Here is a 144,179-nt window from a genome sequence, read left to right on the forward strand (position 1 = left end):
AAGAAGGGAAGGAGGGAGGGAGGAAGGAAGGAGGGAGGGAAGGAGGGAAGGAAGGAGGGAGGGAGGGAGGGAAGGAAGGAGTGAAAGAAGGAGGATGACATTCTTACTATGAGTCAGGCACTGTTCTAAGTGCTTACAAATATCACATTGTATTTTCACAAGCAACCTATGAGGGTGGTTCTATTATTATTCCCATTTTACATTTGAAGAAACTGAGTCAGACCTGCCATTAGTAAGAGTATGAGATTGGGTTTGGACTCAGGTTTTCTTAACTCCAGGGCCAGGACTCTATCTCCTGTATCACCTGCTGCCTCCTTAGCTGAGGGGAAAATGTTTTTAAAAACTTTTTCCTCAGAAGAGTTATTTTTCTCAAGCCAGAGGAATTAAGTCCTGCCTCAAATGCTTTCTACCTGTGTGACTTTGGAAAAGTCATTCTCTTTCTCCCAGAGCCTCAGTTTTCTCACTGGCAAAAGGAGAAGTTTAAACTCCTGATCTCTGAGCCTCTCTCCAGTCCTTACTCTCTCAGTCTTTATCCAAGTAGGTGATCTTGGTCACAGTCAACCTCAGTTCTCTTGGCCATAAAATGGGGAGGCTTGGTCTAGACACCTAAGCAGAGAACAGTTATCCTCTAGAGTGGAGCAATTTACATCCTGGGAGGAAGGAAGAATTAATTCACTTCCATTTCCCTTTGGATTCCTTTTGCAAGGACAAAAGAAGCCATTTCAGACTTGTATGATGCTCCTGTGAGCTCCCAGAAGACTGTCCTGCTCTTGACGTCGCGCATTTTCCCTGGCTATAGCTCATCCCTGAAGTGTTTTCCCTTCACCTCCACCTCCTTGCTTCCTGGATTCATTCCAGTCTCAGCAAAACCTCACTTCTGCAGGAAGCCTCTGCTGGCTCTTCTAGCTTCTACCTTGCCTCTGAGATCAGCCCCCTTATGCTTTCTATATCTTATTTGAACAGATTTGTCCACATGCTATTTTCTCTCCCGTTAGAATATGAACATCATGAGGGCAGGAATTGTTCTGACCTTTCTTTGTATCTCCTGCCACTCGTGCTTGGGCACATAGAGAGCACTTAAAAATGTTGATTGACTGACAACCCAAACAAATTGACTTAATATAACTCAGTGACTGCCATTCCAATGGCCATATTGATGATGATAGTTTAAATTACCATTAATAACATTAAGTAAAGCTACCTGTGTTCTTCTTTATTGATTGACAGTGAAAAGGAGACATAATAATGAAGTGGCCAAAAATAACTAAATAGCTATATCAGGGGAGAAAAAAAGTTTTCATTCTCTCTCTGTCTCTCTCTGTCTCTCTCTGGCTCTGGCTCTGTCTCTTTCTCTGTCTCTGTCTTTCTGTCTCTCTGTTTCTTTGCCTCTCTCTGTGTCTCTCTGTCTCTGTCTTTCTGTCTCTATCTCTGTCACTCTCTGTGTGTGTCTCTCTCTCTTTTTTTTTTCTACCCCGCCTCCATAATAACCAGTGTTGGTTTCGCATTCTAAATAATTCTCTCTCTTTTCTTCTTCTCTCTGTCTTCCTCTCTCTCTTCTCTCTCCCTCCTTTTCCTTCCCTCTCTCCCTCCCTTCCTCCCTCTTTTTCGTTATTTCCCTAACTCTCTTCTCCCTCTCTCCCTCTCTCCTTCCTTTCCTCTCTTTCCTTATCCTTTCTTCCCCCCTCATCCCTCTCTCTGTATCTCTATGTTTCTCTCTCTCTCTCTGTGTCTGTCTCTCTGTGTGTCTGTCTCTCTGTGTCTGTCTCTGTCTCTCTCTCTGTGTCAGTTTATCTGTCTGTCTGTCTGTCTGTCTCTCTATCTATCTATCTTCTCTCTCTCTTTTTCTCTCTCCTCCCCTCCATAATAACCAGTCTTGGTTTCATATTCTAAACAGCTTTCTCTCTTTTCTTTTTCTCTCTGTCTTCCTCTTTCTTCTCTCTCCCTCTTTCTCTCTCCCTCTCTCCCTCCCTCTCCTTCCCTCCTCTTTTTTCCTTCCTCCCTCTTTTTTCACTCTTTCCCTACCTCCCTCTCCTTCCTTTCCTCTCCTCCCCTCTCCCTCCTTCTCCCCCCCTCTCTCTCAAGTTCCTAAAAAGAGTTTTTGGTATTCCAAGTGATGATTGTAAATCTACCCAGTTAATTTATGAACCAATAAAGTCCTGTCAAGTCTCCTTCTCATCTTCTGGAAAACAGGTCTGCAGAAAAGGGAAGGAGGAAAGGGTAGCTAGTTACTAGGGAAATATATTCTTGTTTCTCTTCTATTCCTCTTAATCTTTTCTTTGGAGCTAGTTTCATTCCACCATGGAATATAGAAATCCCCACCAACACAGACGACGTTCAGGGTGATATGGTCGACATTGTTAGATTGTGGGGCTTTAAGGAAATTAACAATAAATGCATCATTATTGTATCCAAACTGCCATCAGATTAAATTCAAAGCTTGAAATGAAAAGCTGAGACAGTCAGTTCCTTACACACGCAGAGGAGATGAAGACTGTTACAAGGCAATAGCATTTCTTAAGCTTCCCTCCTCCCTTCTCCCTTCAGTAAACACCTTGTAAATTTGTCTGAAATTTTCAAATTTTTCCTTAATTGAGGTTCCTTTCCTGTTCATTTGGGGTTGGGTGTGAAAATATATCAAGTTGCAACAACACAAAAGGCTGCTCTCTCAAGCCACATTTCACAACATTATTTCATCAGATGGTCTTAATTTTCTGCATGACATTATCTTTTCAAGCTGACATAAGACTGGGCTGTGATATTTGCATACTCGAGACGGAACTGTGCAGCTTAACTCTGTTTCTCCTTGTGTGGGGGATTTGGGGTTTTTGCACTTTGAAAAATCAAATGAAGCATCCTTACAAAAAAGATTTCCTCAGCCTTTGAGTGACTTTGTTCCCTTCTTTTAACCAAAGGAACACTTGGAGCTATTTAAAATGCTCCCCTGCTTTCCAAGTCAGCTGTCTGGATGTGTGTGAGGTATGTACATATATCCTTTTCTTTTTTTTTTTTTTTTTTTTTTCCTGATGGTCTCAGAAGTGCAGTCTCATTAGTCAAAGAAACACCGCCACTTGGCTAATATTCACAGGACAGGCAACTTGTTCAGGAAGTCGTCGTCCTCATTGAAAGGAGACAAATTCCAACTCTTGGGGATGCTCCTGATGTACAGATAGCAAGTACCACAATAATGGTTTTGGACAGCCCTAAGATAAGGAATAAGAAATCTCAAGGCTCCAGAGAGTTAAAAAAAAAAAAAAACCTAGCCCATAGTAACACAACTAATAAATAACAGGGTTAGAATTAGAACTCGAGTTTCTTCACTCACAATGAATCTTTTTTGTTTGTTTGTTTCTTTTTGTTTGTTTGTTTTCTGGGGTTCTTTGTGGTCAATAATAATTCTTTCAATAGTCATGAAAATTCTGACTCTTAGGGCCACTTCCATTCAGAATATGTTCTCCAATCTAGACTCCTGTTTGGTGGATTCCATCATTTTGCTTTTATTAATTTTATGGCTGTCATCATCGTTGTTGTTGCTATTTTCCCCTAATTTCTGAAGGGGAATTTCCTAACGGCCTGAAAGCCTTCTATGACAATCTCTGCACTGGTTGGAGGGTGTCATTGATTTCTTAGATTACTTAATGAGGTATAGCTTCCTAAATGATTTTTAATTATTTTATTTATAAATAAAATAATATACATATGAAAAATTTAAAAATATATTTTAATTAAATAATATTTGTAAAAGAAGCCAACAAATATTTCTAAGACTAGTTTGTCTAGTGTGCCTAAGGATATGGACATACAAAATTTTTGTACAATACCTTACATTTTATTCAGCTTTTTGGGAACCATTGCTAATTATAAGAACCTAGAAAGCTATCCTAAGAAATGATGACAAGTCTAGGAAACACTCTGAAGAGCTCTGCGAATAGAGATCATTAACCATAAAAACAAATACAAGTACTAGATATTTAGTTTGGCCCAAAGAAAATCAAAAAGTGTAATTAACACAGAAATTTGCATGGTATAGTAATCACCTATATTAGAGTCATTATTTCTATGATATTGGTCATATACAAAATGACATAATGGAGGTAGATAAAACTCTGGTCTTCCCATGGATTTTTCTATCTCTAGCCTCTGCCTGCTTCATTCTCCATTCAGTTGCCAAAATCATCTTCCTCAAGCACCCATCTGATCATGTCACCCCCTTACTCAATGAATCCATATGGGTCTTTGTTCGCTACAGGGTCCAACATAAGATACGTCATTTGGCATTTAAAGCCCTTCACAACTTGGCCCTCTCCTACTTTTCCAGTTTTCTTATACCTTATTCATCACCACTTCACTCACTCTCTAGTATGTCCTGGCCAACATGTTGGTCCTCGGAAAAGACACTCTCCCAATTCTGGAATGCCTTTTCTTTTCACCCTGCTTCCTTTGAGATTCAGCTCAAACTCTACATTCTATATAAGCAGTTTTCCCTCTTCTACCTAATGTTTCCCCTTTGAAATTATTTTATATTAACACTCTAATTATCCTATATGCACATAGGACTGCGCATATTTTTCTTCCCAATAAAGTTCTCTGATGTCAAAAAGATCAGAGAATATGTCTGTTTTTGTTTGTTTGTTTTAGCTTTATTTGTTATCATCAGAGCTAATAACAATGCCTGGCATGTAGAAAGTATTTAATAAAAGCTTGTGGACAGAATGACAGACAGATCTGAATTCAAATTCTCCCTCAAATATGGCAAGTCACAACCATTTTCAGCCTTTATTTCTGCATCTATGAAATGAGGGTTATTATAATACCTACCTCATGGGGGGTTTATTAGAATCAAAGGAGATAATATGCAAAGTGCTTTGCAGACCTTTATAGGACTCATGTGGAAATCATAGTATGTGTGAATGGATTGGGAAACTGTAACAATGGAATAGAAAGCATCAAATCTGAAGCATGTGTGTCTGTGTTTATGTTTAGGTAACAGTCCATTATCCTTAATACATTTTTATTTAATACTGTTTCCTTTTAGAAATTGAATTGGGCTTGGGGCAAAAATAAAAGATAACCCATAAATAATCCACTTGCCCTATTGGTATCATTGTGATGGTAAGAAAATGGAAGAAAGGTCCCCAAATCCAACAGTTTCTAATCCATTGGACTCCTGTGGCCAATTTACAAGAAGGCATGGATGTGCCACAGAGGATGGGAAAGCATTGAGAGGCCTCTCTGACTTAATCATTGTAGGGAAAAGCCCAATTAGGGAGATCAGATGACATAGTCATCAGAGTGTGAGAGTAGGGTTAAAGAAGCATTGTGTTATCCCTGGGAGGGTCCATAAAGGTTATCTAGTTCAACTTTATAGTTGAGAAACTGAAGTCCAGCGAAACTAGTTGACTTACCCAAAATTATAGCATCAGTAAATGGAAAATCAGGGATTCAAACAATTTCTCTGGCTACAAATCCAATGTTCTTTTCACTGCATCAGTCAACAAATATTTATTACATTCCTACTGTGTACAAGGAACTATGCTAGGTACTAATGTCATAAAGATGAAATATGGCCCAATATTTGTCAGTGAAGACTCTGGGTAAAGTATTTTCCAAACCTCTCGGCTTTCTATAAATGCTAGCTACTAAGTTCAGATTATAATCTGATCAAGTCAAGTCATTAAGCATTTATTAGCTACTTAGAATGAGCCAGGTGCCAGGAAAAGCATTGGGAATATAAATACAAGGAGAAAGAAAAATGGTGCCTCTAATTAAGTAGCTTCATTCTAATGGGGAGACAACACCCCAAAGGATTCTGGGAAGGGTCTGAGGAAGGAAAATGTTTAGTTTGAAGTCATGATGGGGAAGTCTAGACAAGTGCAATCTTGTGGGAAATGAGGAGATGGTTGACCTGATGACCTACTAAATGGAAGTTCTAGAGTATAAGGTGTACTCACAATTTGTCAGCATCCACTCTATAAATTACAGATTTAAGCTGAAATAATTAGAGAAAGGGAGTCTAAATTGCCATAGTCAGCTTTCAGTTGCGATCATCCATTCCAAATGTGGTTTGGGGGTTGAAATGTGGAGGATAAAGTCCAGCAAGGATGAAATATACAACTTAAAGAATAATGAGTTGAGAACACTCTGAGCCTGGGTGGAAGGACTTATTTTTTCTTGGATTCCAGCCTTTTAATTTTATTTTCAATTACTTCTGAAGCTATACTTGGAAGTCCTGCAGGTATGGAGCCACAGACACAATTAGTCTTGTTTCTTCAAGGGGTCCTAGGAGGTTTCAAGGATAAGATTTGTTTGATGAAACACTTACACTAAATAAGAGGCCTCGACATTATGATGGGTGTCCATGGGAAGTCTTCTGGCTCATAGCCTTCCTAACAATAAAATATTATATCCACCTATGGCATCAGTGAGAATCTAATGTTCTCCATAATATAAACCTCCCCTGACCATCTAGCAGTATTAGAGATATGCATGACTCTTAGAAACAATGCTTAGTTTTCCAGGGCTTTTCTGAATCAAGACTTATAAAAGGAATGGAAGGCCAGACCTGGCTACTTCAAGTTTGAGACTGGAACAAAATGTGGTCCATGTATTATATCTCATAGTTCACAAAGTGGTAATAATTTAGCCATAACAAAGGAAAGACATTCACAGCAGTGGAAGGTTATTTAGCAAGAATATAGTATTGCTTCAGTTGGGCCCAGTTTCCCTAACTCTCTGGACCATGGAATTTACTTGTCAGAAACCCAGGGGAGAAACTAAGCAACTTATTGTACCCTGGTTTCTTTGCACTAAGTCCATAAGGAAGTTATATCGGTCCATTTATCCAATTAATTCTTGAGAACAGTTTTAATCTATTTGATGTAAAGCTATGCTACCCTCCAAGGGGTAGGGCCTTAAGAGTAGGTAGGTTCTGGGGTAGCTAGGTGGCGCAGTGGATAGAGCACCAGCCTTGAATTCAGGAGGACCCTAGTTCAAATCTGGTCTCAGACACTTAACACTTCCTGGCTGTGTGACCCTGGGCAAGTCACTTAACCCCAGCCTCAGAAAAAAAAAAAAAAAGAGTAGGTAGACTCCATGCCTACATTACAAGACCCTAGAAAATGTTGAGCTTGTCACAACATAATATGGACTGCAAGGCAAAGGCTATTTCATACTTGTGTTTTATATTCCCAAGTCTGAACCCAATGCTGGCCACATATTGGATCCTTAATCAGTATTTTACACTATTGTTATGGTTGTGTACACATTGACCTTAAGATTTTCTAATAAAACTGAGAGCTTTATTCTTTGGTTTCTGGTCAGAATGAGCAGACTAGAGACATGTTATGGGAAGAATTCCTCACAGAATCATCAGGGGTATAAAAGTATTGTGCAAATCAATGTAGGTAGCTTTGGCAAAGTCTTTATTGGATTTTAAAACTGTAATTCTTTCAAGTACGAGTCAACTGTGGTCCTTACACTATATGAAGTTTGAACCAAGTAGAGATATTTAATCCAGGAAATCCAATTTGGGGAAAAAAATTTGGTATCGAATTGCACAGAATTTTTTCGTGGAAAGTTACACAATGGTTGTTCATGACAGGTGGTCGTCTTGCTGGCAGGATTCTTATTTTAAGATATAATTTGTTGTTGGGTCAAAGGACCATATTTTAAAAACTGTAAGGGACTTCAGAGGCCATCTAGTGTAACTCCATCATTTACAGATGAATAAATTAAGGCTTGGGAATGTTAAGTAATATCCACCTTCAACACACACACATGCACACACACACATGTACACACGCACCCACACGTACACACGCACACATCTTGAAATATTATTCAAAGTCATAATAGACATGACATTACCTCTTTCCTAAGTAAGCCATACTCCTCACTTGTCCTCCCCTCACATAGATAATAGTTGCCAAATCTTGCTATTTCTACCATCAAAACATATCTAGCTTTCTGAACCCTTCTCTCTACTCTCACAATTGCCATCATAGTTGTGACTCTCAACACTTTTCACCTCTCCCAATACATTTTTCATTGATCTCCCTGTCTCAAATCTTTCCCCATTTCTGTTCATCCTTTCTATCACTATCGCCAAAGCAATTTTCCCAAAACACTGATCTGATTAGGTGACTTCTCTTTGCAATTATTGTAATGGCTTCCTATAGATTCTAGGATAAATACAATTGTTTTTTTATTTTATAAAGCCCCATCCAACCAGATGATAACCAACTTTTCTAGCCTTATTGTGCATTGCTTCCTTTACCCCAGTTTATAATCCAGTCCAACTAACCTTCCTCCACAAAGCATTTGCACTGCCTATTCCACATAACTAAAATATACTTTCTACTTCCCTCTTCCTTTAAGGTGCAATACAAATATCATCTTTTATGAAAACTTTCCTATCCCTTTGAAGTTCTAGAGGATTCTCTTCTAAAGACCTTGTATTTAACTATATTATATATAACTACATTATACATTAGATATTTATTCACTATATTTATGCTGCATATATTTACATGTAAACTTATGTCCCCCATTACCTGACACATAGTAAATGCTTAGTAAATAATCCATCTATCCTTGAATATGTAGATTATTTTATTTTTTTACATGTAAGTATATCATCAGTGCCTAGTGACTGACATATGGTAGGTTCTTAAATATATTTATAGATTATTGGCTGACTAACCAGGGTCTTTCAAATGTCTTGATGCTCCTCTGTCATGATACAACTTTAGTAGCTTTTTGCTCCTCCTAAGAGGTATTTGTGATGATATAAGCTGTTCATCCGTGCTGAATCTCCACTTTCCCCACTCCTCATAATGGTCAAAGCATTCTTTTTTTTTCCCCCAGAGGCAATTGGGGTTAAATGACTTGCCCAAGGTCACACAACTAGGCCAAAGTATTCTTATGCAAAGTGTTTATGTGCTTCTGGAAAAAAAATGATTTATTATGGCAGTCTAACATTGAGTCTGAGCTCCATATGAAAGAAGGATGTCTATAGAAAAGACCTCATTTCTAAAATATATAGGACATCCGGTCAAGTTTATAAGAATACAGGCAATTTTCCAATTAATAAATGGTCAAAGGCTATGATCAAACAATTTTCAGACTGTAGCGTGTTGTTGTCTCTCTGGGAGGAGATCTGCTGTATCAACTCAAATCTTTCGGACAGATTCTTCTTCCTGTAGAGAGATGACTTCCCTTCCTGCAGAGAGCAGCCTCAAGTCTCATCCAGACAAAACTCTCTCTTTCCTCCAGAGCTGCCCTCGTTTATCCTCCCAGAGAATGGAAGTGGGATAATGCAAGGGCTTCTGGGAAAAATTATTTCAACCAATGAACTTGCTCCTCCTAAGCATGCAAGCTCTTCCCCAGGAATTCACAAGTAAACTCCCAGTAAAGGCTGGAACTAGAGAATTGTCAAGTACTGACTTAGCACTTAGTAAGAACCTAATATCTCATTATCTCATTAGCACTTAGTAAGAACCTAACATCAGACAAAGAAGTTAAAGTTATTTCTAGTCATATGAAAAAATACTTTAAATCACTATTGAATAGAGAAATGCTAATTAAGATAGCTCTGAGGTACCACTACACACCTCTCAGATTGGCTAAGTTAACTGGGAAAGATAATGATTAATGTTGGAGGGGATGTGGGAAAACTGAGACATTAATGCATTGTGAGTAGAGTTGTGAAATGATCCAGCCATTCTGGAGAGCAATTTGGAACTATTCCCAAAGGGCTATAAAGCTGTGCATATCCTTTGATCCAGCAGTTACTCTACTGGGTCTGTATACCAAAGAGATCATTAAAGGGGGTAAAGGACACACATGCCCTTTTGTAATGGCAAAGAACTGTAATTGAGTTGGGGAATGGCTGATAAGTTATGGTATATTACTGAAGTGGAATATGATTGTTTCTATAGAAGTAATGAGCAGGATGATTTCAGAAAAGTCAGAAAAGACTTAAATGAACTGATGCTGAGTGAGGTGAGCAGAAGCAAAACTACATTGTACATAGTAACAACAAGATTACATGAAGACTAATTGTGGTGGAGTTGACTCCTTTCAACAATGTGGTGATTCAAAGCAATTCCAATAAATTTGGGGTGAAAGTGCCACTCGCATCCAGAGAGAAACTATGGAGAATAAATGTGGATCAAAGCGTATATTTTCATCATTTTCATTGTTGTTTGTTTGTTTTTTTTATTTCTTATGATTACTTTTCCCTTTTGATCAGATTTTCCTTGCATAACATGACAAACATGAAACTATATTTAATAACTATATTTACAATGAATATTTATTATTATTTATTATTAAATAAATATTTACAATTAATAAAATATATTTAAAAGAATTGCACATATTTAATCTAAAACATCACTTGCGATTTTGGAAATTAGAGAGGTGAAAGAATGAAGAAGAAAAATTTGGAGCACAATGTTTGACAGAAATGAATATTGAAAATTTTCTTTACATGTATTTAGTAAAATAAAAATTTTAAAAATTAATGCATCTACCCCCATAAATCATACTGACCTAATCAATAAAGTGTGATTCAGTCATTTCTTTCCTCCTCCCTCCCTCCCTCCCTTCCTTCCTTCCTTCCTTCCTTCCTTCCTTCCTTCCTCCCTCCCTCCCTCCCTCCCTCCCTTCCTTCCTCCCTTCCTCCCTCCCTTCCTCCCTCTCTCCCTTCCTTCCTTCCTTCCTTCCTTCCTTCCTTCCTTCCTTCCTTCCTTCCTTCCTTCCTTCCTTCCTTCCTTCCTTCCTTCCTTCCTTCCTTCCTTTCTTCCTTCCTTCCTTCCTTCCTTTCTTCCTTCCTTCCTCCCTCCCTCCCTCCCTCCCTCCTTCCCTTCCTCCCTCCCTCCCTCCCTCCCTCCCTTCCTTTCTTCCTTCCTTCCTCCCTCCCTCCCTCCCTCCCTCCTTCCCTTCCTCCCTCCCTCCCTCCCTCCCTCCCTTCCTTCCTTCCTTCCTTCCTTCCTTCCTCCCTCCCTCCCTTCCTTCCTTCCTTCCTTCCTTCCTTCCTTCCTTCCTTTCTTCCTTTCTTCCTTCCTTCCTTCCTTTCTTCCTTTCTTCCTTTCTTCCTTCCTTCCTTCCTTCCTTTCTTCCTCCCTTCCTTCCTTCCTTCCTTCCTTCCTTCCTTCCTTCCTTCCTTCCTTCCTTCCTTCCTCCCTTCCTTCCTTCCTTCCTTCCTTCCTCCCTTCCTTCCTTCCTTCCTTTTTGCTTGCCATATAAACAGTGCCAAGTGCTGAATGTATTTTTCATTGGTTGATATCTCCCACATTGGGATTGCACCTACATTTTGATATTCTGTCATCTACCTAGTCCAGGAGAAAGTAGGTTATCCCCACTTAAGTAACATTTTCCAACTTTAGCATGCAGCTGATTCCCCCAGAAAAAAACCTAGCACCAATCTAATGAACTTCATAGGCTCAGTAGGGTTTGCTGAGTAGAGTAATATATCATTCAGCAATATCACAGCCTCTTGGTCAAGCATGTCTCAGGAAACAGAGTTCATGGACCAATGAAAGATAATGGACACATTACACATTCTAAGAACATGACCAGGCTTTAATATTGCAAAAATCAGATTTTAAAAAATACTGCCCTCTACTCATCATCTTAACAATAATAATAACAATATACTAACATTTTATGTTTATTCAACTCTTTGTGAAGCCATTTGGGGTTTTCTTGGCAAAGATACCTTCTTTGACTCATTTTACATATGAGGAAAGTGAGGCAAATAAGATTAAATTATCTTGTCCAAGGTCATCCACTAAATGTCTGAGGCCAGATTTGAACACAGAAAGGTGAGTAGGAAGCTGAGTATTCAGGCATTATAACCACTGTGCTACTTGGCTGCCCATACTAACACTTAACACTTTGAACAGTTTGCAAAATGCTTACATAACATGAATGCATCTCAGAGTATTAAAAAAAAAAATCTGTAATCTGGGTACTGTTAGTATTATCATCCCCATTTTGCAGATTAAAAAAGCAAAGTGAGGTTTAGCTGAATGCTAAAGTTAGGAAATGTTGCTTAAGTAGCAACAACCTACTTTCTCTTGGAGAACTGTGGATGACAGAATATCAAAATGTAGATATATTCCCAATGTGAGAGATATCAACCAATGAAAAAGACATTCAACACTTGGTACCATTTATATGGCAAGAAGGAAGGAAGGAAGAGACAGAGGGAGGGAGAGAAAGAAAGAAAGAAGATGGGAAGAAGATAAGAAGGAAGGAAAGAAAGAGGGAAGGAAGGAAGGAAGTGAAGGCTGAATAAATTCCACTAAATGATTCCACCTTAGCTACTATACAATAATATTTTTCACTCTCATAACTTCTCAGCATTGAAAAAATCTTCAGTGTATCTGTAAGTCCATCAGTGATTATAGCCTGAGTTCCCATCTTTTCTGTATTTTGTCTATAATTTCATAAATTATATGAAGAACCTACTCAGCAGCTTAGAAGCTTTCATTTGGTTTTGTGGTACTTATATATATTTTTATCATATTATAGGGATTAGTTCAATCCATGGGTGAATTTTTATTATATGCTCCCCCACCCCAATCTACATCCCCTTGATAAGATATTTTCCAACATAACTTTTGTGGAAGTCCTCATGGGCAATATCCATCAGCCTATTTCTTTTTGTTGGCCTTTAGATTAGTAAGTGTTTTGATTCTTCAGAGTTTTGTTATCATATGATTTTTAGTTGTATACCATTAATAAGTATTTTAAAGGATAGGTTGTGTCAAATTTAGAAAGAACTATATAATTTCTCAAATATAATACAACCTGCAACTAAGTTGATAACTATTGATGTTCAATTTATCACCATCTGTTATATTTTCTAAGCACTCAATATCATTTTGTCTTTACAATATATTGAAATCAATTAATCAAACCAAAAATCAATTGCTTATCATGTATAATGAGAAGAATAGAACTCAAAATAACTCTGAGGTTTCTCATCACATGCAGAAAATCAATGAAAATGACAAAAAAAATAGATTCATCAATATTGAGGGAGAGGAGCTAAAAACAAAAGAAACACTAACAAAGTTGGTACATCCATGAATTGGTCCAATCTTTCTGGAAGCAGTTTGAATTTCTGCTTAAAAAGTGATAAAAAGGTCTGTATCTTTTGACCTAGAGCTTTCTATACAGTATATGCCCCAAGGAAGTCAATGATGAAAGTTGTAAGATCTTTTTTTATGACAAAACACATTTAACATTACTTTTTATTGTGAGAAAGAATGAAGAATAAAACAAAAAGAATGAGTCTTGAAAAAAGAGACTAAATAAACCATGGAACAAGAATGTAATGGAATTTTTTTTCCCTGAGGCAATTGGGGTAAGTGACTTGCCCAAGATCACACAGCTAGGAAGTGTTAAGTGTCTGAGATCAGATTTGAACTTAGGTCCTCCTGATTTCAGGGCTGATGCTCTATCTACTTTACCACCTAGCTGCTCCTGAATGTTACTATTATGTGTGAAGTGAGGGATATGAAAAATGCAGAAAACTATGAAAATGCTCATATAACTGATTCAGAGTGAAGTGAACAGAACCAGGAAAGCAATGTCCAAAAGTTGTACCAGTGCAAAAAAAAAAAAAAAAAAAAAAAGTTATAGCAAAAACTACCTATGAACTGAAAAAACTTGACCTTGAGGAAGAGATGAAAATATGTTGCTCCCTCCTTTCTTTGTAGAGGACAATAGATGGGGAGGAAATATTTCATATTTTATCAGACTTGGTTGGTGTATTGTTAATTTATTGCACTGCTTTTTTTCCTCTTTCCTATTTTATTCTGTATTTTAAAGGATGACTTGTTGGGAAGAAAAGAGAGGATCCATTTGGAAATGAATATATTTAGAAAGTATCAACACATTTAAAAAATAATGCCAAAACAAAATTTTTATCTATAAACAACAAAGGAAAAATAATGAAAAGTAGAGAGGAGAGGAAAGAAGAAAAAAGAGAAGAGAAGAAAGGAAAAGAGGGGGCACTGGAGAAGAGAAGAGAGGAGAAGAAAGTCCAGGACAGGAGAGGAGAGGAGAAGAGAATAGAGGAGAGGGGAGGAGAGGAGAGGAGGAGGGAGGAGAAGAGAGAAGGAAGGGAGGGGAAAGGAGGGAAGAAAGGGGAGGGAAGGGGAGAAGAGGAGAAAGAAGGAAAAAAAAAGAGAAAAGAGGATGGGAGGGAAGGGGAGGGAAGGAGAGAGGATAGGAGAAAGGAGGATAAAAGAGGGGAGGGAAGGAGAGGGGAAAGAAGGGGAGAAAATGGGAGGAGAGGATGGGGGAAAAGAGGGAAGGAGAGGAAAGGGGGAAGAGAGGAGAGGAGGGGAGATCAATTTGACTATGTTTTCAAAATTCATGTCACCTCCGTTTTGGGTTTGTTTCATATATACTTGATCTGGTCCAGCTGCCCTCTCTAACAACATTTTCTGTAATGCCATTTCCACTTCCTCCTTTAGTACATTGGGTTCCAAAGTGTTGGTGAACAAATATGATGGTTCCATTTTCATAGAAAATGAAATAAGTCACTGTAAAAATACTGGCAGATTTGTTCCATTTTTTGTCTATTTGTTGTTCTCCTCAGTTCACCTATAAATGCTTTTAGGCTGATCTAACTTAGTTAGGCCTTGTGCCAAGGTTTTTGAAGACCCATTTCCCTCTCTGTCCTCTTTGCTCTTTTATGAGGTGATATTGTTTATAAAATGTCTCTATCCTCCTCCATAATCTTCTGCGAATGAATTTCTATCCTAAAATGGCATTACATTACATTTGGCTTTGTACCCTGAAGTTCTTCCTAGGATCTCTCTCTTTTCATTCTCAGCAATTGATGGGACAAAAGCTGTTTGGTTCATGATGGCATTTGCACAAACACATGCATGTACAGGTAAAGAAGTACACATATATATGCATGCATGTATGTGTGTGTGGTGATTTGATATCCCATGAAATAATATTTCTGGTTATATTTGGGCACAATAAAACCAACTCTATATACTGCTTTCTTGACTTCTCTGAAGAGGATCTCTGATCCTTCCTCCCAAATATCTGTTATTTCTCCTTCCTTGTGGTTCCATGTATCAACAAAAATGTCCAGCCTGATTTGATTCAGCTCTAGGTTTGGGATCCACTTATTAAACAAGAATCTCATATTTAGACTACCAACAATCAAATGTAAATTTATAGATGGCCTGAAAACTATATATTGCCTAGCTTCCTCCACTTCCCCTCCTACCAATCTGTCACATGGTCACAGGATGGCAAAGGGACAACATAGAAACAAGAGGTAATTTGTGTTTATCATTGTTCTGTGAGAGCCATGGTCAACCCACCAAGTGGCCAAGCCCATTCTGTTAAGAGCTCCTCCAAGGGAAGGTCTTCTTTTTCACCTTTTGTATTCCAGCACTTAACACAGTGTAGGACATGTAGGAGGAATTTAATAAATAATTATTGACTGATTAAATGGTTGCAAAGAAGATCTTTAGAAAAGAAGCTTTCTTTATTTCAGCTGTATTAGAAGACGGTATTAAAAATTCCAAATTGAAGGGCAGTTATGTGGCACAGTGGATAGAGCACCCTTGAAGTCAGGAGGAGCTAAGTTCAAATCTCACTTCAGACATTTAACACTTCCTAGCTGTGTGATCCTGGGCAGTTCACTTAACCCCAATTGTCTCAGGGAAAAAAACCAAAAAAACAAATTTTGCCTTGGACAGCTAGGTGGCAGAATGGAGAAAGCATTGGGCCTGAAATCAGAAGACTCATATTTATGAGTTTGAATCCTGCCTCAGATACTTACTAGCTATATGATCCTGGGCAAATCACTTAACCCTGTTTGCCTCAGTTTCCTTTTATGTGAGCTGGCTAAGGAAAAGGCAAACTATACCAGTGTCTTTTGCAAGAAAATACCTAATGGGACCACAGAGTGTTAGACTTTATTATTAAAAAAAAAAAAAAAAGTTCTTAGTACTTGAAAGAATTATGGGACATCTGATCTCTTCTCTTCAGATATTAGTTAAGCTTACTATGTGTTAGGAGCTGTAGGGACAAAACAAAAGACAAAACCAATACGTGTCCTCCAAGAGCTCATAGTATAACCTAAGGTGGTGAAAGCATGTAAAAATACCGTAGATAGTAAATAAGCTTAGAGGAAAAGCATTCCCACTGAGGGAGACCCCAAAAAGATTTCTTACAGAAAGAAGATTCTGAGACTCGGAGGAAGCCAGGAAAACCAAGATGAGAGAGGAATATAGGAAATTGAAGTTGAGAGAGCTACAGTGCCATTTTAAATGGCCATATTGGAAGCCTTTAAACAACAATCTGTATCCTTATTGCTGGATACAATGAAGCTGGAGCTTGCTTGGCTATGTCCTGAAAACATTTACAATGGCCTGAACTAAGTACAGTCATGCCTTGAGGCAGATGGATGAACCCACCTGACCCCTCCAGCCCTTACAGCATTAAAGCCCCATGATGTGGAGCCTGACAACAGTACTTCTGGCATGTGCTAGACTTCTTTCCACTAGAAGCTTGGGCCTAAAATCATTTCTAAATAAGGACTGGGGAGGAGAAGGGGAGGGAAGGGAGGAAGAGAGGGAACCACTCAAGAAAACAAGACCCAGATAACACAGAGGAGGCAGCCTAGCAAAGTGACAAGGAATCAGAGGGAGGGGTGGGAAATATCTGTTTGTGGGGGCTGGGGAGAACGGTAAGAAAAAGAAGGGAAGGAAATTCAGCAAAGATATTTCAGTCAATTTTCTGTCCAAATAAACAATTCCACCGTTAATAAAAAGTGGTTCCTTTTGATGATAGCCAGCCAAAGTGCACATTCTCTGTAGTAAAATAGCTTTTAAAGTAAGTTTAAAGGGTTAGCAGGGCTCAAAAGAAAGTTTAAAACCAGCTGCCTTCTCCTTTTGGCATCCCTAGCCAGTGTCACCAGATCCCCAGAGCTCTTCCTCTCCCTGCTGCAATAAGGAGTCCCTGAAACAGATGAGGACTTTTGTGGGAAGTCATATAAATCAGAACAAAGTCCATCTCCACGCTCAAAGATGGGGTAGGAGATTCTGACCTCTGACAGGATATGTTAATTTCTTCATAGTCCTTGAATTTAGCATCCTAGAGCAGGAAAATAGGAAGATCACACCTTGTCTAAGGTGGTTGTTCAGTAGGTCCAATCGATGTATATTGATTGGAAGGTAGAAAAAGTTGTTTTATTACCAATGAGTAATGACAGATTCTTCAATTATAGACCTCATCTTAGCATGTATATGAAGCTAAATAGGACTTTAGAGAACTGCTGGTACAATGCCCTTGGTTTATAATTCAGGGAATAGGCCCAATGAGGTCAAGTTATTTGCTCAAGGGCCCCCAGATTATAAATGGCCAGGGATAGATTAGATTAGAACTCAGGTCTGCTCTCCCAATTTGGTGCCTTTCTATTAGATCACCCCTTTCATGTACATGTTATGTGGACCTGGGATGGACAGGCAAGGATGGGATGGGATGGAATCTAGATAACTGGATGGAGTGCCTTCAACTCTTTAGAATATTAAGATATTATCTTCCACATTAGCTGGTAAGTATCTGTGTCCCAAACCTATTTGAATTCTTAAAACCTTTGTTGTTTTTTTTTGTTGTTGTTTTTGTTTTTTTATTTATATTTTTTCATAGTATATATGCATGAGTAATTTTTTTTATAATATTATCCCTTGTATTCATTTTTTCCAAATTATCCCCTCCCTCCCTCTACTTCCTCCCCTAGATGACAGGCAATCCCATACATTTTATATGTGTTACAGTATAACTTAGATACAATATATGTGTGTAAATCCCATTTTCTTGTTGCACGTTAAGTATTAGATTCCGAAGGTATAAGTAACCTGGGTAGATAGACAGTAGTGCTAACAGTTTACATGCAATTCCCAGTGTTCCTTCTCTGGGTGTAGTTATTTCTGTCCATCATTGATAAACCTTTGTTGTTGTGCAGTCATTTGAGCTGTCTCTGATTCTGTGACACCATTTTTAGGGGGTTTCTTGGCAAAGATATTAGAGTGGCTTACCATTTCCCTTTTTAGCTCATTTTACAGATGAGGAAACTGAGGCAAACAGGATGAAATAACATACAGCAGGAGGATGGATTTGAACTCACAAAGATGAACCTTCCTGATTCCAAGTCCAGTGCTCTATTAACTGTGCCTAAAAACCTAATACAAGGCAAGTAGCAGATAATTAATGTTTGTTGATTGTCCATGCAAACCCTGTGGCAATCCTGGGTATCTATACTTCCACAAACCTTCAGTTTGCTCTCACTATGGGAAGGAAGAGTTTTCCTAAAAGAAAAAAGGTGAACTGGTCATGGAGGGGAAAAAAGGAGACAGAGGCTCTCCTTTCTTAGCTATTCTCAGATATGAATGATGTAGGTCACAAAAAAATATCACTCTTATTTTTATGAGCTGCAATATTGGGATTGTATCCATTTCAGAGCTCATTAAGCTTTGATAACCAAGGTGGTTAATGACATGCCGTGGATCTTTTGTGTGTGCACCCATATAGAAGGAGGCCTCCACCATGTGTGTGTTTAACGCAGACACTGCTTTCAGGATGCTAATTCACATGTTAAATATGGAGGGAGAAATTGACTTTTGTTCTTTGAGGACGCAGAGTCTTAGAACTATTGTCTTTGGAGTGCAACGTGACAAACACTTAGTGGCTGAACTTCTGTCTTATCAGGAACACTTATTCTCTCAAACCAGACCTTTAAAAATGCAGAGCTTTTCCTCTTGTTTCCAGAACTGCTTTTCATTGTACAGTTCTCCATTTAGTCTCAATTAGGCATGTCAGAGCAGTTCTGTGACCCTGACATGGAAAATAGTATTGTAAGTAATATAGCTGGGAATTTGGAAAGGATATGCTGTTCCTGGAGAAAGCTTTTTTTTTTTTTTTTTTTTTTTTTTTTAAACCCCTAAACACTGTGATGAAATGTTTTATGCCTGCACTGTCTGCACAAGGAAGATGTGGAATTAAGGAGAGCCGTAAAATATAAAGACTCTAGACCTGCATATGATTATCCATATTAAATTGAAGTAAATTTACTTTATATTGCTCACTGAGAGTTTTTCACTGGCAAAATAAGATTTGTTTGTATTCTCTTCTCTCTCTCTCTCTCTCTCTCTCTCTCTCTCTCTCTCTCTCTCTCTCTCTCTCTCTCTCTCTCTCTCTCTCTCTCTCTCTCTCTCTCTCTCTCTCTCTCTCCCCAAATGCAAGCCAGTGAAAGCTTGGGGTCAAAATTGGAGATTTTCTGTTGTCTTCCCCCATTTTTTATGTTTGGGGTTCAGCTTTCTCAGGAGTAAGAGATCTCACATGATTTTTGCAAGGACAGCAAAGTTAATTCTCTTTGTGACCCAAAGCCAGGAGAAGATGTTCCCAAAATGGAAAGATATTGAGTTCAAGAAAAGACCTATCTCTATTATCTCAGATTCCAGATGTTTAGCCTATTTCCCATTTGCATCCGTGACTTGGTTAAAGGTACAGATCCACATCAATTCAATAAGCATTTACTAAGTAATGTACTATGTGCAAGGTACTGTGTAAATGCTATCAATATGAGGATTTAAAAAAAGAACAAATAATAGTTCTTGTTCTCAAGAAGCTTACATTCTTCTTGAGGGATTTACATTCTGCTGGGCAGTCTAGACAGCGTGCTTATCCAATTTGCTAATTAGACAGAACTTAGGGAGATAAATAATTCATTTATTAAATGAGAGAGCTGGGATCCAAGAGATCTTGATGCTTACAAGACTTTATCTAATGACTTTATTTAATCAAGCTCAAATCTTGCAATTGTGTTCAAGAAGCAAGCTGAAGAGATGTGATGAATTAACAACTGTTCAAAAAAAATTTTTTTTTGAGACTGTTAGCCAGTAAACATTTATTAAACATCTACTATATGTTAGGCACTATGCAAAGTACTTGAGATACAAAAACAAAAACAAACAAAAAACAAAAACAAAAACAAAAACAACAACAAAAAAAGGCAAAAGCTAGTTCCTGCTCTCAAGAAGTTCACATACTAATATTAGTGGTCTGAAAACTCCAAGTGAATTAACAGCGTGATATAGCAGACAAAAATGTTAATGAGCTACCAAGATTGAATTCATCAAGAGATAATACTCTGAACTAAGATGGCAATCCCTCCATTGTCTCCTGGTAAAATCACATCTGGAGTATTGTTTTCCAATTTCAGCATTACATTTTAGGGAAGATGGTGATTAGTCATAGAGTATCCAGATAAGCATGATAAAGATGGTAGACAGCCTTGCCATATAACTATCAACTTAAGCCACTCAAAATATTGAAAAGACTTGGAAATTTTTGGAGCATAATTAGAAGAAACATCATTACTTTCAGTAAGTATTTAGAAAATTTTCTTTTGGAAGGAGTATTAGATGTGTTCTACTTGACCTTTGAGAATAAAACTTGGAATAATGATTGGCAGTTGCAGGGGAAAAAATTTGTTATTTTTTATGTTGTATGGTATTTTTTATTAATTTTTGTTAAATCTTTTTCAATTATATTTTAATATAATTTTGTTCATATCAGGGATCAAGTTTGACACCTCGACTATACCATATTGCTAAGGAGTGTTTACATATAATAAATACTATAATATCCAGAAAACAAATGACTAGAAATGAAAATTACATATTTTAAGTAATACATATAAATGCGACACATAAATATAATACATATAATACAAATGATACATATAAATAATACAATAAATAATACATATAAGAAGATGTTGTTGGTGGTAGGGATAAGGAAATATTTCACTTAGATGGTGATGGGATTCTATAGGAAAAGTGAGCGTACAGTAAACTCCAAGTAAGTGGGGGAGTAAAATGTATCTAGATAAGAGTGTCATGTGTGAAGTACAGAGGAGAGTTTAGATGGATCACAGTATGCAAGAAGGAATAATTCAGTGAAAGTTCAAATACTCATAGAAATTTTAGTCTTGACATTAAAAATTTCCTAATAACTACAGCCATAGAAAAGTGCTACCTGTGAAGATGGTAGCTTCCCTTTCATTGAAGATCTTTAGACAAAGATTAGCTGGTCATTCCCTAAGTAGGTAGTTGGTGAGAAGCTTGCTTGAATGCAGTTGGATTTTATGGCCACTGGGGTTCGTTTAAACTCTGGAGTTCTGTGACTTTGTTAAACGTATTTATCAGGCATTAAATATTGAGTGTTAGGCACTTCAAAGAATATAAATGAAGTGTAAGACAGTCCCTGACATCAACTTACAATCTTATTTGAAGAGATATAGACGAATGTGAAATAATTAAAGAGTGATACAGGACAATAATATGATTAAGATTCTAAAATGAATGCCATAGACCAATGCTATGAATATTAAGAGAGGAAGAGACAAATAAAGATTAAAATAGTCAAGAACAAGTTCATGAAGTAGATAAGGACATATTTGAAAATTCAAAGATAAATAAGGTCCAAAAAGGTAAATATGGAGGAAGAAAACATCAAAGGTACAAAGAGGAATGAGGGTGTAAAATTAGCACCACAGGAGTAATGGGTTTTTACTGATTAATATTGGAACATGTATTAACATAGGTAGGATCCCCCCCAAAAAATAACCAATATCTTGACAAATCTAGTAATATACCCCTAGGTGATTTTAATTATTTGACATTAGCAAGGTTATTAATGCTTCTAAAGATGTTCTTTTTATTTCAGTAGCCTTATAGGTAATGGTAGGAAGAATGGTATGATTTCCATTGTTATGTATTCAATGTGATTACACGAATATGTATGGAATGCCTACTATATGCAAGGTACCATGCTAGATATTAAGGATGCTTCAATGCTTTGATGACTTTCTGAAACTCTGCCAGTAATCCATCCAGTAAGCAGATCACAATCAAACCATGCCATCTCATCTTTTACATGCTTTAAGAATCCCCTCAGAAGGGGAGCACCTTTCCTCTAGATAGATCAATGGAAATTGCATAAGTGCAAATGGAGAACTTGGGTTATCAGTTATTCCTTGATCTCCATAAATGACGAGCCCACTTTTTCTAGCTAAGTATTTTTAATATCATTTATATTGTTTCTCTGGCATAATTCTTAATTGGTGATATATAGCATTCAACTCATGTGAAACAAGCTTCTATCATTCTTTCAATGACCTGTAATTTTAATTCTTTGGATATTATTGCATTTCACAATTGTTCATAGCTATATAATAACATTAGAAAAGTTTAAAAATGGCTTTTTGGGGGATATAATGTCATTAAAAATTGCTCAATTTCCCAAAAGCAATTCAGCTCACTCTCCTACTTCTGCTCAATTCTGGACACATATCCATTGTCTATCTGTAATGCCTGTACAAAATATAATGGTATTCAGGTTCTATAAGATGATCATCCAATCACATATCATATTTCGACAATTATCACTCCTTATCCATTAAGTTTGTACTGTGTGAATTGTTTGAATAAATTCTGTGAGCATTGATATCATTTGGAATATTTTGCAATGTATTAGAGCATGATGCAATCAGAAGATTTTTATTCACAAGCAAAATCTTCCAGGAAACTTTACCAGCCATGGAATATTTCTGCGATTTAGGTTTTATGTTGCCCATCCTCCAAAAGGGGGAATACTTAGAATATGTCTCCTTAATTTATGCCTCATTTGCTACTGATAATCCTAGATGTATCAAGCAGATTTATCTCTCTTGCTTCCTTTTTCAAAGAGTTTGTATGATTTTAACATACATAAGAGATATTTTGTTCCACTTCACAATATTTTATAAACTAAGAAAAGTTGTATTTTATTATCTAAACCTTTAGTCAGTTGTGTGGCTATTACAATATGATAGTCCATAGATATTATTTCTGAAAGTTTATATATGTTCTTCTCCTATCTTCTTCAAGGGTTCTCTTAATTTTTTAGTAGTTAATTTTTATGATTTTATAAAAATGGAAATGTAAGCTCATGAATCAATAGTCACTGAAGTTTTCTGGATAATCTTTATTTCTTTATTAATTCATTCATTAATTTTGGCAATCATATTTTTTAAACAAAAATTTGGTATCTCACTATATTCAAAGAACTTGTTAATTAATCACTCAACACCTTCAAAATTGCATCACTTCCAATAAACACCTTCTCTCTGTTCATATAATATAAAAATCAAGCCTTTTGTTTTCTTTATCCTCTTTTTTGGGTGCATTTTCAACATCCTCATGAAGTAAATTTGGGACTGTGATGTTTCAGTCTATGTGTGATGGCTATACTATCACCAATGGGGGGGGGAGTTTTTAAAAATAATTATCTTGGGAAATGCTTTAATTTTTCAATTATTGTTCTCTTTTCTTCTTTAAAAGTTTTCAAGCTAATTTGTGGGACTTTTTTGGTAATATTTTTTAAACTTATCCTCATCCTATACACATACATACACGCATACAATTTCTTGATGTTTTATGAGGAAATACTGCTTTTTTAACATTCTTATCCATAACATTTATCTACGAGTTCATATTGTAAAAGCATATTTTCCTTGGCTCTCATAACTTCCCTTTTAGCAAGGGTATCAAATGTTTGCCTGCTTTAAGGTTATTTATTGATTTTTAAAAATATATCCTTGGTACTATTAGTTCACATTGACTCAATCAATTAAGGAAATAGGAATAGTCTGTACTGATAGCTGTTCTTTTATCCATTCCCCAAATACCTTATTTAAATAGACCAGGTTAATATTGTTTTAATTGTATGTGATATTTAATTTTCTTTTTCATCCTCCTAATTTGGTATAGATTTTGATCTTTGTTTTAACCAGGAATAGAGGATTAAATTATTCAAAGGCATAGGAAATAACATTTAAGCTGAACCTTAAAGAAAGATAGACTTTCTAATAGATGGAAATAAAGAATATAGTCTAAGTGATGATCTAGAGAGTTGATTTAAATGTAATTCTATTGTTTATGATTTGTTAAAATATAACTAACTTCATATTTGTGGTACTATTTTAGGCTTATCATATATGCTTGTGAAATAATTTGATATATTCAAGAGTGCCAGGTAAATAATTAACATTTAATAAAGGCTTAGTTATTGACTTGAACAGAGTTCTGAAAGAAACTAGAATTTCTGAGATACACAAGTGAGTAGGAAGTACACTTCTGTCTTTTGCAATAAGTAAGTCAGAAGCTTAGATGCAAGAAATGGAGCCTTATAGATGATGAATGCTAAGAAAATTATTTTGATTATAACTGTAGTCTCCTTTGGGAGAAATTATGTGCAATAAAGGTGGAAAGGTAAGTACTACTTCTAAAAAAATAATAATAGTCTGTATTAGTATCTGGTTTTGTATCCATTTCTCAAATAGTTTATTTAAATAGGTCAGGTTGAAATGGCTTCAATCCATGCAATATTTCATTTTCATTGTTATTCTTCCAATCTGATATTGATTTTGTTCTTTCTTTTAATCAAGTATAGGAGGATTAAGGCCCTGAATAAGTTAAGATTTAGAAAATAACACCTAAACTGAACCTTGAAGAAAGATAGAAATTTTAATAAATAGAAGAGAGAAAAAAGTATATTCTAATCAATAGGAAGTTGTATGCAAAAAAAAAAAAAATGAAGATGGGCTCAAGTTGTAAAGGATTTTAAATATTATAGAGATTATATTTAATCCTCAAGGAAATAGGAGGATCACTTAAACTTTAGTGGTTTAATTTTAAACTTTTAGTAAGTTTATAAAATAGGAAAAATGACATGGAGGTGTCTGATGTTTTCAATTGGACAGTGTCACACTAAAACATAATTTTAGCATTTTAAATATTTTTTTAAAATTGTCTTTATCTTGCCTTAAGTGAAATTAAGAATTATAAGATGATCATTATATCTCATAATATAGGACTGTTCCCATGGTAAGTGACTGGTATTTTATTTCAGTATCTTCTTTTTAAGTAAGCCAATACTTTTTTTTTTTTTAATTTCTTAGAAGTACTACAATTTTCCCATTTAGATCTGTTCCTTCTCCCCTGAATAATGCCTTAAATTCCAAGATTGTTTTATCTTTCATCCTGCTGTCTTTTCCTACAATCTCCCTAGATAGCATATAGTTGAAGTAACTATAGGCAGATGGGGATAGTGGGACCAGAGAAGGTTTTGCTTCTATACGGTAGCTCAGAGAGTATCCTATACCTTGTATCAGGACATGGCTCTACTGAGGGCCCAGGTATATCAAATAGACTATTAAGAGGAAAGCAGAAGCTTAGTACAGATTTTCCAACAAAGGAGAACCAGGAAACAGCACAGATGCAGCTGGGATCAAACATGAATAATTTCATTAAACAAGGACTAGGTATGGAATCATCAGAACTAAATGTGCATGTTCTGGGCTATATGACCTATAAGCAGCTGGTCTGTACTTCTGTTAATCCTCTAGACCTGTGTAGGCAATAAATCAGAATAGAAAGAAATATTTAGGAGCATGTAGGTCTACCTATGATTCATAAATTCCAATGTGTAGATGACTGCATACTCTGCCCATACATAAGAATCAACATATAGTCTGAGAGAAAAGAATAAATGTTTCCTCTATTATAAACTTTTTAAGTCTATTTGTCTCTTTCCCTTGCTTCAAGGTAAACTCTTGTTTCTAGAGTCTGTGTACTAGACCAAAAGACCAAATAAGAAAAAGAAAAAAGCTCTGTATAATCAATTTTGACTTACTTGACAAACAGAAGAATTTAACTTACTTCACAAATTATTTATTAGGTTTTACTGGACTTGTAGGTATAAAATGCAGTCATTTCTTAATTACACATATAATTCTTTTCCCCCTATACAGCTGCCAAATTGACTTTGTCACTTTTTTTTTTAAAACTATTTTTTACATCAGAAACTCCCTATTACTTCTAGGTTAAACCAGAAACATCTCAGGTTGTCTTATGAAACCTGCTTACTCTGGCTTCAACCATGAATACGACATTAAATAACATATTTCATTGATTTCCATGTGGTTTCAGCCTAATAAAGTCCCAGAAATCTCTAGTATCAGAAGGATTCAGAGGAAGATGGGTTCAGGGAATCATAGAACTAGAAGAGATCTTCAGTGTTATGTAGTTCAACTTTCTTTTTTTTCAGTTGGAGAAAGTGAAATTAAATGACTAGCAAAGAGCAGAAATGAGATTTGAACTTAGGTCCTCTTACTCCAATTCTAGTATTTTTTTCCACTGTGCTACTCTAATCCAAGAAAAACGTGTATAGTCCTGTGATACACCCCTCAAACTGAAATATTTTGAAGGAGGCTGGGATTCCAGGGAAGAGGGAAATGTTCTCACACTCTGTATTCTAACAAACAGATTCCATCAAATGGTAGACACTTGATGTGGCAGTCCTGTCGCAAGTTTCATTACCTCTTCTTTTGATTGGTTTGAATCACAACCTGGGCCATGATATTCTCATCCCTGGAGACTTCAACCCTTCTCTAAGACGAGCAGAAATAAAAGATTCTTAATCTCTCAAAGATCAACATTGTGAACAGTGGGATCTAGACTCAGGTATCCAGACTTAATACCTTTCATGATCTTTGGAGTGGTAAATTTTGATTCTCAATATTTCACTCTTCTCAAGCCAAAGCATGGCCAGGGGACCGAGCACTTATAACTTTGCAGGAGGGTGGGGAACTTAGGAGGTTAGCTTGAGTTTGAGGAAAGTTCGTTATTAATGTATTTTCCTGACTTTTACCCTGCTTTTCTATTTTATCCATTTTCACCAATAACATGTAAAGTCTTGAAATTGATTATAAAAGGTATTTTGAAGAAGATATTCAAAGGGGCTGAGACTCCTGAGAATTACTTTGAGTAATTAGATTTTAGAATAGGCTTAAAATTCAGAATAGGCTTTAAAATATGAGGAGAAGTTGGGGTTTGGAGGGAGTGTGATTCAGACATTAAGGTGCAATATTTTTCATTGTCCTCCATGTCACAAGTTACTAAATTACTGAGTTGATTAATTCCCATGTGTACCATAGTGGATCAAATGTCAGCCTGGGACTGAAAACATGGGGTTAACTGTAGCTTCTAACATGTGTATGACTTTGGGTAGCTCATATACTTCATAGTGCCATTGTCCAAAACTTTTGGTACAAATATATTCTCGATTGCCTAGAGGGAATTTCCACACAGGGAATTCCCCACATGGATGAAACTAACTTGCTAGTGGAGTTAGAAATAAGCAACAAAAGTGGATAAAAATTAGATGATAGAAAGGAGGAGGAAGAGAAACAAAGGGCTCAAGTGCTTGCTAAACTGAGCTATTCTTCACACATTAATCCAGAATTGACTAGAGTTCTCTTTCTCATTCTGAATCTTTGGGGACTGAACATCTCTAGTGTTTTATCATCTCCATACAATTCACAATAGCCAGCCAAGTGCTGAAGACTTTTTAGATTTGGAAAATGAATCCATATTTCTAATACCAGTCCTTTCCCCCCCCCCCAACCTATTTGTAAATGATTTATTATAGTAGTAAGTCCGATGGTGATAAGATAATGCTTTTTAGAGGTCATTAAAGAGTTTGGGGAAAAGTTGCTCCAAAGATAGCAGTCTTCCATTGTCAGCCCGATAAGACAACTTAACAATTTATGTCAAAGTTTGCAAAATGTGTTTGTCTGATAAACAGTCTGCTCTGCCGGCATCAATCATATTTCTTTTCCATAGCGTGTTGTATTTTTCATGAAGTGAACTTTAGTGACTTTGCCCATCCACAGGAGTTTGAGATTGAGAGAGAGCCAGCCTCCTGGCTTGCAGTTTATAGGCCTGCATTCAGAGTTTATCCTGTGCAGCAGTCATGATGGAGGTCTTTGTTGCCACTGGACTGAAGAAACCTGGATGGCAGAGTCAGGCAGGGCAGATCATTGTGATGGCTGTCATTGAGGAAAATTCTAATCCCAAAGGGGAGGCAAGAGAAGAAGGAAATGTCCCCATCTGAATGCAGACTGATGATGTTACCACTGTATCCATTATCCAGTCTAATGAATTTGAAGAGTAAGAGTAAAGTCTGCATGAACTAGGATGCATTTACAAAGGTAAATTATAATTTCTGAACAAGCTAATTCAGGAGTACTGGAAACAATGGGTATAGGGAAAGATGATTTTCCTGGGGGTCTCAGAGCTGGAATTTCCACTATGTTGAGGAAGAAACCAGGAAATATGGACATAGTGGGAGTTAGAAAGATTGCACCTTTAGATCTCTTTAGTAAAAGAGAGATGGTTAACAGAACTCAGTTTTCAATCAATTAATCAATTAACAGGAATTGACTAGTGCTAGTCATATGCCAGGTCTTGAGCCAAGCTTTGGGAAAGACAAGCACTGTCCCTGCCCTCAAGGAATTCACAGCCTAATGGAGTCAACATATAAATAAGAATTTATGTATAAGATACATACAGTGTAGATGGAGCTTAGTAGATGTTTTGTGCAAGCTCTCAATAAAAGCTCTATTCTTGGACATGTAAAGTGCTCATGTCATGTTACACAACCTCTTGGAGGTTGTTTGTTATTTCTTCACAATAATAGCTAATCTTTATGTGGGATTTGCAAAGTACTTTACAAATATTATCTCATTTGTGATCTCATTTGTGCCTCACAGTGACCTAGTGAGATAGGTTTATTTATCACATTCTACAGATAAAGAAAGGGAAGTCAAGTCAAAAGAAATTAAGGGATTTATTCAGTCAAACATCTAATGGGATTCACAGGGTCTTCTGGACTCCAAGTTGGTCTTCTTATCACCAAAACCAAATTGTCTCTCCTGTTTATAATGGAATGAAAAGTATCTCCCCTGACTGCTTTACTTCAGTCAATAAGATATTTAAGATAGTTTATTTGTGACTGGCTAATGGCCACAAAAATGGACATCATAACATTCTTAATTAGCTATAGGAAAAACTTATTTTGGGTTTATTACAGGTAGCTAGGTGATGACATAGAGTCAGGAAAATCTAAGTATGACCTTGTGCAAGTCATTTAACAGTCTTTTAGCCCTGTCCAATCTTTTTTGAGCCCATGGTCCAAGACTTGCCAATACTGTTCATGGGGTTTTCTTGGCAAAGATGAGTGTTCTGTCATTTCCTTCTGCAATGGATTTAGACAAACGGAGACTGAGTTTAGATTTGAGTTCAGATTTCCTGATTCCAGGCCCAGTATTCCATTCACTGAACCACCTAGCTGCCTATTTAATCTCAGTCTTCTTCCATTTCCTCATATAAAATGGAGATAATAAATAGCATCTATCTTGCAGAGTTTTTGTGAGAACAAATGAGATAATATTTGTAAAGTGCCTAGTACATAGTAGGCACTTTAAAAAATGCTTATTTCCTTTCCTTTTTGTATTTTTAATTTAATACACACATCTTTATGTGTGTAAATGTAAATGTGCATATATGTATATATACACACACACACTTTCACATACACATGCCTCAAACCTCAAACCCCAGGACAACAAAACAATCTATTTTGCAAACTGCAAATCTTACTATTTTATATGCATTTTCTACGACACAGATAAATCACTTTTCAAAATTTCTACAAGAGCCCGTAAGTGCTTCCATACACAAATTCAGGAAAATCAAGATACATTAATAGAAGTATTAATTAATTGGACTTTATTTTTCCACCAGAGGTAACACCATTGGAAAACCATCATCATCATCATCAAGCACCCAAAGCTGTAAGTTCTCTGATGGCTGGGGCTCACTCCATAGCACCTAACAGGGTAGCTCTGTCAGGCAGTGGAGAAAATGATTGTCCAATTTGGAACCTGAGCCATTTCTGGGAAATGCTGGGGGCTGTGTTATAATGAAAATACCAATCCATATTAGCCATGGTTGCCATAAGCAAAAATCTTAATATCTAGCCAAACCTACTTAAGGTTTGTGTAGTAAACCCACATTCCTAATTTTATTAGGGATGTGCCAAGTTAAGCACTTTGCTGGCCTTTGGACAGATTTATAGCTTGACTTCACTGAATTACTGGTGACTGACAAGAGGACATTGTTTTATAGGATGCTATTTAAATTAAAAAAAAAAAAAAAAAAACCTGCAGGGTGTTTCTGTAATGTTGTCACTTCAAGTCCAAACTGGAGAAAAAAAGAAAAAGAAATGTGTATTAAGGAAGAATCTTCATTAGCTTTTATGAGTTTAATCTCATTCAGTCAAGAGCTTCCTTATAAGGAAAAGACATTTTAATGTACAGAGACAACCTCATTTTTGTTCCAGGTTTTAGTGTAAAAACAATCTCCTAACCTCAGAATAGCAAAAGCAAGAAAAGGCGAAACCCATTTTCTCTTCAATTTGACTGTGGGTGTCTAGATGTAAGAATTGGGAGAAATGGAGGACTGAGATGGATTGCTTCTCATTTTCCTGCAAATAATGCTTCTCCTATTTATTAGTCTTCTTTTAATTCCTTCTCCCCTCCCCCTTTTAATTTCAATGGTATCAATGCTATTTATTGCCTGGAGTCTTTTTTTATCCCCCACAGGAAGTGAACTAGCCTTCTGGGATTACATATATAAAGCAATCTATTGTAGAAGGCGGACTGTGTTCTCCTTTGCTTCCAGCAGATCTGGGAAGTTGTTGATTGACTTTATTTACAACTAATAGACCAAAATACAAAAAAGAAAGACATTGTTATGGTGGAACCAGGACTCCTAGACCTGTAAGCTGGTCCTTAGCCTGAATATCTAATCCATTTATTTAAATCCAGATTAGTCTCCTTGTTCTCATTAGAAAGAAATCTCCCTGAAGACAACCATTTCACTGCAACCAAAGATAAGATAACCACATAAAACAATAACTATATCTTGGAAGTTTTGAGATAGCCTTTCGGTAAACTGTATAGAAATCAGGTCTCTTTGAAGGAACTCTGAAGACTATTCAAAGTGATTTTATATATATATACACACACATATATACATACATATATATATATATATATATATACACATATATATATACACATATACATATATACATATATATATATACATATATACATATATATATACACATATATATATATATACATATATATGTGTGTGTGTGTGTCACATCTATGGCAGGATGAAGCAATGAAAGGTAACTTTTGTGGATCCTTATTACTTCAGGACTACATATAATTAATTATTTTAAATCAATCAATTAATAAGCATTCATTGAATACCAATTAAGTGCCTGACAGTGAGCTAAGTACTATAGATATAAAGACAGAAATAAAATAGTCCCTACCCTCAACAATCTTATATTCTAAGGCAACCAAGATATTATGTGACATATGGGGCATCAACCAGAGAGGAACCACCCTTGTAGCTCCAAATTCTTAGAATAGCTATTTCCTGGAACCCTACCAATCATTCCTTGACAATTCCATTTTAATGAAAAAAAAAAAAAAAAAAAAAGAAAGAAAGAAAGAAAGAATTATATTCTGATCCTGAATTTTCTTGCACATGAATCTAATGATCTCTTCCCTTGACCTGAGAACAACTTCAAGGAGTGCCCAGCCTCCAGAATTGCAAACCTAATTATTATTATTACTTCTTGCCAGCCTTCCCTTCTCATTGGCGTGGGCCAAAGCATGTTTTGAATATCCAGGTGCAAGGGATGAGTTCTTAAAAATCTGTCTTCGCATCTCTTAATTTCTTTTCTGTCTTTGTTCCACTCTAGAACTCAAGATTAATATTCTAAAAGGGTTCTTCAAAGGTTCACAGGAAATCTAGAATGGAATATTACTACCATATAGTTTGGAGAACTGAAGGTATCCTAATACTAAAGAACATGATCTGAAAACACTGTGTAAGATTTTCATTTCATAATCCCCTTTATGGCAAGAATGTCACTTCTTATGATTTGGCTAATTTGTTGAGACTCTGTGTCATATGTGCTGACCCCTAAACAAAAGTTTGCAATAACACAGTTAGATGTAACTGCTCCCCCTCCCTCTCTTAATACTTCGGTTTCCATCTTCCTTTTTTCTTCTAAGTCTCATATGGCAGATTAGCTGGCCATTTCTTTCATCTGTCCCATTAAATTTGTTCTTTGCTTTCTGTAGCCTGGAGAAAGTCACATGGATGTGATGTCACCTCTAATCCCATTTTCCATTTGTATACTGGATTTTGCTAACCACTTTTTAAATAAAAATATAGTGCGATTCGAATGTACTAAGGAGTTCCAGGGATAACCATATAATTTCAAAAACGATACTGATTTTGTTTATATGCAGCATAATCTTTTACAATCCTTAGTCTTTATTTGAAGCATTGCAAAGTGGATTTTTATGAAAGGTATTATAAAGGACTCCTTGTTTCTTCATAACAGATTCGAACGTTAGCTGATCAGAGTTCAGATAAATAGTCTTTACTCTCCATTAAAATATTAAAAAGCCTTTGGTAAGAAACCAGCATAAAGATCCCTCATTCTTGTTTAATGAACACTTGTTGGCAAGCATAACACTTTAATAGCTTTGCAGAATGAATTTTCTGCAAGCATCCTCCATTTCCCTGTCAGACACTTGTCCAGGTGCTGGGAATTTATTGGGGGAAGCATATTTTTACTCATTAGTTTTGTATTTGATTACAGAACAGTAAAATATGAACCACCAAGTCCCCGAGGCATAGCTGTGTACATTGAGGTTAGTAATTGCGTGTCATCGTGTTTTCCATTGGAATTTATATGGACAGAGAGGATAGGTGCTTCTTAAGTAGGTTTAAAAGCAAAGCAAATTTGTATTTAATCTGTTTTTGCAGGCATATTTTCCCTAATGGAGAAAAGGTTAGGCCATATCATATATTTTAAACATAATTTTAATTTATTTTTTCTCCTGTCTTTTTTTTTTTTTTTTTTTTCCTCCTTCAGAGTTGAAGCATATCAGATTTTCTTACTAACCACCAGTGGGGGGAAAAAATACTCTTGAAGGATAATATGAAATAAAGGCTGTTGAAAAGGTTCATTCTGCTCCATTCCATCAAGCACAATGGAAAGAGGTATCTACCTGAGTAGACAAGGTTCACTTTTTAAACAAGCTTAACTACAAAATGAAATTACATTTAAATTTCTAAGATATACATTCTACAAATTTATTTTCCTCTGGCACATACAGAGTATTTTCCTTAAAATAAGTTAAATGTAAGGTGACTCTGTCATGTGTATTTTTTCTCCTGGTATGTTTAACTAAAAGAAATTCCCATTTCTATGTATCGCATTATCAGAAAAAGGGTGTCCTAAAAATGTGATCTTCTTTTGGACTGTGCTGTAGTTAAACAGTGCCAATCATGCTGTGTTCTTTTCTCTAAAAAACGCACATAAAGGCAACTTCCAAAACAGAATCTAATGAGGTCCTTAATAGTCACAAAACTGGCACATTTGATAATTAATGTTCCTTACTGAATTTTTGCTGATGTAGCAGAGTTTTAAACACAGAAACAAGTTATCTATCTGATGACATACTTGTCCTACCAGTTTAAATCTGGAGGGGAAAAAAAAAGTCTTCAGCAAAGGTAGAGAAAATACAATGAAGGGAAGAGAGTGAGAAATCTACCTGTATAGAGGAGTGATTGAATAAACAAAGAAGTTAGGAAGGACATAGATAGAAGAGGATTAATTTCTATAGTTAAGGGGATTTTTGATCATGTGATTTCATTGGATAAATCATTCCTTTCACCAAGACCATGAAAACTATGATTTGGCAGAAAAGTCTTAGGAGACTAATGGGAAGATCTTTAAATCCAGTCAGATCATTGTTGTTCAGTCATTTTCCTTGATATCTGATTCATCATGACCCCATTTGGAGTTTTCTTGACAAAGATATGGGAGTGGTTTGCCATTTCCTTCTCCAGCTTGCTTTATAGATGGGGAAACTGAGGCAAAAAGCATTATGTGACTTGCCCAGGGTCATATAACTAGTGTCTAAGGCTAGACTTGAACTCAGAAACATGAGTGTCCCTGACTTCAAGCCTAGAGCTCTGAGCACTATGGTACCACCTAACTATTCCTGGATTCAAATCCCTAATCTGATTTTTACAATGTCTGTGATTTGTGGCCTGACACTGAAATTCACCAGGACTTGGATTGTTGATCTGAATAATGAAGGATTTGGATGAGATGCTCAAGATCTCATGCCATGAGAAATAGATGACTTGGTCAAGGTCATCTAAAAAGACAATGACAGAGGCAAAAATTTGAACACAGATCTTCCAATTCTTTTCACTCCACTTTACCATCTCTCAATAGGATCATAGAGTTATAATTGAAAAATGTATTAAATATGGTCTGATTGAACCTGCTCATTCTACATATAAAGTAAACTGAGTTTCAGCATGATTAAGTGACTTTGTGTCAAAACTTACAAAGAGTAATTAATAGAATAACAATTTGAACTAAGGTTTGTTTACTCCAAATTGGGAGTCTTTCCATTATGCCATGACTCCTCCCTGTTTTTATAATGTGTATATATCGATTTATAAAATATTTTATGTTAAATTCATTTTCATGTTTTCTTTTTCTTATCCTAAATTCATTTTTAAAAATACATTGTATCATGATCAGGAAGAGTAAGCCATTAGCCTTCAGTTTATTCCACAAAGGAGGAAGAATTTAAGGACAAGAATTGATAAGCTTCTGTTGGGTGAAAAGAAACATTCAACCTGAAGAGAAATATGGATTTCTTTGTCTATTTGTCACCACTTCCCATTGACAATAGTTATGAGCCCACAGGTTTCCAGCTCCAATGCTGTCCTGATGAATCAGAGTCTAACTAAATCCCTAGCACACGTGATAAATTTATACTGGAGCCAGTCTGCACCTGAATTCTAATCTAGACAAAAAGAACTTTTAGTTATAGGAGGCCACAATGCCATTAGAGTCTAGCAGGATGTCAGAATTACAGAATAATAGCTGTTATGTCTGATTTTTTGGCAAAGATACTGGAATAGTTTGCTATTTCCTTCTCCATACCAATGGATTATTTATATATGAGGAAACTAAGACAAAGAAGGTTAAGTGACTTACCCAGAATCACCCTAGTAAGTATCTGAGGAAAGACTCGAATTCTCAAAGATGATTCCACCTGACTTACCAATATTTTGTGTACTATAACACCACCTCCCAATTCACACCTGAAAAATAAGCCCTACTTTATCTCAGAGTAGGAAACTTCCTCTACCAAATACATGCCAACTATGACTTAGCAGAAATAGTTCTATGAATCTAAAGTCAGAAGATCCAGATTCAAATTCCTCCTGAACCTACCATGCATACTGGAGCTGGCCAGATGAAATTTTGCAATATAACAGTCAATGGAAGTTGACTTCCCTCTGCCTTTTCCCTAATGACTAAAATCAGATTGAGTATTGTGGGGATGGAGTTAACTTGAAGAATTGATGTTTTAATCTTAATATTTCAAAGTTTAGTGGAAGAATACTAGGATTGGAGGAAGGCTTGCTTTTAAATCCTGCTTCAAACACTTAGTAACTATGTGACTCTGGTCAAAAAATTCTGTCTGCTTCATTTTTCTCAACTGTAAAATAGAGATAACAATAATCATTTACTCACAGAGTTATAGTGAGAAACAAGTGTATAAAGGGCTTAGAATAAAGCTTGGCATATAGTAGGTCCTTAATAAATGTTTGTTCTTACCATCATTCTTTAAGAGTGAGTTTATCTAATTAAAATGCAATTTGGAGACAGATGAAAAATAATATGGCTTGAATTCCTTTGGCAAATGAAAGATAAACAGAGAGGAAGGAGAGAGGAATGAAATGAGACGGGATAATGGAAGAAGTAGAAGAGAAAGAGAGAGAGATGGAGGGAGAAAGGGAGGGAGAAGGAAAGAAGGAAGAGAGGGAAGAAGGAAGAAAAGGAAGGATGGAAAGAGGGAGGAAAGGGAGGAAAGGGAGGAAAGGGAGGGAGGGAAGGAAGGAAGGAAGGAAGGAAGGAAGGAAGGAAGGAAGGAAGGAAGGAAGGAAGGAAGGAAGGAAGGTAGAAAGAAAGGAAGAAAGAAAGAAAGAAAGAAAGAAAGAAAGAAAGAAAGAAAGAAAGAAAGAAAGAAAGAAAGAAAGAAAGAAAGAAAGAAAGAAAGAAAGAAAGAAAGAAAGAAAGAAAGAAAGAAAGAAAGAAAGAAAGAAAGAAAGAAAGAAAGAAAGAAAGAAAGAAAGAAAAGGAGGGAGGGAGGAAGGAAGGGAGGGAGGGAGGAAGAAAAGGAAGGAAGGAAGGGAATGGGGAAAAAGCAAGATTAGAGAGGTGAGGACTTAAAATCAGAAGTTGAAAAAACATCTTTTTTGCTGTTTTATTCTGTAAATTGGCTCAAGGTTTTATGGAGGCTACATCATGTAACACTTTTGTTTGTAAATTCCCATTTTATTTTGATCAGGATGTTCATATGAAGAATAATGTGCATTTCACAGCTGAGATTTAAAGGATTTGAGGAACGCAGAAAAGCTAAAAGATAATGGGAGTGCCACAAGGGAAGCATAGATGGAAATCAGAGAAGAAAGAGGCTCAATAAGGATAGGAGAGATACAGGGGAGCTTCAAGTAAACCAGTATAGGGCAAGAGGAGGTGACAGAGGATGCCAATTGCTTGGGAGAAAGAATGAGTCAAGAGAGAGGAGAAGAGATAGAATTGTCTATCTTCAGGGCATGTCCACAAGCAGATCAGAACCCAGTGGAAGGTATAAGATGAGTCAAGTAGAGAGCCTCTCATGTGACAGCAAACCATCCTAGAAACTGGAGCTGGAAAGGATCTAACCATTCAGCACAAATTCTCCAGAAAAGGAAGGTGTGTGCTCTGTAATCTCAGAAGTGCATTTAACACACAACATTCTTCTATACAGGTGGTACTCATGACATGTCTACTAATTAATAGTTATTCTATATTTCAGAATTAATTCAATAATAAGCATTTATTAAGCTCTGGCTGTGTGGCAAACATTGCCAAGTGCTAAGAATTCAAAGAATCAAAGGAACAGGGCGATGTTGGAGACTCAGATTTAGAAAAGTATGATTCTGCACAGTCTCCTAAGGAATAGGTTGAGGACTGGGACCTTCAGTAGGTTCCTTATAGTATGTAACTATGTATAAGTGTCCCTTATTTGTTTAGTATACAATTTGATTTGTAGCTCATTACGTAAACTACTGATAAAGTTGTTTATAATATTTTTCTATTGGTGGTCTGTTGTACCAGAAACTTCACATGTTTATCAGTTGTTTAAGCACACACATATGTTGCTTACTATATCATACTATACAACTGCTTATCTTATTGTTGAAAATCAACTTACTCAAAACAACTTAGTCAGAAAATGGAGGTTTAAAACAAAATGGAGTCAGTTATTCTAAATCAGCAAACATTCCTACCATTTTATTAAGGTCATAAAACTTCTTTTTTCTCACTATGAGAATAAAAATATGCAAATAACTATGAATTGTTATATATTATTATTGTTTAGTCTTTTAATTATATCCAATTCTCTATGACTTCATTAAGGATTTTCTTGGCCAAGATTCTGGAATGGTTGGCTATTTTCTACTCCAACTCATTTCACAGATGAGAAAACTGAGGCAAACAGTGTTAAATGACTTGCCCAGGGTCACACAGTGTGTGTGGCCAGGGCAGGTCCTCCGGACGCCAAACCCAGCAGTCTCTCCACTGTGCCACCCAGCTGCTCATTCACAAATAGGATATATATAGACAGGATAAACTAAAGGTAATCTCAGAGGGAAGGTCATATGATTTGGCTATAAAATAATGAGATTTCATTTAATGAAGATTTTATCAAAAACTCATTGTGGAAGTCATTGCAGGTAACTGAAAAATGGCTTAATTTGCTAACTATATTTGAATGCAGAAGCATATGGCACAACACAGGGATGCAGTTTTCATAATTAGCCTCAGAGCCAGAAAGACCTAGATTCAAGTCCTGTTCCTGACACATTTTGATTACCTGTCCCTGTACAAGTCACTTAAAATATCAATGTTCTAGGCAATTTTTTTAAGATTGTAAGTTGCAGAGAAGATACAAACCTAGAATGAAAGAGGAAATCTCCCCCTCTGAGAGTTCCTATATCATAAGGATAGTCCGTGTCCCCTGTATTTAAGTATAATTATTATTTAGATTCATCTGGTCTTTTCAAGGAAAACAAAGTCTCTCTTTTTTTTTTTTTTTTTTTTCCCCTGAGGTTGGGGTTAAGTGACTTGCCCAGGGTCACACAGCTAGGAAGTGTTAAGTGTCTGAGACCACATTTGAACTCGGGTCCTCCTGAATTCAGGGCTGGTGCTCTATCTACTGCACCACCTAGCTGCCCCCAGAAAACATCTCAATGAAAGTTGGAGGCCATGCCCTGGTCCCAGGTGTCCCAATAGCCATAGAGTGAAGGACATTCTCAGGACTAAAAGGAGAAAGATACCAGATAATGGAGGGCTCATGCACTACCTACCACCACTAAGGAGAAAATGGTCACCCATGTCTTTGTCTCCCCTTGGTCACAGGAACCTCACAGCTATCTATACAGAAATTTGGACATTCAAGCTAATGGAAGTTTTAATTTGCCCTCACCTCTGAATGGTGGTGTGAGGCAGTGGGAAAGCCACAACATTTGGAGATAAAGAATCAGGGTCCAAATCCAACCCCTGATGTTGGATATAGCCACTATGTGGATTTGATCACATAGAGAGCTAGGAGTACAAAGCCAACAATAGATCTAGAGTCAGGAAGAGCTGAGTTCAAATTTAACTTCAGGAACATGTTAGCTGTGTGATCCAAAGCAAACAATTTCACCGCAGTTTGCTTCAGGTCCCTCAACTGTAAAATGAAATAGTACTCACTTCTCAGAGTTGTTAAACACAAATGAGATAATATTTATAAAGTGCTTAGGACAGTGCTAGAACATAGTAAATGGTATATAAGTGTTATTGTTGTTAGTACTATTGTCATGTAACCTCTTGAGGACTCAGTTTCCTCAACTTTAAGACAAAGGAATTCTATTAGATGGCTTCAAAAGTCCCTTCCAACTCAAAATCTACAATCTCAAAAGGGAATTCAATGTGGCAATTATTTGTATTACTGTATAGGTTATTTTAATTGTATGTTCAAGATTTGTATGTTTGTACAATATGTTACAAATTCTTAATTTGTTTGAATAAAGACTAAGAAAATTATTTGTATAAATTGTTTTAAGAAAAATAATGAACCATGCTTCTTCTTCTGATTCAGATTCTTCTCCTCCTTCTTCTTTTTTTCCTTTTCCTCCTTCTTTTTTGGTAAAAAAGCTGAACATAAAACTCGGAAAGCAAGGGGTAAAACACTGGCCCTGGGTATAAATCCAGTTTCACACATTTGCTAGCTATGTGATACTGGGCAAGTCATCTAACCTATATCTGCCTCATATAAAAAGTTTCATATGAGTTTCCTCATATGAAAAGTTGGGAAAATGATCCTGCCAGGGTTGTTGTGGAAATAAAATGAATTAATATATGCAAAAGAGGGACAGCTAGGTGGCACAGTACATAAGCATAGTAAGTACATAAAGCACTAGGCTTGGAATTCAGAAAATTCTCTTTTATCAGTTCGAATCTGGTCTCACATACTACTAGCTATTTGCCTCAATTTTCTTAAATGCAAAATGAATCGGAGAAGGAATTGTAAACCATTCCAGAATCCTTGCCAAAAATAAAGCCGTAATGGGAGTCATGAAGACTACTGAACAACAGTAAAAAAGCACCTACTATGTGTCAGTTACCATGCTAATTGCATTTTATGATTACCTCATTTGATCCTCACAATAACTCTAGAAGATATATGCTATTGTTATCCCCAGTGTACAATTGAGAAAACAGGCAAATAGTAAAGTGATTTGCCAAGGGTCACACAGCTAGTGAGTGTCTGAAGCTGGATTTGAACTCAGTTTTTCCTGGCTCCAGTCCCAACACTCTAGTCAATGTGTCACCTAGCTCTATGCAGAAATAAGAACAGGTTTACTAACAATAAAATCTCCAGTATATACTTTATTTTGACTTACTGTGGTAAGGAGCTCTAGGTAAGGAATCTCCCTTTACCAATGTTGTTTGCTACCTACTACACTATTTATATGGTCCTAGAGACTTGCCTGAGGCATTGAGATTTGCCTAAGGTCACACAGTCAACGTGTCAAAGATGAGACTTGAATCAAAGTCTTCTTGACTCAGAAGTCAAATCCCTATTCTCTCTACACTATATGTATGACATACAAAGTTATATGAGGTCATTTCAAGAGGGAAAGAGTACTGACAAGTGGGAAGATCTGAATTGTGCTATAGAAAGAAAGGCAGGACTTGCAGGAAGCCAAATGGATGTTCCAGATATGGAGGACCACCCAACATGTGGACATGAGGGATAGAAGCTAGCAGAACAGTTTGCCTGGAATCCAGTAAAGATTTATTTTATCATGACATTTATAGAAAGCAATCCATTCATTTATAGTCATAATATATACAGAAGTATAATACTTGGCCCCTGACTTCCAAATGACTTATATTTAAAGGGGAAATAAGGCACAAGTGACACAAGCCTTAATGGAAAGTGGTTGGGATTGACATTGAGGTAGGCTGTAAGTTGCATTAAATGACTGCTATGGTGCTTACAATTTTAGATTCTGTGACATTGTGAAAGTCAGGAAAACATGGCATCAAAGAGATGTCAAATCAACTTGAGAATAACAGTTTTATGATCATACTCTCTCTCTTTCTCCTAAAATTGAAGTGAATCTCAGAGAAGATAAGTCATGTCAAGTGCTAGAGAAATGCTGGCTATTGTTATTGTTGTTATTGTTATTATTGCTGTTGCTATTTCCAAGTTTCCATATATGGTCTCTCTTCTTGTATTTTATTATTTTTTTTTAACTAGAAATCTCAACCATTCTCTTGACTTCAACAATCATTTTTATGGAAACAAATCCCAAAACTATCTCTCCAATTTTGACCCCTTTCCTATCCTAAAGAGCTGAATTTACAACTAGCTTTTAGACATTTCCACAGTAATGCACTTGGGACATCCCAAACCATTAGCTGATAAATTTTATCAAGCACCTACTATGGGCCAGTCCTGATTCTAAGTGCTGGGATACAAAGAAAAACAAAAGAAATCTTTCCTCTTAAGAAGTTTACAATCCAATAGAAGAGGATATGATGCAAACAACTATGTATAAATAAACCTTACACAGGATAAACAGGAGATAATCATCAAAGAGAAGGTACTAGAATCAAGAAGGATTAGGAAAAGCTTCCTGTAGAAGGAAGAATTTTAGAAAACTTTAAGGGTAAAGATGATGGGAAGTCACTGAAAGATTTCCCCCAAAAAACTAACTCTCATTCTAAAGTCTCTACCTTTGTCTACTATAATAATAGACTCTCATCTGCTACTTCTTCCTTCATCCTTTCCTTCTAATCCAATTAAATTATTTAAACAGTTGTCAACTTTCTCCTTCTGATACATTAACCTGATTTTGTCTCTCTTAAGTTCAAAACCTTTCAATGGTTCCCTATCACTTCTGAATTAAGTTCAGACTATTGAAAGGTTAAGTTACTCAGTTCCAAAGTCAATTTGTGTCAAAGGTGGGGAGGGACAATATCATAGTCTGTCAAACTGCTAATTAAGTGTTAAAGGCACCATTCAGACTCAAGTCTCTTCTATCTTTGGGTCCACCACTCACTTTATGATAGCACCTGCTTCTCAGCAACCACCCTTAAAGAATCAGGAAAAAGAAGAAACAAATTGATAGACACAAGGCATCCATTGTGAGAAAAATAGGAGAATCAGGGAAGTAGAAACCAAGAGAGAAAAAGACCAGAAAGAAGAATCATTGAACCTATTTTATGCTACAAAGAAGTGAATGATCTAAAGCATGAGAAAAGACAAATTTCATTTTATAATTTTCAAGTGGCTTTTTGAGAAAATAGTTTCTGTTAAAAATAAATAAGGGAGGGAGGAAGGAAGGGTAGAAGGAAGGAAGGAAGGAAAGAAAGAAGGGAGGTAGAAATGGAGGGAGGGAGGGAGGAAGAGAGGAGGGAAGAGAAGGAGGAATGAAGGAAGGGAGGGAGGAAGCAAACTTGATTGATTATGATACCACTGGCAGGGATGGAAAACTGAAAATAGGAGGTGATTAGAGACAAGTGGCTTGCAATAACAGCAAAGCATCCTAGACAAAATACCTGAGTTTATATGAACAGTTGAAAATATGTGCCTGCCTTTCTAGTAAAAGATCAAGACTAGAGCCCAGAGTCAGTCTATTTGTTATTTAAATATGGATTTGAATACTACTTACTTCTTCTTACATGGTTTTATGGTCATGAGCAAGTCAGCCATTAAAGTCAGATCTTCTGTAAAATGGGGGTAAATCTATTTAAGAGATGGTGTGAGGAAAGCACTTTAAAACATCAAAATACTATGTAAATGGATTGTTCTCATCCTCATTTTCTTCATCACTTCCACCATCATCTCTACCCTTATAATTATCTTTAAAAATACAACAATGCTTTCCCCCTCATATTTGTCAGCTGCTAATCCAAACACAGCTGCATCCTATTCAAGAGGATGCCAAAGAGAGCTGAACCCTCCCACATCAGTGGCCGATCACAGAGATCAGAGGGTTGGCTCCATGTCTGCCCTGATGGCTTAAAAGCTTGCAGGTGCTCCCAGATCACTGAGGGTACCAAATGGTCATTGTAAGCTCTTTACAGTGTTTGGTCACCTTCCTTTGAACTGCCTCATTCCTGGTTTCCCTGACCCTCCCTTTGCCCCTTGACTCAGCTGGTATGTGCTCTCTCAGAACCTCATAAGACAGCTGCTATACTCTATCCCCTACAAACCTTTTTGTTCTCATCATTTCTGATTTCCATCATGATAATTTGCTTCTTCATCATATAATTCGAACTGCTCTTTGCCTCTGACCCCTTTAAACCCTTTACTTATAGAATTCAATCTTTGGGGAGGCAGTAGGGTTCCCCTTCCCCTCCACCAGGTGGAGTAATTCAAGCAAAGGCTGGATGACTACCCATCAGTTGACTAATACTGGGGATTCTTTAAGTTCAGGCATAGATTGGACTTGGAAGATTTGTGAGGTTCTTTCCAATATCTGAAAATCTATGATCCTGCCTTTCTATAAATGAGCTTCACCATGAAACTCTGGTTGAGCCCACCTGCTCCATACTCCAAGGTCTGATTCTGGACTGGACAGTGTCATTTGGTCATTATTATTATCAAGATAATCAGAGCACAACCTTACGGAATATCAGAATAGTCAGATTCTCTTCATGTCAAGCTATCATCAAGTCTGGCAGGGCGGTGAATTTCCTGACATTTGGTCTAAATGTCCCCGCACACATACTTTTTTTTCAAATTGTATTCAATGGAATTCCACAAGCATTTATTAGGCCATTACTTCTTATTTCCAAATACTTTTTCTTTAACATGTTGTAGAAACTTTGCTCTTGCCTTCCTATTTGCAGCCTTCAAATATCTATAAATTATTAACACATTCCCTGTTAATTGTTGTTGCTTAGTCAGCTTTATTTATCTTTAACATCTTTAACCTTCCTTCGTGTTCTAGGCCATTCATTTCATAATCATTTCCCCAGTTTCAGTTTGTTTCAGGTTTCTGACACAGATATACCCTGAATGTGAGCATATCAGTAACCTATCCCTTGAAAATCATAACTTCTTCCAAGTTCAACTCAAGAGTAATCTCCTTGAAAAAGACTTTCCTCATTCTCCCAGTTATTGGTGATCCTCCTCTTCAACATCTATTTTAGAAATACATATATATATACACATATATGTGTGAGAGATGTAGACATACACACATGAATGTAAAAATGCACATGTATGTGCATGTTTATGTATATATGCATTGTAGAAATAGTTTGATTAAATAAAATGAAATAATATTTGTAAAGTGCTTAAAATAGATGTTTTATATATATACATATATATATGATTATTCTCTTCTCCAATGTGTATGTGTGTGTATATATATATATATATATATATATATATGTCTCTTCATATATATATGTATGTGTATGAATATGTTGTATGACCCCAGCATAATGCGAGCCCTTTAAGGGTAGGCTTTGTCTCCCTTATGTAGTTTCATCCCTGGTATCTAGTTCAGTACTTGCCAGTTGGTAGGTGTTTAATAAATGTTTGTGCAGTGATTGCTGATTGATTTCCAAATCCCAGGAGATCAGTTGAAAGAAGTATTTCTTAAATTAAGAGAATAGGAAAAATTTGATGGAGGGAATAACTTGGGTTTAGCCTTAAGTGATCAACCAATTTTAACAAGTATAGTTAAGATAATGTTGATATTATTCAATCATGACCAACTCTTTATGACCCCATCTGGAGTTTTCTTGACAAAGATACTAGAATGGTTTGCCATTTTCTTCTCCAGGTCATTTTATAGATGAGGAAACTGAGGTAAATAGAGTTAAGTGACTTGCCTAGGGCCATGTATTTTGGAAGTATAAGTATAAGCATGATAATTTTATAAATATGTATGCATATATTGCTTTTAACATATTTCTACCATGTTTAACATATATTGGACTGCTTGTCATCTAGAGGAGGGCCTAGGGGAAGAGGGGCAGAATTGGAACACAGGGTTTTGCAAGGGCTAATGTTGAAGAATTGTGCATGCATATGTTTTGAAAAATATAAAAGCTTTAATTTAAAAAAAGAAAACAGGGGTTCTTAACCGTATGTGTATGTATATGTGTGTGTGTGTGTTAGAGAGATGGACAAAGAGATAGAGACAGAGCAGAGACAGAAAGATAAAGACAGAGAAGCAAAGACAGAAAAGACTGAGACAGAAGGTTCTGCCCCCACATCATGTGTGTGTTTGTGTGTGAGTGACAGACAGATAGAGACAGATACTGTGTGTATGTGTGTGTGTGCCTGAGTGTGTGTATATGTGTGTAATGGATCACTTTGACAGCCTAGTAAAGTTTATACAGCCTTCTCAAAAACAATTCTTTTAAATGAATAAGATATATATATATATATATATATATATATAATATATATGTATATTATATATATATATATATATAATATGCAAATTCTCTCTCTATATATAGGATTACAATGGAAACCAAGTACACACTAAAAAAAATATTACAATGGAAACCAATTGAAATATAAATATTTAAAAAAATAAATGCAAATTCTTAGACTCTAGCTTAAGAACTTCTGATCTAAATCCATTTCTCTTTTATTTCTCAATCTTACCTCATTTTTTGGACAAAACTCCCACAGATTCCAACAGGAAAAAAAATGTGGTAATTTAAGTCTAGGCTGCCAATAACTGGCTGGGTAATTGAGGAGAAACCAGATATCTAACCTCTTCAGAAACTCAGGTTCTTCAACTCTGAATGAAATGAAAGTGTTTTTCACTTAATGGTCTTTACTCAAGGTTCTTTCAAATTCTGAATTCCAAGGAGTCTTTGCTCAAATTCTGACTCAGGGGATATCATGCATCCTATAGCTAGCTTGGGAAACCTCAAAGAATACTTGGCCTGATGTTGTGATAGGATTTCACTTCCTATTTGTAATGAGGTACTTGTTTATTCCTTTTTTTAATATTTGCTTCATGAAATCGATAAAATGGTTGCGCATCCTTTTAAGAAATTATAGTTCTGTTAATCCAGAAAATCAAACCAGATTCCACAAAACAGTAACACGTTTCTTTACCAGCCATTCAGGCAAAATAAGGCAGGATCATGTTTCTCAAGTTTTTCATTGGAAAGAACCCAGAAGATCTAATATGGTATGGAATTGGTGGTTGGAGGATATGTTTTATAGCCTAACTTTCTTACTGCCTATCTGTGGCTCCCTGAATGGATCACTTCACCTCTTCCAGAACTTCAATTCTTTCATATATAAAGTGGTGGGAGAAGATTTATGAATTAAATAATCTCTAGAATTCCTTCCAATTTTTTTTTTAAATAAACTTCAGGTTCAAATTCTGGTATTCTTGTTTACTAATAACTATCTTTTACATAGCAATTTTTTTTTAATAGGCTGGGGTTAAGTGACTTGCCCATGGTCATACAGCTAGGAAGCATTAAGTGTCCGAGACCAGATTTGAACTCGGGTCCTCCTGAATTCAGGGCTGGTGCTCTATCCACTGAGCCACCTAGCTGCCCCCTACATAGCAATTTAAGGCTAGCCACTCACCAGTGGGAAACATTGATCAAGGGGCAAATAGATTTTCCATGGTGAGGAAAAGCAGGAGTAGATGAATATACCAAGAGAGGAAGAAAGCTAAGAACTGATAGCACAATCCAGAAAGTCAAAAGAAGAGAAGGAAAGGAGAAAGTAGAAACATTTCTGTAACACATTTAAAAATGTATAGAAATTTCCAGATGAAGCAATTGAAACTATTTGTAATCATAGGAAAAGGTGCTCCAAATCACTATTGATCAGAAAAATGCAAATTAAAACAACTCTGAGATACTACTACATACCTCTCAGATTGGCTAAGATGACAGGAAAAGATAATGACAAATGTTGGAAGGAATGTGGGAAAACTGGAACACTGATACATTGTTGGTGGAACTGCAAATGCATGCAGCCATTCTGGAGAGCAATTTGGATCTATGTTCAAAGTCATCAAACTGTGCATAACCTTTGATCCAGCAATGTTACTATTGGCTTATATTCCAAAGAGATCTTAAAGGTGGGAAAAGGATGCACATGTGCAAAAATGTTTGTGGCAGCCCTCTTTGTAGTGGCTAGAAACTGGAAATTGAATGGATGCCCATCAATTGGAGAATGGCTGAATAAATTGTGGTATATGAATTTTATGGAGTATTCTTGTTCTGTAAGAAATGACTAGCAGGATGATTTCAAAAAGGCCTGGAGAGACTTATGTGAACTGATGCTGAGTGAAATGAGCAAAACCAAATCATTATACATAGCAAATAACAAGACTATACAATGATCAACTCTGATGGACTTGGGTCTCTTCAACAATGAGATGATTGATGCCAGTTCCAATGACCTTGTGATGAAGAGATCCACCTACTCCCAGAAAGAGGAGTGTGGGAACATAGCACAACATAGCATTTTCACTCTTTCTGTGGTTGTTTGCTTGCATTTTGTTTTCTTTCCCAGTTGTTTTCCTTCTTGATTTGATTTTTCTTGTGCAGTGAGATAACTGTATAAATATGTATACATATCCAATGATTTAACATATATTTTAACATACTTAACTTGTATTGAACTAACTGCCATCTGGGGGGGGTAATTTGGAACAGAAGGCTTGGCAAGAGTCAATGTTGAAAAATTACTCATGCATGTTTTGTAAATAAAAAGCTTTAATTAAAAATAAATTAATTAATTAGTAAAAGTGTGTAGAAAACTTTACATACATATTTCATTTGAACTTCAAGTGACCCTATAAGTTGAAGACTACAGGTATTATTTCAACTGCAATTTTTAGAACCCCTCTTGAGACTCAGTTTCCTGGCCTGGCATTATATGCATAATAGACATAATCACCCTCATATTACCTGTCTCACATGGTTGTTGTAAGGATGAAATGAGCTAAGGTATATAAATCACTTTGTAAACTTTAAAGCACTTTATAACTGCAAGCTATCATTATTATTATGTGAAATTGCATCAAAAGTGTTAGGAGTTAATCTTTGCTTCTTGGGAAGATGGAAGGGCTGGCATGGTAAAGGTGACGGGAAAACAGGTACAATATGGGGGAAATTAAGCAGCTGTAAGTGGATATAATCATCTCAAACATAATGAAGTGACAATTACTCCTAGAAGGGCCCACCCTAGATGATAGCTTTTAGGTACTGCATTCTTAAAAGGCAGACCCAGGGAGCATGGTCGGGCCCTCTCTTAGATGTGTTTTTTGTTTTTTTTTTCCTTTCATATAAATTTAGTAGTAGAATATTGTTCTTGCTCTTGAAGCCAAATGTGAAACTCTGATATTACTCATTTCTGCCCTATATTTTAAAAAGCATTTCCCTTGTTTCTACTAGTGTACTACAGAAATTCTTAAATCCAAGTTAATATTATTGCATCTCACAACCATTTAGTTGTCTCTGGGAGTAATTATTTAAGTCTGTATGTCACAATTTTTTAGATTTAGTTTAGATTAGATTAAATTAAATTAGATTTAGATTGGGTTTAGAAAGATGCAAAAATATTAGCGTAGTGTGTTCTTGTCTGTGCACATATGTTTGTGTAGATGCACTTGTATATGCACAGAATAGAACCAAAATTCATTTGAAGAACCAGAGCCCTGGAAATCTATATTTTATATCTTCCCTATCTTTTCCTTTTTAGTGTTGTCATGAGTGATGTAGAGCACCAGGCAGGTGCTGTAACCTGTTGTTGAAGATCTCCTAATTTAGGAAGTCTAGGACATACCATAGAAAACCTAGAGAACATTGCTCTGTGGAGCCTTTTTTGCACATCAGTCTCACTTGAAACCCAACATTAATCCAATAAATTGTCATTTCAGTTGGTAAGTCAGTTTTCCCATATTAAAGGCACTCTGATTTGAGTCCCTCTTTTTTCCCCTTTGGGGGTCACTGTAGGATTATTATATTCATAGGACATTTAGATGGTGCTGCATATAGAGCACCAGTCTTGGAGTCAGGAGGTCTTGAGTTCAAATCCAACCTCAGACACTTATTAGTTGTGTGATTCTAGGCAAGTCACTTAACCTTGTTTGCCTCAGTTTTTTCATCTGTAAAATGAGCTGGAGAATGAAATGGCAAACCACTCCAATATTTTTGACAAAAAAAAACCAAACAAACAAAAAAAAACCCTCTACATGGAGTCCCTAGACATGACTTACAACTCAACAATAATAACAAAAATTGAACTCATAAGAATCATTTTAGCCTGGTTCAAACACCAAAACATTTCTAAATGAATAACCTTAACAGTGTTGCTGCTTTCTTACAAAGCTCTGAACCACCAAGAAGTCACTTTGCTGGTTTATATACAACAGGTCTTCTCTTTTCTCCCTTTCTCTAAAAGCATGCATTCAAACCCTGGCTTGAAAGTCAAGGCAATGTGCTGATTGACTGTACAGGCATAATTGTGTTAATGACAAGATGGGGAGGCTACATTGTTCGATAGGCTGCTTATCATCACTATTTATTTGGTTCCCTCTGCCAAGCCTGAATTAGACATCTAACATTGTGGTTTCCAGTCAGTCACTTAAAGTGCTTCAGTGTTGAAATAACATTTTTTTACAAGTCTTTTAGCTGTAGTTCAAGAGGGAAAAAAAAAAAAAAAAAAAAAACTCGTCTACGGCATCATTAAACAGGGTTCCAAGTTAGTCCTTGCTGAAAGATGGGAGGTTTGAGCTCTTAGGAAATGAAATCTTTGATCTTCAAAATGATTAGCGAAAACATTTTTTGTACACAGGCCCATTTTTATCTCCCTGTTAAAGACAATAATACAATTTAATCTACATAATACCTCTCCTTTTAATGCCTCCAGTCAGCCTCTGTTACTAATGCCTCCAACTGCTAAAACCCCTCTGCCTGCTCTTTTCTGGGAAAGAAGAGAACTGGAGACAGTGCTATCTTTGAAGGCATCACTTTTCTGGCAAGCAGTGAAGAAGGACCCAAATGGATGGAGCCAGCCTTCAGAAGTGCCTTTTGAAAGGATAGCATCTCAAAGCTGAGGCATTCTGTGAATAAAAATTGATGGAAAGTTAATTTTCTTTTTTTAAAAAAATATATAACTCACCCCCAAGGACATAACAGTGCTTTCCCCCTCCCCGTCCCACTGAGTTAAGCAATGGGCCATTCCACATTTATTCCATTCTTTGAAAACAGGAAGTATCCTCTTTGAAGTAGGGACAGAAATCAAATAGTAGGAAACCATTTGCACTCTCCAAGTAAAGCGGGACCTTTAGCATGCTGGTTGAGACAACTCAAGCTTGTCCTGGCTAATGGGATCCAGGGGCAGTAGGGATAAACAAACCTCTCAAATTACCAAAACTTCAAGTTCATCCAGTAAAACCTATTTCTTCCTGACCCTCTCCATCTCCCTGACAAATATTATCATTCAATAACAACAGGGATTGGTATCTTATCCTCTCACAGCTATTTAAGCTTAAAAGATGCCCTTATATCCCAGTAAATATGCTTTTGTTGCTGTTGTTGATTTTTTAAATTAAAGATTCCTTACTGTCCCCATCCTCACGATATTACTTAGGACAGTAGTGTTCCAAGTAGAGATCATGTCTCTCTGATCCTATGAGGACCAAGAAGACCTCAAATTGAGTTCCAAATCAATAAAAGAATAGGAAGATTATAGCTATAAAACAGCTAGAGATTCCTTACATTCTTTTACTCTGAGACTTCCTTTGAGAGGCAAGCCCCAAACTCCACATTTCAGAACCTGTATAGATACCTACATTAGCAACTATGCAGATACCATTGGGAACCACCCATTCCTGGCCCTCCCCTTACCCAAGATTACCTTGTATCTGCAGCACACAATCCCAAGAGGGTGAGCTCTGTGCTCAAGGCAAAGGACCAGATATACTCCTCATAGTTCAATTTTTCAGGGAGAAGCAGAAGATGATTAGACAAGAATGTTTAAAAACAAATTGTAGTATTTTAATAATATTTTCCTCCCATTACATGTCAAGACTATTTTTAGCATTTATTTTTACAAGATTTAGAGTTCTAAATTTTTCTTCCTTTAGCTCCTTTCCTCTTCCTAAAATGGTAGGCAATTTGATATAGGCCATGCATATGCTAGCATGTAAAACATATTTCTATATTAGTCATAGTTGTGAAAGTAAGAGTTATAAAAAGAAAAAAAAACACACAAAAAATAAAAGGGGGAATATATTTTGGTCTGCATTCTACATTCATCTGTTCTTTATCTGGATGTGAATAGCATTTTCCTTCGTAAGTTCTTTGTACTTGTCTCGGATCATTGTGTAGCTAAGAAGAGTTGAATTAATCATAATTGATCATCAGGCAATGTTGCTATTTCTGTGTACAATGATTCTTTTTCGTTCTGCCTATTTCACTTTGCATCAGTTCATGCAAGTCTTTTCAGGTTTTTCTGAAATCTGTTTGTTCATCATTTCTTATTGCACAACAGTATTCTATTACATTCACCCATCACAACTTGTTTAGCCATTTCCCATTTAATGGGCATCCCCCTTTAATTTCCAATGTTTTGTCATCACTAATAAGACTACTATAAATATTTTTGCACATGTAGGTCCTTTTCTCTTTTTTATGATCTCTTTGGGGTATAGACCCAGTAATAGTGGTATTGTTGGATCAAAGGGCATATACGTAGTTCAGTTGCACTTTGGGCATATTTCCGAATTGCTCTCCAGAATGGTTGAGAAGTTCACAACTCCATCAATAATGCATTACTGTCCCAATTTCTCCACATCCTTTCCAACATTTATCTTTTTTTGGTCATATTAATCAATCTAATAGACATGATATGGTACCTCAGAGCTCTTTTTTGCTTGCATTTATTTAATTAAAAATTATTTAGAGTGTTTCTTCATATGCCTATAAATTACTGATTACTTCATCTTAACACTGCTTGCTCAAATCCTCCTACCATTTATCAATGAAAATGGCTTTTATTCTTGTAAATTTGGCTCAATTCTCTATATATTTGAGAAATAAGGTATTTATTATAAACACTTGTAAAAAATGTTTCCCAGTTTGCTGCTTTGCTTCTAATCTCGGGAGCATTGGTTTTGTTCGTGTAAAAGCTTTTTTTTTAAATTTAATGTAACTGAAATTATCTATTTTACATTTCATAATGTTCTCTATCTTTTGTGGATCATGAATCTGTAGTTTATTTCATTTCTTCTTTAACAATTTGGATGCTATTACACTTGTTGCATTGATATTACTTCATTGTGTATCATACCTTTTATCAAGTCCTTCCTCTTTTAATTAGATCTTTTTTGTTTTTGTTTTTGCTTTACTTAACCTGAAGCATAATAGATTTTGTTTCAGTCCCTTACCTTTACTATGTGTGTCTCCCTCAGTTTCAAATAAGTTTCTTAAACAACATATGATAGGATTCTGATTTTTTTAACCTACTCTGCTATCCCTTTCTTTTTTATGGAAGATTTCATTCCATTCACATTGACAGTTATGATTGATAACTCCGTCTTATTTTTCCTACTGTTTGTTCCCTCTCTCCTTTCACCTTCACCCCCCAACATTGTTTTACTTCTTTTTACCAACTCTGCTCTCTCTTCTCTCAGTCCTACCCCTTATATCATGATTTAATCTGCTCCCCTCCTTCTTTCCAGTTCTTTCTATATTCAACTGATTATGTACATCATTTTATCTAGAGTCAATACTGATGAGAGTAAATTCAATTGATACCATTGCTCACCGTCCCATGTGCCTTTCAACTGTAATAAATTTTTCATGCCTCTTCAAATGAAATAATTTATCCCATTATACTTCTCCCTTTCTTTTGCATGCAGTGTACTCCTCTTTCTCATTCCTTAATTACTTTGTATGTCATTCCTCAAATTTACCATATACCCATATCCTGTATCTGCTTATATTCCTTCTAGCTGTGCTACAACAAGAATTACAAATATCATCTTCCCATGTAGGGATGCAAAATGATATAGCTCCATTGAATTGCTTATGTTTTGTTTTTTGTTTATTTGTTTGTTTGTTTGCTTGTTTGTTTGTTTTCCTTTTTTAGGCTTCTCTTGTCTTTATATCAAAGATAAATTCTTTCTGTTCAATTCAATTTGTTCAATGAAATCTTGAAATCCTTTTATTTCATTGTATGACCACTCTTACCCTTAAAGTGTTATGCTTAATTTCACCAGGTAGGTGATTTTTGGTTGCAGTCCCAGTTCCTTTGGCTTCCAGAATATGTTCTATGACCTCTGATCCTTTAATGTTGCAAGTGTCAAGTCCTGTGAAACCATGATTGTGTCTCCCTGATACTTGAATCGTTTCTTTCTGACCACTTGCAATCTATTTTCCCCTTGAATTGATAGTTCTGAAATTTGGCTATAATATCCCTTGGAGTTTTTATTTGGGGATCTCTTTCTGGAGGTGATAGGTGGATTGTTCTAATGTCTATTTTGCCCTCTGATTCCAAGATATTACAGCAGTTTTCCTTGATAATTTCTTAAAAGATGAATTTCAGGTTCTCTTTTTGATTATGGCTTTCAGGCTAACATTGTCTCTCCAGGATCTGTTTTCTAGGTCATTTGTTTATCTGATAAGTTATTCATTCATTTGAATGTGTCTGATTGATTCTTGATGTCTCATAGACTCATTAACTTCCATTTAGTCACTCCTAACTTTTATGGAGTTGTTTTCTTCAATTAGTTTTTGTATTTCCTTTTCCATTTGACCAATTCTACTTTTTAAGCAGTTGTTTTCTTTTTCCAAGCTGTTGACTCTTTTTCTTACAATTCTGTTGCTTCAGTCTCATTTCTTTTTCCCATTTCTTCTTCTACCTCTCTTATGTGATTTTTAAACTCCCTTTTTGAACTCTTCCATGGGTTCTTTCTGGGCTTGATACCACTTCTCATCTTTCTTTGGGGTTTTGCCCATAGGTATTTTGATATTGTTGCTCTCTTCTGAGTTTGTCTTGCTCTTCTCTGTCACCATAATAACTGTTTCTGGTCAGGTTCATTTGTTTTTGTTGCTGTTTGCTTTTTTTTTTTTTTTTTTTAATCTTTTTGTTTTCTTTTTAAACTTGAGTTCTATTCCTGGGATGGAAGGGCACTACCCTAAGCTTCATGTGCCAGTGACTACAGGCCATGTCTATTTACCTGATGCTATAGTACACAGGAGACCCTCCTGTATGGTGTTTCACTGGGTAAGTGGCTAGCACTGATGGATGCCATATAAACCTGGAAGCTCACCTGGTGTTGAGCTGAGAAGGTAGTAGTGGTGTCTGGCATATGCTGAGGTCAATGGGGTGTTTTTGCCTTTTCCTCAGTATCCCCATGCTCTTGGGTGCTAGTGCCTTCTCTTGGAGATTTTCTCCCATTTGTGGGAGATCTCCCATCTTTTTTCCACATAGTTATTTCTGAATAGGTGACTGGATTAAAATGTGAACTCCTTGGGGACAGGGACTGTTTTTTTGTCTTTCTTTATAATCCTTAATATTTGGCAGAATGTTTGACTTTCTGACTAACTCTGTAACTCTAGATCTTTCCAGTTGTTTCATTTTTACTTTCCTTTTTTTTTTTTTTGGTAATAAAATACTATATCAAATAGTAATAATAGCTCCTACTCAGCAGGGTTGTTTTGAGGATCAAATAGAATAATATATGCTAGCTTCAAGCCACTGCATATTTTATTATTATTTATAATTATTTTTTTTTATTGTTATGGCTCAGTAGAGTCATGATGGACAACATTTGTCTCAGTTTTCTAATCTATAAAATGGACATCTTACATCTACCTTCCATATTGTTATGAAGTTAAAATGAGATTATTTATAATTGTTTAGCCCAGTGTCAGAATATATGACAATTGTTATCATTATATTAATAAATTTCTACACTGCAGGAATATGGGGAAGAGTAGAATGGAATTACCCAGTGCAAGCATTTAAGGCTTTGACCTTTTAAAAAGCAGAAAGGGGCAGGTAGGTGATGGCATAGTGCACAAAGCATCATGTTTGGAGTCAGGAAAACTCATCTTTCTCTGAGTTCAAATCTGGCTTTTTTCTGACATTTCCTAGCTGTAGGGTCCTGGGTAAGTCACTTAGTCCTATTTCTTTAAGTGTCCTTATCTGTAGAATGATCTGGAGAAGGAAATGGATCTTTGTCAAGAAAACCCCAAATGGGGTCATAAAAATGAGACATAACTGAAAGTGATTGTACAAAAACAGAAAGGAGTCCCAAGATCAAAAAGTTTTAGAGAACTTCTGTATTAAGGTAATCTCTCCTTCCTGTTTCATCTCAACTTTCTCTTTTGAAGCAACTTCCTCATTCAGATTTTGCTCTTTTCCTAGTAGAGATATATAGTATCATTGGGTCTTCTTAACTCTGAGTAAATGTTTCAACAAACTTGTGATCTTAAAATAGCCTATCTTACTATATGTAATCAATTCAGTTTAAAAAGAAGAAAATTTGAAATGAATGTCTTTGTGGGACCCATTCCTAAATTGAAAGACTATTTCACATGCAGGAAAATGTAATTAATTAGCTTAAAGGAAAGCTACCTTTATTAAATTAATGATAAATTTAAAAATTAATAAATTAAATTTTAAAAGTGAGATTGTTTTTATCAACTCAAAAGCATTCCTCTAAATTAGCTTCATTGCTTGTAAGCCCCAAATCAAGCTATTCTCTTTATTAGAACTTATCCCATCTATCTATTTGAAGATAAGTCAACCCTTTGCAAATAGACCCATTTCTACAAGTAGGGGCTTCAATATATACATAAAATGTCATTTGATTTTAGTGATAAGAGGCATGAATATATAAACAAAGCATAAACTCTACTCTGGAAACTCATAAAAATGATAGTTTTAAGCAGGTATACTTGTCATTATAAATTTACATCTGAAAGGCCATTGAGTCTAATGCCCTCATTTCACACATGAGAAAAGCCCATGGAGCTTAAAAGACTTGCACATGTCACTTGAAAGGTAGAATTTGAATTTGATTCCTCTGTCTATAAAGTCAGGACTCTTTCTACTATTCAATTCAATTCAGTATTCAATACTAAGGGTCCAGGATATGAGATATTGTCTGAAGGCATGTTGGGGGCTCAGTGGAAAGAGTATTGGTCCTGGAATCATGAGGGCTCATCTTCTTAAATTCCTAAAATCTTGTCTCAGTTATTTACTCAGTTACTTCACAGCTATGTGACCCTGGAAAAGTCACTTAATTCTATTTGCCTCAGTTTCTTCATCCATAAAATGAGCAGGAAAAGGAAATGACAAAGCCCTCAAAATATCTTCACCAAGAAAACCCCAAATGAGGTCACTATGAGTCTGACTTAAATAAAACAACTGAACAAAAACAATAAGCTAATCTTAAAGAGTTTTATTGCCTGCTTGGCTGTCCCATGAGGAACTGCATAGATCCCACCACCCTTTTTCAAACCTAGCCAATTAGTCACTGAAGAATTTTGAAGTATTTTAATGGGCAGAATATTCACATTTAACCAAATCACACATCTTGGAAATATGGGACTTTAAACAAAACACTTAATGCAGTGTTTGCTGAAATGGAGTCCAGGGACCCTGGATGGGAGGGCATAGTTTTCTGAGACCTTGGGGGGGGGGGGGGGAGTTGAAAAGGTCAAACCTATTTCATAATATTAAAATCTATTAGTGGTAAATATCAATAGATACAATTATAACAATACCTTGTGGTAAATATACAATAAATATATAAATAAAAGGTCTTCAGTATCTTAGTAATTTTTAAGTGAAAAGGGATCTTAAGATCAAAAAGTTTGAGAACCTTAGAGTTATCTATCTGGACTTTAGTTTTTTCTCATCTTTAAAGGAGATCTCTGGGATCTCTTCCAATTCTAAATTTGAATATGATTTTATGATGGAAATGCAAGTGTCAAAAGGGAGGAAACCATTGTTGGCATGTGAGATCCAGTTGCTGGTTTAGTTCAACAACAAACTTTTAGTAAGGTCCTAACCTGACATTAAAGAATGTCTATTGAAGCAATGGGAAGCATCCAGAGATAAACAACATACATACAAAGGAATTTTAATGAGAGAGTGCTAATGCCTGGGGAGATTAGGAGAGACCTCTAATGGTAGCTGGTGCCTGAACTGTGCTTTGAAGGAAGCTAAGGATGGGAAGGAAGAATATTCAATATTGAAGAAAGATAAAAAACTAATCCCTCCCCTCAACAGGGGACAACATGCAAACAAAGATATTAGATGTTGGATAAGTTGGAGATTGTTTGCTATTGTTGTTAGTCCTTTTTTTTTTTTTTTTTTTTTTTTTTTCTGAGGCAATTGGGATTAAATGACTTACCCAAGGTTACACAACTAGAAGTGTTAAGTGTATGAGGCTAGATGTGAACTCAGGTCTTCCTGACTTCAGGGCTGGTGCTCTATCCATGCGCCACCTAGCTGCCCCTAGTTCTTCATTTTCAAGGAAGATCAATGACCCCACCTTTACAGGACAATGTTTTACCTGAATTGGATTAAAGTTGCAAAGTTGTCAGTCTAGCTCTATCTTTGAGAGTCATTAAAGTGGAGTAACATTCTATTTTCATGAAGTAGACTGTTTGTTTGGGTTCTTTTTTGATTTCCTGATAGACACAGATGAGCTACTCACATTTCTCATGAATATCAAAGCGTTGGTATTTTTTGTAGATTCTTAATGCTTATCTCAATAGTTTAGAGGCAGAAGTACACTAAACACTCCTGACTCATTCCAAACTTGCATCCCATCTTATCTTCAAAAATACCTATGAATGGTCTTTATTGGAAAAGGGATAGAAGTCATAAAACTAGACTATGTTGAATAAATTAAATTGAAATGCTTTTGCATGAGCAAAATCAATACAATTAGAATTAGAAGATTAGTTGTAGAGCAGAAAAAAATCTTACCAGCAAATATATTTAATGAAAGTCCAATTCCCAAAATATTTATAAAATCAATGTCTGTGTACCCAGTAAATAAGGGGGCAAAGTTTTCAAAAGAAAAAAAAAATGTTGATTCATAATTATATTTTAAAAATTCACAGTCACTAAAAATAAGAGAACTATACAATAAATCATTCTAAGATTCATTTCACTTCCAAAAAATCTGAAAATACCATTAAAAAAATATCAGGGAATTGTGGAAAGTCGGAATCTAATAATATGTTCTTAATAGAACTGTGAATTATTCCAACCATTTTGAATTACACTTAATTTCAAATTATATGGGAAAAGTGATAGAACTGTTCATACTGTTTGACCCAAAGATTCCACTTTGAGATTTAGGAGGTCAAAAATAGGAAGAAAAATCACTAAAGACCAAAATATTTATTGGAGCACTTTATGGGCAAGGGCTATAAGAAAGGGAAAAGGAAGGAAGGAAAAGAGAGAGGGAAGGAAGAAAAAGTAGAAAGAGAAGTGAGGGAGGGAGGAAGGTAAAGAGGAAGGCAAAAGGAAAGAATGGAGAGAAAAAAGGAGGAAGGAGGGAGAGAGGGAGTGAGAAAGGAAAGAAAAGGAAGAAGAAAGGAAGCTAGGAAGGAAGGAAGGGAGGAAAAAAAGAAGGAAGAAAGATAGGAAGTAATAAAGGAAGGAAGAGAGGGAAGAAGGGAAGAATAAATGAATGACTGAACAATAAACATAGGAACAAAGTTTTAAAAAAATACCACAAGTGCTCATCAGTTAAGGATGGAGGAACAAAGTATGGAACATGAATACAATTTAATATTATTGAGCCATAAGAAATAATGAATATAAGAAATTCAGAGAAACAGAGAGAGATTTATATGCTTTGATAGAGAGCAAAGTTAAGAGAACAAAATAAATAATATGAACAGTGGTTTCAACGATATAAATAAAAATAGCACAGAGAGACAACTAAACTCAAAATAAAGAAAATAACCAATACTGGAACAAGAAGTCAGATGACAGAACACAGAATGTAAACAAGACAGTTGTATTCAATTGATGAATTGATGTTTTACTTGATTTTTTTTTTTTCCCTTACAACTGAGGATTCTGAAGGGAATAAAATCAGGAGAAAATACAGGATTTTTTTTTTTTTTTTAAGTAAAAGTTAAAATGTTAAAAAAAAAAAAAAAAAAAAAGTGAAAGTTTTGAAAGACTAATGCAACTCAATCCATGACATTTACCTTGTTAAAATTCATCATTGTCACTTACAAAGCCTGCTAAAAACCTTTTATATATGTCAACAATTTGCTCATGTAGAATCTGGTTAGGGTCACTGGCCACTAGAGCCTCTAGGACCTGGGATCTCCATGGTTAGTGGGAATAAAGCCCTTAGGCTGAGTTCTTCCTCTCCTAGGCTATATATTCAATCTTATAGCATTTTGGTTTCTTAATTTAGATCATGGAAATCAGAGTAGTATTTCCCTTTAGACACCAACCTGGAGCTTGGACCCATTAATTAAAAGGTATTATGGGAACATAAACCCTCCACATTACCAAGAAGGAGTAGTAAATGATGGGAAAATGGTAAGAGAACATAAACAGATAAAATAATGGGAAAATACCGACATGAATGCCCCCATTTCCTTATTCCCCCATAAGATGTTTCTCATAGCTTTCTCAGGACCAAGATGAACCCATTGTTTATCTGGTCTTCTATTAGCACATCAAAGAAAGATGGGGCAAATGAGCTGTTTAAGCAATAATTCTGGAAACTTGCTAATTTAAGTTCCAGGCTGGAGCTAACTTCAGTCACAACATAAATGCAGAGAGGAATAAAGACTAGCCCTTATGATAGTACTTGTTCAAGATATTATCACAATGAAAAAGGGAGGGTGAAAGAAGAGTGTTAGGGGCTCATTGTAGCAGAGCCAAGTGTCTTCAAGATTTGGCTATGCCTTGATATCTTTCCCTGTATTTTTATGGGCATGCATCCCCTATCATGGGATCACAGGAACATAGATTTAAAGCTAGAAGGGCCCTTCGAGGTCATGTAGTTCAGTATCCTCATTTCACAGATGAGAAAACTGTATACTATGTTCATTCCCCTGGGGAAGTCTGGTGTACTGGGCTATACTATAAAGCTGCCCAAGGACTCAGGGACAGGGTTTGACAGTGACAAATTTGTGTCATGAGAATAGTGACAACTGTGTCCTGGATAGCACCCTTTGGCCCCTTCCTTCTTGCCTGGGGCATTTCAATGTCATAGGTCATAAGTAGGTTGGGTGGGGGGAGCAGATGGGGTTGGGAGGTAATTCTTAACCTGCTCCTGGAATAACATTTCTAAAGTTCCAGCAAATACCTGAAATGTGCTTGCTTTTCTTTCCCTTAGAAAATACACTCCAAATACCCATTCCTTCCCATGGATCTCCTGCCCACCCTCTCTCCATTCTCCCATCAAAATTAAATGTTTCCTGGAATTTATTAGAGCAGCAGTTGAGGTCAATTTCTGAACAGTGTTGCTGGTGTCTAGTTCCAAACCAATGGGAAAAAAAAAATCTAGAACCAAACCTTTGCTGACAGGTCTCCAACAGGGACATAACCCACCAAAGAGCTTTTTGTTTGTTACTTATAAATTCAATTTGATTCAAAGACTATACCCATAGAGACTAAATGAAGTGCACTGTCTTTTCCACAATTAATCAGACTCAGCCTCTCCTAGTCTCAATTTACTTATCTGTAAAATGGGGATAATTGCTGTGACTCCCATTTCAGAGGATTGTTATAAAGCTTAAATTTCTTACTGCATTCCAATCACCTATCTTGGACAAAACTCTGGGCCTCTATTTTTTCAGCATCAAAATGGGAGAGTTGAACTAGATGACTTCTAAAATCACTTCCTGAATTAAATCTATGACCTTTTGATAGATCACTATATGCTATTTCACTCCAAATTTAACTAGAAGACATGGTAAGGGAGATATTATTTTGTATAGGCAATACAAATTGTCTATTGTGAGACACCAAAACAAGGTCTCAAAATAGTCTTAGACTTCCTAAAAATATAGGTGTAGAGATGAAAAATCAGCATCAGCAAATATTTATTTAGTACCTAGTATGTGCCAGGATTTGAGCTGTGCACTAGAGATGCAAAGGCAAAAATAATCTCTATACTTAAGGCCCTCCCAATTTAATGGGCAAGAACAGAGAACAATATGCAAAATATGTGTGTATATATTATAGATAGATAGATAGGTAGATATAGATTATATATGGATATATATGTAATGTGTGTATGTACTAGATATCTCTACATATGGATAATGTATATTTTCTATATAGTATATGTACATGTATTTATATATTTATGCATGTGTATATGACATATATTACATATACCTAGTGTGTGTGTGTGTGTGTGTGTATTGGTATAACAAAAACTACATAAAAATAAGATGTATACAAATGATTAATTTATAAATAATCTCAGAAAAGAAATACTACCATTAAGGGAGACATAAAAACTTCTTGCAGAAGAAGGATCTTCAGTTTAGTCTCAAAGGAAGCCAGATCATCCAGAAAGAGAGTTTGAGACCAAGAATTCTGAGCATGGAGCCCAGCTTGGGAAAATACCCAGTTAGAATAATCTTATGAAAAAAAAAAAAGAATAATCTTATGCCTAGAATAGGAAAAAGGCTGTTATAGAGTATGCAGAGGTGAATAAAGTAGAGAAGTATTGGAAAGATGGGAAGGGTCCAAATTACAAAAGACTTTAAAGGTAAAAGGATTAAGTATTTGAATTTGAATGGAATAAAGAGCCATGAGAATTTATTGAGTAGAGGGAGTGGAAGTTCACTTATAGGTAAGTGGAAGATGGATTGGATAGGGATAGGGAAGAGAGAAGATAGGGAGACCCTTCAATCAGGGAGCCCAAGCAGCAGGTTATTGCAAGAGTTTAGGTATGGGGTGATGAAGGCCTATATCAGGGTGGTGGCAGTAGCTTAGAATGGAAGGGCATATATACAAGTGATGTTGAGAAAGTTGAACCCATACAATTTAGCAACAGATTTCATAAAGAAAATGAAGATTCAAAATAACTCATCTAGGCTGCAAACCTGGGTGACCAAGAGGATGGTGGCACTCTTGACATTACTAAGGGAATTGAAAAGAGAAAGAAGCTTTGGAGAAAAAGATCATGATTCATAAAAAAGGGAAAGGACCTACATGTGCAAAAATGTTTGTAGTAGCCCCTTTAGTAGTGCCAAGGAACTTGAAAGTGAGTGGATACCTATCAGTTGGAGAATGAATAAGTTATGGTATATGAATGTTGTGGAATATTATTGTTCTATAAGAAATGATCAGCAGGATGATTTCAGAGAGGCTTGGAGAGACTTACATGAACTGATGCTGAGAGAAGTGAGTAGAACCAAGAAAACATTGTAAACAGCAACAAGAAAATTATACAATGATCAATTCTGATAGAAAAGGTTCTTTTTAACAGCGAGGCGATTCAGGACAGTTCCAATGGATTTGTGATGGAGAGAGCTATTGTACCCAGAGAAAGGACTGGAAGGACTGAGTATGGGATCACAACATATTATTTTCATTTTTTGTTGTTGCTGTTGTTTGCTTTGCTTTTTATTTCCTTTCTCATTCTTTCTCCTTTTTGATCTGATTTTTCTTTTGCACAATTTCCAATTGTGGAAATAGATACAGAAAAATTGAACATATTTAAAATACATTGGTTCACTTGCTGTCTAGGGCTGGGGGAAGGCAAGAAGAAAAATTTGGAACAAAAGGATATGCAAGAGTAAATGTTGAAAACTATATATGCATATATTTTGGAAATAAAAATCTTTTTAAAAATAAAAGCAAAAGATCATGGTTTCAGCTTCAAATGCATTAAATTTAAGATATTTATGGAATATCCATTTGGAAATGTTCAATTGACATTTGGGGATTCTCAACTGGAGTTTCTTCAGAATAACTGAATCCAACTCCTTCAATTTTTTATTGAAGAAGCTAAGGCACATAGAGTTTAAATAATTTGTCCAAATTCATATTGGTAGTAAGTGGCAAAACCAGCATTTGAATTCAGTTACTCAAATTACAAACCTAGTGCTCTTTTCATTGGATCATGCCTTAAGTATTTCATCAATTTGAAAGCTTGTAGATCTATTTTGTAGATCCATCCTGACCCACTCCTTCATCCTCTCATGGATTTAACTAGCAAAAACATTGATTTTTCTAACTATTTATTCTGGCCTACTCTGTTTTTTTCTTATCTGTCTAAACTATTCTCAAGAAGTTCTGCCACCATAAGTGATACAGCAAGGTGACTAGAGAAAGAAAGTTCCTGTTCATTTATCCAACATTTGACAAATATTCATTGACCATTACTATGCATCATATCTTGACTTAGAATCTTTACCAGCACCAAGGCCAGCGCTGTGTGCAGACTGTTCAATGAATACTCTCCACCACTGAATGTATCATGTTAAGTGCCATAGATCATAAAAGAAGACTATAAAACACATGTCATCACTGCCCGCAGGGAACTTACAGCTTTTCAGGATGATTAAATATTATACATAAATCACTGTGATACAAGGCAATATATCACAAATATATAACATAATCTCTAATACATATAAAGCATAGTATATGTAATATATTTGTAATACAAATCACCATGACATAAACCAATATATAATTTAGATATATGAATCTATCTAGATGCACATAGATTGATAGATATAGTATATGTTACACATATAGTATAGTATATATGCAGCACATATCACTGTGAAATAAGGTAAAGTATTTTATACATATCTATATCATCATATATTACCAAATTTGTGGTGCATATATGCTATACACACTATATGTATATATATATATATATCTCCTATATATGAAGAGAGAGAGATTGTGTATGTGAGTGTGTGTAGTAGGTAGGGGATTAACAAAAGCCTGTCACTTTGTGAGTTCTTAGGAAAGGGTAAGTCACAGCATCCATCAGAGAGCTCGGATTAAGAAGAAACCTCATTCTCCATCAAGTCCAACTTCTGCCCAAGAACTCTTCTATTATTATTATCTGACATGCAGCCAACTATAAATGGCTTGAAAATCTCCAATGTGGAGAGATGTTTTAATTTTTTGAAAGGTTTATTTGTTTCCCTTTACATAAAACCTAAATTGACCTCTTAAAAACTTCCATCTACTGTCCTTTGTTCTTCCCTTTGGGTCAAAGCAGAATAAATCTAATCTTACTTCAAAGACTTGGAACAATCCTTCATGACTATTTGCTTGGAAAATCAGCAAAGGCTTTCCTTTAGGAAGAAGTAGTATTTGAGCTATCCCTTAAAGAGTTGGGCAATTGTTACAAACTTTTGGGCCTAGATCTACCTACCTGCAAAATTTCAAGAGGGAAAAAAATAAATTGCTGCCCTATAAACAAGATTTTAGAATTTTTTAGAAATGATCCAGTTGTCGATTTTGAAAGTACAATTGATCCTATGTGAGTATGCTTTAAGAAATGAACATAGACTCCAGGGTAATATTAGACCCAGTCCATATAGCTCATGAGAGACAATTGTTAAAATTTCCAGCATATTTATACCTCAAAAATTGGCAAATGCTATAAATCTAGTCTGGATTTATTGTTTTGTTGACTTGTAGGCTTAAAAAAGTGATGTGAAAATTGTAAGTAAAACAGATTAATCTTAAAAGTATCTTTTTTTTTTTTTTTTTTTTAAGAGAGGGAGAGAGAGCTGGTTGTTAAACTTTTGTCTGGATATGTCACACATACACACAAACATTTGAATAGCAGCATGACATAGATAACCTCAGAGAAAAAACTATAAGAGTTCAAGTTCAGATTCTGACACATTAACTGACTCTAGAAAGACCAGCTAATCTTTCAATATCTCTGGCAATTCTCTATGACCATCAGTTTACAATGATAAAGTTTTCTCACAAAGGAGTTTCCTACATTGGCAAAGTCCCAGTGATTTTATTATATATCAGAGACAGAATTTAAAGTCAGAGTCTTTCTGACTCTGAAGATAGCCTCCTATCCATTATGCTTCTCATACACATTTATAAATATATATGTATATGTATGTATAAATATATATATTACTTCATATATATAAATGTGCATATATATAGATATAAATACATATGTGTATACACATAACTACACCTAGATAAATGTTAAATAAGAGTATATATGTATATAAATACATATATGCATTTACATTTATGTTACTACACACATATAAATGTGTATGTATAAGTAGATAAAATGCATTCATAAGTGTGTATAGATGTACATGATTACACATGTATAAATGTGCATGTATATATGTGTATAAAATATATACATGTTTATATATAAATAGATGTGACTATACACATAAATTTGTGTGCACATTATACAATGCATACATATGTGTGTAGATATACATGACTGTACAAGTATAAACATACGTACATACATGTGTGTATAAGCACACATGTATAAATGCTCATGGCTATACACATATGAATATAAAATGCACCCATATGTATGTATATAGAGACATATGACAATACATGTATAAATGAATATGCATGTATGTATATATAAGAATGTTGGACCAGGAGTCAGGAAGACTCATCTTTCTGAGTTCAAACTGACATTTACTATCTATGTGATGTTGGGCAAGTGACTTAATTCTGTTTGCCTCAGTTCCTCATCTGTAACAGGAGCTGGAAAAGGGAAATAGCAAACCACTCTTGTATCTCCACTAAGAAAATCCCAAATGAGGTCACAATGAGTTGGACATGACTGAGACAACTGAATGACAACAAAAGTCTATATTTGTAGAAGGGTATCACATATACTATACATGTGTGCATCTATATTGCTATAGGTACATGCAATGAGAAACATAATTTTCTCAAAATCTAGTTCTTTTCAAAAAAATACTGAAAACCACTTACTCTAAGAACAAAATTAGCAGCATACTTAATGTTGTTTTTGCTTGTAATGATTATTTCATCTTACTCTTTCTAGACTGTTTCCCAAACATTGTGTTCATTATCTATATTTGTTATAAAAGACAACATTCTGCCATGCTTTTATCAAGCAAGAGGAATCATAGTTTTATTTAGATCAACCTATATTTCAACAGCCATCCGAGGCCAATGAAAGACCTCCATAAAGCCAGCTTGCCTCTTTCTAGAACCATGGGCTTCTATCTCTCCAGCTAAGCCAACCCCAACCACCCTAATATTGAGAAACTCTCTACTAAGTGCCAGTAACCTAAATTCTGACCCAGCCAGAAGCCCCTAAGCCTGAACTCTATGGGAAGTCTCAGAAGTTCTAAAGAGAGAAGTGTGGTCATTAGCCATGCTCTCCGAACCCCATTAAAAAGAAGAGCCATCTGTCTACAGATGTACTTTGAAGCATTTTGCTTTGTTTTGTTTTGTGGGGCATAAAAAGCAGAAACCAGAATGTGGCTTTTTTTTTTCCTCCTTTATATTCCAATGAGATTTGGTAGTTTAGCTGGAGCTACAATGGAATAGCACTTGTGGTTCATGTTATATTAATATTGTGGCCTGATTATCAAAAACCATTACTCTTGGTTATCTTGCCCAAGCTGAACCAGGCGGCTATAAGTCAGAGTTTGACTGGCCGCACACAGCCTGCTCAGTGCTTATGATAACAGTATTCTTAATGGAAAAGTGCATTTGTAAAATTATTGCCTTTTAAAGATCAGATTGGTAATAAATGAGATGAGATCACAGAATTTCTTGCCTCTGCATAAAAAAATTAAATACATAAATAAAATGTCAGAATCCTCCATTGTCTCCATCTCGTATAGGTCAGTTTACTTGTGGTCAAACTCAGTTGGGGGTGAGAGAGGGGGTTGGGAGGATGATTTTCCAGATACAGTATTGGCTCAGGCAGGGACACAAGAGGACACAAGCTCTCTCTTCCTTTTTTTTTTTTTTTTTCTTTTGAAATTCTTCCTGCCTAAGGGGATCTCTTGTCTATGTTCTTGTGTAGGTAGTTTTGTCATTTTCCTATTGTTGTGTGCTTTTTATAAACCATAATGGCCCTAGATAATAAACCACACTGATCCCTGGTGGAACCCAATCATTGTTTCAGAGTTCTCTGTGGAACTTTGTGTGTTTAGGATTCCATCCAGGAGTGAAGGCATTGGGAGCCTCTCCAGGAGAATGCCGATATGACTATTAAAAATTCTCCCTCTCTTACTGCGCATGAAAGGCTGGAGAAAGGTAAGAAAAAAGCAACTCTAATAAAGTGGAAGGACTCAGTCTTAATACTTAGCTAATCTTCCTATCTTGGCCCTGCATTTCATTATACATGTTTGCCCAGTTGGGGATAAGAGAGATAGGGCCTTACTTTTGAAAGTGTCCAGGGACTCCATTACAGCCTCTCTTCCCCAAACCCCCCAAGGGTCTTTATAAACACAAATAAAAGGAATAAACACTCAGGCCCCCCTCTCTCCTTCATTTATGTCACTCCTATTTGAACGGTATTTCAGAATCCTTGATTGTTATAGACAGTTAAGCTTTTCAGCCTTAATTCATTAAAAAATATATATATTCATGACAAGTTGTTTGAAATGTGGTCCCTTAAGCTTTTGCGTAGGGCTCCTCGAAACTGTTTCATATCGCTATCTAAGAAGAAAAGCCAGCCAAGATTTACATTTTAATTTAGTTAACCAAATAGTTCAGACTGTGTTCTCCAAAGACAAAGCTTGGTCTGTAAGTGGGCCGGATTTTCCTGTATTTTACGGCTGCAATTTGCATGAGAAACACCAGATCCTGCATAATTGTTGCTTTGTTGTTGTGATCCGAGGAGCTGTTTCCAATGTCAATAATTATAACTTGAAATGAAATTTAGTAGCAGTTCGGGGGCGGGGAAGGTGGAGAGCCTGCCAGCCAGTCAGGATTTCACCATCAAACTAACCACAGTCTAGCCGCCTAATGGGAGGCACCGATGGAGGGGAGTCTCCCTACAAAAACTTGAGCTCCCCAGGCAGGAAACTGACAGGGCCCCTAGCTGCCCCAAGATGGGGCAAGGCTCTGGTCCTTTCTGTGGAGCTCTAATGAAGACTCGCATGTTTTATATATGATGGGCTGCTAATTGCTTCATTACCCATGCAAATCATAAAGGCAAACTGTGTCTTATCATAAAATCGGTAACTAGGCTGTTTAAAAGCGGAGCCTCAGAGAAGCATTATGATGTCCATGCTACTCTGGCTTTGGGTCCCCCTCATCCTCTCTTTCTCACCCCCACTCCCTTTTAATGACTTTGTATTAAGTTGTAGCTGTTTGCTTTGGGGCTGTTTAGTGCCTTGAATTCATCTTAGGCCAAGATGAGTGTAGAAATTGATGGATAGATGAAGAGGAGTTCTTGGGGGCCAGATGAGGTCCTTCCATTCTCCAGCATGCCCTAATTTATCTGTTGGAAAGGTTGAGATGGGTAGATGGGAAATGAAGGCCTGGAAATCAGTCATTCAGAAAGCATTTTTAAAGACTCTTGCACTAGGCCATGGAGAAAGGGCAAAATTAGACCTGGGATTTCATTTAGATTAGGAAATGTAGGTCAGCACTTTTTATACAGTGGAAATGTAGATGACTTGCCTAGGATCACCCTGTTATTATGTATGACCTGGTTTCAAGGCTTGATCTCTGTTCTTTGTCACACTGATGGAAGGAAGGAGGAAGGGAAAGAAAAGAGACAAAAAACAAAGTGAAACACTCTTTCAATAATATTTAGGAGACAGCATGGTGAGATTCAGCAAAATTCAGATTTAGAGGAGTCAGAGGTTCTAGATTCAGTGTTTTGGCTGTACTTGTCTTGTTATCTGTTCAAACCACTTCGTTCACATGCAAAGGGAAAGGACTGAATCAAATGGCCCTCCGAGGGGGGCCTCTTCCAGTTCCACAAGTATGATTTCGTAATAACCTGAAGTTAGCAGAGGGATCAGAACACTTCTAAAGCAATCTTCTGAAGCAAGCCCTTTAGTTTGTAGCTGAACAGAGACATGTTAGTGAATATTTAACAACCAGCTCTGGGGAGGGTAGAAGGGGAAGAATGTTACATAGGACCCACTTTTAAATTTAATTTTAATTTAATTTAAAATTTAATCTGAATTATTATCATTTTCTCCATCACTTCTTAAGTAAAAAGAAAAAATCTAGAAAACAATACAATAAACCCTGATTTATGTCATTTATCTATTTATAAGCATTTTCTACCAATTTCACACTGACGATTTGGCATACTACCACAATGAAGGAAACTGAGACTCAGACAAATGAAGTGCTTTGAGATAAAAGAATGGGAATGGAGGTCCTTAACTTTCCAACAGTCTAATAATCAAGGCTGATGCATAGATAGTATTTTGAAGCTTACAATTTAGATCCATTACCTGATTGAAGAATCACAATAGTCTTGTTAGGTTGGTTTTACAAGTTTTAATATTCCTGTTTATTTAGACTGTAACTTCTTTGAGGGAAGAAACTGTTGCATTTTTTTTTTTTTTTTTTGTCTATGATTATTACAAGGCTTGTCTCACAATAGACATTTAATAAATGCTTAATAAATTGGATTTAAATTTACTAATGTAGAAATCAAGGCTCAAGAAGGTCATGGGTTACCCATGGTCAGTCAATTATTGAGTATCAGAGGTAGAATTTTAACCCAGGCCTTTTAACCCAAAACTCTATGCACTATTCCATGTTGTTTCCTTGCAGCTACATCATTCCACTGTCAATAGAAAGGCAGAAAAGGATTATTTCATTCTGCAGTGTTTCCCTACTCTTTTATAAGAGGAAGAGAGAGGTTGAGACCAGCTATGGAAAAACCAATTTTGGAAACTCTTTTCACTGATGCAAGTGAGCAAGTCTCTCCGAACTTATAGGGAATTGTCTTCAGTGACTGAGAGATTAAGTGATTTGTCAATAGTCATACACAACTAGTATAAGTCAGAGACAAGATTTGAACTTTCCCATCTCAAGCTATCTTCTTTATCTTTTAAGTCATAGGACCTCTCTTTACTCACTTATTAGGTGAAACAAAGCCAGAAGAATAAGGGGGAAATTAAATGAGGGAGTTGTTTGGACTGATCCCCTAACACTTTCAAATATCACTGGCTGAATGGTGCTAAGTATTGGACAGCCATCACTTTATTCATTGAAATTTGGAAACTCCCAAGAGTTCTTTATTCCAGATAATTAACACATTAAGTCTTTGCCTAGCTCCCCTTCCATATCTCCCCAATAATTGACATGTAGCTAATAAGTAGCTCTTTTTTGGTCTTATTAACAAAAAAAGTCTGCAAAGAAAAAAATGAAAAACTATAAACCTACCAAAAAGACACACAATTAAAATCCCATAATGCAATTTTAATTAGGGCACCAAACTCCAGAATTGCAGGTGTATAAACTTAGAAGACCGGGGAATATTTGACGGTAAACATGCTTGGAGGCTAACTAACAAATGCTTGTGTCAAGGTAACAAAGAAATTGTACCCCTGTACTAATTTCTCACCACAGCTGTTGGGGTGTTAGATTAGAAGGCTGTATACCTTTCCCAGGAATATGAAAGCAGACTGTCGGAGTGACTGTGTTTGTCCTAGTAGCCTCATTCTTGCTGCTAGCAGAGCATGTCCCAACTGTTGTCAATTTATCAATGTAACGTGCACTAGTGGGCACAGTGTGAGCAGCTATTAGGACAGGTGCTTCTATCCATCACAGCCAGTCACTTATTCCACCTTGTCAGGAAAACTAAATGGAGCTTTTGGAGAAATGTAAACAACTCTCTAATGGACAATCAAAGCGCCACTTTCTGAAGCAAACAAGAGGAAGAAATCTGACAAGACATTTTTAGATTGGGAGGGGGTGATATTTTAAGTGTTCTCTGTTTTTTTTTTTTTTTTTTTTTTTTTTTAAAGAACTTTTTTAATGTGTTGTAGATTTTAAATGAAAGAGAGAATGGAGAGGAAGGAAAAGGGAAGAGGAAAACATCTAAAGTCAAGGACCTAACCTTGCTAAAGATGGAGAAACTGGGGTTGATTTGTACCGCCAATATAGTGTGATTGGAAAAGGCCAGCATCGGAGAGGAAACTGGGTAAGACTGCCAACCTGAAAATCCAGGCAAAATAGGACACCCCAATAAAAATAGACTGCTTGTCGCCTCCGGAGATGCACAGGACGTTATTATTAATGGTATTTTTAAATTTTGAAATGCGCTTAGCCTCCAGGCACATGTACAAAGCTGGAATGCAATATTTAAATGCCTCCTCCCTGGGACCTCACTTGATGGGGCCTCACACATCATCAGGCAAAAGCTTGACGAAACAGATGGCTCCTTTGCAGTATCCCCTGAAAGACGACAAACTCTGGCTTTGTCAGATCAGGAGGGGAGCGTATTTCTCTGAAAATGGCCTGACTTGGTCCCCCCTGCTGGAGTGGGGGGGGGGCATGTCTTAGCTGATGCACTCCCACCCACCCCCATTACCATGATGCTGCCAAGAGGAGGGACCATCTTGAAGGTAATAACTAAGAACTCTAGAGTTCAGGATGGGCGTCTTGCAATGTGCTAGAGAGTGAGTAGGGAGCCAGGGCAAAGTGGAGCACAGGTGTTAGTGGCTCTGCCTGCCAGGTGCCTTTTGCCAGATGGATTGATGCTTCCTTGGCCAACTGAAGGCTCTGGGTGGTCATCCAGAGAAACCTCCTATGGAGGACTTTGTAGTAATTCACTCTTGAGGTCATTAAGATGTGAAAAGTGTCCAGGGTCTACATCATGGTGAAAAGATTCCTGATCTCAGTGTTCATGTAAATTCGTCCAAGGGGAAAGAAAGTTGTTCTGAGATGAAATCCTTCTGAAATCCTGGGATCAAAGAAGTAGAACTGAGAGAGACCTCCAGGATGATCGAGGGGTGAGTTGCTCCCCACACTATTATTTAAGAACCTTTTCCCCTTTCAAGTTCATTCAATCAAAATGTTCTACCTAATCTGAGTTATAGTGACTCTAGTGACCCCATGACACCCCAGGTGATTCTTACAATGGTCTTTAAAATTTTAGCACCTGACTTACCAATTTTTTCTCCTCTTCAATGCCTGACTTTATACCAGAGGATTTTCATATTTACCTAGATGCTCCCTCAAATTCCTTAACTTCCAAATTTGCTAGTCTTTTAAAATGGCATGATCTGTCCCAATATATCACTGCAACCATTTGTAGGGATAGGAATACACTACATCTCATCATTACCCCCTTACCTGATTAGAAATTCTGACATTCCCCTTCAGTCTAAAACCGGTTTTTCCAATCTCCTTAATCCGCACCCATTCTTAATAACCATTAAAACTGCCAATCCTTCCCTACTTTTTGGGATTTTCCCAGGACATTATTCCTAATCTGATGTCATTTTCCTCTCACTGTAGTCTCAATCCGTTTTCAAATCTACTTTATCCTTTGCTCTCAAAATTCTTCTCTTATGTCTGGTCATCTCTTTTCAATCCTTAGTCCTGGATTACTCCCATCCCCTATCTCATTTGCTCCCACTCACAAGCCTTTTCTCACTGGGTACAGATATATAAAAAGCTTATAATTGTACTAAGTACAACAAGGTAGTCCTTTTATTCGCTGGGCAGTTAGGTGGTGAAGTGGATGGATAGATAGGGGTTAGAGTCAAGAAAACTAGCACAAATACTACAGTATTTTGCCAGTTTTCTCCAGTTCATTTGGCAGATGAGGAAACTGAGGCAAACATGGTTAAATAAATTGCTCAAAGTCACACAGTCAGTAAGAACTTTATAAGTTCAAATCCAGCTTCAGATATTTACTAGCTATGTGACCCTGGGCAAGTCATTTAATCCTGTTTGCCTCAATTTCCTTATCTGTAAAATGAGCTAGAGAAGGAAATGACCAACCAGTCCAATATCTGCCTCCCCCTCAAAAAAACCCTAAAAAGGGATCAAGAAGAATCAGAGATTACTGAACAAAATATACCAGCTATTTTTATCTCAACCAAATGAAAGTTTTCTATACATACTGCCTCTACTTCCTCTCCTCTCACTTACTCCTCAACTCATCTGCTCTTAACCTCCTCATTCTTCTGAAGTTACTCTTTCCAAAGTTGGTTGTGATCTCTTGGTTGCCACTATTTGCTGCATTTAACACTATCCCCAATCTCAGTTTTTGCAACACTACACTTTCTCATTTCTCCTCCTATCAGCCTGACCATTCCTCAGTCTACCTAGCTTACTCATCATCCATATCATGGCCCCAACTCTAGGATTCTCCGATATTCTAGCCTAGGCCTCTTGTTTTTCTCTCTGTATTTCATCTGTCTTGATAATCTCACAAATCTCAGTGGGCTTAAGTATCATCTTTATGGAGATGACTCACAAATATATCTAACCAGAGCCAGTTTCTGCCAAATTTGAATCCAGTATCACCAATTGTACTTCCAATTGGATGTCCTGGTGACATCTCAAACTCAATGTATCCAAAACAAGTCTCATTTTATCCCTCCCCACAAAACTCTCCCTTCTTTCAAACTTTCTTTCTCTTTCTCACAAAAGCACTGCCATTCCTCTTGTGACCTAGGTTAGTCACATCAGCAGTATTCTGCACTATTCACTATTACTTCACAAATCTTGCCAGTTGTCACATCTTGTTATTTTGACCTTCACATTATTTCTCCCCCATCTGATCCCTTCTCTCTACTCACATAGTCACCCTGTTAGTTCAGGCTCTTCTCATCTTTCATCTAGATTATTTTTAACAATCTTCTAATTGGTCTTTCTGCCTCCACAGGCCCCACCTGGCTATTTCATCTGACATCCTGTAGTCAAAGTTAGCTCAGTCTTGACCATAAGACTCCTCTACTCAATCAACTCCTGTGTTATCTATTGTGTCTTAAATAAGGTCCCCATTTTCACTTGTAAAGCCCCAAATAGACTTTCCAGGTTCATTGAACATTACTCTGTGATTCCACTAAACTGGCCTCTCTGTTTTTCCCCCAAGGCATTGCAACTCCAATCACCATTCCTTTACACGGGCTGTCTCCTGTGCCTATAATATCTGTTCCCTTTCATAGAATCCCTCTGCTGCTTTAAGATACAGTACTATAAAGATTTCTCGAATCCTGACTCTAAAATGATGCTTTTCAGTTATTGTTCGGTTACTTGGGACTTTTTTTGGGCAAAAATACTAAAATGATTTGCCATTTTTCACCAGTTCATTTGGCAGATGAGGAAACTGAGGCAAACAGGGTTAAATGACTTGCCCAGAGTCACATAACCAACACATATCTGAGGTCAGATTTGAGGAAAACAAATCTTCTTGACTCCAAATGGCTTCTGAAATGTTGGTTTATTTCCTTCCAAACTATTTTGTATTTATTTGCATTTACTCTCCTTTTATTTATGCTGTATATAATTAAATATAAATTTGTCTTCCCCTTTAGAATATAAGTTTCTTGAGAGCAGGAATTGTTTTAGCTTTTATATTTTAGTGTCTAGTGCATTGTTGAGCACTTATTTGTTCTTACTAAAGGAATGTTGATTGATTAATTGTATCAGCTCCATCTTCACATAGTAGAATTTCAGCTACTTTGTTGTCATGTTCTTAGCAATACTGAAGTACCGGAATGAGTAACATTCCAGTTAAGATATGAGAGTGCAACAAAATTTCAGCATCCTACCAACACTCCAGCCTCAAACATCCCCCAGACTCCTCTGAGCAATCCTGGGTACAATGGACAAGAGCATTGAATTTGGTAATCCCAGGCTGAAGACATATCTGTCTTCTCTCTGGTCTTGCGGGCCATTCCCCACAGTCACTCACTAAAATGATTGGACTATAAGGGGATCCTAATAGAGATCTATGGAGACAGAAAAGGAGCTAATAAATTTACCAGAATCAGAACATTTAACTCTTGTCTAAGGCACTCCAAAGTTGACTGACATCCCTAGAGCCCTGGGAAGCTTTTGAAATGTCAGTCTGGAAAGTGACTAAAATGGAGGTCTGCAGAATACTCCCCAAACTTTATATTAATGTTTGGTCTATAGTCCTGGGACCTTTCTTTCTGTCCAGTTTTTCTTCCCTTACCTTAAATTCAATAAGATTGTAAAGGGCAGAGGCCATGACTGTTTAGTTTACTTTGTAGAGCTCCTGGCATGATGTCATATGCCTGTTGATGGTTTCCAGATGATTTTATGGAATGAAGCCTCCTTGATTTGACAGTGGGAAATGCTTTGGCCATAATTTATTGATCTGATGATTTGGGGAGAAGCATGGGGTAGGGACAAATTATTTATAATTCATTCATAATTAGAAAAAGAAAGATGGAGAACCAGAAAGGTGAGACAGTAATATTAATTATAGTAATGTTTCTAATGATGGCGGCATGAAATATTGCACAAAAAGCTAAACTCAGAGACAAGAAAATGTGGATCCAAATCCTCCCTCTGACATACTGGCTGTGTAATCCTGGCCAAGTCACTTAATTTCTAAATATTCCAAGCAACTTTCCAGCATGATTATCCTTAATCTGAAGTCTGGAAATGTGTTTGTGTCTATGTGTGTGTATGTATATATGTATGTGCGTATAGGTGCATGTCTGTGCACCTCTCCTCTCTGGCTCCAAGAAGTTGTAGCATGAGCAGTAACCATACCCTAATATAAAACTATCTCAGTAAATAGACTAAATCAGATTGAGGATAATAGACTAACTTCAAACCCATCAATGAATTAGAAGTATGACCCCGCCCCCCAGCATGTAAAGACATCCCCCAGCAAAATGAGAGGATGAAAATAATTTGTTCCAGTGGTCATGAAGGTGACTGAAATTGGTTCTGTGAAGTACTTAGAGCTTAGCCAGACACAGAATACACAAAGATCACCCACTGTATCCTAGGCCATCATGAGCATCTTGACTTTTGTCTCGTTACTGGATCTTGATGTTTCTGGAAGAGAGAGTGCAGCAGATGACTTTGTGCAACTCTGTGATACTGAAATCCAATTCTTATATGAGTCAAAACATCTCCCTAAGATTTCATTGGTCCTTTTTGAAAGGCAGCTCTGCTTTCCAATTGGTCCTTCAATTGGTCCTCTTTAAAAATAAAGAATGAACAATGATTCTATATCTACATAAATATGTAGTTTAGTTGGTATATATGTTCATATGTATACACATATCGACATCATTTTTCAATATATTTCTCTTCATTTATAATTCTATGTATTTTATTTTATCCATTTAAAAACATTATTCTGAAAAGGGACCTAAAGGTTTCATTAGACTAGAATAGAGTCTAGGTTAAGAGCCCCTTTTCTAAGACAATAAGATGCCTAACAGTTGCTGATCTGAATTGATAAGTTACCTTCCTGGAAACTCCATATGCTGATGTTGTCCTAATGATGATAATACGGATGTTGATGAACATTATGATGATGATTATGACCAATAATTATAAGAAATACCAATGGTGATTAGAGATTTTAGCACTTTAAAACTTACAAAGCTTTATAAGCTTACAAGGATAATCTCATTTGTATCTCACAATAATTCTATGAACTATTATAAGTATTATTTACCCCATTTTAATGATTACAAAGTTGAAGCTCAGATGGGCAAATTGATTTGTCCCTGGTTACACTGCTTGTAAATCTCAAGGAAAAATTGGATATAAGGGTTTTCTGATTTCAAAATCTGCACTCTAAAGTCAGTGTAAAGATTTAGAATCAGAAGAGATCACACTATCAGAGCCATTTTGAACCCTCTTGATAATGAAGAGAAACTTCAGAGCTATTGTCAAGGTACATTTTGATAAGACTTTTCCCACTGCAGTTTAATAGAAGCTGGTACTATATTTCTCTAACAGAAAACCTTTAATTTTGCCCTCTCCTAATGAACTTAAAAAAAAAAAATCCCCAATCTATTTGCCAACACATTTGGCATTTTTATACAGACAAAATGAATTTTCATCACATAGCCCAAGCAATTGCATTAATGAAGAATGCTGAAAGCACCAATTGATGGGATGTAATGACCACTGGGTCAGCAATCCAGGCTCTTCTGTGAGATACTGTGTGTCTTTTGTTAAATGGTCTACTACATGTCAATTCTTTCATTCTTCTTTTAATGCTCTCTGTCACATTCATCAGACCACAGAGTTTCAGAGTAGGAAAGGACCTTAGTAGAATGGTTTTAAACACAAATAGAAACAGAAGTCATTAATGACCATAAGAATCCCCATCAGCCAAATGCTGACAGTTTTAAAATGTTATCTTTGCTGTGTGACCCTGGGTAAGTCACGTAAGCCCAATTGTCTCAGGGGAAAAAAAAAGTTATCTTTGTTTTATTGTATTTTTTATTTATGTTGTTAAATATTTCCCAATTACATTTTAGCTTGGTTGAGTCCATCCTCACAAATGTCTCTGGTAGCATGTTTGATACAAGGATCTTAGAGGACATCCAACCAATAGCTCAATGAGAATCTATTGTCCTTGATATGTCCTTGATTGCCTTTGCTTGAAGACCTCCTGGAAAGGGTATCAATCCACCTTCTTAAGGAAGTCCATTCTACTTTGGGGCAGTTTGAATTGTTAAGTAGTTTTCTTGACATTCCATCTACATTGGCATCTTTAAAACTTCCACCCACGGAGCCTTGTTCTTACCCTCTGGAGCCGACCATGACAACCCTAATCCATCATCCACATAACAACTCTTCCAGTCCTTGCAGGCATCTAAAGTGTCCTCCATTCTCGTACCCACTCTTGGCTTCTTTTCTGCAGACTAAACATCTTTAGTTATTTCAACTAATCTTTATAGGGCATTTTCTTGAGGACCTTTATTGTCCTAGTTTCCTTTTTCTGGATATTCACTAGTATTAGTCAATGCCCTCCCTAAAATGTTGCCAGAGACTCTTCTACTGACTTCCAGATCCATATTCATAAATGTTTTTGAGATGGCTTCATCTACACTTTTGATAACTCAATATGAGCAACAACAAAGTAAAAATTTCTCATCTTTTCCTCAAGACTTACCATTCACCTAGGACATCTCCATTTCTGTTACTTTCACCATCATCCATCCAGTCATGAATACTCCTAACCACAGAGATGTCTTTGCTTTTTCTGCCTTCTTTTTAATCAATTTTCAAATCACACATATATATGCACACACATACATAAACATTTGTATGTATGTTTATCTATATACACATATGTTTTTATCTGTATAAGCATCACATATGTGTATATGATTGTATGTATTTATATTCACACATTTGTATGTGTATATATATAATGGATATAATTGAAGTTTATATGTATGTTTTATAAAAGAATTTGAGATAAAATATAATAGGTTAGTATACCTTATGCATATATATTCATACACTCCATAAGTTATATATGTGAATGTATGTATATATTATATATATATTTATATGTATATATTATGTATATATATTTATGTCATATATACACACATGTACATACATGCACACACACGACAGCTAGGTAGTAGTGTATATAGAACTATAGGTCTAACATCAGGAGACCTGAGTTTCAATCCTGCCTTGGACATTTACAAACTGCATATTGCTGGATAAGTCACTTAACCTCTGTCTGCCTCAGTTTTCTCAACTATAAAATCAGAACAATAAAAATAACTACTTTACAAGATAGTTGTAAAGATCAAATGAGATGACATGTATAAGGTGTTTATATAGTGCCTGCTACATAATAGGCAATAATTTCCTTCTCTCTTCCCTCAAAGATCACATACCATAGATATATGTGTGTATGTATAAGAATCTATGTGTATATATGTGTACATATATATGCATGTATACATATATAAATATATGTAAATAGAGCTACATACATATAAATTTAACATGGTAGAGTTTTTAAGCTCCATTATTTTTCTTTTCTGAACTTTCTTTTCATCTATACTTTAAAAAATATTTTATTGAAATTTGTTTCCCACGTCTATCACAAACCATAACCCACAAATATATTGAGTTGAGCAAAACAGATTAACATATTGGCCATGTCTGAAAATTAGGGTCTGATCCTGGGCTTCACTTTTCCACAAATAGGTAAGAATTATACTTTTATCTAATCAGTCTTTGGAGATCAGAATGTTTTTTAAATTCATAAAATAAACTCCATTACACTGGAAACTACATATATTGAAATACATTTATCAAAAATATTTTTAAAAACAAGTTCATGAACCCCAGCTTATTCCTTAAACTAAATAAGGTTACACTCCACAGGAGTCAACAATGTGACACAGAAGGGGAAAAAATAGAGTGTGGATTTATTTTGAGCTGAAAGACGGTATTATGGAAGAGTAATTAGATTTAATCTGAATAGCTAGAGAGGGAAGAAAAAGGAGCAATGGGTGGGGTTAACATTGAAAGAAACATATTGTTTTAGTTCATTTTAGTGGGGAAAAGCCCCATCTAACAATTCAAGCTGTTAAAGATAGAAGAGTTGGCTCAGGAGATGGGTGTTTCTCCTATAAAAGTTCTGCTATCAAAGGCTAGGTGCCCCCAGGTCAGCTAAATGCTAATAGGGATTCCATACAGGTCAGGAACAGATTAGACTGGATGACATATGAGCTTTTCTTTTCTATGACTCTGTGATTATACTATTCTATGATTTCTCAGAACTCTAAATCTTATAATTTCCATATATATATGTATATTTTCATATATTTCAATGTATCCCTCAATACAGGGGGAAAATTATCTGTCGAACTAAATTCTCTAAGTCAGATCTGATCTTTTCATTGCTTTGCATTACCAGGGTGAGTTGTATTCCTGATCTGGTTCTGGTTTATGCCGATTGTCATAATCAGAGCATTCCACTTATCCTCTAAACATAAAGCAGGGAGAGGGGAAATTGGAGGTGGGAGGAAGAAATGGACTATTTCTTTTATGGAGTAAAAAGTAGATTAGAAAGGCTCTCCTTTCATATCCAATAACCAAAATTACTCTGTTGTTGATGTGGCTATAATAGTCAACAAAAGTGAAGATCATCTCCTCTATCATACTTGAGTGTGATTTTTCTGTTCAACCCAGAAAAACAATTTTTTTTTTAATTTTAAAAATGACAAATAAACAATAACTAATAACCTATGTTATAGTGTTGTTTTGAGGTTTAAATTGTGTGTATATGTATATATACATATGGATATATGTTATATATATATTATATATGTATGTGTTCTATATATTATTAACATATACATTTATATGTGTATGTGTGTGTATGTGACATCATCTACAGCCCCTGTAGGAGTAGAGTCTCCTGGTTTTGCCAGATGTTAGTGTTTTTTGGAAATAACTTTACATCACAAATACATGTTGTATTTATTTATAGGTACACATGCCCTATTGCCAAAGTAGAATATAAGTTACTTTAGAGAAAAGACCATTTTTGACTTTGTAGTGATAGGATCTTTGGATTGTAAATTGCAAGTTGAAAGGAACCTTAGAAGTCATTGAGTTCAAGTTCCTCACTTTACAGATGAGAAAACCAAGTCACATAGAGATTAAATAACTTACCAAGATCACACAGCTACATGGTCCATAACTTAATAAATATTTTTCTGTTGAAATTAGATACTTCTTGCCAAAAGACTTCCACCAGTGAATACAATACCAAATATCTAAGATCCTGGAACTTATTCTCTGCCACCATGAGTCTGCTCCTACTATGGTTCCAAACTTTACTCCTGGAGGGAGATCTGCCTTAGTCAGGGGAGGGGATTCAAAAGAATTCTGCTTTCTGCCCTCTCCTTCAATCTACTGGTTACCATTCCTTTCCCTGTTGCAAGTAAATATAGAACCGTTAAAGTAGCTCTGAAGATTTCATCAATCTTGAGCCATGTGAGGGCTTCCCACCTTTTTGTAAACCTAGTAATTAACTTTTGTCAGGCTTCGTAAAAATGTTAACAGGGTCCTGCCACTCTCCCCGTGTAAGGCAATGTTATTACTTTTTAAATACAAGATAGCAGTTTCCTCTGATGGAAAATACATTTGCCCTCACAGCCTAAAATGTTAAGCCACCAAAAACATCTCTGTAAAAGAGCTTCGGCTCCGGAGTAAAGTGTGTGGTTTATGGATTTAGCTTCTCTTTGGAAATAAAAGATGACTTCCAAAGGAATGACACGCGTACTGAGCTGGTATGATCTTCTCTTGCAATGATTCTTCTTTGATTGAGGTGCCATTAATACTTTAATTGGCAACAGGTGCAGCTGATTGTTGGTGCCTAAGCTGAAAAATCTGAAACTGAACATAAGGCCCCGATAAATTAATAAACTCCTCTGCTCCAAACAGTTGTTGCTGGGAACTAACTTTCCATATAGTTCTGCTCCATCAAGCACACTGAATTCTTTATGTTAAAAAGCAAAGTGTTACTTAATGATAAATTAAAATTAGAAAAACAGCAAAGATGGAACATAATAATAGTCTTCCCCCCTCCCATCCTTTCCCAGGGAAAAAGGAAATTGCTGGAAGGAGCAGAAGAATTTGATTTATGAAATAAATTGGTTCCCTTTTGTGGACCAAAGTGGTTTGTCTCTAGATTCCATATCACATTATTAAAATAATTTTCTGTTATTTAATATAAGTAGAGGGATGAGAGAATAAAAGGTTTTTACATAAAGTTTTTCTTCCCCCTAAGGTAAAAATTAATATTGAATAGAAACTTGGAAGAAATCCTAAAGGTTCCATAAAATACCTTAAAATGATGCTTGATTTTGTTTGTTTAACCCTGTGTTAGAACCACTTACAATCCCTTTTCTATCAGAATTTGACTACATAAGGGAAATAATTTCAGATCACCATTTTTAAGCTTCTAGTTTGGATATTGTAAGTAAACTATAAAGTAAATTTGTTGCAAAATTAATTGCAAATAAGTTGTATATTGAAGAAAAGAAACTCAATGCAGCAGCTTTGGAGTCATGCCTCTGATACTTAGGGACTATGTAATCCTTGATGAATCCCAATCTCTTAGATACTCAGAATTAGGGAGTTGGAAATTAACTTAAATTTAGGTAATTATAAATGATCTGTAATCATACATGTCATATTTACTCATAGAATTGTTGTCAGCAAACTATCCTACTTATCTTAGAGGACCATGTAGATGAGCTAGTGGGAAGAATGCTAGATTTCTGATTCAGAAGACTCCAGTTTAAATGCTAACTCTGCCCCAAACCACTGGGCTGGGGTTGGGACATGTCATTTCATCCCTATGTGTTTCATCAAGGCCTCAGATTACTTAGCTTTTAAATTAAGAAGTTAGGTTCTAGCAACCATTCTACTTCGAAATCTGTGGTCCTATGATCCTAAAGTAATGTCTGATTGCAAACCCAAAGATGGGCAAAGAAAGAGACAAGATATCCACAATTCAGGAAGAAAGATTTTAGAAAATAGATAGATAGATAGGTAGATAAATAGGTAGATATAAATATATAGATAAATAGATAGACAAATGATAGAAAATTAAGTAGATGGACAAACAAATGGCAGTTCAAAGACTGATATATGATAGGTAAATAAATATAACATAACATAATATAATATAAATGTCAGAAAAAATGCCACCTCAGAAAGAGGTGAATTGATAGTTGCAAAGATGGATGAATGGATACATGGATAGATGGATAGATAGATAGATGACAGAAAATTAGATAGATAAACAGATGACAGATTACTGACAGATAATAGACAAATGTAAAGATGGATGGATAGATGATATTCAGATGGATGCATATGTATTGATATGCATAGGCACACATATGCTTTATCCATACTAAATATTGGTCCAGAGAAGGTTGGAGCTTTCTAATAATAAACATTTTATTTAATCATTTCAGTATTAGGTCATGCGTTTCAATTAAGGGACTGTTATAACAAGATATTACATTAGGTACTTAAAATAATCTAATATGCTAATAGAGGCATTAGGTAAATAAAGTCAAAAGCAGAACAAGCAGTGCCCTAGATATAGTTAGATCTCTTGCTTCTGGTGGACACGTATTACATGTGAATTAATGATATTGGTCACACACATCATTAACTGGATATTTTAATCAGATACTGTAGATGAAACCTATGACAAAATGGTCACCAATGAATACCAAGAAAGATAAACTATTGTTTATTTTCTTTTTTGTTTGTTTGTTTGTTTGATTTATTCCTTGCCCAAATCAAATACTTTCTATGACTCTTTGTTGAGCCTGCTGAGATGAGTGACTTTCCTCTTTAGCATGCTGATCTAACAGGTCAACTCACTCAATATTTAACAATAAGTCATTTTGATTAATTTTCTTCTCGAGCATTCAAAAGTCCAAGGAGCTGCTTTGTAAACAAAGGTGCCTAGCTATTCTCCACTTGGATATCCAGTGGCTTTTATTGAATCTTCTAATTTCTATATTCCATAACTACTAAGATTTCTTTCTTTCTTTCTTTCTTTCTTTCTTTCTTTCTTTCTTTCTTTCTTTCTTTCTTTCTTTCTTTCTTTCTTTCTTTCTTTCTTTCTTTCTTTCTTTCTTTCTTTCTTTCTTTCTTTCTTTCTTTCTTTCTTTTTCTTTCTTTCTTTTTTTTTTTTAAACAGTTTTTATTTACCATATATATGCATGGGTAATTTTACAACATTGACAATTGCCAAATCTTTTGTTCTAATTTTTCCCCTCCTTCCCCCCTCCCCCAGATGGCAGGTTGACCAATACATGTTAAATATGTTAAAGTATAAATTAAATACGATATATGTATACATGTTCAAACAGTTGTTTTGCTGTACAAAAAGAATCAGATTTTGAAATAGTATACTATTGTTTATTTTCAAGTGCTTAACCATTTCTTTTAGTTAGGGACCTCTTTGTTTTAAAGAGCATGAAGACCTTTCCTGCCTCTTTCTTTGTCCCTTATATCTCATTTGTTTTTCTTTTCCCACATAGTAGTTTCCTGAATTAATCATTGAATGGGTATAGCTTCAAACAGAGACCTGTTGAACTTAACTTAAAAAAGACCAAAGTCTATGATTGCATCCAGGACTATCTCCAGTCTTCTTGATCTACATCTTGCCACTGGACCCAGATGGCTCTGGAGGGGAAAGTGAGACAGCTGACCTTGCACAGCCCTCCCTCACTTAAATGCAACTCATTTACATGTAATGGCATCCCCTTCCTGAGATCAGTGTCCTCTTCAGTAATGAATGACAAACAACAATAACAGTTATAATATGTGGTCATCCAGCCTCTAAATGAAGATGATTAATAAATGGAAACTTCCTGCTCCCTGAGGCAGCCCATCTCACTTTGGGATAACTTCATTTGTGTGGAGGTTTCCTTTTGTAAAACTAAAATCTTTCTCTCCACAAGTCCCACCCATTGGCCTTAGTCCTACTCTTTGAGACCAACCAGAATAACAAAATCGATTCCCTCTTCCACTGGACAATCCTTGAAATTTTTGAAGAGATTACTATCATCAGTTCTTCCCACTCTGGCCTGTAAGTTATCTGTTCCTCACTTAGAGATAAAAATGACTACCTCTCTATAAACAAACAGAATAAAGAAAAGGCCACCGAAAACCATTTGTAACATTAACTCTGTTTTCATGTAAGTCAAGTAAACAAAGTCAGATCTAAATGACACTCGGAACTTCAGACTCTAAAGTCTGGTAGGATCTGAATGTTTTATGGGTACCTTTAAGAGGGTTTGTTGATCTGTAAATTTGTCTTTTCATAAGTCAGAGAGAACCCATATTTGCATTACTAATAGTTGTTGACACTCAGATTGCTTTTGAATATCCCTAAATGGTTTTCCACATTTGGGAGGTCATTTTTCCATTTGCAAAGAGGTAGGCTTATTTACAAGAAGCCCACTTTCATACATGATCTGTCATTCAAAAAGGCTAAAATTTTGATTTATGAATGAAAAAGCACTTATTATGCACTTACTAAGTGCTGGATATTGTGCTAAGCACAGATGTCTAAGCCAGCAAACATTCTCTGACCTCGAGGAGATTCTAATTTTAATGGGAGAATGAATAGGAGACCAATAGCCAGTATCTTTTGGATGGGGAAGTCACAATGATTGGAGTCATAAGACAATTGATTCACACATTCTTTTTGGGAAAGGAACTGTTGATTCCATTACCTTTCCCAAAGCTAGAAGTAAAAATCTGAAGTGGAAAGATGACTATTATCAACTCAAATTTCTGCAATTCTATGACTATCTCCGTAGCATAGGAATAAAGATAAGGCCTGTTATTTCATTGGAATGGAGAACTCCTAGGTAAAGAAACTACCAATGCGGTAGGCAGCTTTTCTCCAAATTATAATGTTACAGGATTGCCTGGTTAAATTACTTGCTGAGGATACCACAGCTAGTATGCATCAAAGAAAGAAGTCCAATGTCACCTGCTAGCTAAGTATCACAGAGCAATTAGGTGGTACAGTGGATAGACCACCCAGCCTGAAGCCAAGAAGACTCATCTTTCTGAGTTCAAATTTTCTCTCTGCTCCTACAAAGGACACTCCATATCTTTTCTCTGGGCCTTTCACCCAAGGGTGAATTGAGGGATCCTGAGCAAGTCACTTAACCTTGTTTGCCTCAGTTTCTTCATCGGTAAAATCATTCTGATGAAGGACATAGCAAATCCCTCCAGTACCTTTGCCAAGAAAACTCCAAATTGGGTCATAAAGAATCATACATTAGTGAAACAACTGGATAACAACAGCTTCTTGACTTCATAGGCCCCAGCTTTCTATCTGTTCTTATTCAATGCCTTTCTTCCTAGAAGCAACTACATGGATAGCATCTTTAATGAGCTCTAGTGATTCCCTATTATCTCCACTATCATTATCTTCTCTGTTTGGCTTTTAAAGTCCTTCATCAACAGACCCCTTCTTATCTTTCTACTCTTCTTACACCTCATTATTCTCCATATATTTTGCCAAATGATGCTGTCCTCCTTGATGTTATTCAAATAAGATGCTCCATCTCCCAACCAGGTACATTTTCTCTGGTTATCCCTTCTGGCTGAAATTCTCCTCACGTCTGCCTCCTGCCCTTCTTTCAAATTCCAGCTAAAATCCCATCATCTTGAAAAGATTTCCCCATTCTTCCTTCATTTTAGTATCTTCTAAGGTTTTCTCCAATTGATCCAATTTATATCTTTTTTGTACATTATTTGCATGTTGATTTTCCCATTCGATTGTAAACTCTTTGAACACAGAAACCTTTTACCTTTCTTTATATATCTAGCACTTACCACAATGTCTGATATATAATAAGTGCCTAAACATGCTTGATGACTTGATAGGAAGCTCCAGAATGAAAACAGAAAATTGCTTTCGAGATCTTCTGGCCTGATTCAATCATTGAATAGAATGATAGCCAAAGAATTGAAAGCAAAAATGACCCAAGGAGTAATATAGAGGCATTTGTTGGACATAACTAAATACACAAACGTTAAACTGAAAAAAATTTCAAGAGAACTAGCATACAGGAAGACCAAGGGAAGGAGGAAGGGAGATGGAATAGTGATTTAGAAAGAGTTTGATGAATAATTAATGAACAGTCCATGTATTTATGTAGCATCCACACAACATCAAAAGAAAGTGGACAAGTTACCTAGCATGTTTTGGGGAGCCCTGTGGCAGATTTATCCAAGGACAGCAACAATCATCACCTAGGATGGGCAGACAGGTGTGAGCTATGGAAAAAGCCAAAGAGAGCAAACCCCCATTATACTATTGACAAAGATAGCCTATTAAGAAGGGATTCTTTTGAAAGCTACATTTTAGAGGAATAGTAAAGTCAAGGAGAACAGGATTCATCTTCAATGTTTAGGAATCTCGTATTTTCTTAGTCTCCAGAGAGGAGGCAAAGCTGCATCTAAACTCAACCAAACAGTGACATGGTTCTGATAATCTAAAGATCTGCAGTCCTTAGAGCCCCATGCTGAGTAAGATAAGGCTGAGCTCTGTGTGGTCATGTTAGCCTTGCTCTGTTCCCTGGCCCCATTGAACAATGTAGCCCCAACATTAGTCAGTCACCTTGCAAATACATGCCTTTGATCACAGTGGGGCCCCAATGATAGAGTGTGAATAAATCAACACCAGGTCATCAAAGTACTAGGGAAAAAACCTCTTGAAACAGCAGGACCTCCTGAACAAGGTTAGCAATGTTTAGAAAGGCAAGCAAATGGTTATAAAGATCTCCAGGAAGAGAAATGATAGAGCCTTCTTCAGATATCCACTCCAGGGTCTCTTCCACAACTTCTTTCTTTTCCTATCAGTGGAAATAATACAGTTTCTAGTATTTGCATGATATTGACTCATAGTTTTTTAAGCTATTATAGTTAAAACCTTATTTATTCAGGCCTATCAAGGAATGAACGATTTCACCTAACTAGATTTTTCAGCTCAAAGAAAGATAAAATTTGGGAACTTTAAAGGACTTTGAAGATTAGCTAGTCCATTCATTTTCATATTATAGAGGAGAAAACTGAAGCCCAGAGAATGAATTGATTTGCCCAAATTTACCCAGATGGGAAATGGCAGAACTCGAGACTTTTCTTACCATAATTATGCTGCTTTTTATGAGAGATTTATTGACCGATAGTTTTGCCATCAATTTGGAGCAGTCTTTCAATCATCTTCTTGACCCTCTCTTACTAAGATTAACCCTGACTCTGAAACTCAGTCTGGTGGTCTGACAACTACTCTTGACTACAACCTCTTTCTTTCAAGTCAATACCAAGTGGCACCTCTCTGGCTGTGATCTCAGGCTCTCTCTCCCCCCAAAAGAAGGAAGAGAGCAGAACATAGAGAGGAAAGTGAGATAAAGTTATGGGATGAAGGGTAATGGGCCTGAGACTGATAAGCAATAAAAGGGCTTTTCTCAGAAGATGGCTCTAATTTAGTTAGGCACCTAGGGGACTTCATAGTGCACAGAGCACTTGGCCTGAAGTCAAGACAATTCATCTGAGTTCAAATCTAACCTCAGATACTTACTAGCTGTGTGAGCCTGGGCAAGATACTTTGCTGGAGTAGGAAATGGCAAACTATTCCATCCAGTATCTTTGCTAAGAACAGTCCAAATGAGGTCACAAATGATTGAAGAAAAACAACCAATTGGGTAATTTAAATATATCTTAAGTGATCACTTGGCTAAATTCAAGTAGGCTACTTAAGGTGAAGCTAATCTATAATATTGTCACAAATTTTCTGCTCTTCCATGCCCATTTGCCTATTTTTTCCTGAAGTTTTAAAAATTATTTTCCTCTTTAAAAAAATTGTGTTAGTTATCTATTATTACAATGTTTTTTGGGTTTTTTTTGGAGGCAATAGGAATTAAGTGGAATTACTCAGGGAATATGCCAAGTAAGTATCTGAAGCTGAGATTTAAACTTAGTTCCTCCTGATTCTAGGGCTAATAGTCTATCCATTGTGACACCTAATTAGGGTATGTTCAAGAAAGACTAGTACCTCTTCAGTGAAGGCTGGTGAACCCTTTACAGAGCTGCTTTCTATTTTTGATGTTCACCTGATCAATTTAATTCTCACCTGTGGTTCCAAGAAGCTGTAACAAGCAGAGTGGCCATACTCATGTAAACCATTTTAGCAGATGGCCTATACTAGGTTGAGGGTAACCAAGGAGGTCTCAAATCCTATGGTGAGTTGTGTCTAGCCCAAGCATGTGAAGACTTCCCCTGATGGAAGGGATGGATGAGAATTATTTGTTCCAATGACCATGAAGGCAGGTGAAGCAGATGTTGTGGAGAAAGTTTAGCTAGACATCAAAGACACCTAGGTCATCCACTAAATATGGATCAAGAGTGACTTTGACTCTGTCTTACCACTGGATGAGTGGAAGAGAGAGTGAGACCAATGATTTCATGCAACTCTGCTTCACTTAAATCCAATTTACTTATGAATCAAAAAATATCACCATTCCAAACCTGTGGTAAAGCATTCCAAACTCATATTGATCTGATCAGCCACAGTCAGACATGCTGTGCTAGCATGGTGATGTCATTTTGTTTCTTCTCAAGAACTAAGATAGCAACCCAAGCAGCCAAACTTGGTTATCTATTGTTTTTCTCTTTTGCCCCTTCTGTTTCCTTTCTCAGCTAAGTAATAGCTAATTTTTAAAAAATTTCCCCTCCAATTTAATATATAGATATATGTGTATGATTCTGAAATATGAGAGATTATGTACATTTCTCTGAACTTTTTTTAATAAGAAGTTTTACTTTGCTTAGTTTTCTTTGTTTCTACTCCCTTCTGAATATTTTTTTTTCTCAGATTTTCAGGCTATATCCATATTTATTTTTTTATTAATTAAATCATGTTCTTCTTGGAGTTAAAGTCTGAAATACCAGGTATAAGCTGTAACTTCTAGCCAATTTTTTCATTGGTTAGAAAATCTTAATAGATCTTGCCTCATTATTCCTTTTATATATGTACCTCATTTATAGAAGTATCAATTCATGAGCAAAGCAATGTTGGAAAAAATTGGTTCCATGTGCTAGAAATTACTCTTGTGTCTAAAAATATATGATCCAATCCTTTTAGCTGGCCCTATCAGTTTCTTTTCCAGAGGTAATACCATTTCATCTTTGGATCATTGCTCTATCATTACCATTCTTTGTGCCATTTGTCACTAAGACCTCAAATAGCCTCTTCATAGGTCAAAATTCTTCCCTTGGAGCCATAATAATCTGTAAAAGTAGCAATTAAGGCAAAGAGTCTCCTCTTTCACCTAGTCTAAAAAGTCTAAATAAATGAATTTATGAATGAATCTGGGACAGGAAGACCCTCAGAGTTTCTGGCCAAAACAGAAAAGATTGTTATGTATGTCCAATCTGAGTCAATTAGGACCCATGTAATGAACAAATGGGATTTGGCCTCGTACCTACTGATGGCCAATGAGTGACATCCCAAAGCACTGAATATTCCCAAATTAAAGATTCTGTTTCAGTTTTTCTTGGGATCTCTGGGAGCAGCCTTCATTTCAGTTCAGTTATCACCACAAGTACAGCCAGAGGTTAAAGTCCAAATCCTTTATTGTCTCTTTCCAAGTCTTGTCTTCTTTCCTGGGGCCCAGTTAGCTTTCTTAGAGGCCTATCTCTCTCCTTGCTTCCGACAGTTTGAGCTTCTGCCGCCAGTCCTTTGAGGAACTATATTAAGTACTAAGTACTTGTACGGAACTAGAGAACTGTTAAGCACCATACTAAACAACCATTGTCTCTATCAATTCCAATCTCTTAGCACTTTGCAAGAATCCTTTGTTTCAAATTCAGAGTTCTGGCCCATAATACTCATATCCTTTTATAGACACATAGGGGCAGCTAGGTGGCACAGTGGATAGAGCACTAGCCTTGAATTCAGGAGGACCCAGGTTCAAATCTGGTCTCAGACACTTAACACTTCCTAGCTGTGTGACCCTGGGCGAGTCACTTAGCCCTAGTCTCAAAAGGAAAAAAAAAAGTATCCTTTTATAGACACATACTCTATACTCAAAGAAGGGTATGTTTTTAATGTTAATTGATATATTTTTGATTAATATATTATGCGTGTGTGTATGTATATAATACATATTTCCCATTATATTCTATCCCTTATAGCAAATGGAAAAAAAATTAAAATGAAGTTTAACTAAATTAAGGGAGACATTAAAAAAATAAAAATCTGAATCTATATTCAGGATTCCACAACCATAATCTACCACCTCTGCAAAGAGGGGAAGGAACTGCTTTTCTTTGGAGCCAAGCTTGTTCATTATAACTTAAAATTATTGTTTCACTTGCTTTCTGACTGTGATTCTTTCCATTTATATTGAAATAGATTTTTTTTTTAGTTCTGCTTACTTTGCTTTGAGTCAGTTCGCATCCATCATCTTATGTTTACTTGCATTCATCTTATTCATTGTTTCTTATAAAATAGTAAGTTCTATACAGAATGTATACATGTACAAATTATGAACATCTACTTGTCTCTAATTCTTTGCCATTATGAAAATGTATTGCTATAAATATCTTGGTGTATATAAGGTCTTTTTAATGTTCTTGAACTCCCTGAGATATAATATGCATAAAAGTAAAATCTCAGGGTCTTAGGGTATGGGTATTTTTTAGTCAATGTAATAATATAGTTTCAAATTGTTTCCCAGAATGTCTACACCTATTCAAAGCTCCAACAATGAAGTATGAGTGTGCTTGTATTTCTATAACCCCTTCCTGATCTTTTTTCATATTTACCAATATTCTGTGTGTGAGCTAAAATCTCAGAATTGTTTTGATTTGCATTTCTCATATTTTAGGGATTTGAAGCATTCTTTCATATGGTTGTTAGTAGTTTGCAATTCTTTTGAGGACTGTTTGTTAATATCCTTTGACCACTTATCTATTGAGGAATGAATGGCTTTGGGGCTTATATATTTCAGTGAGTTGCTTATATATCTTGGCCATCAGACCCTTATCAGAGATGATTTGTTACAAAGATTTTTTTTTTCCCTAGTCAACCACTTCCCTTTTTATCCTAGTTAATATAAATTTTATTCATGGAAAGCTTTTCAATTTCATGTAATCAAATTATCAATTTTATCTTTCATAATCACCTCTAACCCTTGTTTGGTTAAGAATTCATCTACTACTATAATCCTCCACCAACAAATATACTTTAAATAACAGCCCTCAATTCGATTTATAAGTTCCAGCACACTTATTTTAATATACCTACCTTTATATCACATATTGTGGCAATAATAATGATAATGATACTGCCTAGAAAAATCACTGGAATCATTGATAAGCAAAATGAAAATTAAAATATCACTAAAGTTCTTCCTTATACTTATTGAATTGGCAAAATGATAAAAGAAAAAAATAGCAATTTTAGAGGGGTTTTTGAAAGGACAATTATAAAATGGGGCAATACATATAAAGCCCATTGCAAATATTAAAGTACTATGCAAATTATCATTGTTATTATTCATTATTATTAGGATAGCAGTTCTTGTTGGAACATAGAATGTTTTAAACATTCTGGAAAACAATCTGGCTCTAGACCTCAAAAGTCACTAAACTACAAACTTCAATTAGTCAAGGATAAAGGGAAAAGACCTATATGGATAAGAATATTTATAATAGCACGTGTTCCTATGGCAAATAAATGGAAACAGAATAGGTGACTGTCATTTGGGGAATGGTTGAACAAATTGTGTTACAATAACTGTAATGATATTTTATTATTCCATAAGAAATGATGAATGTGACAGTTTCAGAGAAATATGCAAAGATGTGTATGAACAGATCTAAAGTAAAAAAAAGTTGAACTAAGAGAACAACTCCTTAAAAACAACAATAATAATGTGAGAGGAAGTCATTTTGAAAGACTATAGACTTCAGAAAAAAGCAGTGATCCATCCTGATTTCAACAATTGATAATGAAATACATTTCTCAACTCACAGCAGAGAAATGTTGAATAAGACTGGCATCCTCAGATATTGGCAGTGTAGTAATTTGCTTTATATAGCTCAATATTCATTACAATTGTAAGCTTCTGTTCTGTGTTCTGTGGCATGGTAGCTGGAATGTCAAGCCTATACTCAGGGAAACTCATCTTCCTAGGATCAAATCTGGCCTCAGACATTAACTGATCTTGGACAAAAAATGAGGTAATAACAATAATTCTATCTCATTGTGTTAGGTTCTTACTAAGTGCTAATGAGATAATGAGATGATAAGTTCTTACTAAGTACTAAGTTGGTACTTGACAATTCTCTAGTTCTGGCCTTTACTGGGAGTTTTACCCCTTCCGAACTTCTGGGGAGGAGCTTGCATGCTTAGGAGGAGCAAGTTCATTAGTTGAAGTATTTTTTTCCCAGAAGCCCTTGTGTTATCCCACGCCCATTCTCTGGGAGGATAAAAGAGGGCACCACTTGAGAGATAGTCTTGTCTGGGCCAGACTTGAGGCGGCTCTCTAGAGGAAGAAGTCTCTCCTCTAGACCAGAGTGATCAGCAGTTTCTGGAGACAACAGAACATTACATATTGGTGCCCAACATGGGGCGCTTAGTAAGCACTGAATGGATAAAGGCAAGACCAAGGCTGATCTTCGGTTCTATCTCTAGTTCCTTCCAAAGAGTCTCCTAGGATCCTGTCTCCATCTTGGTCACCTTTGCCTCTTGGAGTCCCTTCCAGGCTTGAAACATAAATCCATCAATATCATTGGATTGTTGTAAGGATTAAAAAAAATATTAGGCACAGTGCCTGACACATGGTAGGTGCATAATAGATACTTGTTCCTCTCCTTTTCCCTTCCCTCATTAACCACCTACCTTCTTCCCAGTCCTCCAACTAGAGTATTGTTATTCAGTCATTTTTCAGTCACATTTGATCCTTTGTGAATCCATTTGGGGTTTTCTTGGTAAAAATACTAAAGAGGATAGCCAAATCCTTTTTTAGCTCATTTTTTACAGATAAGAAAATTGAGGCAAATAGGAAATAAACAGCACATATGATCATAAACAGCTAAATGTCTGAGACTAGATTTTGAATTCATATTTTCCTGACTGCAGCCTTTCCATTGTGCCCTCTGATTATAGTTAAAATGGGAATTTTGGATGATTATGAAAGGATATAGTAGATAATGTTAGATATGAAAACCACAATAAAGGACTTTGAAAAAAATGAAAATGGAACAAAAAAGTAATTTTTTGTTCCTATTTGGAACTATGCCTAAAGGGCTATAAAATCATGCCCTTTTGATTGAGCTGCTACTAGGTCTGTATCCCAAAGAGATCAAAGATAAGAGAACCTTACATTTACAAAAATATTTATAGCAGCTCTTTTTGTGGGGGCAAAGAATTGGAAATTAAGGAGATGTCCATCAATTGAGGTCTGACTGAACACATTATGGCAGGAGCAGGATGTTTTCAGGAAAACCTGAGAAGACTTATATGAATTGATATAAAACAAAATAAACAGAACAAGGAGAACATTATATACTATAACAGTAATGTTGTATCATGATCAATTGTGAATAATTTAATTATTCTTAACAATACAATCATCCAAGATAATTGCAAAAGACTTATGAGAAAAAATAATAGCCACCTCCAGGGAAAGAATTGGAGTCTTAATGCAAATTGAAGGATGCTTTTTTCTTTTTTTACTGGGGTTTTTTGTTTGTGATTTTTTTTTCACCATAGCTTATATGGAAGCATGTTGTATATGACTCCACATGTATAATCTATATCTAATCACTTGCCATCTCAGTGAGTAGTGAAGGAAGAAAGAGAATTTAGCACCTGAAAATTTTAAAGATGAATGTTAAAAATTGTTTTTGTGTAATTAATAAAAGCATTTTAAAAAAGAAAAACAACAAAAGAAATTAGTATGTAGAGAAATGAAATCAATCATTCAAGAAATGCTTACTAAGCACCTACTACGTGCTAGCCACTGTGGGGATATAAAGAAAAGAAAAAAAAAACAAAACAAAAAAAAAACCATGTTCTCAAGGAACTCAAGGTCTAAAGAAGGAGCTTACAGTTTAATAAAACCAGAAGGTTCACAATCTTAGAACCAGAGAGCAAAGTGAAAATACAAAGAATATACCAATTACCTTCTGAAAAAAACTCCAAAATGAAAATTCCCAGGAATATCATAGCCAAAATCCAGAGCTTCCAGGTCAAAGAAAAAAAAAAAACCCCTAAAAACATCAGGGGAAAAAGAATACTGGTATCAAGATACTAGTTAGGATCATAGAAGATTTATTAGACATCATTATAAAGCTAGAGAAAGCTTGAATTACAATATTCTGGAAAACAAAAGTTATAGGCTTATAACCCAGATTAATTTAACCATAAAAAAAAAAAAAAACTTAAGAATAATCCTGTGGGGCTGAGGGAATGAATTTTTAATGAAATTGAAGACTTCCAACAAATCCTGATGAAAAGATTAGAATTCCATAGAAAGTTTGAAATACAACCACAAGAATCTAAAGAAACACAAAAAGGTAAATACATATGAGAACTAAAAAAGATAATTTATGTGTATTCTATTATGAGGCAATGATACATGTATTCCCTCAACTCTATTATCATCAGTGGTCATTAAGAAAGTCTAACAAGACAAATTAACTGAGTGAGAGATTTTTTTCCCCAATAATTTTAAAAGAAAGAAAAAGAAGGAAGTGAGAAGGAATACACTTGGGTGAAGGGAAAAAGGAAAATTATTTCACATAATTGGTGTACATAAATAGAAGACTATTCAAATAAGGAGGGAGGGATCAACTGAACTGGTTAAATCAAGGAAGAAAATTCAAATAATTCACAAATATCTGTGTTCAAAATATTTAACAGGGAAAGGAAAATATAAGAGACAAGAGGAAGAACAGATTAAAAAAGTGATGAGTCATAAGAAAAACAAATTCTAACCACTGAAATTGGATCACAAAAGAAAGGAAGAAAGGGTAAGAACTCACTTCTGAGCAAGAGATAGAAAAGGGACAGGGTAACAGAAGCATATTGCATCAAATCTAAAATTCTGTTGCTTTACACAAGTCATCTCTCATCACTTTCTTTTTTAGAAAAAGAAGGGAAAAATATTAAGAGAATTGGATAGTGGAAAATGCACAATTAATCATTGTAACTGTGAATGTAAATGCAGTTTACTCATTTATGATGTGAAAAAGAATAGGAAAATAGATCAGAAAGCAGAATTTAACAATATATTGTTTATAAGAAGCACACTTGAAACATAAAGACTGACAAAAAATTAAAATAAAGGGCTAGAGCTAAATCTATTTTGCTTCACCTAAAGTAATAAAAAAAATAGCAGGAATAGCAATCATAATCTCAGACTAGACAACAGCAAAAATAGACTTGATTAAAAGAGATAAAAGTGGAAATTGCATTTTGCTGTAAAGTATCATAGACAAATTAATATCAATAATAAATGTATCTTTACCAAAAGGTATAGGGCACTTTTCCCCCCTTCCCCCCCAGGCTGGGGTTAAGTGACTTGCCTAGGGTCACACAGCTAGGAAGTGTTAAGTGTCTGAGACACCATTTGAATTCAGGTCCTCCTGAATTCAAGGCTGGTGCTCTATCCACTGCACCACCTAGCTTCCCCTAAAATTAAAATTTAAAAAACAGCATTACCTAATTAATTTTCTTCTTCATATCATAGCAATCAAACTTTGAAATTAGTATAGTTAACAAAAATGATAGCAAAATTCATCTGGAGGAACAAAAATTGAAGAATCTTTTTTTTTTTTCCCCTGAGGCAATTGGGGTTAAGTGATTTGCCCAGGGTTACACACTAGGTCTGAGGTCACATTTGAACCCAGGTCATACTAACTTCAGAGCTGGTGCTCTATTCACTTTGCTAGCTGTCCCCATTTCCACCTAGCTGCCCTGAATATTTTTTTTTCCTTGACTGCATATTTGATGCTATGCTTTATTTTTCTGTTATTTTCTTTCTCTTTTTTTAATTAATTAAAGCTTTTTATTTTCAAAATATATGCATGGATAATTTTTCAACATTGACCCTTGTAAAACTTTGTGTTCTAAATTTCCCTTTCTTCTCCTTACCCCCTCTCCTAGATGGCAAATAATCCAATAATATGTTAAACAAGTTAAAATATATGTTAAATCCAATATGTGTATACATATTTATACAATTATTGGGCTGCTTAAGAAAAATCAGATCAAAAATGAAAAAAAATAAGAAAACAAAATGCAAACAAATAACAAAAAGAATGAAAATTCCATCTTGTGATCCATACTAAGTTCCCACAATCCTCTCCCTGAGTGTAGACAGCTTTCTTCATCACAAGATCATTGGAACTAGCCTAGCCTCAATCACCTCATTGTTGAAAAGAGCCATGTCCATCAGAATTGATTGTTGTATAATCTTGTTATTGGCATGTACAATGATCTCCTGGTTCTGATCATTTCACTTAGCATCAGTTCATGTAAATCTCCCTAGATTTCTCTGAAATCATCCTGCTGATTGTGTTATTCTATAACACTCATATACTACAGCTTATTCAGCATTCTCCAACTGATGGTTTCCCATTTCTTGCCACTGCAAAAAGGGCTTCCACAAACATTTTTTGCACATTTGGGTTCCTTTCCCTTCTTTATGATCTCTTTCGGATACAGGTCCAGTAGAAACACTGCTGATCAAAGGGTATGCACATTTGGATAGCACTTTGAGCATAGTTCCAAATTACTCTCCAGGATGATTGGATCAGTTCACAACACCAACAAAGTATTAGTGACCCAGTTTTTTTCACAGCCCCTCCAATATTCATTATTATCTTTTTCTATCATTTTAGGCAATCTGAGAAGTGTGTAATGGTATCTCATAGATGTTTTAATTTGAATTTCTCTGATCAATAGTGAGTTAGAGTACTTTTTCATATGACTAAAATGGCTTCAATCTCATCTGAAAATCATTCATATCCTTTGACCATTTATCAACTGAAAAATAACTTGAATTCTTATAAATTTGAGTCAGTTCTCTATAATTTTAGAAATCAAGCCATTCTCCGATTGATAAATGCTCAAAGGATATGAACAGACAATTTTCAGATAATGAAATTGAAACTATTTCTATTCATAGGAAAGGGTGTTCCAAATCACTATTAATCAGAGAAATGCAAATCAAGACAACTCTGAGAAACCACTACACTTCTGTCAGATTGGCTAAGATGACAGGAACAAATCATGATGAATGTTGGAGGGGATGTGGGAAAACTGGGATACTGATGCATTATTGGTGGAGTTGTGAAAGAATCCAACCATTCTGGAGAGCAATCTGGAATTATGCCCAAAAAGTTATCAAACTATGAATACCCTTTGATCCAGCAGTGCTACTACTGGGCTTATATGCCAAAGAAATACTAAAGAAGGGAAAGGGACCTGTATGTGCCAAAATGTTTGTGGCAGCCCTTTTTGTAGTGGCTAGAAACTGGAAAATGAATGGATGCCCATCAATTGGAGAGTGGTTGGGTAAGTTGTGGTATATGAATGTTATGGAATATTATTTTTCTGTAAGAAATGATCTTCAGAATGAATACAGAGAGGCTTGGAGAGATTTACATGAACTGATGCTAAGTGAAATGAACAGAACCAGGAGATCATTTTACACTTCAACAATAATACTGTAGAGGATGTATTCTGATGGAAGGGGATATCTTCAACAAAGATAAGATCCAATTCAGTTCTAATTGATCAATGATAGACAGAATCAGCTACACCCAGAGAAGGAACACTGGGAAATGAATGTGGACTACTTGCATTTTTGTTTTTCTTCCTAGGTTATTTTTGTCTTCTGAACCCAATTTTCCTAGTGCAACAAGAGAACTGTATGGATCTGCATACATATATTGTATCTAAGATATACTTTAACATGTTTAACATATATGAGACTGCCTGACATCTAGGGGAGGGAATGGAGGGAGGGAAGGGAAAAGATGGAACAGAAGTGAGTGCAAGGGGCAATATTGCAAAAAATTACCCATGCATATGTTCTGTCAATAAAAAGCTATAATTAAAAAAAAAGAATGAAAAAGAAAAAAGAAATGAGGCCTTTAATCAGAATCCTTGAATGTAAAATTTTCCCCCAATTTTTTAACTTCTATCTTAATCTTGTTAGCATTGGTTTTGTTTTTACAAAAACTTTTTAACATAATGTAATCAAAATTATGCACTTTGTCTTCAATAATGAACTCTAGTTCTTCTTTGGTCACAAATTTCTTCCTTCTCCATAAATTTGAGAGGTAAATTATCCTTTGTTCTTTAAATTTGCTTATATTAAACACTCTTTGTATTTAAACCATGAATCCATTTTGACCTTATTTTCACCTTAATTTGATATACGGTATTTGGTATGGGTCAATGTCTAGTTTTTGCCATACTAATTTCCAATTTTCCTAGCAATTTTTGCCAAATAGTGAGTTCTTATCCCAAAAGCTGGGTTCTTTGGCTTTGTCAAACACTAGATTACTATATTCATTGACTATTTTATCCTGTGAACCTAATCTGTTCTACAGATTAACTATTTTATTACTTAACCAATACCAAATAGTTTGATGACCTCTGATTTGCCACCTTCATTTGCATTTTTTCAGCAATTCTCTTGAAATTCTTGACCTTTTGTTCTTCCAGATGAATTTTGTATTATTTTTTCTAGTTCTATAAAATAATTTATTGGGAATTTAATTGGTATGGCACTAAATAAGTAAATTAATTTAGATAGTATTGTCATTTTTATTCTATTCACTTGGCCTATCCATGAGCACTTGATTTTTCCATTTGCTTAGATCTGACTTTATTTGTGTGGAACGTGTTTTGTAATTGTATTCATATAGTTCCTGACTTTGCCTTGGCAGGTAGACTACAAAATATTTTATATTACCTATAGTTATTTTAAATGGAATTTCTGTTTGTATCTTTTGCCACCAGGCTTTGTGGGTAATACATAAAAATGCTGATGAGTTACATGAATTTATTTTGCTAAAATGGTGAATTGTTTCTAGTAGTTTTTTTTTTTTTTTTAGTTGATTCTCTAGGCTTCTCCACATTACCTACTCTAATTTTCATTTCTTTTTTTCTTTTCTTTTTGCCAAAGCTAACATCTCTAATACAATATTGAATAGTAATGGTGATAGGGGGCAACCTTATTTCACCTCTGATCTTCTTGGAAATGGTTCTAGTTTTTCCTCATTATATATGATTCTTGCTGATTGTTTTAAATAAATGATACTGATCATTTTAAGGAAAACTATTTATTCTTATACTTGTTACTGTTTTTAATAGAAATGGATATTGGATTTTGTCAGATGCTTTTTCTGCATTTATTGAGACAATCATTTGATTTTTGTTAGTTTGGTTATCGATATAGTCAGTTATGCTAGTAGTTTTCCTAATGTTGAACCAGTCCTGTATTTCTGGCATAAATCCTATTTGGTCATGTTGTATTATCCTGGGGATGACTTGCTGTAATCTCTTTGCTAATATTTTATTTAAGATTTTTGCATCAATATTCATTAGGAAAATTGGTCTGTAATTTTCTTTCTCTGTTTTGATCCTACTGGTTTAGGTATCAGCACTATATCTGTATCATGAAAGGAATTTGGTAGTATTCCTTCTTTCCCTATTTTTTCAAATGATGTGCATAATATTGGAATTAATTGTTCTTTAAAAGTTTAGTAGAATTCTCATGTAAATCCATCTGGCCCTGGAGATTTTTTTCTTAGGGAGTTGATTAATAGCTTGTTCAATTTCTTTTTCTAAAATGCAACTATTTAAGTAATTTTTTCCTCTTCCATTAATCTGGAAAATCTATATCTTTATAAGTATTCCTCCACTTCACAGATTTATTGACATATAATTGGGCAAAATAATTCCTAATTATTGCTCTAATTTCCTCTTCATTTGGTGGAAAGTTCTCCCTTTTCATTTTTGATACTAACAATTTGATTTTCTTTTCTTTTTCTAATCAAATTAACTAAAGGTTTATCTATTTTAACCAACTCTTAGTTTTATTTATTAATTCAATAATTTTCTTACTTTTAGTTTTATTAATCTCCCTTTTTATATTTAAAATTTAAAATTTGGAATTTAATTGAGAGTTTTTAATTTGTTATTTTTCTGTTTTTAGTTGAAAGGCCAATTAATTGATCTTCTCTTTCTCTATTTTGTGCAAGTAAGTATCTAGAGATATGAAATTTCCCCTAAAAACAGCTTTGGCTATATCCCATAAAGTCTGGTATGTTGTCTCATTACTGTCATTCTCTTGGATGAAATAATCAATTGTGTCTATGATTTTTTGTTTGACCCATTCATTCTTTAGAATTAGATTATTTAGTTTCTAATTAATTTTTGGTCTATTTTCCCCTGGCCTTTTAGTGCATGGAATTTTTATTGCATCATAATCTGAAAAAAATTCATTTACTATTTCTGCCTTTCTGCATTTGATTTCAAGACCTTTATACCCTAATACATGATCAGTTTTTGTATATGTTCCATGTGCTTACAAGAAAAAAGTATATTCTTTTCTGTCTCCATTCAGTTTTCTCCAAAGGTCTACCATCCCTACCTTCATTAGGATTCTATTTACCTTCTTAACTTCTTCCTTATTTATTTTGTGGTTCAATTATCTAATTCTAACAGAGCAAGGTTGAGATCCCCCACTAGTATAGTTTTGCTATCTAATTATTGTTACTGCTCTCTTAACTTTTCCTCTAGGAATTTGTATGCTATACCACTTGGTGCATAAATGTTTAGTATTGATGTTACTTCATTATCAATGGAACATTTTAGTAGAAGGTAGTTTCCTTCCTTATCTCTTTTAATTAGATCCTATTTTTGCTTTTCCTTGATTTGAGATAAGGATTGCTACTCCTGCTTTTTTTTTTTTTTTTTTTTTTAACTTCAGCTGAAGCATAATAGATTCTGCTCCAGCCTTTTATCTTCACTCTACATGTATCATTCTGCTTTAAATATGTTTCTTATAAACAACAACCTGTAGGATTCTGGCTTTTAATCCTGTTCATTTTCATTAATTGAATAAATAAAAGTAAGTTAATTAAAAAAAAAATTTGATTTTCTTGGAAAAATGGGCTTATCTACCATTATTTTTTTAATGATAATATTTTATATAAGTTGCATTTGGTAATAAAGAGTAAAGCTTGTAGGTGTGAAGTTGACATGCCATCTTCGTTTAAAGCTAGCAATTAGGTGAACTAATAGTTTTATTGTTTTTTAACCTAAAAGAAAAAGTATTTCTCTAGACCTGAAATACTTCTTGCACCATTAAATATAATTCTATTCTGGTACCCCATTTAAATTATGGAATGAACAGTCTCATGACCCCTTTTCTTGCTCCCTTCTATGGAAATTAAAAAGTTTCCTTGGAAAAGAATGGGAAAGAATTCAAAAATATAAATCTGTGCCTTTCAATATTTAGGTAATTCATATGAACATATATATAGATATATACACACACATACATATATATATACACACATACATATATATACACATACATATATATATACATATACGTGTATGTATATATACATATATGTGTATGTATATATATGTATGTGTGTGTATATATATGTATATATGTATATATATATATATATACATATATATATATATAATGAGCAGTACATAAATTTGGTACTTCCTGTCATACTTGTTTTACTCCTTGGCCAATACAATGTTTTCTTGTAAATGTTTATAGATATTTTCAAGTCATCAAACCTAGAAATTCTTACAATAAAGTACAAACACATGCCTAGCCTAAATTTGGAGGGATCATTGATTTTCCTCATCTTTTGGTAAAAAAAGATGGTCTTTTGTTAACAGCAGTAAAAGTAGGCTCACTAAAAAAAAAGCTGATAAAATATGGAACTAATAATTCATAAATCACTGTGAAGCATTTGAACTAATAATACATATCTTTTTTCAGTTAGCAAAGAAGATTTTTTTGTTGTCACTTCCCTTGATATAACTGGACTATCATTCATAATTATTTTATACTATACAAACTTCAGTTTTATATTTGATCTAACTTGTGATTTTGTTGTGTTGAGCTTCTCTGGATCACAACCAAAACATTTTCACATATTCCTTTATGGGTTTTTTTCATTTCTCCTCTAATTGCTCTATTTCTCAAACCTTTATGGTATAGTTTTTTAAAAGAAATTTTATTTTATTTCATTTTTGATAATAGCTTTTATTTTAAAAATATATGCAAAGATAGCTTTCAACATTCACACTTGCAAAACTTTGTTCCAAATTGTTTTCCCTCCCTTTTCCCCATCCTCTCCTGTGGTATAGTTTTACTTGATGTTGAGTTACTCGTTTGTTCTTTGCAATACTCATGATGTGAATCATTTCACCTTAACCTTAACTGTTGAATGATGGTATCAAAAATTTCTGATATGTATTTGTATTTTTCATACTATTTCCTATTTCTGCATCATTATTGTTGTTGTGATTGTTGCTGATATGTGTGTACAAAAATAGTTCATCTATATTTGTGTATATGTTTTATAATATGTAATATATTGTATAATATATGGTATTGTAAAATATAAGTACAAACATATATGCATCCATGTAAAGATATCATCTCACACTATTTTTCCACAGGTTTTTAATAATTTTGTCAAGCTATTTCTACCATGTGGTATCTGTCTTTAATGATAGTTTTAGATATATCCTATGATCAGACATAGGGAGCTAATTATGAATTATTTTTACTATCTCTCAGATATTGTGGAAACATAAATTCATCCATTATATAGCAAAAAGCAACATTTATCCATATCCAGATAGCTAGATCCACAATATAGTAACTTACTTTCTTTTGGTCAAGTTAGTCTATTAGCTAGATATGCCATTAATCAAAATGAGCTTTGCAAAATTCTAGTCAAAGTGTACCTATCTCCTTTTCAATTTTTTTCAAGATATCACCATTATTATTATTACTATCTATTCATTTCATTATTATGTAGCATTTCTAGAGTTTGTGATATGTCACTTTTCAATTCTTTCAGGTTCTTTAGCTTTTCCTTTTCAGACTTTAAATAACTCCTCAATTTCCACTCTTACTTTATCTAATATAGGTTCAGGAATGATATTTCTTTCCACTGATCTATAATATGTGAAAATGAAATTTGGAGCTGAGTATATCACAGAAAAGCAGTATGATGTCCTCACCTGTAACCAGTAAAAAGTCTTTTCTTTCTTTATGATAGACAATACATCATAAAAACATTTGTATTTATTATCTAGTTCACATACACTTGTAGTTTGCCTATTTTAGTGATCAGTGGCATTTGCATGGAAGTATGTTTCTGATTTTCCTAATTAGCTGATCTAGTTGTGATGCCAAAACACAAAGAAGCACAATTTGTTCTTCATTGTTCTCCATGTCATGTTTGTCATCTGAAGTTTCCTGTTATGTCCAGCCTGAAACCCTATGCCACTCTAACATTTTTTTTCCATAGGAATAGTCAGTGACCAGGACATTAATCTAATAAGTAGCATCATTTTATTAATTGTTCTTTGTTTTTGAAGAGGACCAATGACAACATAAGATAATGTCTTGATTTGTATATTTAATTATATTTAAGTGAAGTAGGGTTATACAAAGCCATCAGCCTCACTCTGTCTTCCAGATTCGTTGAAGTCCAGTAACTGAAATATAGTCAGTGAAATCCAGTGACAAGACAAGACACAAGTCAAGGTGACTAGTGATAGCCAAGGATGCAGTAGATGACCTTGGTGTCTTCAATTTGTAAACAAGCTCAGTGCACTCCACAGATCCTGTTTCAACCATCATCATGGACAATGAAACAAATTGTTCTCATCTACCCATTCTATAGGGGGGAAGTCTTCATATGCTTGCAGTAGACATCCTCCTAACTCACAAAATGTAGTTAGAGGTCCATTAGTTACCCTCAAAATGATTTAGACTATTTGCCAAGAGGGTTTCCTGGGTCATGATTACTGCACATAGTATGGCATCTTAAAGTCAAAGGTGAGAGCTGACTGTCAGGTAGATGTTAAAAGTGGATGAGCAGCCATGAAAAGGGCTCAGAAAGCCCTGGATCAGAGGTGCTAGTCCTTCTTGAACACTCCATAATTATTTAACATTTCAGAATTCTTTCCACACATTCTAAGCTATCATAACAGTCTCCAATACAAGAATTTCCATGATACATGTCCTTTGCTGGTATTCTTTAACTTTGCCATTATCCCAATCCCAAATACATAGGATGGATTGGATTTTTAAGAAGCTGGCAGGATCACACTTCTTAAAAACCCACTATCAACAACAGCCACATTGCTTTTTTTATTGTTGGGTCAAGACTTGCTATTTTATAACTATAAGGAAATTCTTATGTGAAAATTCTCCCTGTCACAAATGGGACAACTCAGCCCTAAATTCTAAATTTTGCTAAATAGTCTAGAGCACTTAAATGTTAAGTGATTTGTCAAAAATCACAAAGAAGAATTTTAATCCAGGTCAAATACAATCTATCTATTAGATTATGATGCCCCTTTATCTTTTCTAGCAGTAGAAACAAGTAGGAGCTATTTTTATTAAATTAGGAGACCCCAGACTAAATCAGAGATTTCCACAGAACTTTTAATTGATAACCCTTTGAAAGTACTTTCTTCAGCCTCCAAATGAGGGGCAGTACTCTAATGAAGAAAGCACCATGTGTATGGGAATAATGCTGGCTCTGGATTGAGAAGATCTGGGTCTAAATCCTAGACTTGATACATATGTTACATTTGGTCTTACTTTCCTCAGCCATAAAATGTATGAGATTTGATTGTATGACCTCTAAGTTCCTTTCTGGTCCTAAACCTATTATCTATGAAGGAATGTCATTTTAACTGCTTGATTGAATGAATAGATCCATGGGAGAGACCTAAACAACTAGACATCAGCAGTCAGTAATCTGATAACAGAAGATATTCTAGGGAATGGAGTTCTGGCAAGTTTTTCTAGTGGGTTGAGTTCTAAGATGCATGGCTGGCATGGAGAGAGAGCCTTGAGGGGGTAGAGATCTTTGGCTATATCACAAACTATGTTTCTCCAATAAGATTAGATACAGCAATCTGTAACATAGATAAGCAAGAAATTTACATAGCTATTTACTGTTGTCATTTTTGGCACATCAGCCTTTGAGGTGTGTACATGATGATTATTTGTGTTAGCAAAAGTCTCCACTGAGATCAAAATGGTCCTCTTTTAAAATAAAGGCACTGGGAAGCATGGGGAAGATAGATAATAGCCCAGGATTGGTCTAGTAAATTCATTAAAAACATGAAATGACTCTGAAATCTGTTGAGTTGCACACAGAATGAAAAACTTAGAGCTTTAGATATCATCTGAGGAAACCATTTCATCTTATAGATGTGGAAAGTGAGGTCTTCGGAGGGGAATGGACTTTTCCAGCATCACAGGGCTAGTAAATGTCAGGAGTGGGATTTAAACTGACCCCCAGATCTCTTGTTGTCTCTACTACCCTATAGTGTCTGGCAACAGACACCAAAGCAATCATCTTTTTTTTTTTTTTTTCTTGGCCTACCTTCTCCTTGCCCACACACCACTGATAAAATTTGGAACTGTTTCTCTATCTCTGTTGTCTATTACATATGCTATTCTTGTTCACCAGGTGCCCCAATAATATTCCTTTACATGTGTAAGAGTGGAACAGGTTGGTATGGCTCATCTCAATTAGCTGACAATCCCTTGTCCTCATTTTAGCCTTTCTACCAAATGTTTTCCTAGAATTATCTAATGAGCAGAACCAGCATGCCATAATGAGTAGATGGGCAGCCTGGGAATCTTGAAGACAAAAGTTTAAGGCCTTCCTCTGACAGAGACTAGCAGTGTGATAATAGACAAATTAACTTAACCATTAGATGTCCCAGAACTCTGAAAAACTGACAATAGTTAGCATTTGTGTCATACTTTTAGGTTTAGAAAGCATTTTATCAATATTACCTCATTTGATCCTCACAAAAACTTTGAGAGGTGATATTATTAATATTATTATACTCATCTGATAAAAGGAGAAACTGAGTCAGGGAGAGGTTAAAATGACTTGGCCAGGCTATACAGTTCATAAGTAATTGAAACTGGGGTTGATCTCAGATCTTTTTGATTCCATGACCAGTGCTCTGTCCACTATGAAGAGGATTTGCTGAGTGTTTTCATGTTTATTCTTTGATGTGAATGGCAGCTCTTTATAGGCAGGGATCATAACTTTGCTTTTCTTTGTATTTAGCACAGAGTCTGACACATGCTAAGAACTTCATGAATGCTTATTTACTAACTGTTTGAAACAAGAGTCAATAAGGCCATCACAAATCTGTATAAAAATAAATATCTAGGTATCATTAGATAAATATCATCAAGCAGTTGATCCTTCTATACTTTTTTTTTATTTTATTTTATTTTTTTACTTTAGATGTTGTGGTTGTTAAGTTGTTTCAGTCTCTCTGTTGCCTCATTTGGGGTTTGCTTGGCAAAAAATACTTAGTTGGTCATTTTCTTCTCCAGATCATTTTACAGATGAGGAAACTGAGGCAAACCGGGTTAAGGATTTGCCCAGGATCACACAGCTAATAAGTATCTGAGACCAAATTTGAATTCAGAAAGATGAATATTCCTGACTCCAGACCCAGTACCCTATGTACTATGGCATCATAGTACATGCTCCTACTTAAGATGACCCAAAACTAAATAAAGGAAAAACAAAAGAGATCTTTTCATTTTACTCTCTCCCAAGAAATAAGCAACTCTTGAAAATCTATGAATAGTGCTGACAAGGTAGCCACCCTGTCATAAGGGTCTTATTGCAATGTATTCTATTCTCCTAAGAAGTATGTGATTTGGAGATTCTCCTTTTTAAAAATCTGAGTTCAAACATAACAGCTTTGTGACCCTAGTCACTTAACCTTATCTATCTCAGATCCTCATCTATAAAATGAGCTGGAGAAGGAAATGACAAACCCTACCAGCATCTTTGCCAAGAAAACCCTAAATAGGTTCATGAAGGGTCAGATATGACTGAAAAATGACTCAATAGCAACAAATATAGATATCAAAACGCCAATTTATTAGGACTCTTTGTTTAATTTGAAAATCTAAAGAAAATATTTTCTCCTCCTCCTCTTCTTCCTTTTCCTCCTCCTCTTCTTCTTCCTCCTCCTCCTCCTCCTCCTCTTCTTCCTTTTCCTCCTCCTCTTCTTCTTCCTCCTCCTCCTCCTCCTCCTCTTCCTTCTTCTTCTTCTCTCTGTCCTTTTGTAAAAGGGAGAGAATAAGTATTTATTAGGTGTTTACTATAAGCCAGGCCTTGTAGTTAATAATTTATAAGAAGGAAAAGTGCCTTTTAAAACTTAGGAGTATTAAAAAAAAAAAGTAGTACTATGAGAGACAGCAAGGAGTAGATGAACAGACAAAGAAACAGCCTTGGAATCAGGAAGACCTAAATTCAAATCTAGCTTCAACCATTTATTAACTGTGTGATCCTGGACAATTCATTTAACCCTAATTGCCTTCACTCCCCCCCATGTTCCCCCCAAATTATACATAAGTCTGCAAAGATAATCTGCTTTGGTGCAAGAAATTTCATATCAGGAATTCTCCGAAAAGGTACTGAGTAAAGGGTGCTCATCTTGAAGCTAGAAGACACTGGTTCCAATTATACCTATCACCAACTGCCATTGCAAACTTGGACAAATCATTTAAGCTGCCTGGGTCTCAGTTTCCTGCCCTGTCAAAAGAATGATGAATTAGATAGCTTCTAAGTTGCTTTCTAGCTCTATATCTATGATCTGTTTGTTGTACTCTCCAAAATCTCTTCATAGCAATAAAAATCATGCCTGAAACAATGAACAACAAATCCCAAAGACATGAGAATTATTATCTTGGTTGGTATGTAATAGGATCTGAATTCTTTATTTCCCAAAACGTGAGATTTTATACATGTTTGGATGTTACCAAGAACTACAACCTGAGAGGAGGGCTCCATTCCTTCAACATCCTGGAATCCAGGATTCTATTCTAGCACAAATTTGGGGGGCACCTACCTAGGTTAGTTTCTCCTAGCGCTGTCACTAATGAGTGTTTCCTCACTGGGAGTATTGCTAGAACAGCAGCCCCTGCCAGAAATCTCTGGCACCAGGTTCCTCTCTGACTCAGCGCCCGATGCCATTACAAGTTTTGCAACAGCTGCAGTGATGCCTCGGTGAGCCATTTTAACATTTCAGAATGGATAAAGAACTGCCATTTATTTATGCCCTGCACTAATGTAAACATGGTCTTGCTAAAACTGATCTTAATAAAAATATGGCCAACTGGACAAGAAACAAAGTGTCCTCAGAAACCATCAGGTAGAACTGCACTCTCCCTATGGAACTTTCACATGTGAGCTACCAAAAGAAACAGAATAGAGCATCATCAGAAATGCTGGGTCTATTAATAAAAGAGGCAGCCTCTGTCAGGATAGCAAAAACATTGGATCACTGAAGTTGGAATCAGGAAGACTTGGATTCAAACTCTTATCTCACTGACTACCTCTATGAACCTGGGCACGTAATTTAAATTTAATGCCTTCTCTCTGAGAGAGTATTCTCAATTTATCCTATACATATATATCCACCTTGCTTATATATAGTTGTGTACATGTTACTTACCCTGTTAATTATGAATTTCTTGAAAACAGGAATTATATTTTTTCTGTCTTTATATTCCCAGTACTTGGTACACAGTAGGTACTTAAGTACTAATTGACTAATAGTTTCCTTGGGCTTCAATTTTTCTATTCTCTCAAATGAAGGAACAGAGTTTAATGGTTTTTAAGATTTTTTTTTCAGCTCTAAATCTATATGCTATGAATGCCTTAATTGAGAGAGAGGAAGAAATGGGGAAGAAAGCTTGGAATCAATCTTATGGCAAATAAGACACTTTAGCAAATTGTCTCACAGTTCAGCCCAGATATCCACCAAAATTGAGTAAGGAAAGAAGGAAGGAAAAAAGAAAGAAAAGGAAGGAAGGAAGAGAAAAGGAATGAAAGAAGAAAGGAAAAAGGAAAGAAGAAAAGAAGGAAGGAAGGAAAGAAAGCAGAAAGAATAGGAGAAAGAAAAAGAAAGAAAATGAAGGAAGGAAAGAAAGAAGGGAGGGAGGAAGTAAGGAAGGAGTGGAAGAAAGAAGTGGAAGAAGAAAGAAGGGAGGGAACAAAGAAGGAAAAGAAAGAGGAAAGAAAGGAGGGAGGGAGGGATGGAAGGAAGGAGGGAATGAGACTTTTTAAATATTCACTATATTTTTGGTATTTTTTAGATTTCTGGTATCTTTAGGTTTCTAAATAAGATTAATGATAAAGAGTAAATAAGTACATAAAAAATACTAAGATGGATGAATGGATAGACAGATACATAAAAAATACTGAGATGTAGAGATACTTAGATAGGAAAAATAGACATATGATAGATTCTTAGATGGATGGATACAGAGATATTTAAATGGGTGAATAGATAAATGGATATTTAGAGAAAGATTCACAGAGAGAGAGCCAAAGAGAAAGAGAAAAAGAGTTGGAACAACTAAGAATATGATTATCATTGCATTTTAAAATGTGTATTTACACTAATTGAAGATCCCAAAAGCTATATTAGAGAATCAGAATGCTGTGGCAAATAGAGCAAGAGATGGAGAATAAAGAAATCTTTATTTCATTCCAAGCTGTTTCTAAATGACCTTGACCTTGACCTTGGACAAGTCACTTTCAGCCTCATTTTTTTTTTCATCTGTAAAATGAAGGTGGTTAGACTAATTGATTGCTAAGATCACATCCATCACTTCTATATCTAACATTCAATGAGTCTAAGACACAAGCTAAATGTTAACATTTATGACTTTTGATGCAACAGCTTTAGCATTTTTCCCAGCTACTTCTCTTTGATAACCATAAGACCTAGAAAGGGCACCTTCTATTTAAAATATAGTTCTTATACTTCAGGGACTTTTTCAAGGGTCTCTTATTATGTCCAAATTGAGGCCTTAGCTATGGATTCCCTGTAATCTTTTAACTAGCTATAGTCCAAATTCCTTAAAGGGGATAGAAGAAGGAATCATCATTAAGAACTTAAATATAAATATTGTTTGGCCACCACTTTACCCCCTTTCCCTTCCCCAATAGAAAAAATCCCATACTCAGCCAAATTCAAGTTTCTGGACTCAAATTTAGATGATGAATATTTTCTTAAAAATATAATTACTACAGATTCTAAATATTTATGATGCTGTAATTCACTATTAGTTGGATATGAATTGTGTTGGGTTTTTTGGTTTTTTTTTTTGTGGCTTACCTATGTCTTTGTTATAGATTTTATAATCGGTGTTAAAAGATGAGCTATAAGAATGTGTCTTTCTCAGTTTCTTTCAGATTAGATATATTCCGTGAATAGTCAAATACGAGTGAATTCCTAATCCAAGAAGATGAATGAATGAGTGAATGAGTGGCAAATTACATGCTAATGACTTACTATGTGCTAGGCACTGTGTAAATTACTAGGGATACAAATACATGGTGAAAAGAGTGATCTCTATCCTCAAATGGTTTACATCCTGGTGGGAGAAGACAGTGCATAAAAGGGAAGCTAGAAATGGGCAGGATAGAAGCTTGGCCAAGAAAATCCCAAATGTATCAGGAAGAACAGGAGAGGGCTGAATGACTGAATCATAAAAAGAACCTCACAATGGCAAAATTTGGAAATGGCCAGGAAAAAACAGGGGGATCTAGCTTGGGGAAAGATAAAGTAAAAATTCACCTACTACATAGCATGTCACCTACCAGATCATTATAGGAGAATCAACATGATCCCTTGAATTCTGAATTAATGGAATATAAGTTTCTTGAGGGCAGAGATTTTATTTTACTTTGTTTTATACTTTGGTCTTTATCTTTTAAATATTTATCTGAATGCCTGGCATATAACATGTATTTAATTAACATAACTGTTATCAAGCCCTTTCAAATATAAATAGTGATATATTGTAATACCACTTCTTATTTTGTGAATTCTAGTGATTTAAGATTAAAGATTCTCTGCTAGAAAAAGTTCTGGGATAGACTTAGTATTATCTCATGGACAGAAAGATAAATGAGATTGGAGCTTGATAGCCTTCAGGTTAGAGAGGCCCTGATTCTGAACACATACCACCTTTCCAAGGACCAAACAAACTTTAAGGACAATTTCTCTAAAAACCAAAGTTAAAGATACTTTGGGAAAAAATGATAGACTGGTATATTATAGCCAGTCTGTTTGGTGCTTGGTTATCTTGTCAATGTCAAGAAAAAGAAAGAAGGGTACCGAATATGCTGCGTGAAATTCCTGTGGGTAAACTTGGGAGAAGGTGCCATCGAGAAGCACATTGGCTGAAAAGACCTGCATGGGATGCTAACTGTATCATTGGATGCAACAGTCACATTGATGAGATCACATTTTCATCTAAGAATCTCAGACTTTTCTAAACCATTTGGCCAAACCAATCAATATATGAACCAGTATATTTCTTTTCAGCATCAGTGCCAAACATCTTGGCTTTTCAAAATACTTGAGTCGAATTCCCACCTCCTAAACCCAGATCTTAGGTTTTGATCAAGCTAAGTTACTGCCTGTTCCTGTAATTCTTTTGCCTATTCCTTCATCTTTGACTTTTCTCATGTGGCTTCCATCCCAAACATGTAAACCTCAAGACCCAGATGGCATCCCAGCTCTTCCATAAAACCTCTGAACTTTGTCTGTAGCATATATATAGTCTTCATCACTCATCTGGTACTGGGCACAAACCACCTTGTATTACCAGTTAATTTTTTCCAAGTGTGGATATTATATGTAGAGGAAGCAAGGAAGCATTGCATACAGGAGTGAGGGGTGGCCTTAGAGTCAGGAAAGCTCACATTTAAGTCTAGCCTCTGATACTTCCTAGCTGTGTGACTCTGGGTAAATTAGCTTAATCACTAAATGCCTCAAACAAGCTCCCTAGGACTCCCTTATTAATCAACAATCAATCACTAATTAAGGACTTGCTATGGACTAGGCACTATGCTGAAGAATGGGATGGCTCTCAAAAAGCTTATATTCTGGTAGCTCTTTACAAGCTTGCTTGGCACAAGGGGAGGGAAAGAAGGAAGGTTTTCCATATTGAAGAAATAAGAGCTTCCTCATATAGTCATTTATATTGTATTGTCGTTGTAGAGAATCCTATCTTCTCTTTGTGACCCCATTTGGGGTTTTCTTTGCAAAGATACTGGAGTGGCCATTTCCTTCTCCAGTCCATTTTATAGATGGAGAAAGTGAGGTAGACAGTCAATTGAATTGCCTAGGGTCACACAGCTAGTAAATGATTGAGGCCAGATTTGAATTTAGGAAGATGAGTGTTCCTACCTCCAGGCCTGGAGTTCAATCCACTGAGTTATCTGGATACCTTCATTTGAAGGCTCATTCAGTTGAGAGAAATGTCTTGGAATGCAAGGGCTATATGCTTCTAGCAAATCCTTTGCACATAAACACATGCTCAGTAACTATTTGTTGGGGAGAGGGAAGATTTGAACATGAAAATAAAATAAAATTCAGTGTAAAAGAATTAGTATTTGTTGATTTTACCCGATGGCTATTTGGGTAAAAATTGTTGTCATTGTAGTTGCTAGTTTGTTTACCATCTTAGAAAGTCATAGTAATATACCATAAAGGAGATTAGACTTGGATTCAGAGGCCCTGTGAATTCTTCCTCAACTATTCCCTACCCATACTTCAGTGACTTTGGAAAAGTTAAATTGTTTCTCCTCTCTGGGTCTCAGTTTCCTCATTTGTAAAGTGAGGATGTTGAACTAGATGACCTCTAACAGTAATTTTCCCAATACTAAATCTGGTATCTTTAGAGTCAGCACAAAAGAACTGAAAAAGAGGAAAGCAAGTTGTATTGTAGGGACCACAGAAGGGTCCAATTTGGCAGCTGCTATTAAGCAAGTAAATGGATTAAAATAAATTCAGGTCCTAATCACATGTGAACTTCAGGAAGCTAAATGCTCCAATGATACCACTAATTACCCCTTTGTTCTATAGTCCTAGACTGACTTCAGAGGCAAAATTCTGGGGCCCAAACCAACCCCGTTCATATTTTTTGTCTAAACTATAGCATATAATGAACCCAGCAAATTAGGTCCCTTGGCCATAAACCTCATAGAGCGAAAACAAACAGAGCATGAATCAAAAGGATTTTGGACAGCAGTAAACTATTAGTAACATATAAATTAAGTGTAAAATCCAGGGGTGGAGTAACATGCCTGTGGCTACGTCTGATTGGGTGACTTTACTAAGGGAAGCCAATCAAAATGAAACCCAAGGAAATTTCTTTCTTAAGACTGCAACCAATTGGGAAACCCTGGAAAGGGAAGGTATTGCTTCATGAAACATGATTTTGTAAAATATTTTTCTGTTTATTTTAAACTGAAAGGTTAAGCATCCTTTAGAATTTTTGATTTCTCCAATCTTGAGGCAGGCGACAGCACATTTTAATGCTGGGTTTAGTGACAGGCTCTGAATTTTGCCTCTGACATTTTTTATTTGTGTGACTCAGTTTCCTATTGCATAGGATAAACAGATTGGACTACGTTCGAGTCCTAACTAAAATCCCATTTTCTATGAGGTCTTTCCATGGTTTTTCTCAATCCCTCTTGATTCTAGTTACTTCTCTCTGTTAAATATTCTATTTTATCCTATATAGAACTTGCTTGTCGATAACTATTTACATGTTTCCCCCTCATTAGACTGGGAGTTCCTTGAAAGCAGACTCTTTTTTTACATTTCTTTGTGTAACTAGTGAGTAGCACAATGCCTGGCCAGTAGAAGTAGCTTAATAAATATTTATTCACTGATTAAACTCACTTTTGACTTTCTAGTTCTAAATCTAGGATCCTTTGAACTTACCACCTTGTACCAAGTGCTTATGGCCTGGTGGATCTGTGAGAGCAGCCAATGCTTCTCTCAGACCCCATCTAGATTTCTGAACAAAATCTACAAGCATGCTCCCATTACAATCTACTGATCCACACCCACCCCCCCATCCCCTGCCCCCAGTCTAACTCTACTCTGGCCCAAATTGGTCTAATTAAATTTGGAGCTTTGCTATTTAAAGTTACTGACTTCCACAAGGTAGGAATCCAATCCACCACTTTCAAAGGAGCCAGCCCAGCCCCATTGTTTCTCCACATACTTAGAGGCCAGTGGAATACCAGGCCATGCCTTCAAGGGCCCCTGTGGTCTATTGGCTAAATTCATATTGACAGCTCCTTCAGAATGGGATTGCTGCACTCCTTAACCACAGCAGCTCACCACTATTACATATGGCTGATGGCCACTACTGACATGGTCTGGGTAAGGCTAAACCTTGACCAATAAGACAGAGGAAAAGGATATCAAAGGTTTCTTTTAAAAAAGTCATTTTGCAAGCACTAACAATTTTAGCCCTCAATACCTGCCTGGCTATCTAGAAAGCTTGGTATAGTCCAAGATTTCTCATGCCTCATTATAGCCTCTAAATGGTTTCATGAAATTCCCACCCCCCTAAAAAAGTACACAATAGTGATGTTTCTGCTTTCCATTTTAGTAATTTAGAGGGGGAAAAACATGTTAAAATAGCCAAAGGGATATTTTTTGTATTTTTTTTTTAAGTTCACTCTAGGGCTGTACTTGTCACATGCCAAATTCTCACTTGGAGCTGATTTTTATGGCTGAGTATGAAACCTCCCCTGAAAGCCTGGGATTTCAAATGGAAATGCTGACCCAGCTTTTAGTGGGGTGGTAAGAAGGGAGCAGCTCTAAGGTCTCCTCCTATCCTGTTTGCTTTGTTTTTTTTCAGGGAAAAAAAAAAAAGTCTCATTGCCCAGCCTTAGGCATTAGACAGTGCTTAAAAGCATGTGTCTGCATCGTTATTCTTACTACCAGGTGTTTGTGAAGAACTTAGCACAGAGCTCTCCTTTGAAATGAACCCTGGAGCTCAATGTGGAAGAGTGCAAACTTATTTCCTGACTTTTAATAGGATTTCATTATCTGGGAGACACACCCTCTCTTGCATTTAACAAGAAAGAAAGAAAGAAAGAAAGAAAGAAAGAAGGAAAGAAAGAAAGAAAGAAAGAAAGAAAGAAAGAAAGAAAGAAAGAAAGAAAGAAAGAAAGAAAGAAAGAAAGAAAGAAAGAAAGAAAGAAAGAAAGAAAGAAAGAAAGAAAGAAAGAAAGAAAGAAAGAAAGAAAGAAAGAAAGAAAGAAAGAAAGAAAGAAAGAAAAGAAAGGAAAGGAAGGAAGGAAGGAAGGAAGGAAGGAAGGAAGGAAGGAAGGAAGGACAGAGAGGAAGAAAGGAAGAAAGAAAGAAAGAAAGAAAGAAAAGAAAAAGAAAAGAAAGAAAAAAGAAGGGAAGAAAAAGAAAGGAGGAAGTAAGAAAAGAAAAAGAGAAAGAAAGAAAGAAAGAAATCTTAAAACTCCTTTAATAGTTCTTTAAATCTTAAATTTAGCCAATTGTCTGCTGGTAAAACAGGAAAAACTAATGATAAGCTGTTTGGGCAAATTAAACTACGATGCAAATTACCTGTACAAGATGATATGTTAGAATCAGTACTACTTTTTTTTTTTTTTTTTACATGTATATGCATTGGCTTTTTAAGGTGGTTTTCTAATTGATTGGAAGCAGAAACTAGAAGATCTGTGAGATTGAGGGGAGACCCAGAGCCCTTCCATTTCTTGCCTCTTCAAAGGCAAGATCTCACACAGGTTGTTATTAACCTTTCAATAAAATAGGATTCATATTGAAATGCAAAATGACCTTTCCAGGCTTCCAAAATAAAGAGGAAAGGGGAAAATACTTTTTCTTTCTTTTTTTTTTTTTTTTTTTTTTTTTTTTTTTTTTTTTGACCTTAGAAAAAGTTTACACAGATACCTATAGGTCTTATAAGACAACTCAGCTGAATTGAAAAAAGGGTCTGGGGATCCCATTCGCCCTGGCCCCTTTATGATCACTGATGCAGACTTGGAAGAGGAAGGATTTGAATTCAAATCCTCCGGATACCCCCATTTGGCTAAAACAGAATGCCCCTATTGGAAGAGATTTCTCTAATTCCCAGAATCCTAGTAGGGCACTTGGCAACTTTTATAGTTCGTATGGCCCCACTAAATTTCATCTCAGGCAGAAATCCTTTTTCTTTTCTTTTCTTTTTTAAAATTATTGTTATTTTTTGCTTCATTTCATTTCACTCTGGCTTTCTATTCCATTAGATAAAAGAGAGGCAAGAGCCCTGCAGTCACCGCAGTGTTTTTGCAGGCTTGGACTCTCCACCTTAAAATCTTTACCTGGCCGTAATCTGTTGTTCCATTACTTGAGGGCAAAAATGGGAGGAATTGTCTGGGCTAAATTGCAATTAGGCAGCCCTGAGTGAGGCTGGCACCAGTTAACTTGGGATATTGGAGTGAAAAGGCCCGTAATCAGCCTTCGGTCATGTAGAACAATGCATAAAATTAAATTGACATTAATGAATAATTGTGTAATGAAAATGGAAGAGGAGAGTTAATTGCATGTTACAGTGAGTGTAATGCCTAGATAACCTTGCATTTAATGCTATTCTTAGCCCTGCTGCCAAGACTTCTACGAGGCTCTCTCAGCAGGAAGTCATTAAAGCTGTGAGTAGATAATGCCGGCTCAGTGAAACCTAAGTAGCAACAATATAACAAGAGTTTCTTTCAGACCTTAGTGGGGTTTTTTTTGGGGGGGGGAAGGAAAAAAGGGAGGGGGGCTTCTTGAGGTGATTTGTACACATCTGAATGAAAACAGGAAACCTTGGCCATCTCTTGGAGGCGGATCCAGCCCTTCCAATCTTGTATCTATTGTCCAGCTCAAGGTCAGTTTTCCTTCTCCCCATTAGGATTGGGTCTCTACCATCGGGACTCCCAAGGCAATAAGCACCCAACTGTCTGCCAGCCACAACTTTCTTGAGTTAATTGTGTCTTTCTCCAAGGCGATTTAAGAAAGGCTTGACTTCAGATGGGATAGAACAGAGCAAATCATGATAATAACAATAAGAACTCGCCTTTTAATACAGCACGTTAAAGTTTGTGAAGCACTTGATAAATATTTTCAGTGTGATTCTAGGAGGCAGGTGCTGTGCTTTTTTTAATTAGATGTCCATAGTCAGACAGCTGGTGTCTGAGGCTAGATTCATGCCCATGATTGGGCTATGCAATCCTTTCTTCCATCCATTCACTCATTCAATAAATAGTTAAGTGCCTAGCTAAGGTCATTTAGGTGGCTCAGTAGATAGAGAACCAAGTCTGGAGTTAGAAAGAGGTGAGTTCAAACCTGGTCTCAGTCATTAGCTGTGTGCCTCAATTTCCTCATCTGTAAATTGGGCTGGAGAAGGAAATGGCAACCCATTTCCAGTCTCTTTGCCAAGAAAACCTCAAATGGGTTAACAAAGAGTCAGATATGATTAAAAATGACTAAATGAAAACAATGTACCGGGCACTTTTCTAAGGATTGAAAGTCCTTTGGACCAGATGAATGGTAATTGCTACCTGCCTCCAACAGAGAAGAGGCTCCCAACTCCTTAAGCCATGTGGAGCATAACATATGAGCTACTTCCTAGATGTACTTTTTCACTCTCACATGCCCCATTCCCTCTTAGCTTCCTTCAAAACACAACATCATTCTCTACTTTCTTGAGGTTTTTTTTTTTTTTCCCTAATGCCCTCAGTTCTAAGTGTTTCAAGTCTTCTTGAATTTACTTTGCTTATTCTTTGCATTTCCTTATTTATATACATATTCAATCTCCCTTTCTTCTCCATTATAGACTGTAAGATCCCTGCAGGAAAGGGCCATATCATTTTTATCTTCATATTCCCAATGCCTGATGCAGTGTTGTACATATATTGTGCATATATTAGACATTTAAGGGATTGGTAGAATCGAATTTAGTTAAATCAGACTTCACAGACTTTTGCACCAAATAAACTGCTGACCAATATTCTCTCTCCTGTGAATTGTCATTTTGTTGAATTTAAATTTTCATCATTATAGTTTGGTTCCAGAAGGTAGAATTAGGAACAATAAAAAAAAGGCTTAAAAAGAGCAAAGTTATGATTTATGACAGGAAGAATATCCTTAATAATTAGAACTGCCTGAAAGTGGAATGGACTGCTTCAGGACTAGATCAATCAATCAATCAATAAGCTTTTAAATATCTATGTGTCAGTTATCATGCCCAGCACTGAATGGTTGTCTGAGGTCAGTTCCAACCAGCTGGTACACAAGCTAGTTTGAACCAGTTTAGGAGAGCTGATTGTTAAATTTTCAGTGTGAGCATTTACACCTCAGAAATCTGTAAATTATTTTGTTGTTTATCTGTCTAGAACTAAAAAAAAAAATGGGGGTGAAAACAATCATGTGGATTGTGCATACAGTCTTTAGGGGGAGTTAATTATTAAACATTTTACTGCTTACAACCATAACATTTTTTGATTCTTTATTTTTTTTTTTTCTTTCCATTTAATCTATTGAATGTTCTGAGAGTGATAGCTTTACCCAAGGGGCCATTTCCATTAGGTACCATTCTAATGATTACCATAGGATTGTATATGGACATATAATCCAAAGAACTGGCTATATATGGCAAGCAAGTAGTTAAAAAAAAAGTTTCAAATATCAGGTATCATAGAAAGTATGTAGTTAGGGGAGAGCAGAGTGGTATAGTCAAATATCTGTCATTCTGTGTGTGTGTGTGTGTGTGTGTGTGTTTAACATAATAGAGCTTTAAATCTCATTTGGAAAACAAAACTCTGAGAGTTAGCAACATGAGTCAAGATTTATTAATAGGAAAGGGACTCTAATTCTTTTTCATTCTCATATTTCATTTTTGCAAATCTAGGTATCATTACATATTTCAAGAAAAGTGATTTTTGATGGAGGAATGAGTCTGTCCTTAGGGCTCCATTCTGATTTTGTTTTTGTTATTGTTGTTTTAATTTGTGCAGAAACTTTCCTGTTGTCATTATCACGTATCTTCGATGTTGCATGATGGATGCCTTAAGCTATATGAAATTCCACTCAAACTTTCCAATCATTCTGGATGTGGGGAACATGAATGGGCCATAATCAATAGATAATCAAAACCTGGGGAGAGCTTCTTTCAGTAAGGAATTCATACAAATGACTAATCTCTGATACAAGGATAGATGAATTTCCAAAGGTTGGTGCAAGATGTGATGGGAACAGTGATTTATGAAATCCTCCAGAAAACCATTATTTACTTCTGTGCACTCTTATGCTATATTGTCATTAAATCTTTGACTAACATATAGAAACCCAGAGTGGTCTATCTTAAAACAATGATCATGCTAGTATTATTTCTTGGCCACAGGAGCCTATTTGGTCTTGAAATTTGGAAGAGATCTCTTAATTGCCTGCTTACTTACAATTAATTCCCCATTCCATCACAAGTCACATTAATTCTCGCTTTTATGCTTTTATCCATGCTATTTTGGAATGGTAAGTAGGACATGGTTATTAGGGCTTGGGCCCATGGTGGATGAAACTTAGAGGGCCTTAATAATATCTGCACTCTAGCAGGTAGAAATAACTGACCTCAGTGCATAGTATTAATGCCAAGTAAGCTCTCCTCTGGCCCAGACCTACTTTACTCTGTCTTCTAAAAACAACCTCTCCTCCACTTTATATGCTCCAGAGTCTGTCTGTCTGGCTTTGTCTCTATCTCTTTCTGTCTTTGTCTCTGTCTCTCTGTCTCAGTCTCTCTTTCCCTCACTCTTTCTTCCTCATGTCCTTTTCTTCCCTCCCTCCTTCTCTCTGTCTCTGTTTCTTTGTCTTTGTCTCACTCTGTCTCTTTCTCTATCCTCCCTTTCCTCCTACAAACTGGTGCTCAGAATTGCTGTCTCTATAGCACTTACCATCCAGGTCTTAGATGTTTCCCTAGTTTCCCTCTCCAACTCTACCACCAGTGCCAAATGAATTTGTCTTTGTTCAAATTATAGATTATATTAATTATAGCTTTTTGTTGTTCTTTTTTCTCTTTCCAAGTTTCCCAATCCATCTTGAAAACCCAATTCAAGTCTTTTTTTTCCACTATAAAACTTAAATCTACAAATCTAGTTACAAACTGTTCTGTCTTTTCTAATCTCACATAATCCATAACATATATCTGAATGCTAAATCATGTATCCTCTGTATGACTTCCATTATATTAATATCACCCATGATTCTTTAACTGCATTCCAAAGGAAATCAATTGGGAATTATGCTGCAAAAGTCACTAACTTGTGCATACCCTTTGATTCAGGAATGTCACTGCTAGGCTTATACTCAAAAAAGATCAAAGAAAAAGAAAAAGGATCCATCCATATAAAAATATGTAAAACATCTCTTTTCTATTATAGCAAAAAGGCTGTCCATCAATTGGAGAATGGCTGAAGAAACTATGGTATATAAATGCAATAGAATATTATTGTGATATAAGAAATAATGAGGGGATGATTTCAGAGAAGCCTGGGAAAATTTATGTGAACCAATGGGTAGCTAAATCCAGAAGAATTATTTATATAATAACTAAAATACTATAATGACAAACAATTTTGAAAGATTTAAGATCTCTGATTAATGAAATGACCACTCATGTTTCCAGAAGATGAATATTAAAGGAATCTACACATCTCTGGACTAAAGGGTGGCTGACTCAAAATGCAGAATGAGACATGCATTTTTAAACAGCACTGATATGACAATTTGTTTTACATCAACTATACAGATATGTTAGGATTTTTCTTTTTCTTTTTTTCTAAGATAGGTGTAAAGTTAAAAAGAAGAAGGGTGTTAGCAATAGGTTTGAGAAGAAGGAAGAAAAGGAATAGGAAAAACAAGAAGGAGGAGGAGGAGGAGTAAAATTAGGAGGAAGAGGAACTGGAGAGGAAGGAAGAGGAAGAACAAGAATTAGAAGGAGGAAGAGGAGGAGGAGGAGGAGGAAGAGGAAAGGACCATTGAAGATATGTTTTTATAAAACATACAATCAGGAAAAATAGAAGAAAGAGCAAAAGAAAACAGAAAATCAGGACAGTTTTGAAAGTTATATTTACATAATTTTATTTTCATATTAGGAAAAGCAAGCTATACTTAACAAAGATTCACAGTTTTATTCAATTCTTTTCTGTTCTGTTCTTTATGTGTACAAATGTTCATTGTATTTCTTGTTTGTTAAATTATTCTTTTTTAAAAATAAAATTTTAAATTAAATTCCAAATACCTTAAGGGTTGAAATTGTCTCACACACTTCTTTTGCATTTCCTGTAGTCCCTATCTAGTACAGTACGAATGTTCTAGTGGGAGCTAAATATCTACACTACGGTTATAATATCAACAGTGGGTATTTTCTTTTCTTCTTTTTTTTTTTTTTAATAAACTGCTGTCTATATAAGTATTAATCCCCAAGCTTCAGAATAAAGAGGGGAAAATCAAAGACCACAAGCATATTATCTCTAGTTATAGTAACAATAATAACAATTGTGCTATAGATTAAGCATTTAGAAGCAATTTAACTGCATTATTAATATCTTATGAAGTAGATTCTATAGATATTATGATCTTCATTTTACTTATTTGAAAACTGATACTCAATGAGGTCTAAGACTCTCTTGATTCTAGGCCCAGTATGCTTTCAAGTAGTCAGCAAAGTTCTATTAAGTGCTTACCACATGTCACCTCTCTGCAAAATAACACTTCATCTAGAATTTTCTGAAAATGTGCTATTCTGCTCAAGAGAAGTTTGGATTAACTTGGAAAAAAAGCATAAATAGACTATTCATTGTAAACCATTTTATGAATGATATTCCTCAAAAATCTCAATCCATTTCACTTTCTCAGTAAGTTCAGTTAAGTCAATGTAACTGAATGTTTCTTTGAGGAAAGGACATTGTAGTATTATTCTGAACAATAACCATCAAAATGAAGGTATAGTGATAATGGAATAGCTAAGAAATGAGAAATTGAGAATGAATCTGTCTCTATCAAATACAAAACAAAAAAAAAAAACATCCTGTAAGGAAAAGATGATTATTTTCATTAAATCTTCACAAGTATTTATTAAGTACTCATTTTGTGCCAAGGACTACTGATAGGGCATGGTTATTAGGGCTTGGGTCCATGATGGATGAAAGTGAGTTAAATCTGTTTCTATTGAATCCAAAACAAAAAAAAAATCCTGTAAGGAAAAGATGATTATTTTCATTAAATCTTCACAAGTATTTATTAAGTACTCATTTTGTGCCAGGGACTATGCTTATTGATAGGGGAAACAATCCCTGCATTTGAGTAGTTTATATCTAATGAGGAAGATGACATAAATTGATAGATGGTAGGGTGGATAAAAGGATAGGGAGAAAGAAAGATAGAAATTCATAAATTATATATATACAAGCTATAGAGTCAATGCAAGGCATATAGTCATATAAGTAAATCATTATGAACTTCTTTGATATTTCTTGGTCTCACTGTTTTGAGTATTTTCTCCAATGATATGTTAACCATGTCCTTTCATTCTCTTGTCAGTTTCTACCCATAAGTGATTTATTGGGGCTTATCCAACATAGAAAGTCCTTTCAGATCTAGGAAAATCTAACCATTACCAAACAATTACCAAACATTACCAAAAAATCAGCCATGCTCTGGAGTGTAAAACACTCATAAACAAATGAAGAACAGCAGAAATAGTAAACATTTTTTGCTGATCGTAATGGTATAAAAATTATAATCAATGAAGAACATAATGGGGGCTAAATAACATAATCCAAAGAATATGGTCCAAACAACAAATCATAAATACAGTAGGTTATTTCTTCAAAAAAAATCATACAGAAGGGGGAAAATGATATAAATATTCTGATCAAACAAAAGGGGAAAAGAAAAGATCAATGATTTTGTTATGTAAATCTCAAACAACTTAGAAAATCAACAAATAAAAAAAAAAGCTCTAAGTAGACACAGAATTAAAATTCTGAAAATCAAATTAGACAAAATTTAAAATAAAAAGGTTGAATTGAAAAACAAATCAAGAGTATTTTCAAACTCATAATGAATTTCTAGTTAATTTAATTTTGAAAAACAGGTAAGGAAACCCAAATCGGTGTACTCAAAATTGAAAAAGGAGAATTCACAGCAGATAAAGATGTCATGAAGGAAAATTTATTAGAACCTATTTTTCCTTGTTGCATGCTTACAAAACCTATGAATTAAGTGAAATAGATAAATTTTTCAAAAAATATAAAATATTCAGAGTGATAGAAAAAGAGAAAATTAATTTCACTTCATTTCAGAAAAAAGAAAAGGAATAATCAACAAGTTCTTCACTATGTGCCAGGCACTGTATTAAGAGTTAATTCTAAGGAGAAAAAAGTAGAAACTGTCCATGACACTAAAGTTTATATTTTATTGAGAAAGATAAAAATAAAATAAGTAAATATGTGCAAGATACACATAGAATAAATGGAAGTTGACTTAAATGTGGAAGCACTAATAACTGGGAAGGTTGGAAAAGGGTTCCTGCTAAAAGTAGCAGTTAATCTGAATATTTTAAAAAGTTTTATGATGTTTTGTTTTTATATTAAAAACTTCTTGAGTTTCCACTTCTTGAGAGCTCTTTTGTGATCAAGTAAAGCTACTAAGCAAATCAACAACAGTAGCCATTTCAAAGAGACTGTAACCCTCTTCATTGGTAGTATGTCACCATTCTGTATTTTTGAAGCTATTCTGGGAGCATTGATGATTAATGTGTTGATTTTAGTTCTTACTGCTTTTAAATTTGTCTTTAAATTATTGTTAATTGTATAAATTGTTCTCATGCTATTTATTTCATTATTCACAAATAATATAAAAGTCCTTAAAATTATATGACTTTTATGATAATTATTTTCATAAAAATGATGTCAGAGAATGTTATTTTTCTCAGTTCTGTTCAATTCACTCTGCATCAATTCAGATTTTTAAAAATCATTTCTTTATGTCGTGTTTTATATATATATTTTTTCATTTTCAACATTTACTTTTATAAGATTTTGATTTCCAATTTATTTCTCCCTACTCCCTTCTTCTCCCTCTCCTCAAGATAGCCAGAAATCTGATGGAGATTATACATGAATAATCATATTAAACATATTTCCATAGTAGTCATGTTTTATTTCTTATTTCTTATTTCTCTCAACAATATTATGTCTCCATAACATTCACATACACAGCATATTATCGATGATTCCACTGATCGTCATTTCTTCAGTTTCTAATTTTTGACAGTACAAATTCTTTTTTATATATATAGGTAAGTCCTTTTCCCCCAATTGCTTTCATCTTTTTCAAATACATACTTATACTACTGTACTTCAAAAGTATGCACTGATTAGTACTTTTTTATATGTAATTGCAAATTACTTTCCAAGATGGCTGCACTTATTCACAAATCCCAAAACTATGCTACATTGGGTCAGTTTTCCCATTGCCTTTCCAACATTTGTTATTTTCTTCCTTTGTTATCTTTATTAGTCTGATAGGTGTGAAATAAAATTAAAGTTGCTTTAATTTACATTTTTTTAATCGCCAGTGATTTAAAACATTTTTCATATATTTGACAGCTTAAATTTCTTCCTTTGAAAATTGTTGTTCATACCCTTTATCTATCTATTCAAGGATGACTCAGTTTAATAATTAGATATGAATCCATATATAAATAAATCCATATAATTTGAATAGATGACTTTTATTTTTAAAATTGCTATACTTTTTTCTCAGTTTCCCTTCTAATTGTATTTTACTACACACTGAAATGTGCCAAGTTTTATACAATCAGAATTATTCATTTTAGCTTGTTGATTCTCTCTATTACTTGTTTGAACTCATCCCTGATCCATAGATCTGAAAAGTATATTTTTCTTGCTCATCTAATTTGCCTATTATTGTACATATAGATCATAAATCCATTTGAAACTCTTCTTGATATAAGATAAAAGTTGTTGGTCTAAACCTAATTTCTGCTGTCCACTTTTCCCAGAAGTTTTTGCCAAATAATGAGTTTTTCTCCCAGTAACTAGAAGTTTTTCAAACACCAAACTACTTTGTATAGATATGTGAGTGTGTGTGCATGTATTTGTATGTGTGCATTTTTCTTCCAAATGTTATGCACCAAATCTATTCCATTGGTCAATTTCACTTTTTAAAACCAGTAATCAAATCATTTTAATAATTCTTGCTCTATAATGCTATTTGAGATTGGGTACTGAGACTACATAGATCTTTCTGGGAGAACAATAATTTTCTTCCTCACTAGAATCAAATACTATTAGATTTTCATCTTTAATAGCTTCACTTCCTCCTGAACCAACTTCTTTCAGATTCTTAGATCATGGAATCCTTCCTCTGAGTTCCTTAAATTTCATCCTCTTCAAATGTATGATGTGCATTAGATTGTGCCTGGGTTCCCTCTTTAACATCATTAAAATTAAAGTCACAGTTACTTCCTCTCCAGTTCCTTGTCAATTCTACTTTGGCAAACTGCTCATTTTTATTAGCTAGACTTGGTTTCAGAATAGCAGTTCTATTATCATTCTCTCCAGTTTTGAAGGATGAAGCTATGACCACATCCCCCTTTCTCAACAGCCATCCTGTTGGTGGATTTCTTTGGAGCTTGTCATGTCTTTCTATCTCAGGAAACTCATCATTGTGAAATCTTATTATCCTACAAAATTGAAATTTCTTGGTACTATCATCTCGGAAACTCTCTGTCCCTCTAATTAGACTCACTGACTTGGGCATGGGGAATGAGCTTTATTTAGGGAGAGGACTCAACACATCTCACTATTTCTCACCAGCTACTTTTCTTTTTAACTCCTCTGGTCTACTCTAACACCTATGCTCCTTTTCCTCTGAAATTTTTCAACTTTTATTTGTCTGTGATCTTCTCCATTAGATTGTAAGTTTTTTGAGGGCAGGGACTATGTTTGTTATTATTTCTATCTATGTCCTTAAAATATAGCACAGTACCTGGCATATAGTAAGCACTATATTTATTGTTACATGTTCCAGTTGTCTAATTCTTCATAACCTTTTTTGAGGTTTTCTTGGAAAAAATAGTGGAGTGATTTGTTATTTCTTTCTATAGCCCATTTTATCAATGAAGAAACTGAGGTAAACAGGGTTAAATGACTTGCCCAAGGTCACCTAGCTAATAAATGTCTGAGGCCAGATTTGAACTCTGGAAAGTGACTCCAGACTCCAGGCCCATCATTCTAGCCATTATGCTACCTAACTACCCCAAGTACTAGATAAGATGTTAGCTGTTGCTGTTGTTACTGTTATCATTAGTATTAAATTTTGCATTTTTCTAATAGTTATTTAGAACATTTTATGATGTGGTTGTTGACAGTTTGGATTTCTTCCTTTACATATTGACTACTCATATGCTTTATCTTTCTCTACTGGGGAATGGCTGTCAACATCAGAAACAATGTATATATTTTGGATATGAGATTTTATCAGAGAAATTTAGTGCAATGATTTTCCTCAGCTCTTCTCCTTTAATCATATTGCTTTTATGCCGACATTTTTCAATTTTATGTAAAGTGACCATTTGGCATTCTGTAATTTCCTCTATGCCCTCAGTCTTATTCTATCCAAAAATATATCTTCTTCTTTTCTCTTCTAATTTGTTTATTATATGACCTTTTATATCTAAGTAACATGTCCAATTGGAGCTTTTCTTGGTATATGGTGTGAGATGTTGGTTCATACTTTATTTCTTCCAAACTTTTTTCAGCAGTTTTTGCTGAATAATGAGTCATTAGTCAGTAGCTGCAGTTTTGGGATTTATCCAAGTATGTTCTATTTTATCTTATGTATCTAATCTGTTCCACTGCTCAGACTCCCTATTTTTTAAACAAATAGTTCTTTTTAATGATCATTTCTTTGTAGTATAGATTGAGATGTGGTATTGCTGAACCCTTTACCCACCCCCACATTTCTTCCCATTACTTCCCTTGAGATTCTTAATCTTTTGTTCTTCCAGATGAGTATCATCATCTTTTTTTCCCCTAGCTCTATAAAGTAATCTTTTGGTGATTTGATTAGCATGGCATTGAAAAAGTAAATTAATTTAGGTAGTATTATCATTTTTATTACATTGGCATGGCCTACTGATAATAAATTAATATTTCTCTAATTATTTAGTTCTGTGTTTCTGAAAAGAATGTTTTATAATTGAATTCATAGAGTTCCTTTGTGTGTCTTGAAAGAGACTCCTAAATATTTTATACATTCTCTAGTTATTTTAGATGGAATTTCTCCTCCTATTTCTTCCTGCTGGATTTTGTTGGCTATATACAGAAATGCTAATTATTTTTGTGGGTTTCCTTTCTATCATACAACTTTGCTGAAGTTAACTGTTTCAGTTAATTTTTCAATTGACTTTTGCATTTTATAGATAGTTCATCATATCATCTATAAAAACAAACAAAAATTGATAGTTTTGCCTATAGGTATTCATTTGAATTATTTGTCTTTTCTTATTGCTATAAGTAACATTTCTAGAATTATTTTAAGTTGTAATACCGAGTCAACTTTCTTGCCTTTTTAAAAAATAAAGTTTAGCCTTTCTTCATTGCATATAATGTTGGCTTTAGGTTTTAGATTGATACACTTACCAAATTAGTTTAGAAGTCTGGTTTCCAACCTCAATAGCCAACTGAAACTACCCTCTTCACAGTTACAACTCATTTTTTATTTGCAAGATTTAATAGTCTTTTTCTAAGCCCTTATCCTACCTTTTTTAAAATGTATGACCTAATTCCCTCAGTTGCTTCTGAGATTTCCTATAACCTAATGTGTTTATATTTTGGATGTAACAAGTTATTTAGATGTTCTCTCTCTGATTAAAATGTATCCTCCTTGAGAATAGAAAGTTTTTTTTTTGTTTTGTTTTGTTTTGTTTTGTTTTTTGTTTTTGTTTTGTTGGTTGGTTGGTTGGTGTTTGTATACCCAGCACTTTGTAAAATGACTTTCCTATTTTAAAACCGTTATATATACTTGATGACTAATTATTAGCTGATTAGCTGTTGTATTTATAATTTTCATTATATTGAAACAAGTCCAAATGCATGGGATAAATCCAACCAGCTCCTAGGATATACTATTTTTCAACATTCATCTTTGTAAGATTTTGAGCTCCAAATTTTTCCATCTATTTCCCTTTCTTACCTCCTCCCAAAGACAAGTAATCTGAAATAAGTTATACATGCACAACCATATCAAACATACTTCCACATTAGACATGTTGTGAAAGAAGTCTTAAAACAAGAGGGAAAAACCATGAGAAATAAGTGAAACTTGTATGCCTGATCTACATTCAAATCCCATAGTTCTTTCTCTGAATATGGTCAGCATTTTCCATGAATCTCTTGAAATTGTCTTGAATCATTGCATTGCTAAGTCTATCATAGTTGATTATCACACAATGCTATTGCTGCTGTGCACAATGTTCTCCTGGTTCTGCTCACTTTGCTCAGCATCAGTTCGTATAAGTCTCTCTGGATCTTTTCTGAAATCCACCTTTTAAACATGTTTATAGAACATTCTATTCCATTACATAATTTTATTATATTCATATATCACAATTTGTTCAGCAAGAATATAATTTTTAATGTGCCGTTTTGGCCTTTTTCATTTAATAATTTTGTACAGATGTTTATTAGGAATATTGTTCTTATAGTTTTCATCCCTCCCTGTTGATTAGAAACCATAATTGTCTCAAAATTGTTTGCTTTACAATATTGTTGTTATTGTATAAATCATTTTGTTGATTCTTCTCACTTCACTCTGAATCAGTTCATACAAATCTTCATATGCCTGATTTTCCCTCAGCCCCTTCAACAATCATATTTTCCTTTTTTTGTCATCTTGGAAATCTGAAAAGTTTAAGGTAGAACTTGACAGTTATTTTAATTTTCAATTCTCCAATTACTAGTGATTAGGAACATCTTTTCATATGGCTATTGATAACTTGCATTTTTTTCTTTGAGAAATATGTTCAAATATTTTGACCATTTCATTATGTTGGGTGATAGCTATCAGTCTTATATATTTGAAAGTGTTCTTTCATATACTGCCTTTATCCAAGAAACTTGCTGCAAAGATTTTTTTTCTTCCAATTTCATTTGTGTGTGTATATGCAAAACCCTTTCTATGTTATACAATTTAAATTTCCCATTGTGTGATTTTATCCATGTTTTGTAAGGAAGTCATTCTTCATAGTTGTGCAAGTCATTTTCTTCCTTGCTCAATTATTTGTTTTTGTTTGTTTGTTTGTTTGTTTGTTTTTGTTTTTGTTTTTTGTTTTTTCTGAGGCTGGGGTTAAGTGACTTCCCCAGGGTCACACAGCTAGGAAGTGTTAAGTGTCTGAGATCAGATTTGAACTTGGTCCTCCTGAATTCAGGGCTGGTGCTCTATCCACTGTGCCACCTAGCTGCCCCCTTGCTCAATTATTTATAATGTGACTTTCTATAACTAAGCCATGTATCCATTTAGAACATAGTGTCATATATTCTATTAAATGTTGGTCTAATTTATACCAGATTGCTTTCCAGTTTTCCACACAGTTTTGTCCTTACTCCTGCTGCTGGGGTCCTTAGCTTTATCAATCAATTAGTTGCTGTATTCCTCTATTTTTATGTAATGAGTACTTAAATTGTTTTACTGATCAAACCAATTTTAACTAGTGTTACTTAGATTTAACAAGTACTGCTTTGTAGTAATGAGATTTGAATGTGGTTGTTCTTAATTTAGTATAACATTGAGTAAATTATTTAGCTGGTATAGTCATTTTTAATATGTTGACTTGCCCAACTATAAGTAATTAATATCTGTCTACTTATTGAAGTACATATTTCTCTAAATAATGTCTTGTAGTTGTACCTTTGTGTAGTAGGTAGAATCCTAAGTCTTTTAATAATTCTATAATTCTTTTGAATATAATTCAAGAGAAAAGAATATTACCATATTGAAATGAATAACTATGAAGTTGAGATTGGAAAGGGAAAAAAGTGAATTCAGAGCAGTACTGGTACTCTGAATAAGAACTAAAGACTCTAGAAACAGCAGTTCTCATTGTGGATAAAGGTTTAAGTGAGGCAAAGTACAAGATGGAAAGAGAAGTTTATGAGCGGAAAGTTTGTTTGTTTTAATGATCACCCAAATATATGATGGAAAGACCTACTGAAGAGTTCAGATTTTAAAAAAAATGTAAGAATAATGGCTAGATCATTGATATAGTCAGTGAGGTGGCTCAGTGAATAGAGAACTGTAGTGAGGAAGTGAGGAAGATGTGAGTTCAAATCTAACCTCAGATACTTACTGGCAGTGTGAACCTGAACAAGTAAGTTAACCTCTGTCTGTCTCAGTTTCTTTTGGTATTAAATGGGGTAATCATGAGGATCAGATGAGATTATATTTCTAAATTCCTTCCTTCCCTCCTCCCTCACTTCCTTCCTTCCTTTCTTCTTTCTTTCCCTGGTTTTGAAACTCATAGTTGAACTGCATGGCTTTGAAGGGCACAATTTGGACCACTGTATAGCAGGGTGCATTAGTGGAAATAACCATAGCTTATTTTAGATATTTTCTCCACAAATAATATTGTTGTGACCTAGGATATGTCATTTAATCTCTTTATCTCAGTTTCCTCATCTGTAAAATGAGAGAGTTGTCTTCTAAGGTCCTTTCTAACATTAATTCTATAATCCTAAATTACAAGAAAGACTATTTAGTCTCAATATAAGAAAAATCATCTTGTACGGTGCTTTATCCCCCCCCCTTCAAATCAAAGGAATGTTCAAGTAGAGAGAAAATGACCATTTATCAGGGCTCTGGTAAATGGAGTCGCTCAGTTGCTAATCTGAATTTTTACCTCTTTCCAATTTCAACTTCATAGTTACTTGTTGAAACTGAATCAGTCAAGAGAGCACTTAAGGCTACCTATTCGATGTGGGACAATGTCTCTATTAGCACACATTCTGATGATGGCTCTCCTCATCATTGGTGCTTGCTGAATGTTTGGTAGTAAGATAACTGTAGGCCAGGATTGAAGGATGGAGAGAAAGAAGTCAGAATCACTTGGCTGCAGGACAAGGTGGGGCAGAATCTTTTCCTAATAGTTATTCATTCCAATACTGTAGTATTCTTTTCTCTTTAATTCCATTTAAAAAATTAAAGAATTATTGAAATGCTTAGGAATCTACATACTACACAGAGGTCCTATATGAATACAACTACAAAACATTCTTTAGAGAAATGCACACTTCAATAAGTAGACAGATATTAATTGCTTATAGTTGGACAAGTCACATATTAAAAATGATCATACAACTAAATAATTTACTTAATGCTATAACAAATTAAGAACAATATCCAAATCTCATTACTACAAAGCAGTACTTGTTAAATCTAAAAGTCACATCTGATTCTTTCTGACTGAATTTGGGATTTTCTTGGCAGAGAAACTGAAGTGGTTTGCCATTTCCTTCTCCAGCTTATTTTACATATAAAAAACTGAGGCAGACAGGGGGAAATGACTTGCCCAGAGTTATACAACAAGTACATGTCTGAAGCCATATTTGAACTCAGGAAAATAAGTCTTCTTCATTCTAAACCCAGTACTCCATCCACTGTGTTATCTAGCTGCTCCAGATGTTAGGGACCCAAAGTTTAAAATGTAACTGCCCTCAAGAACTAATATTGTATTAAGATAGGGGAATATACACAAATTAGTAAATAGAAAACATAAGCAAAAATAAATTAAAATAAATCCAGAGAATTGGGGATACCAACAACTGAGGAAATGCAAAGGGTCACTTATAGGAGATAGCTCTTGAGGTGAATCTTGAGGGGGCCAGGATTCATTATGTGAATGTCAACAAAAATATAACAGTGATAAACCCAATCCACAAATATATATTAAGTGAAAGGTTCTTTGGGTGGTTAAAAAAAAGATTTAAGATATAATTCTCTGTCTTCATGTTAAAAGCCCCTATTACTAAATACATTACACCCTGTATTGCTAGTATTTAATAAATGTTTGTTAAATTAATTAATTAAATGACATAGTTTGCCTCGGTAGTAGCCACTCAGGGCTACTTTATTATTTTCCACTAACTCAAACAGTTTAGGTACCCAGAGGCTAAATGATTACTTTTCCCCTCAGAATTCTAGGGGTAACTCCAAGGTACTGGGACAAGAAGGAAAATGCTAAAGATGATGAATAGTGATCCCACCCATATCCAAGTGCCATTAATGAAGTAAAGAGAAATATAAAATAAAGTGACAATTAATATGAGGAAAAATATGTACTTTTATAAGGCCGATTTTACAGGTCATTCTTCCTCCATGAGACCTTAAATGGATTTTGTCCTCTTTGAATAGAGGAAAAAGGAAGCACCAAATACACCAAATAACAAAAATAAATAATCAAAACTAAAAGAGACTTTATCTCTAAGAATTTCTATTTGCCTGTAGATTTGAACCCCAAACCAAGTCAGAACCCTCATCTTAATTTTCTTGTCTTTATTCTGTAAAAAGGGGGAAATGCATGTAGGGAATAAGTAAAAAAAAAATGGAGCTTAAGTCTTTTTTTTTTAACTGATGTTTTGCCAGTCAGGTTACAAGCTTCATTAGAGGATTCAAACTCCAACTTTTGTTAGGACTTCAAAGCATTTTTTCAGCTCCAACTTAGGTGATGAAATAAATTTGTAAAATCACAGATTCAGAGGCTGCTTTGTGTAAATGGTTATTTTATCACAACATTTTTTTAACGTTAGTTCTATAGGCTTAACTTCTCTATTTGAAGGGGAAAAAATCCTGGAAAGTCATCAAAGAGGTTCATTTGCAAAGACCCCAGACAAGAGCAGGGTACTAGGTAGTAACCACCATGGTTCAGAGAGAATAAATCCTGTCAGACTATTCTAATCCCCCCAAACAGAGTGACAAGCCTGATAAAACAGAGCTCTTGAAGAAGGAAAGAGAAAATATACAAAGCTAAGTCGAAAACAAAGGTGAACTTAAGAACTTGTTCTAGAAACATGAACACACTGGTTTAGGTGTTTGGCATTTTTTAAAATAACCTTCATTCATCTCTGTGACTCAGTTTCCTTCTCAATACTTTTTAGAAACTGAACTATGTAATCCTTAAGGAACCCCCTTTCTTTAAAATTCCATGATTTTTATAATTAAGTTTTTCAAATTGGCTTCATATTGTGTGCAATCCTGCCTTCGAGATGCAGTAAAATAATAATAATAATAGGAACGAACATTTATTAAATGCTTACTATGTGAAAGGCACTGTTTTACACAGCAGCTGGGGGGAAACATAGTGGATGGAGTCAGGAAAATCCATCTTCTTGAGGTCTAATCTATCCTTAATATAAGGCAAAATGAGATAAGTGCAAAGAAATGGCCCAGGGAGGGATAGAAAGAGAGAAAGGTGGGGAGGGAAGAAGAGAGTGAAGGAGGTAAGGAGATAGGGAGAGGAGAAAAGATGGAGGAAGAAAAGGAAAGGAGAGAGAGAGAGGGAAGAATGGAGGGAGAAAGAGAGAGAAAGAGGATAAGAGGAAAGTACAGAAAAAGGAAAGGAGGAAGGGGAAAAGAAAAAGGAAGAAGAAGGGAAGAGAGAGAGACAGAAAGATAAAGAGGAAGACAGAGAGAGAAACAGACAGAAAGACAGAGACAGAGAGAGGGAGGGAGCAGACAAAAAGAGACAGAGACAGAGAAAGAAAGGAGGAAAGGTAGGAGGGAGAGAGGGAGAGAGAGACAGAGACAGAGAGACAAAGAAAGAGAGATAGAGAGAAAGCAAGAGACAAATAGACAAACAGACAGAGAAAGAAAGAGAGAGAGAGAAAGAGACAGAGAGAGTGCATTTTTACTTGTGGGTTGTTAGTGTGTCAAGGTTGGTTGGTTGGTCAAGGTACAGGGTGTCTTGCTGGTTGATCAGACTAAATTGAGCTCAGACCACAGGTCAGGCACATAAACATTTGGAGTGGAGATGTTTCTAAGTTTGCATATCTCATTTTCTTGAGCTTTCTGCTTTGATCTTAGAGCATAGCAACTCATTTGGTGCAGACATGCTATGTGGTAGTTCTGTGCTAGCATCTTCTATGTCTCATAATTGATTCCAAAGTTCTTCAGAGAGACCTTGAGAATGTCCTTATATCATGTCCTTCTATCACTTCTGACCTCCATGTTTGTACTTGCTTTGCCTAAAGGTGTGCCAAAGAAGTGGAAACTTAGCTCTACAATAATAATGCAATATGGAATTGGGCCAGACCTAAAAATTTTTGTCAGTAACAATGTTAATTTATTAATCCATCCATTTTTTTAATATCTACTTTGTAAAAAGCACAATTACCCACTTTCTATCACAGAACTCTGAGCACAACACATCAAAACACACAATAATGAGAATAAATAAACCCCAGGACCTGTGTGTATATAGAGCTATTCTTTTGGACAAAAGACTCATTGTCATAACTTGACTACTTGTATTGTGATAATGACAGGGCTTTTATCTCTGGACTGATGTCATCAAGAGGCACCTCACAAGGGAAACTCTTGAAGTTCTAGCCTGAATATCATACAATGAAACACAATGAAACTTATTCATAAGTGACCCCATAGGGAAAACTATGTCCATAAAGTTTTGAAGTGATAGTAAAAAATCAATGGAGAAGTGGGGGACAGAGGCAAGAAAACAATGTGGGCCTTAGAAAATAGATTTTCTGTCATAATAATATCTAGAAATTGAAAAATACTTAAATGGTTCTGTACTCATTGATATTAACATTCTCTCCAACTATCTAGATTGCAAGTATTGCAAGTTGGATTTTAGTCCATAAGTCTCCTCTATAAACTCCCATAAGTTTAGCATATCAATCCCAAGTACTTCAATGGGTTGGTACAGGGTGAAGGCCTAATCACTTTCTCTCGATGTCATAGGAACAATAATAAAACATATGAATTGTCCATTGGACATTCTCCACTCTTGCCATGTGATCAACACATCTCCTTTTTTCATTCATATTGCTGTCATATCATTTATTTTGCTTCTCCTTTGTCTGTCAATAAGCACTGTGGATGCAAAGAAAGCTAAAGTCTCCTTCCTGCTGTCAAGGAGCTCACAGTCTAATGTTGGAGATAATAAGCAAACAAGCACATACAAACAAGGTATAGATAGGATGAATTGGAGATAATCACAGAGGAAAGACACTAGAAGATAGAATATTAGCTAGAACCTGAAGGAAGCCAACAGAGTCTGGGAACAGAGATGAGAAGAAGTGATTTCCAAGCATAAAGTGAACAGAGGCTAGGAGAAGGAAGACAACAGTGGAAAATGTCCCCAAGTGGGCCAGTGTTACTAGATCACAGAACTGTTGAAGGAAATGAAATGCAGGAAGACGAGAAAGGCAGAGAGGACAGATTATGAAGGGCTATGAAAATCAAAGAGAGGAGTTTATGTTTAATCTTATAGGTTATTGTGGAAGCCACTGGAGTTTGTTGGGTAGAAGGAACATGGCTTGACCTACACTTTAGTATAATCACTTTGGTGGCTGAAGTGGGTAATAAAACACTATAAATTGTATTAAATTGAGGATCATTGGCAAAAACTATTTTTAAAATATCAACTGAAGATTAAATAACTCAATCCCAAAGAATTGCTGGGTCAAAGAATAAATCATAGAAAATATAGAATTTTTGTTAATCATAAGGACATGATTTACAAAGAAAATTTGAGATTCAGACAACACAGTCCTTAAGAGAAATTGCATATCTCTAAATACTTTGAGAAAGAATGGATGAACACATTGCAACTTAAATGCAATTTAAAATATAGAAAACCTACAAATTTAAAAAGTCCACTGAACCTCCCCCCAAAAAAATTCTTAAAATCATGAGATTGACAAAGTTGGGAAAAAAAGAATGAAATGAATAAGTAAAATTATTAACCTGTCTAAAAAACCCCATTAGATAATTTGATGAAAAAGATATTATCAAAATGAAAAAAGAAATTTCATAACAAATGAAGAAGAAACAAAGGATATTAATAGATATTCTTTTGCCCAGCTCTATGCCAATAAAATTAACAATTGAATGGCATAAATGAATAGTTACAAAAATATCCAGCACCAAAATTAACAGAATAAAAATAGAAAATTTAAACTATCCGAGCTCAGAGGAAGAAATTGGTAAAGATCATAAATAAACTTTCATTAAAAAAGTAGAAAGATTAGAATGATTCACAAGTGAAATCACCAAGCATTCAAAGAACTGTTAATTATAATATATGATATACTTGCCAAAATAGCAAAAAAAAAATTGTTTTCCCAACTTCCTTCTATGATGCATATATGGTCTTAAGACATAAACCAAGGAGAGGTCAAACAAAAAAAAAAAAAAACAAAGCTATAGATCACTGAAGCAAAACATTATAAACAATATATTAGCAAAGAGGTTAAAACAGCATATCATAAAAATTAGGAAGTATAATTAGCTTGGATTTATATAAGAATTGTAGGTAGACTTAATATTAGGAAAGTTATAAACTTAGCCAGATTAATAATAAAATCAACAAATTGATATAGTTACATCAACTGATGCAGAAAAAAATTCAACATGCTTTTCTGTTAAAAAAAAAAAAGAAAAACACCAGGAAACATAGGAAGAAATGGACTTTCCTTAAAATGAAAAATAGCATGTATTTAAAATCAAATGCTACTATTATATGCAATAGGGATAAACTAAAATCTTTTCCAATAAAATCAGAAACAAAGATGTTTATTTTCACTACTTCTATTTTACATACTACAAAAATGCAAGCATAAAATATTAAAAGAATTGAAAAAAAGAAATTAAGGGAATAAGCATAGCTAAAGAAGAAAGAAAATTTTCACTTGTTGTAGATAATATGATAGTGTACTTTAAAAACCCTTGAGAATAGTACTATATCTTAAACTAAAATACAAGGCAATAATTTTCAGAACAATTTGGTACTGGTTAAAAAACTACAAAACTCTGTCACTGAAATAGATTAGCTACACAACAGAGTAAGTAAATCTGGTAGTATATAGTATACTGTGTATATTTATGTTTGTATGTGTATAAATTATAATATATATGTGTGTATGACACACACACACACACACACATATATATATATAAAATTATATATGTATATATAATTTAATCCCATTTGCATCAGTTTTTTCATCTATAAAAATGAGTTAGAGAAGGAAATATCAAAGCACTCCAGTATAAGAAAACCAAGAAAACCCCACATGGGGTCATGAAGAGTTGGGTGTGACTGAAAAACAACTGAACAATAAAATGCACACATTATGTATGTATCACATATATGTGATAAATATATTCACATTTGCTATCTATATATTGCTGTGTATATTTGTGTTTATGTATTAATAAGCTCTATCTAAATGTAAAATATGAGAAATTAGGAAGCAAAATGATGCCAAAAAAACCAATGGAAAGAAGAGTGAATGATCACTTATCCCTCCAGTAAAATGTCAACTCTCTGAGAGCAGCAATTGCTTTGTATTTATCTAGCCCATTGCTCCACTTACAGAAGACACTTAATAATTGATGGTGATTTTAAACAGGATTGAATTGAACTTAAAAAAACCCTCTAGTTTGTAAGGCTTTGGCTTATAGACATGGAGCATTTTTCTTTATCTTAACCATGCCATGAGACTGAGCATAAACCAAGCTATGAAAGAGATTTTCTCATCACTAGCAAGGAACTTTCTGAGGAAATTAGATGCTAATCTACAGAGTAATAAAATCACAGATCTAGAACTGAAAGAATTTTTTAAGCTACTTCATGCTTCTAGGGTGAACAGTGGACTAGAACTTCCATCCCAGAGTCAAGAAGATCTGAATTCAAATATGGCCAAATAGGTAAGTCATATAACCTCTATTTGCCTCGATTTCTTTACCTGTAGAATGAAGATAATATTAACACCTACTTGGCAGTGTTGTTGTTAGGATCAAATAAGATCACCACTGGAATGCTAAACAGATAGTTCAGAAAGTCTTTTTCTCTTTACCTGTTCCTGATATCAATCCCATTTCAATTATCATTCTCTGATTTAAAATACCCATGTAACCTTAGGAAAATAATTTCATTTCTCTTGGTTTCTCTTTCTTTAGCAGCAAAGCAAGGATGATGGAAGGGTTAGATGATAATTGTCAAAGCTTCTTTTTTTTTTTTTTTTTTTTTAGTTTCAAATTCCATCTCTGTTTTTTTTTTTTAATTTTTATTTTATTTTATAATTATAACATTTTTTGACAGTACATATGCATGGGTAACTTTTTACAACATTATCCCTTGCACTTACTTCTATTCAGATTTTTTCCCTTCCTCCCCCAAACCCCTCCCCCAGATGGCAAGCAGTCTTATATATGTTAAACATATTACAGTATATTCTAGATACAATATATGTGTGTAGAACCGAATTTTTTGTTGCATAGGAAGAATTGAATTCAGAAGGTAAAAATAACAGTTTACACTCATTTCCCAGTGTTCCTTTTCTGGATGTAGCTGGTTCTGTCCATCATTAATCAATTGGAATTGGATTAGCTCTTCTCTATGTTGAAGAAATCCACTTCCATCAGCATACATCCTCGTACAGTATCATTGTTGAAGCGTATAATGATCTTCTGGTTCTGCTCATTTCACTCAGCATCAGTTGATGTAAGTCTCTCCAAGCCTCTCTGTATTTCTCCTGTTGGTCATTTCTTATAGAACAATAATATTCCATAACATTCATATACCATAGTTTACCCAACCATTCTCCAATTGATGGACATCCATTCATCTTCCAGCTTCTAGCCACTATGAAAAGGGCTGCCACAAACATTTTGGCACATACAGGTCCCTTTCCCTTCTTTAGTAGTTCCTTGGGGTATAAGCCCAGTAGTAGTATGTAGTAGGTCAAAGGGTATGCACATTTTGATAACTTTTTGGGCATAATTCCAGATTGCTCTCCAGAATGGTTGGATTCTTTCACAACTCCACCAACAATGCATCAGTGTCCCAGTGTTCCCACAGCCCCTCCAACATTCATCGTTATTTGTTCCTGCCATCTTAGCCAATCTGACAGGTGTGTAATGATACCTCAGAGTTGTCTTAATTTGCATTTCTCTTATCAATAGTGATTTGGAATGTCAAAGCTTCTTTAGTGACAATCAACTCTATTTTACTGTTCCCTCCCCCAAAAGGAAAATGGTACCCAATCTTTTCATAAAATATTCTATAGAAATACTCATCTTAGTTTGAGTTTTCTTCAAAAACCATGAAGCAAATCTCAACAGACAATAAAAATAAATAAAAAATATAAATTAATATTGATTGACAAAGTCAATCAACAAACATTTTAAAAATGTATTATGGTACTACATGCCAGGCACTATGTTAAGTGTGCTATGAATTCCTTAAGAATTGTTTTTTGCTTTAATTTGTATCCCCAAGGTTTAGCATGGTACCTGATGCATAGTAGGTACTTAATGAGTGCTTATGGACTGAGTGATTGCAGGAGATGTAAAGAAATGCAAAAATACAATCCCTGCCCCAAGGAATTCACAATTTTATGAAGAAGACAGCACAGAAACAATCATGTATAAGTTATAATCAAGGGAATTCTGGGTCATAGGACTGATATGATGGAAGAATAGAGGTGTCCTCTGAGTTTCTTGATTGCTCAGATCTTTCCAAAATAAGAATTATGTTAAAGCAGTAAACTAATTCTAAGACCTTAAGAATTTTAATAAAGTAATTATTTTATGAATTAGCAGTAAAGAAGAGCAATGCTTAACCCCTAACAAGTTCACACAGTAACCCTTTTCCCAGTGCCACCTACCTAGGGTTGGGCTATTTACTTCAACCCAAAACTTGCAACAGAATTTGATTCCAGTATCATCCTTACCTCTTAACCTCATTACTTCAGAAAGCTAAAAAGCTGAAGTTCACTCTTGACTGGGATAGCAAATAAGCAGTGCTCAGTGGAGATCAGTCATAAAAATAGGTGCAGAGAGAACTGAAGCTAAATGCTAGCATGCAGAACATATGTGACACTTCACTGAGCCTAGAAAAAAAAGAAACCAGCATCTAGTTGGGGTCAGTTCTGTGTCCCCAGAAGTCACTAAATGAAATACTGAGGCATGAAACAATTGTCCTTTGTGGGAGGAGTGTGAGGTGGCTTTAAAGTCCAGCTCTCAGAGAAACCATGATCAAAGAGGAAGGAGTCAGAAAGTGATCAACAGAAAAGCTTTAGGGGTGAGGGGAGGCTGAAATTTTCAAGGACCTTGGGAGAAAGAAAACTCAAAGACCTTGAACATAAGCCTTAAACATTTAAAAATGTGTCTTCTACTATGAAGGACTTATGAAAAATGCTATCCATACCCAGGCAAAGAACCGATTGTGTTTGAATACAGAGGGAAGGATACTATTTTTTGTGCATTTTTTTTAAGAATTTTTTTTTGGAGGGGAAATCTCTGAAGTTTGTTTGTTTGTTTGTTTTTTTTTTTCAATATGACTTTAATGGAAATGTTTTACACAACTTTGCATGGGCCTTCTTAATGGGGAGGTGTGGGGAAGAGCTCAAAAATTTTAAAATAAATGTAAAAATGTTTTTAAATGTTTTAAATGTAACTGGTAACATAAAAAATTAAAACTAAAGAAAACATTTTTCTAGCACAGCTAAAAAAGCCCAGACATTAATATGTAAATATTGCAAAATAAAGCAAAATTAATACTTAATAAAGCAAAGAATCCTGTGGATTTCCAAGAAAACATGAAATAATGATATGTTTTCTTTAAGATAATTCATGAATACCCTAAGAAATGTGAGAGCACAGTAGTGATAATTGTCAGAAAAGAAAAACTCGAATTACCAAGAAATAAAAGAAAGGAAAACTGATTCAGAATGCAAAGACACAGAAGTGAAAGACAATCTGAAAGAAGAAAAACAAAAACCAATAACATTAAAAGAAAACAATATCTCTACAGAAACTGAATAAAGTGATCTTAAAGATAGGATTATAGACACAATTTTAAGGGTTAACCCTCATATAAGTTACCTCAAACAATTGAACAAGTGTTTTTCCTTCAGACAACCATTATATTTCAGCATTTTGATGTGATGAGCCAAAAAAAAATCCCGAAAACTTTAGTGCAAAAAGTAACACAATAAAACTACCCAGAACATGTCAACCAGAAAGGGAGTAGAAAAGAAAAAGTAATAAAAAAAACCTTATGCTGCAAACTCTAAGACATATGATGACTAAATTTGCCAATTCTAATGACAACAAATTCTGCATGTAGTCATGAGAAAAACCTTTAAAAATATAAAGGAAAAGAAATTTGAATAACATAAGACTGTTCCTCTCCCTGCAGACCCCACAGAAGGGAATGGAAGATATTCTGAAGAGCTTAGAAATTTAATATTTGAAACCAAAGTGGCCATATCCTGCAAACCTCTCCATATTGCATTCTTGATTCTTCATATAATTTTGTCTACAACATCACAGAAATCTCTTTACCCTTGAAGCTCATTCTCCCTTTCCACCTCTGTGACCTCTACTCTGATTGTCAAGTATCCTCCCAGAGGTTCCATTTTGAGTTTAATGGTCATCAAGGATATAACTTTGAATGAGTGAGAGATTAAATTTTCGCTCCTCTTCTTCCCTCAAGCCCTATGCCTAATTTTTGCCTTAACTGGAACTTTGTAAACCTCCAAAAAAAAATGGAAGATTTGGACTTTACATCAGCAATAATAGCAGTATATCTGCAACAACATTGGCTGATGAGAGACATAGTAAGGAAAAAGTAGATAAACAGTTCTCAAATGTTTTGATCTCATGACTCTTTTTCACTGTTCAAAATTATTAAAGTTCCATAGAGCTTTTGTTTCTGTGGGTTTTATCTAGTACTATTTATCACATATGACATTAAAACTGATAAATTTTAAATTATCAATTAATTTTAATGTAACCATAATGAATTCATTATGTTAACATAAATAATAACTTTTTAATGAAAAAACAACATTTTCCCAAAGTTAGTAAGAAAAGTGGCATTGTTTCATATATTTTTGCAAATCTCTTTAATGCCTGACTTAATATAAGACAGATGTATTCTATCTGCTTCTGCATTCAATTTATTGAGATGTTATTTTGGTTGAAATATATGAAGAACATTCAGTTTCAAATAGATATGTTTTTGGAAAAGAAAAGAGCACTTTAACAGCTTTTCAGCTCTTCTTTGATACTATACCAAAACTCCACTTAAGAATTAGTCGCAATGTGGAATCTGAAACCACCTCTATGAACTTCTTGTACTGTTACATTAAAATCCATTGATATATCTTGTACTTTGAATGGATCCTGTTACATATGCATGATTTTGTAACACTGCTCATTGGTCATTTGGAAAATATTGGTTCACAGAGCTACACAGATCTTCCAAACATTGATACATTTCATTTTACAATGTCAAAAGATCACTGGTCTCATTAGGAAAATCTTTAAGAATTGGAAAACTGACAGGCTTGTGGTGATGACTACAAGTCTTCAAGTCTTTGAAATTTTATTTTCTACTTATAAGCTCAACTTTTATCATTGACAACAAATACCATCAGTTATTTTCCATGAAGTGATAGGCTCACTTCATTCATTTTCAAAAAAAAATTCTGCCAAATACCCAAGTCTGAATAATCACAGTTTGTCAGTCATTCTTTCAAGTAAAAATGATGTTCCATGAAAAAAAAGCAGCTGGTTCAGTTCTCAGTTCAAACAAATGAACAAGTGCTTTTCTTTGAGACAATCTTCAGATTTTGACATACCATACAGCAGAATTTTTTTGTGGATACTGCTTTCATGTACTCTAAGATCTAGATTTAACAAAATTAATATTTTCATTGCTTCATCAAGAATATTTTTTAAATGAAACTGTCAGTGAAGAATGTAATTTCAACTACTAAAGTTTGAGATCCCTGCCTTGAGATTCAAAAAAGTTATGCAATATTTTGAATATTTCAGCATTACTTGTTCCGTTGAAGCTAATACTGCAGATAAAATGTTACCTCAGTCTTCATGATTGCAGCTAAATATTTAATTTATAGGTCATCTAGCCTAGGAAAAACTCTATAACAATAATAGAATGAGAATTTAAAAAGTAACTAATATCTTACTATTATGATGGAAATAATTTTGACCTCACAAACTCACTGAAAGGGTCTCAGGACCTCTGAGAGAACCTAGACCATATTTTGAGAATCAATGAACTGTTGATGGAAAGACAGCTTTCAGAGTTAACAAGAGTATGGCCCCCTGGAGTCTTTGAAGAGAGCTATGTACACAAGAACTTCAAAAAAGATAAAATGACTTATACTTTTTCATACTTTGGCCAATGTGCCCTCTAAATATAAACCCTAGGGATGGTCAACTCACTACTCCACTTTAAGAGGAATATTGTGTTAATTTTTTTTTTTACTATACCCCATCAGTAAATAGTGATTGCTAAAAGCTCTTCAACTCACTGGCTAATTGATAATCAAAGAGCACCACACCAGGGAGAGGTTCATGAGCAACAAATAGTACTTGAAACTCCTGAGAAGAGCAATATTCAGTTGCTTCTGGGGACCTCAGTATACCAAT

At 35.2% G+C, this 144,179-nt stretch overlaps 2 long non-coding RNA genes across 2 annotated transcripts; one reads left to right on the forward strand and one right to left on the reverse strand.

The window, feature by feature from the left end:
- Positions 1 to 2,824: 2,824 nt before the first annotated feature.
- LOC141540524 (uncharacterized) lies at positions 2,825 to 71,990 on the forward strand. The gene is made up of 4 exons (XR_012481569.1): positions 2,825 to 2,976; positions 66,889 to 66,991; positions 70,702 to 70,856; positions 71,579 to 71,990. It is a non-coding gene; the product is annotated as an uncharacterized LOC141540524 (long non-coding RNA).
- On the reverse strand, positions 27,238 to 42,537 carry LOC141540523 (uncharacterized). The gene is made up of 3 exons (XR_012481568.1): positions 42,405 to 42,537; positions 30,158 to 30,197; positions 27,238 to 27,943 (listed from the first exon to the last, which is right to left on the reverse strand). It is a non-coding gene; the product is annotated as an uncharacterized LOC141540523 (long non-coding RNA).
- Positions 71,991 to 144,179: the final 72,189 nt, after the last annotated feature.

The sequence above is a fragment of the Sminthopsis crassicaudata genome, chromosome 4 (genome assembly GCF_048593235.1).
Source record: "Sminthopsis crassicaudata isolate SCR6 chromosome 4, ASM4859323v1, whole genome shotgun sequence".
Lineage (NCBI taxonomy): Eukaryota > Metazoa > Chordata > Mammalia > Dasyuromorphia > Dasyuridae > Sminthopsis > Sminthopsis crassicaudata.